The following is a 144,179-nucleotide window of genomic DNA, read 5'->3' as shown; positions in this document are numbered from 1 at the left end:
GACTTGTGAAGAAATCTAATGTGACACTCTGATTCATTGCTAAGGGTGTGCAGAGTAAGTTATATCAATGGCCTTGGTATATAGTGCTCTGCTTTGCTCATGTAAGACACTAAAGTCTATAATTAACTGGTTGGTACAGAATTCGGCAGACTAAAGGGTTGGTTTCTGTGCTGTAGTGCTCTATTATTCTACAATTCTAATTAAAATAGAAGGTCTTTGTGCAAAGATCTATTTTTTTTTACTAAAATTGTTTATTTTCTTGAACCTAATCCCAGGTCAGTGTCATGCTATGCACTCAACTAAACTTAATTTACAGACTTTATATTTTGCACAATCCTTGGAACTTGTTAAAACAAAACCAAATGGTCTAGATTAGCCTAAAGGCACATACCAGGCTCAAGGACAGCTGTGTAATGGTTTCCTAGTACAATAAAATGGACTCTTGACCTCACAATCTACCTCATTTTGATCTTGTGACATATTGTTTACCTGCCTTGCACTCTCTGTAGCTGTTATACTTTATTCTGTGTTCCGTTATTTTTTTTTTACCTTGTTCTACCTCGATGTACTGTGATTTGTGCTAACAGTACACAAAACAAGTGTAACACTGTACCTCGGTACGTGTGACAGTAACAAACCAATTCCAAGCTGTTTTGTGAGATAAATGTAACATTGATCTGTCTTTTTGAAGCATCATTTGCATTTTGTTAAGGAAATCATTAACGTACCACAAGCAAAAAGCAGAGAATATGAAATAAAAGCAAAAAGAAATCCTTGTTTTTGTGGGGGAACAGGGCAGATATTGTTCAAAGAATCAATCGTAAATGAAAAGGATATATGTGAATAGACTTCACACATTACTGCACTCATAAATATTTACTTGTTTCTGTTTTATTCTAACTATAACAGTACCATACAACCATCACAGAATGATTATCATAAATCAATAAAGCAAGTGGGAAGGAGATGAAGTGATCTGTGACACCATTATTGGACATGGAATCAGATTACTAACTCTCTTGAGGGCAGACTTCTAATAATAAAGCCAAGATTGTCTTCTTGAGCACAGATAGTGTTTTTCTGGATACTTTTTTTCATAAGTCAGTCACTACAAAAACTGAAGGCTTTCATCAACCAGTGCCTGAGAAGGATCCTAAACATCAGGTGGACTGACACAGTAACCAACCCAGACGCTGTGGGAAAACACCAACCAGGAATCCGCAGAGACACAAATACACAAGTGGAAATAGAGGTGGACTGGCCACACCTTGAGGAAGCCAGCCAACAACATCACCAGGCAGGCATTAAAATGGAATCCCCAAGGAAAGAGGAAAAAGAACACGTGGAGGAGAGACGTGGAGGAGAGATGTCGAGGCCGACATTAGATGATGGGTCCACCCTCAAGAAACTGGCAGAGGATGATGGAGACGGGAAGTCATCGGTGGCCAATGCTCCACTGGGAGGTAAGGGCCCAAGAAGAAGTGGTCTTTATCCCGGGATAGAAATGGCAAATACTAGAGGGCATAGCTTTAACGTGAGAGGGCGTGAGTTTTCAAAATGTGTGAGGCAGGCTTTTGATACAGAGATAGTATGTGCCTGGAATGTATATCTGGGGGGAGTGGTAAAGGGAGATACAATAGCAATATGGACCATGTGCTAACATCATGATCAATGTGGGTATGTTGGGCCAAAGGGCCTGCTGATTATTGTCAATTATTGTGAGATGCCTCAACAACTATTGGCCAGTAGCACTCACATCTACTGTGCTGAAGTGCTTTGAGAGGTTGGTCATGGTTAGATTTAGTTCCTGCTTGAGCAAGGACCTGGACCCGCTGCAAATTGCCTACGGCCACAACGTCTACAGCAGATGCAATCTCACTTGACCTTGAACCACCTTGATATCAACAATATCTACGTCATGCTATTGTTTATTGATTACAGCTCAGTGTTCAACGCCATCATCCCCTCATCACTAAGCAACAAGCTTCAAAACCTGGGCCTCTGTACCTCCCTCTGCCACCTGACTTACTCATTGGGAAAATATAGTCAGTGGGGATTGGAAGTAACATCTCCTTCTTGCTGACAATCAACATAGACGCACCTCAAGGCTGTGTGCTTAGCCAATTCCTCTACTCTCTTTACACTCATGTCTGTGTGACTAGGCACAGGCCAAATGCCATCTATAAATCTGTCAATGGCACAACTATCATTGGCAGAATTTCAGATGGTGACAAAGAGGCATACAGGAGTTAGATAAATTAGCTAACTGAGAGGTGTTGCAACAGCAACCTTGCACTTAATGTCATAAGACCAAAGAATTGAGTGTGGACTTCAGGAAAGCTAAGTTGGGAGAACACAAATTAGTCCTCACTGAGGGGTCAGCTGCGGAAAGGGTGAGCAGCTTCAAGTACCTGGGCATCAACATCTCAGAGGATCTATACTGGGCCAAACATACTGATACATTATTGAGGAAGGCATACTGGTGGCTGTATTTCATCAGGCGGCTGGGGATATTTTGTATGTCACCAAAGACTCCAGCAAATTTCTACAGATGGAGAACATTCTGACTGGTTGCACAGCTGCTCAATTTCACAGGATCAAGAAAACTGCAGAAAGTTGTAGACTTTCTGGTTCATCGGGGGCACTAGCCTCCCCACCATTGAGGACATCTTGAAAAGGTGGTGTCTCAAGAAGGCGGCATCCATTATTAAAGACTCTCACCATCCAGGACGTGCCCTCTTCTCATGACTACCATCAGGGAGGAGATAAGGAGTCTGAAGACTCCCACACATCGTTTAAGGAATACCTTCTTCTCCTCCGCTATTAGATTTCTAAACACCACCTCACAATTTTGTACTCTCTTTGACGTATTTACTTGTTTTAAACATTTTCTTATACTGCAGTTTGTTAATGTATTACACTCTACTGGTGCCACTACACAACAAATTTCATGACATGTACTCAATAGCCACTTTATTAATTCACCTGTTCATTAATGCAGGTCAAATCAAATCAAGTCTGATTGTCATTCAAATCATACAAGGATACGGCTGAATGAGACAGCATTCCTCTGGCGCCAAGGTGCAAAAATATACATGTGCATTCAAGAAAGAAAAAAAAGAACATAGTCACGTAAAAAAACAAATTTTTAGTCCAAGACCCTGAATGTCCTGCTAATTGATGGTTCGCAGCAGTCCAGCATGTAAATGTGCCAATCCAACACTGGAGGGCAGCGCCAAACAGGAGCAGCTACCCACAACCGAGCATGCTACATCACAAGCCCAAGGACTGAGGCCTAGTCCTAGCTACAACTGAGGCGACACTGCTGCCTCAACGCCCGTCTTACCACCAAACAAGGGAAGCAGCCCTGCAGCAATCAATGTCCAACAGGGTCTTGTGATTGCAAAATAAACATCCAAGACAGTCACTCACAGTTTCAGTGCACGCAGCCTTTGTGCCAACTTGAGGGCACCAACTCTGGTGCCTCCAAGTATCATGCAGCAGTGTAGTCTGCATGCAGATCTACTCTTCTGAGTCCAGTCTGGCTTCTGCTGCAGCCCAGCGGCCTAGGCTGAATCCCCAGGCCTAACAGCTGATGATATCTAATCAGCTAATCACGTGGCAGCAACTCAATGCATAAAAGCATGCAGACATGGTCGAGAGATTCAGTTGTTGTTCAGACCAACCATCGGATCGGGGGAGAAATGTCATCTAAGTGATAATGACTCTGGAATGATTATTGATTATGGACAGGGTGGTTTGAGTGTCTCAAAGACCGCTGATCTTCTGGATTTGCCCACCAAAGTCTCAAGAGTTTTACAGAGAATGGTGCAAAAATCAAAAAGCATTCAGAGAGTGGAATTTAGAACCAAAAGATGGATGGACTACAGCAGCTGAAGACCATGAGCATACAGTAATACACACAGCTGCCACTTTATTAGGTACCTCCTATACTTAATAAAGTGGCCACTGAGTCTATGTCAGTAATAATAAACCTGACTCTAATGCAACAGCAGCTTCATTCCAAAATTACCTCATCGATTGCAAATTGCTTTGGGCATCCTAGCAATCTGAAACGTGTTTCTATTGGATCCTTTTTTGAGTGGATACAGTCATTGCACAATGTTTTCAGTTCAAGTCTACAAAAGGTGGAAACACGAGTAAAATGTTCAGTTTTCGATACAAATGTCTTTTCATCGGACAAAAGAACCGATTCACCAATACCCTTGAGGAAAGCAGCATTCTGTTCTTCACCAGGCTAATCTATATCTGATTCCAGTCCAGAATAACAATGGAAGACTTGTAATGATTTGCGATTTGAACTGTTTTGTCACACAGTCTGCAACAGTTCAAGACATGAACCAAACACCACCACCACAGAGTTATAGGCAATAAACAGTCCATTTCTTTTATATTGCCTCATCCCTACTAGGCTGTGGAAATACTTTTTAATCTAATAATCAGACCACATTACTGCTTTTTGTTGAAAGCCAGTGCTTCCTTTGATAACTATATTTTCATTATCCTTTTTAAATTAACACATACTAAAAATGAAATGTACGTTCCAAACATCCTTTATTTCTTCCAAACTACACTACACAGAACAATTACTTTGGTGCCATGAGATCAATTTAAAATTCTGCTTGGTGTTACATTCCTCACTTGTGCGATGGTTTTAAGGATAGAGTGAACTTGCACTCTAGAGATTTACTGAGACTGCCTCCACATTTAATAAAGACATAATGTGCTTAGTTGGCCCGAATAATCATTCGGAGGAGCTCTGGCGCATGATCTAAGGTCAGAATTGCATTCTCTGCAGGTTGCCGGGAACGTTGCTGCAGATTGAGGGGTTGAGCTTCGTCCAAGTATGAAATAGATCTTGGTGTCTCTAATCAAGATGAAAATCTGCCACCGTTGAAGTGTTGATTGATCGTCTTGCATTATATCGCAGGTTGCACTACTGGGCATCTGTCGTGCACAGACCGATGGAAACTATCGCACTTTATTATCACCTCGTTTGAACAGGCACGCTCACTGATGGGTGAGCACACCAGGGTTTGAAGCGAGATGGAAAATTGTCAAATATTTTTATGACTTATTTAGGTGGGGGTGGGGTGGAGTGGTAGCAGTGGTGGTGGGAACATCCAATATAACAAGAACCTTCCATTGATCTGCATTTAGAGTATCTCCCTCTCATAATCACTTGTGAACTCATGTTAGTTGAAAATCCTGCCTTGGTAGTACTGAAAGCTTTTCAGTTCCTCTAGAGGGAGCTGCTGTATGATAATCCTAGATATAAATTTAAGATTAGAGTTATCTCTGAATAATGAGTACAGATTACAGATAAAATGCAATCATCACCATTTTATGAAAAGACTATTCTTCACCTTAAATTGTAGAAATTCAAATAAAATTATTACAGGAAGAAATAAGATCCTGGGCTGCCTTCATTGGCTTTAAAAGGTTTTGGGTCATCAAGAGACTCAGAAAGTCACCTTATTGACACAAGCCTTTGATTCCTTGTGTGATTTTAATCAGAGCCTGGCAGAAGTTCTCATATTGTGAGGAACAGGAAGATGACTGGAGTGAAGGTGGGACCGATCAGGAATAAAATAGGAAACATATGTGCCTCGAATCAGAGGAGGTAGGGGAGTTCCTTAATAAATACTTGGCTTCAGTATTCACCAGAGTGAGGGGCCTGGATGAATGTGAGGACAGCTTAGAATAGGCTAATATACCAGAAAATGTCAATGTTAAGAAAGAGGATGTCCTGGAACTTTTGAAAAACATTTAAACAGGTAAGTCCCCGGGGCCCATCAGGATAAGACCATAAGATAAAGGAGCAAATTTAGGCCATTTGACCCATCGAGTCCAGTCCAGCATTTTATCATGGCTGATCCATTTCCCTCTCAGCCCCAAAAGCATAAGACAGAGGAGCAGAATTAGGCCATTTGGCCCATCAAGTCTGCTCAGCCATTCAATCATGGCTGATCCATTTTTTCTCCTCCACAACCCCATTTCCCGGCCTTCTCCCTGTAACCTTTGATGCCATGTCCAATCAAGAACTTTTCAATCTCTGCCTTAAGTACACCCAACGACCTGGCCTCCTGAGCTGCACGTGGCAACAAATTCCACAAATTCACCACCCTTCTCTGTTTTAAATGATGCCCCTCTATCCTGAGTGCTGGGTGTTGTGTAATGAATCAGTTTTGATTAGGGAGCTTAAGGTAAAGGTTGATCATAATATGATAGAATTCACTCTTCAGTTTGAGAGGGAGAAGCTTAAGTCAGATGTATCAGTAATACAGTGGAGTAAAGGGAATTACAGAGGCATGAGCGAAGAGCTGGCCAATGTCTGAAAGGGGACACTATCATGGATGACGGCAGAGTAGAGATGGCTGGAGTTTCTGGGAGCAATTCAAAAGGCACAGGGTAGATACATCCCAAAGGAGAATAAGCATTGTAAAGGCAGGATGACACAACCGTGACTGACAAAGGAAGTCAAAGCCAACATAAAAGTGAAAGGAAGAGCATAGAACAGAGCAAAAGTTAGTGGGATGCTAGAGGATTGGGAAACTTTTAAAAATGAACAGAAGACAACTAAACAGCTATAAAGGAGGAAAAGAAGAAATATGAAGGTTAGCTAATCAATAATATCAAAGAGGATACCAACATTTTTTTCAGATATATGAAGAATAAAAGCAAGATGAAAGTAGATTTTGGACTGCTGGAAAATGATGCTGGGGAGGTAGTAATGGGGGTCAAGGAAATGGCAGATGAACTGAGTAAGTATTTTGCATCAGTCTTCACAGTGGAAGACTGTGAAGCCGGACATTTGAGAGTGTAAGGGGGCAGAAGGGAGCGCAGTTGCTATGACTAGGAAGAAGGTGCTTAGGAAAGTGAAAGGCAAGAAGGTATTACAGGAAATATATTAACATGGGTAGAACATTGGCTGATTGGCAGGAGACAAAGAGTGAAAATAAAGGGAGCTTTTCCTGATTGGCTGACAGTGATGATCTGCAGATGTCAGTGTTGGGACTGTTTATTTTGACATTGCATGTCAATGATTTGGATGATGGAATTGATGGCTTTGTGGCCAAGTTTGCGGATGATACGAAGATAGGTGGAGTGGCACGTGGTGTTGAGGAAGCACGGAGGATTCAGAGGGACTTAGATCAGGAGAATAGGCAAGTAACTGGCAGATGGAATACAGTGTCAAGAAATGTTTGGTCATGCATTTTGGTAGAAGGAATAAAAAGCATAGCGTATTTTCTAAGCAGGGAGAAAATTCAAAAATCAGAGATGCAAAGGGACTTGGGAGTCTTCATGCAGGATTCTCTAAAGGTTAATTTGCAGATTGAGTTGGTAGTGAGGAAAGCAAATGCAATATTAGAATATAAAAACAAGGATGTAATGCTGAGGTTTTATAAGGCTCTTGTGAGGCCTCACTTGGAGTATTTTGAACAGTTTTGGGCCCCTTGTTTAAGAAAGGCTGTGCTGACATTGGAGAGGGTTCAGAGGAGGTTCGCGAGAACGATTCTGAGAATGTAAGGCTTATCATATAAGGAGCAATTGATAGCTCTGGGCTTTACTCACTGGAATTCAGAAGAATGGGGGGGTATCTCATTGAAATTTATCAAATATAGAAAGGCCTAGATAGAGTGGATGTGGAGAAGTTGTCTCCTATAATGAAGGAGTCTAGGACCAGAGGTGGCAGCCTTAGAATAGAGGGACATCCATTTAGAACAGAGATGAGGAGGAATTTCTTTAGCCCGAGGGTGGTGAATATGTGGAATTCATTGCCACAGGCAGGCGTGGAGGCTGGGTCATTGGGTGTATTTAAGGCGGAGGCTGACAAGTTCTTGACTAATCAGGGAGTGAAGGGTCACAAGGAGAAGGCAGGAGAATGGGGTTGAGAGGGAAATGGACTGGCCATCATGAAATGATGGAGCAGACTCAATTGATCAAGTGGCCTAATTCTAATCCTATGTATAATTGAAACCTGTGCAACCGCAAATGATTTCTAGTGCACATAGTCCATTAAGCCCGACAAATACCCTAAGCACTGTAACCTAGACAACTGTTACAAAAAATAACAAGCCGCTAGAGCCAAATAATTAATTTGAAAGCTGAGATTTGTATTTTCTTTGATGAAACAAAGTCCCTGAACACATTCCGGGCTTTTTCAGAACAGGCTGGACTTGGAAGGTGCTGGTGCTGGATCGCTTGACTCATAGAGCGGAGTAAAGATTAGTTTAAATACCAGGTGGGGACAAAAGCTGGGTAATCACAGGGAAGGTGTGGGTGTGGCTGCCCAACTGCTGGGGCTGTAAGCCACTCCTGTGTATGAAAGGTGTGTTGCACTTCGTAAAGGAAACTTCCTTAACTGATCATGTTTCAGTTCACAAAACTCAAGGCACTCAATTCGATAGCTGAGTCTCAGACAAAATGAGAGAAATAAGGAAAATCAGTTGTGTGCCTAAATGGGACAAGTAAGCCCCATAATATTGTAGGCTTGAACCTGTGCTAAAATGCTGGTGTAATTTGGTGAAGTTTATCATAACTTAATATTAAATGAAATAAATATTGTAATACGATCGCTAATGATTTACTGAATCTATTCATTGATGGGATTAATTGAATCAAATTAATTAATCAGGCATTTTTTTGTTTTTAAGGATAAATAATAAACAATAGGTAAAATGTGTATAAAAACACAAACATTGTCATAGGCCCAATAAGTTTTTTAGTTCCTCCCCAGTCACCCTTAATGTAACTCTGCCAGGACAGGTGTGAATTGTTTTATTGAAGTCCAATATTCTCACTTGAATTTTTATAATAGTTTGCTAAATCATAAGGCAAAAATGGAATCTGATACCTGTGCTTCAAAGAGCAGTTGCCTAAGCCCTGGTCCCTGCAGTGGAGCTCCTCAGCTACCCAAATTGTCATTACCCACCTCTGCACTATCAAATGTCTTCACAGCATAAACAAATGGACAACTGTGAAATGTCCAAGGCATTGCAGGTACTTCTCCTAGGCAAGAAATGCAAAAGCATAGCCATGTTCCATCAAAAAGCACTTGAGGAAGTGTAGTTAGTAACAACCAATGTTCACAGACTTCCTCTTCTTACAGATGCTCTGACATCCTGCATGTTTCCACATTTTTTTTTGTTTTTAATTCACAAACACTAAACTGGAAAGAAGTTCTTCGTTAGAAAGACGCCTTAGTTGGCTCACGAGACATTTTTATAGGTATTGAAGGAAATTAATAACTTGTATCTAAGCAATTTATTTAGGTTATTCTGAATTCAGAAACACAATGCAAAACATCATCTCTGACTGCAAGCTCAACAAATTACTTTTCACTGAGTAACGGATATATACAATAGTCTCCCCTCAAAAATTAATTTATTTTGATTAATTTCTTTAAAAGGAACCTAAGTAAATACTGAAGGCAGGACTGCTTGACTTCACAGTAGATGATTAAATTACTTCACATGCAAAGTGGCAATTCTGGACCAAACTTGAATCGCTGAAAGATGCTTGATATCTGTGGCAAGGCCAGAATGCTATCAGCCCTGACAAAGTGAAACCAAAAGACATAGGAGATGACAAGGTTTCGCTCTCAGTTAAAAGTGAGACTTTTATGCTCACTTTGACCATCAAAACTAGGAGGCACCTCCACGAACCGCCACAGCCCCAAACGATCCCCCGATTTCAGTCTCTGAGGACGAAGTGAGAGCATCCTTCAGGTTCAGATGGAGTACTAAAGACGTGCTGATCAACTGGCTCTTCACTCAACTATGAAACATCTGGACAGCAAAGATGCATACATCGGGATACTTGTCATTGACTACAGCTCAGCATTCAATACTGTCATCGCTTCAAAACTCATCAATAAGCTCCAAGGCCTAGGCCTCAATACCTCCTTGTGCAACTGGATCTTTGGTTTCCTCGCTTGCAGACCCCAGTTGGTTCTGATTACCATCAGCACAGGTGCACCACATGGCTGTGGGCTTAGTCCCCATTCCACTTGTATTATACGTAGGACTGTGAGGCCAAGCACAGCTCCAATGGCATATCGAAGCTTGCTTACAACACAATTGACATTGGCCAAATCAAAGGTGGTGATGAATCAGCACAGAGGAGGGGGTTTGAAAATCTGGCTGAGTGGTGCCACAATGTCAATCTCTCACTCAATGTCAGCAAGACCAAGGAGCTGATCATTGACTTCAGGAGAGGGAAACCGGAGGTCTGTGAGTCAGTGCTCATCAGAGGATCAGAGGTGGAGAGGGTCAGCACTTTAAATTCCTTGGTTTTATCATTTCAGAGGATCTGGCCTGGGTCCAGAACATAAGTGCCATTACAAAGAAAGTACAGCAGTGCCTTCACTTTCTTAGAAGTTTGTCTAGATTCAGCATGTCAACTTTGACAAATCTCTATAGTTGTGTGGTGGACAGTATATTGACTGGTTGCATCACAGCCTGGTATAGAAACACCAATAACCTTGAATGAAAAAGCCTTCAAACAGTAGTGGATACAGCCCAGTCCATCACAGGTAAAACCCTTCCCGCCACTGAGCACATATACATAGTGTTGTCATAGGAAGTTAGCATCCATCATCAAGGACCCAGTCCACACAGATCATGCTCTCTTTTCGGTGCTGACGTGAGGAAGAAGGTACAGGAGCCTCAGGACACACACCATCAGGTTTAGAAAAATAGATATTACCCCTCACTCATCAGGCTCTGGAACCAGCAGGGATAACTTCACTCAACTTCACACTTTAATACTGGACTGTTCCACCCACCATGGACTCACTTTCAAAGACTCTGTATCTCATGTTCTCGATATTTATTGATTATTTTTATTATTATTATTATTTTCTTTCTGTATTTGCGCAGTTTGTTGTCTTTTGCACACTGATCGTTTGTCCGTCTTGTGTGTGGTCTTTCATTGATTCCATTGTGTTTCTTTGTACGTATTTACTGGGAATGTTCGCAAGAAAATTAATCTTCTGTTGTATATGGTGACATACATGAACTTTGATAAGAAATTTACTTTGAACTTTGAATCCTGTGCTTCCAGTAATGCTGAGTTTCTGAAATGTATCCACTTGAATATGGGAGGCTGATGTGTGGGAGTTTGGCCAAGGGTAGTTCCTGTGTCCTGACAAATTTTCTGGCAGAAATACAAACTTACTTCAGACTCACGATTAAACCGTTCTTCTGCTTAGTTCCATACATTCCTGCGGTATTGTTTTCGGGGGAGATGCTAAACTGAAGTGCTTTTCTGAAAAAGAAACAGCCCAGTGGCTGACTCATTCCTGGGTTAATGGCATGTGCCACACGGAGGAGGCTGATTAGATGACAGACATTAGTTGAGAGTATGTCATTTGTTCAGCTACTTCACACCAAATTTTGCATTGCATTGAAGGAATAGAGGAGGAGGGGATAAATGTTGCAATAATACTTTAGTTCTGCTTTTTCAGTAATTTAGTGAACAGGCAGTCCCCAAGTTCCGACAGGTTTTTGTTTCAGAGAATTGTTTGCAAGTTGGAAATAAACTAAAACTGTGTGTGGGAGAGGACTACAGAAAAAGGTATGATGGGAGATTGAACCAACACGGAAAGGGCAGCAGCCAGGTGCCTCACTGACTCAGTGAGTGAACGAGTGAATCTTATCAATGCCTTGTTCCACAACCCCACACCTATCCCCAGTGGCTTTGACTTGGTCGGCTGTGTGGGGGTGGGGGAGAGAAGACACAGGGAAATGTCCTACCAGACAAGAGGATGCCTGCATCATTATAGCAGTTGGCAGATTCATGCCACCAGATGGAAAATAGACCTGCTGTGAGACGTTCATCTTCAGTGGCCTGTTCTTAGTTAGCCACAGCTTTTATGAACAATGAAGCCAATCTACTTAATGGACTAACCCTCAAACTGTATTTTTTGTCCTCACCCATAACTTGAAATATAACCTACCTGGATTCCTCTCAGTTTCCTAGTCTTGATGTTTTTTTTCCCTCATTCTGATTTCTGTAGTATTTCAGTTTGCTGCTCAATTTTGCACGGGGGAGATCACCCAAACCCTTTCGTCAAAGATGAGAAGACATAAACTTTTTTATCTTCAGCCCTTAGGAGCAAATAGTGCAGTCTTGGGCATTTGATTTCACTGCATGCATCCTCTAAAGTGTGCACATTTGAGGACTGATCTTGTCCTAACAGAGACTGACCTGGCCATCTTCTGCCAGAAGTACAGAATGTTGTGTATACTCAGCCGATCAAACAGTATCTATAGAGAGAAAAACAAAGTTAATGTTTTGGGCCAATGACCATCAGATCTGATGAAAGATTGTTTTTTTCTCAAATCTGCTGCCTAGTTTGTTAAATATTTAAATCAATCTGTTTTATTTTGGATTTGCTGTTTGTGGCCCTTGGATTTCTATCAGGGGTGCGTTTCTGGGACCTCTAGTACCCACTCCATTTCACATAATGACTATGCTTCCAGCGGGCATTATTTTTCACCAGCTGGTCCAGAGCCCACTGAACCCCCTTGAAGTACCATAGCATCCTTTCTTCCATCAAGTGAAAGACCCGTTACTGGTGGTTGACTAAAAGAAATGTAAATTGTTATCAAACTTAAACACACACAAAATTATGATTGGATCTCAGCAGGTCAGGCAGCATCTATGGAGAGGAATAAATGGTTGATTTTTCGGGCCTAGTTCTGTACTGAAAATGAAGGGTGGGGGAAGCCTAGAATAAGAAGGTAGGGGAGGGGAAGGAGTAGAAGCTGGAAGGTGATAGGTGAAGAAAGGCGCAGGGGAAAGTAGATGGGTGGGGATGATGTGAGAAGCTGAGAGGTGATACGTGGAAAGTTTAAGGGCTGTAGAAGAAGGAATCTGACAGGAGAGTGGACCGTGGGAGAAATGGAAGAAGGAAGTGCACTGGGGGGGGGGGGGGTGGTGATAGGCAGATGAGGAGAACAGAAGGGGTAGAGGAGAGCCATACAGGGGAACAAAGAAAGGGAGAAGGAGGAGAGAGCAAAAATTACCAGAAGTTAGAGAAATCAATGTTCATGCCGTCAGGTTGGAGACTACCCAGGTGGAATCTGAGGTGTTGCTCCTCCACCCTGAGAGTGGCCTCATTGCGGCAGTAGAGGAGACTAAGGACTGACACATCAGACTGGGAAACTTAAGAAAAGGCATAAAATTGTGTAGACATGTGACAGGTCAGAAGATTGAACAGAAAATAAAAGTCATCAAAAAAAGTATCTAGAAAATGCTAACATGAGGGGTCTAAGTTTTAAGGTGCTTGAAAGTAGATACAGAAGGGATATCAGGACTAAGTTTTTCACAGAGTGGTGGATGTGTGGAATGCACTGCTGGTGACGGTGGTGGAGGCAGATACAATAGGGTCTTTTAAGAGACTCTTAGATAGGTACGTGGAGCTTAGAAAAATAGAGGGCCATGTGGTAGGGTAATTCTAGGCAGTTTCTAGGTTACATGGTCGGTACAACATTGTGGGCCAAAGGGCCTGTAAAGTGCTGTAGATTTCTATGTTCTAAGTCAGTTTTAAACATTTAGAAAGTGAACTGGTAGAAATAATATGGAAAATAAGAAACAGTAAATAAATTTAACTGATGTTTTAAATGAGTCTTCACTGTACAGGATACAAGTAACCTCTCTGTTGTGTATTTAATATTTCAGTATTATTTGAGAATTATTGTAAATATGCTGTTTGATTCAGTATTCTTTGTTCACATAATTCATTATGGGTTAAGAAGTACAGGAATGGCATACGTCATTTTGCTACCACGTCAAAGTGCGCGCCGCACCAAAGTAAAACTAAATGTACATGACTTATCCCCAGCACCATGTTTTTCCTTCAAACAGGTTTATGTTTTGGGGAGTTACAAAACACAGCAGTGGCAATGAGGTAGCTTTAAAATGAACCCAAGACAACTACCTACCTGTTGAGGTGCAGCAAGTTTTCTTCAAAAGGGAAGAGAGACATTCAAGTTTTTAAAAAGTGCAGCAAGTTTTCAAGCTAAAAAAAAAGGTGCAGCATGTGTTCTTCAGAAGTGGAGAGGTGGTTGAGTTAAAAAAGTAGAAAACTGACAAAATTCATGGATTCATAAACGGTGAGTACCGGGAGATAATAATAATTTTTACAAAGGGGAAATGGCTGGCTGCATCAGAAAGAAAGATGATTTTGATTGCACCACGGATGACTGGATATTGTATACATTACAAATTGAGCAGAATATTGAAGCAAATAATATAGCCAATGCAAAGCAAGTACCAGTGTTACTGAGTCTGATGGGTGGCCAGGCGTACTGTTTGCTTAGAAGTTTAACTGTTCTAACCAAACCAACTGAAAAGAGCTTTGCTGATATTGTGAAACTAATGCAGGAACATTTAAAACCAAAAACATTGTTGTTTGCAGAATGCTTTAGGTTCCATAAGCAGAATTAAAAGGAAGGGCAGTCCATTTCAGCATACATGACTCAGCTGGAGAAATTGTCTGAACGTTGTCAGTTCAGTGATGCACCAAGAGATCATTTAGTTTGTGGAAGCTTACAAGCAAGCATTCAAAAAAAACAGCTCCTACCTGAAGTACAACTCACATTTAAAAAGCAGTTGAAGTAGCTGTATCAATAGAAACAGCAGCCAGAGATGCAATTGTGTTGCAGTCAGGAATAAAAGAGAGCATGAACAAAATTACAATGTCTAAACAAAATCCTGCCAGGCCAAACTAATTGTGTTAACTTAATGGCAGAGGCTCACATAAACCAGACTAATGCAGTTTTAAAGGTGAAACTTGCAGAAAATGCACCAAAGTAGGACATTTACAAAGAGCATGTTGGGCAGAGAAAAATAAATGGAATCCACAAAGAAGTAAAGATTAAAAAAAACTCAAGTTGCAGTTTCAAAAAGACACTAGTCTTCATGATGATGAAAAATCAGATAATGATGAGAGCTGTTGGCCATGGCAGATTTAAAATATGGGAAAAAACATCAAACTTGAATGAGTCAAGGACAGTGGAAGCAACTGTCTTTGTTCCTGCCATGTGCTTGGAGATGAAGGCTGCTATTTTGTGGAACTGGTTTATGTCCTCCATTTTGTGAGATAAAGTTGCTTTGCATTCAGTTTTTTTTTAAAAGAAGACACAATGATGCTTCAGGTAATCTGCTGGACTGGAGATCATTTCCAGATAAGAAGTTATTTGTGAAGTGTTCTTTGTTTGGATATAACGTGCAGGTTTTTGACTGTTGGAGTCAGTATCCATTTTGCATGAATCAACCGTGTTGCTGATTGAGAACAAAGAGCCATGAATTACCGATTGTCTCTTGCTGGGAAGGGGGCATTGATGGATGCTGGCCTGGAGCAGAACCAATAAAAAGGCGTTAAAGGTCAGATGCATGACCTACAGCCCATGACAGTTCAATTGATAAGAAATGAATATAAAAGTGGTCACTTCAATTGCATTATCAGTGATAACACTGGAGAATCAGCATCACGAAGAAGAACCCCCATGCCAGGGGCTGGCAGAAGGAAGGATCAGTTGTCTGGCCAACGGAGATCCCCTATTTCAGTGTTATAAATTAGACAAGTTGTCTGAGTGAGTACTGGTACAGAGGGAACAGTAAAATTTGTGTTTAAATTGTTGGCCCAGGGTCAACATAAGTTGCATTGTTGTTTGTGCAGAGACAATAAAGTGTTAGCATCGATTAATTACGAGTTGCGTAGTGAATTTCCTAACCTAGTTCTGTTGATGAAGGATCAACCGAGTGACACAGGACTAAGCAGCCTTTTGATTTATATTGTGAAAACTAACAAGAGACAAGCAATATGACTTACACCAGAAGAGAATGGCAAATGGAATCGGACACTGGCTCAACTGTTTCAGTCATTCCACAAGATGAGCTTGAGTGGGATTTCAAAGATACTGAGCTGAAGCCTGCAGATTACCAACTAAGAAATTATGCTGGTGAAAAGGTAACTCCCATGGGAATGACATTCATAACAGTGAAATACAACCACCTACAGGCCACATTTTGCTTGTATTTATTAGAAACAGGAAGGGGAGCATTGTCTGGTGAGACAACTACAACTTGATTGGAGATCCATCCACCATTTGCATACCACCTCTCCCGTAACAGAGTCAATTGAAAGTGAATTACCATAAGACCATAAGACATATGAGTAGAAGTAGGCCATTTGGCCCATCGGGTCTGCCCCACCATTCAATCATAGGCTGATCCAATGCTTCCAGTCATTCCCACTCCTCTGCCTTCACCCCATACCCTTTGATGCCCTGGCTAATCAAGAACCTGTCTATCTCTGCCTTAAATTCACCCAATGACTTGGCCTCCACAGCCACTCATGGCAACAGGTACCACAAATTTATCACCCTCTGACTAAAGTAATTTCTCCACATCTCAGTTCTAAAAGGACGTCTTTCAATCCCGTTGTGTCCTCTTGTCCTTGAATCCCCTACCATGGGAAATAACTCTGCCATATCTAATCTGTTCAGGCCTTTTAACATTCAAAATGTTTCTACGAGATCCCCCCTCATTCTCCTGAACTGCAGGGAATACAGCCCAAGAGCTACCTGACGTTCCTCATATGGTAACCCTTTCATTCCTGAAATCATTCTCGTGAATCTTCTCTGAACCCTCTCCAATTATGTTGGAGGTAGCATTTTCATCGATTCGCAGAAGCATGCTTGGAAACAGACCCTTAGACCCAGCGTGTCCATGTCAAAAATACCGCCTCTCTTCACCAATCCCATTTGCATGGGTTTGGCTCATATCCCTCTATAAAGCTTTCTTATCCAAGTACCTGGCCAAATGTCTTAGAACTATTGTTAATTGTACCACCTCCTCTGGTAGTTAGTCTCTGTGTGGAAAAGCTTCCCCCTCAGATTCCATTTAAATCTTTTCCCTCTCACCTTAAACTATGTCATCTCATGTTACTCTCCGCCACCCTGGGAAAAAGACTGTGCTTGTCTATCTAGTTATGTCTCATTCCAGTTTAAAATCTCTATAAAGTCATTCTTGGCTCCAGGGATAACAGTCTGAACCTATCCAATCTCCCTTTACAGCTCAAGCCCTCCAATCCGGGGAACAATTCTGTGTATATTTTCACAGCTTAGCCACATCCTGCCTATAAGTTTGCCAGCCAGAACTGCACACACCACTCCACTTGCAACCTAACCAACGACTTGTACCACTGCAATAGGATATCTCAAGCTGAATATTCAATGCTTCCGCTAATGAAGACAAGTATACAAAATGCCTTCTTCACCACTCAGTCCCGTGTTGCCACTTTCAAGGAACTGCAAACTCATCCCTTAAGATCTCACTGGACAGTAACACTCCCCAGGATGCCGTCATTTTCTGTTTTTTTTCCCCTACCCTGGTTTAATTTCCAAAATGATAAGTTCCATGAGCCATTCCCTTGCCCATTTTGCCAGTTGATCTAGCTCATGTTGTAACCTTAGACAATTTTTTTTCACTTTCTGCTCTAGATTCAAACTACATTTGTTTTCAAAGTATAGCTGCAATATACAACTCTGAGATTCCTCTTCCCTCAATTTTGATGTCATCTGAAAACTTAATAATCATGCCATTTATATTCTCTTCCTAACCTATGATGAACAATAGTGAGCATGTGGCATTTCATTGATTAAAGATCTCCGGTCTGAGAAGCAACCCTCCACTACCACCTTCTGCTTCCTATTGCTCAACCAATCTGGTATCCAATAGCTAACTCACCTTGGAACTCATATATTCTAACCTTCTGGACCAACCTACCAGACAGAATCTTGTCAGTTTTGCTGAAGTCCACGTTCCACTGCCCTGCTCTTGGTAATCCTCTTGGTATCGGCGTGGTTAGAAAATTAGCTGGTTAGTGGGACACAGAGAGCTGAACATCTCATTGGCTGGCAAGATATATTGAGTGGTTTGTCCAGGAGTCTGTGCCGGATCTTAAATTTTGCATGAATTATTTAGATAAACGCATTGATAGCTCTGTTAAATGACGCAAAGCTATTATGGAAATTAAGTTGCCGTGGTGTCACGTTAGCAAATTTTCTGGACTATTGGATAATAGTACTGTAATTTCCCGCTTTCTGTTTCTCTACCTTTGTAAATAAAGGAGTTACATTTGCCATTTTTCAATCTAACCCTCTCCAAATCTAAAAAAAATTCAGAAAATTGAAAGCAGCCATCATCCATCCCTCCTCAGAGTTAGAAACAGGTTTATTATCACTGATATGTGTTGTGAAACTTGCTGTTTTGCAGCATACTGTAAATACAATTAGAAAGATAAAGTGAAAAATTAAAGTAAGTAGTGAAAAAGCGCAAAAATAGTGAGGTAGTGTTGATGGGTTCACGGGCCATTCAGAAATCTGATGGTGGTGAGGAAGAAGCTGTTCCTAAAATGCCGAGCATTTGCTTTCAAGCTCCTAAACCTGCTCTCTGACGGCGGTAATGAAGAGAGAGCACGTCTTGAGAGGTGAGAGTCCTAAATGATGGATTGAAACATTGCCTTTTGAAGATGCAAGCAGCACACAGAAAATGCTGGAGCAACTTAGCATCTCAGCCCGAAATGTCAACTGTACTTTTTTCCATAGATGCTGCCTGGCCTGCTGAGTTCCTCCAGCATTTTGTATGTGTTGCTTGGATTTCCAGCATCTGCAGATTTTCTTGTTTACTTTTTGAAGATGTCCGGAATTCTGGGGAGACTAGTGGCCATGATGGAATTGGCTGAGTTTACAACCCTCTCCAGCTTTTTCCAATCCAGCGCAGTGGTCCCTCCTCCTATTAATACCTCAACACATTTTTTCATTCACTTCGTAAAAAAAAAAATGCTATGTCATTGAATAATAATCTTTCCAGTGGGCAGAGTGAATTTTAAGGGGGCATGCCCAGTAGAGCCCCAATGAGTTTAAAGTGGGTGTAGGAAAAAAATAACTTGGATTTGTTTAAAGGGAGCTTGGGAAACAGAGATCTTATGATATTACAGGAACTATAAACCTAGTGAGTTTAAAGAGAATATGAGGAATGTGGCCCTGTGCACTTAAAGAGAACTCTGGAAACATAATCCCAGAGAGTTCCAAGGAAGCAATGGAAACTAAGCCCAGTAAAAAAAGACACCAAACAAAGAGAATATCTGTTCAGTGGGATACTACATTATCACAGTTTTATTGAGATTATGTGGTACAGTGTTAGATTGTGTTATGTGTTATGTGGTACAGTGTTAGATTGTTCTTCTTAAGCAAGAACAACAAAAGGGAAGCATGTTACCTAACTGGTGAGAGACTGTAAAGCTCTCAGATGTAGAGGGATTTGCATATTATAGATCATGATATTCAAAGATGCAGCAAATAGGGAGGGTAACTGAAGTGAATTTTTAATCCCAATTGATTGAGTTCACATGCAGCAGATTCCGAAGTTACAGATTGGTCCGGCAATACCATAAAGATATTTCTTTTGTTAAGGGATCTTCCGAGACAATTCAGATCCTCCAAGTATAAATAAGTCAATGTGGGACTGTAATTGAAGACTGAAAAAGATGGACTATCACCCAGTAGCAGTCACATCTACTGTGACAAAGTGCTTTGAGAGGTTGGGCATGGCTAGAATTAACTCTTGCTTGAGCAAGACCAGGACTCACTGAAATCTGCTTACCACCAATGGGCACCCATTATTAAGGACGGTCACCTTCCAGAACATGCCCTCTTCTCATTACTACAATCAAAGAGGAAGGACAGGAGCCTGAAGACACACACTCAATATTTTAGGAACAGCTTCTTCCACACCGCCATCAGATTTCTGAATGGACAATGAACCCACAAACACTACCTCACCTTTTGCTCTCTTTTTGCACTACTCATTTATTTTTAAATATTTCTTATTATAAATTATAGTATTTTTGTGTATTGCACTGCACCTCTGCATGCAAAAACAACAAATTTCACAACATATGTCAGTGATAATAAATCTGAATCGAATTCTGAAATGCTGGAAATACTCAGCAGACTCATTTTCTGTCAGGACAGGCTCCAGTCTTTAGAACATGATATCAAATTCAACAATTTCAGGTAATTTACTTCTTGTGTGTGTGTGTTTCACACTGGACAATTCTGTAGAGTATTCACCTGTATTATTAACTGTTTATTTTCTCTCCACCATCACTGTCTAAGCAGCTAAGCATTTCCATCAGCTGTGACCTACATTTCACAGCTCTTTGTGTTCCTTTATTTTGCACTCACTCTGATTGCTCTCATTAATCTGTCAACCAGATGGTTTCATCCACAGTTTATCAAAACAGGAACCCGGATCTCACCCATTCAAATGTATTCCTTTTGTCCTATTCCATCCATCTCCCTTTCTCTCTGCAACCTAAAATTCACTAGTCTGTCCTTTTTCCATGAAACATCAATTCGGTTTCTTTTTTTTAAAAGATGCTGTCTGGCCTGCTGAGTGTTTCCAACATTTTTAGATTTTGATTCATCAGAAAGAGAATTAGAATCAAGTTTAATATCATTGGCATATGTCATGAATTCTGTTGTCTTAGTGGCAGCAGTACAATGCAATATGTAATAATAGAGAAAAATGTGAATTACATTAAGTATATCTATTATATATAAATAGTTAAATTAAATGTAGAGTAAAAATTAAAAAAAAGTAGTGAGGTAGTGTTCATGGGTTCAATGTACATTCAGAAATCGGATGGCAGACGGGAAGAGGCTGTTCTTGATTTGCTGAGTGTATGCCTTCAGGCTCCTGTACCTTCTTCCTGATGGTAGCAATGAGAAGAGGGTATGTCCTGAGTGATGGAGGTCCTTAATGATGGATGCCACCTTTTTGAGACATCACTCCTTGAAGTTGTCCTGGATACTATGGAGGCTAGTGCCCATGATGGAGCTGACTTAAGTTTGCAAGGACAGGAACGGTTACTTCAAGTGCCAGGTTTTAGATGTTTCAGAAAGGACAGGGAGGGAAGCAAAAGAGGAGGGGGCGTGGCACTGTCGATCAGAGATAGTGTCACGGCTGCAGAAAAGGTGGGTGTCATGGAGGGATTGTCTACGGAGTTTCTGTGGGTGGAGATTAGGAACAGGAAGGGGTCAATAACTCTACTGGGTGTTTTTTTATAGGCCACTCAATAGTAACAGGGATATCGAGGAGCAGATAGGGAAACGGATCCTGGAAAAGTGTAATAATAACAGAATTGTTGTGATGGGAGATTTTAATTTCTCAAATATCGATTGGCATCTCCCTAGATGGGAGTTTAGATGGGGTGGAGTTTGTTAGGTGTGCTCAGGAAGGTTTCTTGACACAATATGTAGATAAGCCTACAAGAGGAGAGACTGTACTTGATTTGGTATTGGGAAATGAACCTGGTCAGGCATCAGATCTCTCAGTGGGCGAGCATTTTGGAGATAGTGATCACAATTCTATCTCCTTTACAATGTTGTTGGAGAGAGATAGGAACAGACAAGTTAGAAAAGCATTTAATTGGAGTAAGGGGAATTATGAGGCTATCAGGCAGGAACTTGGAAGCTTAAATTAGGAACAGATGTCCTCAGGGAAACGTATGGAAGAAACGTGGCAAATGTTCAGGGGGTATTTGTGTGGAGTTCTGAATAGGTACGTTCCAATGAAACAGGGAAGTTATGGTAGGGTACAGGAACCGTGGTGTACAAAGGCTATTGCAAATCTAGTCAAGAAGAAAAGAAAAGCTTATGAAAGGTTCAGAGAGCTAGGTAATGTTAGAGATCTAGAAGATTATAAGGTTAACAGGAAGGAGCTTAAGAAGGAAATTAGGAGAGCCAGAAGGGGCCATGAGGAGGCTTTGGTGGGCAGGATTAAGGAAACCCCCAGGGCATTCTACAAGTATGTGAAGAGCAAGAGGATAAGATGTGAAAGAATAGGACTTATTAAGTGTGACAGTGGGAAAGTGTGTATGGAACCGGAGGAAATAGCAGGGGTACTTAATGAATACTTTATTTCAGTATTCACTATGGAAAAGGATCTTGGTGATTGTAGTGATGACTTGCAGCAGACTGAAAAACTTGAGCATATATTGTAGATATTAAGGAAGAGGATGTGCTGGAGCTTTTGGAAAGCATCAAGTTGGATAAGTCACCGGGACTGGATGAGATGTACCCCAGGCTACTGTGGGAGGCGAGGGAGCAGATTGCTGAGTCTCGGGCAATGATCTTTGCATCATCAATGGGGATGGGAGAGGTTCCGGAGGATTGGAAGGTTGCGGATGTTGTTCCCTTATTCAAGAAAGGGAGATAGCCCAGGAAATTATAGACCAGTGAGACTTACTTCAGTGGTTGGTAAGTTGATAGAGAAGATCCTGAGAGGCAGGATTTATGAACATTTGGAGAGGTATAATATGATTCGGAATAGTCAGCATGGCTGTGTCAAGGGCAGGTTGTGCCTTACGAACCTGATTGAATCTTTTGAGGATGTGACTAAACACATTGATGAAGGGAGGGCAGTAGATGTGGTGTATATGGATTTCAGCAAGGCATTTGATAAGGTTTGATAAGGTCCCCATTGCAAGGCGTATTGAGAAAGTAAGGAGGCATGGGATGCAAGGGGACATTGCTTTGTGGATCCAGAACTGGTTTGGCCACAGAAGGCAAAGAGCGGTTGTAGGCGGGTTATATTCTGCATGGAGGTCAGTGACCAGTGGTGTGCCTCAGGGATCTGTTGCGGGACCCTTACTCTTCGTGATTTTTATAAATGACCTGGAAGAGGAAGTGGAGGGGTGGGTTAGTAAGTTTGCTGATGACACAAAGGTTAGAGGTGTTGTGGAGTGTAGAGGGCTGTCAGAGGGTGCAAAACTGGGCTGAGAAGTGGCAGATGGAGTTCAACCCAGATATAGAAGGAAAAAATAATGGATAGTCAGAGGCTTTTTCCCAGGGCTGAAATGGCTGCCACAAGAGGGCACAGGTTTAAGGTGCTGGGGAGTAGGTACAGAGGAGATGTCAGGGGGTAAATTTTTTTATGCAGAGAGTGGTGAATGTGTGGAATGGGCTGCCGGCAACGGTGGTGGAGGTGGATACGATAGGGTCTTTTAAGAGACTTTTGGATAGGTACATGGAGCTTAAAAAAATCGAGGGCTATGGGTAACCCTAGTAATTTCTAAGGTAGGGACATGTTTGGCACAACTTTGTGAGCTGAAGGGCCTGTATTGTGCTGTAGGTTTTCTATGTTGCTAAGCCTCTGCAGATTATTTTGATCCTGTGAGATAGCCTTCCCACACCCCCATATCAGATGGTGATGCAGCCAGTTAGAATGTTCTCCACAGTACACCTATAAAATTTTGTAAGTGACTTTGGTGACATGCCAAATCTCCTCTAACTGCTAAAGAAATTTTGCCACTGTCGTGCCTTCTTTGTAGATGCATCAATATGCTGGGCCCAGGATAGATCCTCAGAGGTATTAACACCCAGGAACTAGAAATTGCTCACTCTCTTCACTTCTGATTCTTCTATGAGGCCCAGTGTGTGCTCTCTCATCTTTCCCTTTTTGAAGTCCACAATTGGTTCTTTTGTCTTACTGATGTTGAGTGTAAAGGTTGTTGTTGTGACACTACACAACTGATATATCTCGCTCCTGTACGCCCTCTTGTCACCATTTGAAATTCTGTCCACAATAGTTCTGTCACCAGCAAATTTATAGATGGCATTTGAGCTAAGCCTAGCCACACAGTCATGGGTATAGAGAGAGGAGAACAGTGGACCAAGCACACACCCCAGAGGTGCCCCGGCGTTGATCGTCATTGAGCTGGAAATGTTATTTTGTTTGTTTGTTTTCTTCTGGTTAGGAAGTTGGGGATCCATCTACCTTTAACTTTGTATGTTTATTTACACTTAGTGGCTACTATATTAGAGATCCTGCAGAGGGTTGTAAATTTAGTCAGCTCCATCTTGGGTACTAGCCCAAAAAGTATCCAGGACACCTTTAGGGAGCGGTGTCTCAGAAAGGCAGCATCCATTATTAAGGACCTACAGCACCCAGGGCATGCCCTTTTCTCACAGTTACCATCATGTAGGAGGTACAGAAACCTGAAGGCACACACTCAGTGATTCAGGAACAGCTTCTTCCCCTCTGCCATCTGATTCCTAAATGGACATTGAACGCTTGAATACTATCTCACTTTTTAAATATATGTTATTTGTTTTTGCAGAATTTTTAATCTATTCAACATACATATATTGGAATTGATTTACTTATTTATTATTATTTTTTCCTTCTATATCATGTATTGCATTGAACTGCTGCTGCTAAGTTAACAAATTCCATGACACATACCGGTGATAATAAACCTGATTCTGATGTTTGTGGTCTTCTGCTATTGTAGCCCATCCACTTCGAGGTTTGATGTATTGTGCATTCAGAAGTGCTCGTCTGCACACCTCTGTTAGATTGTATGCTTATATGAGTTACTGTTGCCTTCCTGCCACTTGAACCAGTCCAGCCATTCTTTGGCATTCCTCATTAACACAGCATTTTCACCACAGAACTGCCCTTGGCTGCATTTTTTTTTTCATTTTATGCACCATTCTCTGTAAACTCTAGAGACTATTCTGTGTGAAATATCCCAGGAGATCAGTAGTTTCTGAGATATTGAAAGCATTCTGCCTGGCACCAACAATCATTCCATGGTCAAAGTCAATTAGATCATATTTCTGAACAACAATGTCTGATTGTGTATGCATTGAGTGTGTATGATTGGCTGGTTAAGTATTCACAGTAACAAGCAGGTGTAAAGGTGTACCTAATAAAGTGGCCTGTATATTTGGAGGATCATTTTCTTGCATTCTTAATTGTCCTGAAAGATTGCTTTGGTGTTCTGAAGAAAAAGACATGTTTTCATGGCATTGCTAGGCCAACCTGTAACTTCAGATTGTGTGTGTATGTGAACTAAATCAATTGGGATTAAAAATCCACTTCTGTTACCTCCACACTTCTCATTTAACTGCTGTCAGTTTCTTTAAATTTAACAGTCCATCCGCCTTGCCCCACACTAACTCCATCGGTCCGTGGCCGGAAGCAAGAGAACACCTCATTCTCAACTAGCTATCCATACTATTCCCCACATCATTCCAATTGTTTTTTTCTCAAAGAAGCCTTTAAGAGTATCTTTCTTTTGATGTCTTTTCGGCTTCTCAACCACGTGCCTTCTCTCACAGATGTATGTGTCTAGCAGTGAACTTTTCTAACGGTCTATAGAGCAGGTGTAAGTGTTAGAAAACTGAATAGCATTACATGAATATATACTTGCTACAATTTTTTCTCTCTCCCTCCATTGTGTGCTGGCTGTGTGCCAGTTAGAAGGTTGTGGTTTTCAACCCTATTCAGAGACATGAGCGCAAAATATGATGATGGTGATAACACCACAAGACATAGGAGCAGAGTTTAAAATTTCTCCCTGCTTAGAAAATAGTCAGTGTATTTATCCCTTCTATCAAAGTGCCTGACCATACAATTCCCTACACTGTGTTCCATCTGCCACTTCTTTGCCCATTCTCCCAATCTGTCTAACTTTCTGCAAACTTCCTGCTTCCTCAACACTACTTGTCCCTCCATCTATCTTCATATCATCTGTAAACTTGCCTGCAAAGCTATCAATTCCATCATACAAATCATTGACATATAACGTGAAAAGAAGCGGTCCCAATACCGACCCTCGTGGAACATTTCTAGTCACCAGCAGCAAACCAGAAAAGGCCCCCTTTATTCCCACTCTTTGCCTCCTGTCAGTCAGCCAAACTTCTATTCATGCTAGTATCTTTCTTATAATACCATGGGCTCTTATCTTTTTCAGCAGCCTCATGTGCAGCACCTTGTCAAAGGCCTTCTGGAAATCCAAGTAAAAATCATCCACTGACTCTCTTTTGTCTGTCTTGCCTGTTACTTCCTCAATAAATTCCAACAGGTCTGTCAGGCAAGATTTCCCCTTAAGGAAACCATGCTGACTTCGACCTATTTTATCATGAGCCTCCAAGTACCGCAAAACCTCATCCTTTATATCATTTTCTTTACCCTTCTGTGTTTATTCTGGCATTCCCGTTAGGTGACCTGGCTGCTCGCACACAAAGCAAGTTCTCTTTGTCATCACAGCGTCTACATGACTTCTCTTCCCCCTCTACTGGTCTATCTCCACGGTCCATGACACTATCGTGGGGTAGGTCAATTGCACTGATATCCCCAAATCTAAAACATCCTGGTGGGCTGAGCTCAGGCCTTCCTTCAGCATTTTCAGGAAGATTGGATCCTCCCTCATTGAATTGTCCAACCCTGAATACTCATCGTATGCTTGATATTTTCACTCTGCACAGTCCATGGCAGGTTCATTGGCCTTCAAACAACAGACATTATCATTCCCCCGTTACTCACTTATCTTCCAATTCCACCTCACATCTTCCTTAAAGTTCTGAGATCTTTCCTCATTGCTGGCATTCCCACGAGTTGCCCATGTTCCATCCTGCTCCCCTGGGGTCATACTGTCGCAGGTATTTCTTGGACATTTAGCTCTAGCCAATATATGTACATCTTTGAGGTGCATCGAGTGGATTTCGGTCATTTCATCTAACTTACACCAAATTTTTGCATTGCCACACGCAACTCTAAGTGAGGGCAGTTGGGATAAAATGCTCTGCTTTTCACCTGGGGTGAAGGGCATGTGGATGATGGTAATGAATGTGAGAGGCTGGCTGGAATCATCAGGGTTCTGAACCTGTTGTTGTCTGGTCTCCAACACGCCATTCCAACAGGCAGTGCTGGGTAGAACCACTTCTGTTTGTGGGGACTGTCCAGCTTGTTAATTTCCCGGTCCCAATTTACCTCATCACCTTCCTCAGCAGTTATTCCCGTGGCTGCTGCCCAGTGAGCACCCGCTGGGTCTTATCCCACTTACCTCTCGGTCTGGTCACACCCCTGAACAATTCATTCTGGCATTGTTCAAATTGTTCTGCCTGTTTTTCATCCACATCTCCCTCTGTAAGTGAAAGTGCAGTGCTGAGAACTGCGCTGTTGGTACAGACATCCTTCAGCTGAGGCACAAAAAATAAATCCCGCTTGGTCTTTGAGACAAACAGAGGATCATGTGACATTATTTTGGGAGTTATTCCCACTGTTTTGGATGATGTTTACCTCCCCATCCACAAATAAATAGATATTATGATATTACTATTTTGGAAATTTCCTGAGTGCCTTATTTCCTGACATCAATAACTATAGCTCAGAACTTTATCTGTAAAACAATATGGATGTCCTGAAGTTGCGTAAATCTTAGTTTAAAATTGAGAGAGAACCTTCTCCCCTGTTCCACTGTAGCCACAGAATTTGACTTGTAGATATAAGCAAATGCTTAATAGTTACATTGACTGAGCTTTCATTACTAATTAAGATGGTTGCACCACTAATCAATAATCCAATTCAGAAAAGTGTTTTTTTAAGACCATAAATAACCTCCAAATTAACAAAAACAAAAAATTTCTATGTAGGCAATAATACCACTTTTTATCGAATATGGACTCCAGTACCTACACAGTTTGCCAATTTTAAAAGACTCCACGTTTCAACAGACACCAATACTTCACCACTGTAAATTCTTTTAACCAGACAGGAAACATATAATAAGTTGCCCTCAAAATTCAATGTTTTAAAACCACACTGCAATAAATATAATTTTTTCCAAATATTTAAACTTAGTCCATTACTTTTGCTCAAAATTATTGTAAGAACAGCCAAAGCACCAAGTGTGAGAATCTAATGTTTTCTGCTGATGAATGGTATTGATGAATCCTGGAAAATCCAGCAAATCCACAACCCAAATTTGGTTTGTTAGGAACAGTTCAACTCCTTGCCCAGGGCTTTCAAGGGAAATTATTTCTATAAAGGTTTTCGAAGGACATACATATCACAGAGCAGCCTTCTGGATAGTAAACCCCCCTCCCCCCCCCCCCCCAGTACGCAGCTGGCCCAGATGGAATCCACGGCCATGTCCTCAGATCCTGCACAAATCAGCTGGGAGGGGTATTTGCAGATGTTTTCAATATCTCCCTGCTTCAGTGTGAGGCTCTTTCCTGCTTTAAAAAGACCATGTACCAAAGAAAGATAAGATCATTTGCTTTAAAGACTATTGCCTAAAGGCTCTGACAGCCATCTTCATGCAGTGCTTCAAGAGGCTGTAAATCTAAAAAAAATAATCGTTTTGTCAGTCCTGAATATATGAAGAGAACATGAACAGATATGGAGCATTTTTAAGACGTGTACAACAGGTAGTTATTGAACTACAAACTAATTCATCTTTTTGATAAAAGTAATTCAAATTTTCATGTCATTCACAGATTGACCTATTCATGAGTTTTCTGAGCTTAATTTGACATACTTAGAAAACTTGTGGAGTTGATGTTGATTCACTCCATAACCTGGAAGATCCTGACTCTGTTCTACTGTATGTCATATCCATTCTTCTAGATCAATTCTTGATCTTTCTAGATCAATTTATGCAATCACACATAATTAGATAGATAGATAGATAGATAGATACTTTATTCATCCCCATGGGGAAATTCAACTTTTTTCCAATGTCCCATACACTTGTTGTAGCAAAACTAATTACATACAATACTTAACTCAGTAAAAAATATGATATGCATCTAAATCACTATCTCAAAAAGCATTAATAATAGCTTTTAAAAAGTTCTTAAGTCCCGGCGGTAGAATTGTAAAGCCTAATGGCATTGGGGAGTATTGACCTCTTCATCCTGTCTGAGGAGCATTGCATCGATAGTAACCTGTCGCTGAAACTGCTTCTCTGTCTCTGGATGGTGCTATGTAGAGGATGTTCAGAGTTTTCCATAATTGACCGTAGCCTACTCAGCGCCCTTCGCTCAGCTACCGATGTTAAACTCTCCAGTACTTTGCCCACGACAGAGCCCGCCTTCCTTACCAGCTTATTAAGACGTGAGGCGTCCCTCTTCTTAATGCTTCCTCCCCAACATGCCACCACAAAGAAGAGGGCGCTCTCCACAACTGACCTATAGAACATCTTCAGCATCTCACTACAGACATTGAATGACGCCAACCATCTAAGGAAGTACAGTCGACTCTGTGCCTTCCTGCACAAGGCATCTGTGTTGGCAGTCCAGTCTAGCTTCTCGTCTAACTGTACTCCCAGATACTTGTAGGTCTTAACCTGCTCAACCTTTCTACGTCAACCTTTCATAGTCTCTTGTATATTTTTCAGAAATTACATGCTTTTTAATTATCAGTTTTTCACAGTATCTCTTACTCAACCATATTCTTTAACTATTATTCAAATATTTCATTTCCAAATGTCAAACTTATTGTGAGATGTTAGCACATAAATCTATCAGGGTACTCAAAATGTTTCTCTCTGTAATTTGATTCCTATTTCAACTGTTTCTCTGACATTCTCCCAAACTAAGTTCAATTGCGGAGCCACATTTGCTGGAATCTGGAGTAACAGGCAATCTGCTGGAGGAACTCAGCAAGTCGTACAGCAGCTGTGAGGGGGTGATCTGGGGTTTGGAGAAAAATGTTAACAATTCCTTTTTTTTCCCCCACAGATGCTGCTTGACCCACTGAGTTTGTTCAGAGAATTGTATGCTGCTTTAGTTTAATTATGCTATGAATCTTCTACCTATTGAGCAAAAATATAGTGTAATGCAGTGTTGTTGCACTGATTAACAAAATCCATATATCACTGACAAACTTAAGAAACAAATATTTACAGAAGTTCTTAAGTTTTTCTTTGATAATTCTTCTTGATCTTACAGAGCTAACATTTGTCTTTGGGTCACTTGGTGAAACATGTGCATGTTTAATATGATTTTATTTCATAAAATGCTCCCAAAGAAATTCATGACGTTGAGATTTGTTATCTGAAACTTGCTCTTTTAATAAGTTGTGAAGTGAGGAAAGAGTGTGCATTTCTTTGAGCATATATTGTTTGTTGTACCGGATCAAACATGTCTTACCTCAATCCACATTGCATAACTTTTTTATATGTACTAAGAAATTAACAATGCCTTTATCACATTCGGCAACCCTAACTCTTTGGAAAGGTCTTGGTTTGACTTCCAGTTCCAAAATGTTCCAGACTTCCAGTTCCAGTTCTACAAGCTTGATAATATCGTAGATATCTACTAGCTTTCAAGAACCTGATCTCATCCCACAAACAAGACATCAGGTTCCTGCCTTGACAGAATCAAATATTTAGCAAGAAGCTTTACTAACAATTGTTTTCTCAATATACTTGTTATGACACAACCTTGTTCTATCAGTAAATCAAATGATCTTATGCCTTCATTTGGTTATTTGTCTTGTTCAGTCCCAGCTGTTAGGCCTTTCGTTGTATAGATATTTTAGGAAGATAGATTTTTATCACTGCTTGGCTATCTCAATTGCTGTAACCAGAAAACAGCTTCTCGTTTGTGAAACTATTCAGACTCTCATTTGGTAACCTTGATAATTCACCTGCAATTGCAGTTTGTTTTGAACTTAATTGTGTAATTATAATTGAGATAAGAAAATAACTTGCCTCTGCATTTCCATATTTTGTACACCAGTATTCAAAAATATTTTTGAATTGCGTAGAGGGAGAAAGAGTTTAAAAGATGTGAGTGCGGTCAGCACATTTTGCATGCCACAGTCCTGAGTCATCGGGACTGTGCAGAGGGAGAGAAAGTTTAAAAGAAGGAAGTGGGGGCAGTCAGCACACTTTGTGCACCACAGTTTCTGAGCAGACGTTGGATCGTGCATAATTAGGCAACTGGCAAGGCCAATAGAAAGAAATGGCAGAGCAGCCATTGTACGAGTATCGTAGTGGGGAGTTGTGGGATTGTCTTATCGGGGCTTCATTGATGAGGCGTAAGGCATAGGTAGATTTTTTTTTCATTACTTATTCTTTATTTCTTGCTTATTACACATTCAGAGCAGTGGGGATGCCAGACAATATACTGGCATGCTCCTCTTGTGGGATGTGGGAAGGCAGAGAGACCTACACTGTCCTTGATCACTACACTTGCAAGAAGTGCATCCAGCTGCAGCTTCTCATAGATCCTGATAAGGAGCTGGAGCTGGTAATGGATGAATTCTGGATCATTTGTGAGGTTGAGGTTGATAGACAGGACATACAGGGAGGTAGTTACACGTAAAGTGCTGGGCACTGGTAACTGTGAGAGTTTCAGGAGGGGGAGAGGGGATAGGCCAACAGTGCAGAGTAGCCCTGAGGTCTTGTACCCCTCAACAACAGGTATACTGCTTTGGATACTGTTGGGAGGGATGACCAAGCAGAGGAAAGACAGGTCTCTGGCACTGTGTGGCATTGTGGCTCAGAAGAAGTGAGCTGTAGTGATAGGGGATTCATTGGTTAGGGGAACAGAAAGGAGGTTCTGTGGATGAGAACAAATTCCCAGATGGTTTGTTACCTCTCAGGTGCCAGGGTCAGTGGAATCTCTGTCTGAGTCCACAGCATTCTTAAGTGGGAGGGTGAGCAGCCAAAGGCTGTGGTCCACGTCGGTATCAATAGCATGGGTAGGATGGGTGATGAGACCCTGCAAAGTGAGCTTAGGGAGTTAGGTGCTAAATTAAAACATAGGACATCCTAGCTGGTGATCTCAGATGCCTGTGCCACTTACTAGGGAGGCCAGAAATAGGAAGATCGGACAGTTTAACACATGGCTAAGGAGATGGTACAGGAGGAAGGGCCACACTTTGGATAAGTGGGCTGTCTTCCAGGGAAGGTGGGACCCGTACAGAAGGGATGGTTTGCACCTGAGTTGGCAGAGGACCAATATCCCAGTGGGTAAGTTTGCTAGTGCTGCACATGGGGGGTTTAAATTAGACTTGCAAGGGGATGGGAACCAGAGTGGAGTGGCTGTGGAGAAAGATGTTGTTAAGCCTACGTACAAGGTCAGGAATCAAAAGGTTGAGCACGGTGAGACTAACGTTCAGAGCCGCAAAGAGTATTGTAGGAAAGGTGGATGAGCTTAAGAAACAGATTAACACATGGAATTACGATGTTGTAGCCATTAGTGAGACTTGGCTGCAGGAGGGGCAGGACTGGCAGCTCAGTGTTCCAGGTTTCTGTTGTTTTAGGTGTGACAGAGCAGGAGGGATTATAGGGCATTAATAGTCAGGGATAATGTCATGGCAGTGCTCAGTCAGGATAGACTGGGAAGCTCATCTAGTGGGGCTTTATGGGGAGAACTGAGGAAAAAGAAAGGCATGGCCACATTAATAAAGCTATTTTATAGACCACCCCACAGTCCACGGGATTTAGAGAAACAAATTTGTAGAGAGATCGCACATTGTTACAAGAAACATAAGATTGTGGTAGTAGGTGATTTTGACTTATTGACTGGGCCTCCGTACAGTAAAAAAAAAATGGGAAAGAGTTTGTCAAATGTGTTCAGGACATAGAAGTCCCAGCTAAAGAGAGTACAATACTGGATCACCAGTTAGGGAATGAGACAGGGTAGGTGACAGAAGCTTGTGTAGGGGTACACATTGCACCTAGTGATCATTAAAACCATTAGTTTCAAGGCAATTATGAAAAAGGATAGGTCTAGTCCTCAGTACAAACAAAAAATCTGCAGATGCTGGAAATCCAAGCAACACACACATAATGCTGGAGGAACTCAGTAGCCAGGCAGCATCTATGGAAAAGTCAACATTTCAGGCCGAGACCCATCATCAGGACCTGAGATATTTAAAGTGTCCTTGGTCATGGGTGAGGAGTTGCACGATTGGAGGATAGCATTGCTCAAAAAAGGCTCCAAGAATAAGCCAAGAAATTATAGGCCTATGAGCCTGACATCAGTAGTGGGAAAGTTATTGGAAGGCATTCTAAGGGACCGGATATATAAGTATTGGGATAGACAAGCAGATTAATGGTTCAGCAGAGACGGGATGGGTCAAAATGCCTGCTTCGGTTCTATAGTCTTTTATTAATCTATGGCATTGCCAACTCAAGAATAGCTAATGACTAATGATGAGTGACTGAAATGAAAGGTCTGCTCAACAAGAGTCCTTAAAACATTTTCACCCCAAGTACATTTTGTAATGTTTTTTGTTGCCAGTTTGAGTATAATTTCTCTATTAGTCAATATATGTATTGCAAGGCTTTCTTGTACCCAAACAATAATTCAGAGAAGCGTACAAATTGCAATATACTGTTGGAAAATAATGAATTAACAAACTCTTTTTGTATGTCATATTTTTACTGTTCTATGTCTATTTTTCATCATTCCAAGGTTGATAAATTTAAATTTCTTGCTCATATGATTCCATTGCTACCATTTTGTGAGTCACTTTCTTACCAATATGCCGAGTAGCCTGCATCAACATGCTTTCACTTCTGTAACTAATGTAGGCTGTCAGACCTGCTGCTTTGATGTTGTCCCTGTCTGAAGAACAGCCTAAAATTGGCAGAGATTTCAGGTTTTCAATCCTTTACAATCCCCTCCATCTTTGACTGATTGCAATCCATTGCATTAACGTGTAACCCTAGATAAGTGACTACTTCAGATAGCATTGTGAATTTGCCTGAACTTTATACCTTGCTTGTGCATGAGTGTATGTGTTTTCTAACATTCAGAATGATTTTCTTCAGCATTTGATTGCATAAAGGGGAAGGGCAGCAGACAGATGCAAACATATACCACACACACATCTGTAGGTTCCCAACCAACTCACACACTGTTCTGACTAGGAAATGTAGTACTCCATTGCTGTTTGATTTAAATCCTGGAACTTGTCACTCAACAAAACTGCAAGTACTTTCCCCAGAAGGGCTACAACTGTTCAAGAGAAAAAATGGCTTATCGCAGCTTTTGAACAGCATTTAGGGATAAGCAATAAATGCTGACCTTACCAGCCTTGTCCAATTTCCAAAACATGAAAAAATGGTCATGGATGAAGGAGATTAGGTATGTCACCAAAACATTTGCACAGCTCTACAGATGTACTGTGGAGAGCATTCGAACTGGTTGCATCACTTTTTGATATAGGGGGCGGCGGCTACATCACAGGATCGAAGCAAGCTGCAAAGAGTTGTAAAATTAGCCAACTCCATCATGGGCACCAGCCTCCATAGTATCCAAATCCTCTTCAGAGAGTTTCTTCCCCTCTCCCATTGATTTCTGAATGGACATTGAACCCACAAACACTACCTCACCACTTTTTAAAAAAAAAGTCCTCTTATTTTTGCACTACTTATCTAATTTAACAATTTACTGTAAATTCACGTTTCCTTTTTCTCTCTATTATCATGCATTGTATTAGACCATTGCTGCAAAGTTACCAAATTTCACAACATATGCCGGTGATATTAAACTTGATTCTGATTTACACCTTGCAGTACCATGTCCAATGTAGCTTAAACAATCTTCAACTACAATGACCACAATACAATGTTCCACTAGCATTTTGTGTATGCGTGTGTGTTGCTTGAATTTCCAGCATCTGCAGATTTCCTCGTGTTATCACAATATGAGGTAGTTATTTGCATTGAAGAAAAAAAACCTCTAGAACATGTGCAACCGATTCTAGACATGTGTATATCAAACACTGTTACATTTCCATTTTAACTGTTAAATATATATATAAAATATAGCATATAATTAGTTATGAGGGTTAATTAAAATTTATCTATAGCAATCACGGACCAACCTACTCCCAATTGCAATCAGTTATCTGTTTTTCAACGGAGCATCATTAAGTCAAACCCATCCAATGGTCAATGGTTTGCAGACTGTATTAAGCCAGCGGTAGGTGGTACCAAACTAGCCCAGAGCCATCATCCACTCTCCTCCCACCTAACGGGCGCCGCTCTGATGACGACGACGCTGGGATGGGGCAGGGATGACGCATTTGGACGACGTCGGCAGTGCCCCGGCTGGCCAATCGGAACGCGCTACGTCTCGGTCTCGGCCTCGGCGGCGGACTGAGGGGGGGAAAGATGTCGGCGCCCATCCTGAAAGTGGCGACCCCGAAATGGGAGAAGGTGGCGAGGGGCAGCGTCTGTCTGCTCGGGGTGCTGCTGTCCGTCTACGCCTACCATGTGGAGAGCGCCCGGGGCAGTGACCCCGGCTACGTGGCCATGTGCGACTTCAGCGAGCAGATGAGCTGCACCAAGGTGTTTGGCTCGAGGTGAGTTGGCACTGACTGCGCGGCGGCAGCGGGAGAGGGGCGGCCGGCCGGCCTCCCGGGCGCTGTCTCCCAGACAGCTGTGGAATGCAGCCGCAGCACTCCATTCATTGCTGAGGCAGATGCTGCCACTTGTGCAGGGAGGAGGGGGTGCGGTGGGTTGTCGCCAGCTCTTCAGGTTGAGGGTTCTGACAGGTGGGGGACGGGGTTGCTGGTATGGACAGAAAGTGCCTCATTCCTGGAGAAGATGGGATTGTTCTGTCTGTGCTGTTGTCACTGAAACCCGATGAGTGAACATCTGTTTTCTACTTAACTGAAAAGTATAGGTTATTATCTTTTCTCATTTGTGTCTTATCTAGTGAGCGCATCGAGTCTTAATGCGAACAAAGATGTAGCTAATGATTTGTCATTGATGATCATCTATTTTAGCTGTTGATTGAAGGCAGATTGTGGTTTCACCAACATTATGCCCGTAGTTTTCTATAGTTGTGTATGGGTTGCTGATTAGTAAATAGAGATAGTCGTTGAAGCATGCCATTATGCTGGAATAGTATAATAAGTGTTACTCTTTCTTTAATTGCAATAAACCCAAGTGAATAAAGTTTCATGTTTTGGGAAGGTCTGGACTAGTGCAGAAGGATCCATTTGTGACTGATGTGTGTTTTATAAGTACTAGTTTGTACATTAAACCATGTTAAACAACATGAATTGACAGATCCGCTACATGTAACGTTAGGCTATCCTGAGCAAATATTTGGAGCTTGTTTACTAGGGGATTTGTAAATTTGTCAGTCATGTAGTTCATAAGCAAAGAGTAAATGTGCACAACTATGACAAAATGACCTTGAACTGAATGTGAATCTTCAATGAAGATATTTCTGAAACAAGCTGAACTTGCATTCACTGGGTACAGGTTAAATTCTTTGTGATTATTGTGTGCTGTTCTAGTATTTATTAATATCATTAAAGGAGTAGTTGATATAGTTGAACTGGGATCGGTAGTACCTCATTATTTGACCAACACATGGACAAGTTTGCAAGGAGTTTGGGTTTTTTAAAAAAAAGGATTTCTTATAATTCACCGCCAAGATGAAGCAAGAAATGAAGGCCCCACTCAAATATTGGCAAACTAAAAGTTTGCTTGATTGAACCATGTGGCATATTCTTTTGACATACCATAATGACAGGTATAAGATGCCATAAATTGATGGAATTCTTGAAAAATCTGTTACAAATACAGCAATAAAGCAGGGATTTAAACCCATGTGGACAAATCAGTTGCTTGTTAGGTGGGCTGGTTAGAGGCGGGGGAAGATTTATTGATTTCAGCTTGACTGAATTTCCCCCCTTTTTGCCAACTTGATTTTTTTGGGCAATAACTTGATAAAAAGAATACCTTTTTCAAAAAAAAATTGAAATACCACAAGTCTTCAAAATCTCCTTTAAAACAATGATTCCTACTATAAGAGTGCTTTTGCAACCCAAATAGATACAAGTCAGTCTAGATATTAGATTCTGTTTTAAACCTTTTTGAAACCATCAGCGTTGCTATGAAAAAGCAAGGATGAAATTGCATTGGCAAAATATGGTCCAGTAAGTTTAAAACTTGAAAGAATGGAAACTTATTTAGTTTGTAAGGATATTGCATTAACTCACAGATCACATACCAAAGGTTAGGGATTAGGAATATTTTAGATGGCTTTCTTTTTGCTCAGCCTAGATGGCATTTTGTACAGCAAAGTTCTGTGACGTTTTTCTTTATTATTTTGCTATACAGTTAGTCAAAATATGAGCCAATTTGTTTTCCCTCGATGATCAGCCCATTTAAATGACAAATATTTTCCAAAGAGTTTGCACAGCTTGGTTTATACTTTATAATGAAACTTTCTAAATTCATTTCTTCTTCATTGCTGGAAGTGCCCTTGTAACTCAGTGCTATCTTTTGTGGTATGTGCCACAAATCACACTACTCCCATTGATAGACGGCAATAATTTTAGAAGTTTTATGTGAGAAAAAAGCAAGCTGTAAATTTTGTTGTGGTCAGCATATTGAAGTCCAGATCATTAATGCCATCGGTACTCATACCAGGATTGTTACCCTACTATGTAGTATTATTCATTTTTATCACTATCATTTAGCTTCTTGTCACTTGTTTGTGTAAATAAGTTTCAGAGGCATAATAAAGCTGTTTTAATTTGAAGAGTGCATGTCTGCTTTAAGATTTTCACTAGCTTCATTTACTTTGGGTTTGGAATTATAGTGGAATTATACAATAATCAAAGGTGGAAAAGTCCAGTAAGTAGTGATCAAAACCAGTGCCTTTAGTTCATCTATAACTTATTGCACTTCACAAAGTAATGCAGTATGAGCAAGCAACACTGTAGCTGTCTTTTGTACATTTAATCTGTTATCTTAATGTTAAATATTTATTTCTTCCTTTAAATAGAGGAGGGCAATAGAATTAAGGTGGTAAGGCAGTCCGGCAAGGTTTCTCCATGTTTAGTTTACATACTGATGATTGCTTGCTTTGTGCAAGATTGTTTATATATGATGTACTTGATAGTGTTGGAACAACACATTTCACATCATTTAGGACAGTGATAATAAGCCTGGTTTGGAGTTGCATGGAATTTTTAGTTGTCATTCTTTTCATCCGTCAGAATGTAGTAGAAACACATGTTTAAAGATCTCTGGATTTTGTTTTGAGGGGCTGGGAGTAATTTGATCAGAAATGTGTTAAATACTGTTTACATTTTATTTTAAAATGAGAGTAGATGAATGTCATTTGAACACGGTAGAACTGTTACAAGAGCTGTTCCTCCAAACTATGGATGTGAATTATTTCTCTGATTCAAAATGTACTTTTGAAGAGGTTAATTCTGTGTGATCAGTCCAACTATTGCCCAAGGTGTTTCTTTGTACAAGTATTTATACTCTTTCCTTAATGTACTGTTGACACCAATGACTTTGATTCCAATTCAGCCTTTTATAATCTCTCAGAATTGTAGCCTTGATCTTGGTAAGGTAACCACACCCTTGCTGTCTGTTAAACAGGTTGGTTAAATAGTTTTGAGTTTCTGGCCTGTCTTGTGTCCTTCCACAGATTTTTTTTAATGTAAAGAGTTATCTTTGTTGGAGATAAGGTTGGAACTTTGTATCCTTTGCTTTCTCGATTTATAGTTTCTTTTGTCCTAAGTCTCCTGTTGATATGTGATTACTTCATTTAGTTTCAATGGGAAGGAACTCCAAAGTCTAAAAGAATTTGAAAGTTTCTTTTTTTTACCTAGGGAGGTTTGAAGTAAATGGCATTATTACCTTCACGGAGAACCTATTTATAACAGGAGAGAGGCAAAAAAATAAGCTGAGGGTTTTACATGAAATTGAGTGGGAGGAGACTTGGAGCATTAATATATCTGCATTAATATTTTGATTTGCATTTTTTTGTCATGGAATAGAGTGCAAAATTTGTGCCATGAATGTTTTTAATATGAAATAACGTATTTGAAATGATAGCTCTCTTTCTTATAAACTCTGAGGAAAATTACTTCCTGTCTTCAGGATTATTCCAATCCCAAGAACACATAGATCGAATTGTTTCCAAAGACAGCATATTAAGGCGATGATTTTAATCAAAATAAAATCCATCTTAGTCTAAATAAAAATTACACTTTGCTCCCTTGATGGTTTAACTAGTGGAGCCCACAGGTCAGGTCTGTCCCAGTCAATTCACCCTGCTCTTTGATGAGTTAGGATGACTTTGCTAAGGCTGAAGAAAAGTTGCTATAGCCAGTCTTTATGCTTAGCCAAAAAAAAAGCAACTTTCCAGTGTCAACGTAGCTATATAGGACAGCTTGTATGTCAGGCAGTAAGAGTTTTATTGATGCTTTCTGATTGTTGACTCCCCTAGTGCTTGCGTACTGAATAACGATGATCATACAGGACAGCCACTGGAGTTGTTTCCACTAAATTAGCACCAATATCATCTCCACAAAACTGCCTTCACTGGAAGCATTAGTGAACGGTGTTGAGGACCGAGTTGCACTCTGTTCTGCTGGGCAGTCATGTTATTCTGAAGCAGACAGTCTGTTTAGAACTGGTCAGTAGGGAGGGAATACTCAGTGGACAAGGGAAGAAAAATCAAAAGTGCTCAAAGCATTCTCAAAACAGAAGGTTATTGAGGCTTCATCTGTGCTTTAAGAATAGGCATAAACTTTGTGGAAGATGCATGCTACCTCACAAGCTATATGTGCGTTAGTCCTGTCAGGCAACTCTTTTCACCATCTCTGGTGGAGCCTGACGATTCCACATGGATGCTATCAGTTAGTAAAGAACCCATAAAATGGATTGGCAGCAACTTGTCCTCAGTCCTAAGGGGCTGCGCGAGAGGATTCGATCTGAATATTTTGGGTAATTTCAGTAAAACAGAATTGGAGATGAAGAGGCTATTGAGCTGTAAGTTAATGATGAGATTGGGTTAGTGAAAATAGTCACATTACACTAGATGAGACTATACGACATAGAAGAATGAGGCTTCTCCACCATTCCATCATGGCTGATTTATTATCCCTCTCAATGCCATTCTCCTGCTTTCTCCCCGTAGCTTTTGATGCCCTGACTAATCAAGAGCCTATTAACAGGCAACACGAGTGAATCTGCAGATGCTGGAGATAAATAAAAACACAAAATGCTGGCAGAACTCAGCAGGCCAGACAGCATCTATGGGAGGAGGTCACTACTGTTATGAGTGATGAACAGACCTGATTGTCAATGGGGTGCAGAGTTAACCATTCCCAACCCCCCTCCTGAGAACTACGAACTATTGCTGTTGCTATGCTGCTCATGAGAGAGAGAGAGGGAAAGAGATGAAACACAGGCAAGAACATCTGCTACAGATAAGAGGTGGAAAGAGACTGTTGATTTACTGTATTTTTACTCTTCCTGGATTATTTACCTTCCACTTCAAGAACCTTACTTTGCTCATTAACATTCCTCAGGGGATAGCAGGAGTGGCCTGATTTGATGGACACGGTCATTCAGAGTTGATGGATAGCTGAGACCCCGTGAGTGGGGATAAAAGACAGATCTGGAGAGACACCCTTCAGACACACCAGTGGACACTGACTCAGTGTTGGGAACCCACAGAAAGGTGGGCGCTTCGGAGACCGAATCAGGAGATCGGTCAGTAAAGCTCAGTGTTACAGCAGGGCTGGTGGGAGCTTGTGTGTGTGTCCACTCATGCCAGAGTGACGAGTCCACCACAGAAGAACAGTCTAGCTGAAGAACAGAGGGGTCATAACTGAATGACCACAATGATACGACGGATTAAGAAAGCAACGGAAGGTTTGCCTGCTGTAGCTGTTACCTCTCGCTCGCTCTCTCTCTTCAACCATTTCAATACACCAACCATAACCACCTCAGCATTTATGAACTGAACTCTATACTTTCCTATGACAATTCATTTACCCCTAGACATCGACAGAGCTTGTTTATTATTGCTTATTATTATTCCTACACTTTTAGGTTTATTACTGCTAACTTGTTTTATATGTATATTTGCATTTTTGATACTGTATTGTGTAGTTTACTAATAAACACCTTTAGTTTGGTACCACCAGAATCCAACAGATTCTTCTTTCTCTGCTGGTCAGACACCCAGTTACGGGGTACGTAACACTACCTCCTCCCATAGATGCTGTCTGGCCTGCTGAGTTCTGCCAGCATTTTGTGTTTTTAAGAGCCTATTAACCTCTGCTTTAAATATACCCAATGGCTTGGCCTCTACAGCCGTCCAAGGCTGTGAATTCCACAGATTTGCTACCCTCTGGCTAAAGAAATTCTTCCTCATTTCCGTTCTAAATGGAACTTACTCTATTCTGAGGCTATGCCCTCTGGTCAAAGGCATCCCCACTATAGGAAACGTTCTCTACACATCCATTCTATCTAGGCCTTTCAGTATCTGATCAGATTCAATGAGATTCGTCCCTCCCCACCCCCCCTTACTTTTAAACTCCAGCGGATATAGGCCCAGAGCCATCAAACACTTCTCATTCATTAACTCTTCCATTTCCAGAACCATTCATGTGAACCTCCAATGCCAGCATACTTGTTTTAGATAAGGAGCCCAAAATTGCTCACAATACTCCAAATGTGGTCTGAATAATGCCTTATAAAGCTTCAGCATTACGTCGTTGCTTTTATGTTTTAGTCCTCTTGAAATGAATGCTAACATTGCATTTTCCTTCCTTACCACCCACTCTATCTGCAAGTTAACCTTTACGGAATCATGCACAAGAGCTCCTAAGTCCCTTTGCACTTCTGATTTTTGAATTTTCTTCCTGTTTATAAAATACTCCATGCATTTATTCTTTCTATCAGAGTACATGACCATATACTTCCTTATACGATTTTCCAATTGTCAGTCCTCTATCCATTCTCCCAATCTAAGTCCTCCTGCAAACTCCCTGCTTCCTCAACACTACCTGCCCCCACCTATTTTTGTATTGTCTGCAAACTTGGCCACAAAGTTATCAATTCTGTGATCCAAATCATTGACACAATGTGAAAAGAAGACATCCTAACACCAACTCTGGTGGAGCACCACTAGTCACTTGCAGCAAACCAAAAAGACTCCCTTTACCTCCTGCCAATCTTTTATCCATGCTGGTATCTTTCCTGTAATGCCCTGTGATCTTATCTCGGTAAGCAGCCTCGTGTGTGGCACCTTGTCAAAATCCAAGTAATGACATCCACTGACTCTCCCTTGTCTATCCTGCTTGTTATTTCCTAAAAGAATCCCAACGTATCTGTTGGGCAAGATTTTCCCTCAAGGAAACCATACTGATTTTGGCTTATTTTATCATGTGCCTCTAAGTGCCCCAAAATGTCATCCCTAATAATGGATTCCATCATTTTCCCAACTACTGAAGCCAGGCTAACTGGCCTATAATTTCCTTTGTTCTGCCTTCCTCCCTTAAAGAGAGGAGTGACATTTGCAATTTTCCAGTCTTTCAGAACCATTCCAGAATTTAGTGATTCTTGAAAGATCACTACTAATGCCTCCACAATCTCTTCAGCTACCTTTTTCAGAACCCTGCAGTGTAGTCCATCTGGTCCAGATGACTTAATCTACCTTCAAACCTTTCAGCTTCCCAAGCATCTTCACTCTAGTAGCAACTACACTCACTTCTGCCCACTGATACACTAGAATTTCTAACTTACTATTAGAAATACTTACTAAATTCTTCCACCATTTCTTTGTCCCCCATTATTGCCTCTCCAGCATCATCATTTTCCAGTGATCCAATATCCACTCTTGCCTCTCATTTACTCTTTATATATTTGGAAAAAACTTTTGGTATCCTCTTTTAGATTATTGGCTAGCTTACCTTCATATTTCATCTTTCCTTACAGCTTTTTAGTTGCTGTCTGTTGGTTTTAAAGCCTCCATGTCCTCTAATTTTTGCTGTATTATATGCCCTCTCTTTTTCTTTATGCTGTCTTTGATATCCCTTAGCAACATAGGTTGTGTCAGCCTCTCTTTAGAATACTTTATCTTTAGGATGAATCTATCATGCTCCTTAAGAATTGCTTCCAGAAACTCCAGCCATTGCTGTTCAGCCAGCATCCTTGCTGGTGCCCCCAGCTCCTCTCTCATGCCTGTGTAGTTTGCTTTACTCCACGGTAATGCTGATTATTTTGACTTTAGGTTCTCCCTCTTAAACTCCAGGGTAAGTTTGATCATATTATTTTCACTCTGATTCCCATCACCTTGTCAAATCAGTTTAAACCTTCCCTAATCTCTAACAAACCTGCCCACAAGAATAAAAACACAAAATGCTGGCAGAACTCAGCAGGCCAGACAGCATCTATGGTAGGAGGTAGTGATGGCATTTCGGGCCGAAACCCTTCATCAGGAGACTCCCGAAACGTCGTCACTACCTCCTCCCATAGATGCTGTCTGGCCTGCTGAGTTCTGCCAGCATTTTGTGTTTTTATTTATTTCCAGCATCTGCGGATTCACTCGTCTGCCCACAAGAATATTCGTCCCCTCGGGTTCAAGTGTAAGTCATCCTTTTTGTACACGTTATACCTTCTCCAGACGAGATCCCAATGATTCAGAAATCTGAAACCCTGCCCTCTGCACCAATTCCTCAGCAATGCATTCAGCTGCCAAATCATCCTATTCTTATCCTCACTGTCTCATGGCTCAGGCAGCAATCCAGTCGTTACTACTCTAGACGTCCTGCTTTTCGGCTTTCTTCCTACTCCCTATGTTCCCTCTTCAGGACCTCCTCTTTTTGACATTGGTACATATATAGACCGGGACTTATGGCTGCTCGCCTTCCCCCTTTAGAATACAGTGGACTTGATCTGAGACATCCCAACCCTAGCATCTGAAAGGCAACGTACCATGCAGCTGACTCTTTTATGTCCATTGAATATCCCATCTGCACCTCTAACTATAGAGTTCCGTATCACTACTGCAGTCCTCATCTCCTGTTCCTTCCTTTCTGAGCCACAGAGCCAGACTCATTGCCAGAGATCTGATTGATGTGGCTTCCCCTTGGTAAGCCGTCCCTCCCAAAGGTATCCAAAGCAGTATACTTATTATTGAAGGGAATGGTCACAGGGATACCCTGCACTGGTTGTCTATTCCCTTTCCTTCTCTTGACACTCACCCAGTGAATGATCCGATTCTGTTTCCATCATCCCAGTAAGCAAGCTGAAATTAAAAAGAATATTTTCCCAACCCTTAATTTATGCCCAAAATTAAAAGCTTGGGATCCTTGGCTAAATTGCTGATAGGAACAGTTTATATTTATAATTATGTAATCCAGTCATGATCTAGTACACCTTTATAAGACTCTTCTTGACCTTCTTTGCTCCTGGGAAAATAACCACAGCCTCTATATTTTAACCTTTTAGCTGCAGTTTCTGAGCTACAGTCCAATACCATAGTCATAAATCATTTGCTGTAACCTTATTAAGGTATTCTCAAAGTTCAAATAAATTTATTATCAGAGTATGTGTATGTCACCATATGCAGCCCTGAGATTTGTTTTCTTGGGGTCAATTTTACATCCTCCCCAAACAATATACCACACTGGTATATATTGTACTCCCAGGAAGCTGCAGCGTTAAATGATGCTCTCCAAGTGTCTCACCACTTCCCCCTCTCCATTTTCTAGGATGTATGCACATGTACATCCAGCTGCCTCTGTCCCTATGCACCAGTTAGAAATGTATCATTTGGTTTATAGTCTTTCAGCCATTGTGCCTTGCTCCACTATCCAGGTCATGCTCTCCTCTCGCTGCTGCCATCAGGAAGAAGATAAAAGGGGGCTCAGGACACACACCATCAGGTTCAGGAACAGTTATACCCCTCGACCACCAGGCTCTCAAACCAGAGGAGATAACTTCACTCACCCCATCATTGAACTGGTCCCACAATCTATGGACTCACTTTCAAGGATTCTTCACCTCATGTGATACTTAATGTGCTTTATTTATTTATTTAGTATTTGCATACTTCGGTGTCTCTTACACAGTGGTTGTTTATTTGTTGGGTGTTGTGGTTCATTATTGTGTTTCTGTGTATGCCTGCAAGAAAAACAATCTCGGGGTTGTATATACAGGCGTATGTAATTTGATAAAAGCTCCTCTACAACTAAAGCTGACTGGCCTGTAGATGAGTGGCATTTCTGTGCACCACTCCTTAACATAAGGACGTTAGGAAGGCTAATAGAATTTTCGACTACATAATGCACTCAAAGGAGTTCAAGTCTAGAGATGTTCTCCTGAAGCTATATAATGTGCTTGTGAGGCCACACCTTGAGTACTGTGTACAATTTTGTGAGAGATGTGAAGACACTGGAGAGAGTTCAGAGAAGGGTGATGAGACTCATTCCAGCTCTGCAGGGTATGAGCTATAAAGAAAGATTGAAAGAGTTAAATCTTTTTAGCCTAAGTAGATGTAGAATGAGAGGAGGTATCATAGAAGTATTCAAAATCTTTAAGGGTATAAGGTGGATGCCAGCTGCTATTTCAAAATTGATCCATCATCAAGGGCACGATGCTATAGGTGGAATCTGTTAAAAGGAGATTTCAGACTAACATCAGGAAGCATTTCTTTACCGTGAGTTGTGGACACATGGCACAAACTACCTAGTTGTGTAGTTGGGTGTAGTACCTTAGAGACTTTCAAATCTAAACTCAAAAGTTATTTCAACACACTATGTGAATAGGAATTTGGCAAGCTTTGTTTGGCCGAATGGCCTGTTCTTGTCAAAAACTTTCTAATGTTACAATTTTTCTAATCCTCTAGTGTCTCCCCAGCATCTAGAGAGTGTTAGAAGATTATGACAAGTGCTTTTTGTTCCCCTTCTCAGAACCATAGGAAGCATCCCATATAGAACTGATGTATTGTCTGCCTTTCTAGCAGCTTTGTATCAATTCTCATCCCATCCATTACTTCTATTGCCTAGCCTTGTACTGAAAGCTTGGCACCTTTCTCTGCCTGAGAAAGATTGATGCAAAGTATTTAATATTCCCTCTTTACTCATCTTTTAACCCTTTTGTCATTTAAATAAATACTTCTGGATCCAAAACAAAAGTTAGGAAGAAAATTTAACTGTTGTTAAATTTGTTTCATGTATGGTATGTTAGACATTTACTGTGAAGCTCCTGTGTCAGAGGGAGAACGTGTACTATCATCTGTACATCAAGGATATTTTGTTTTCCTGTTTGTTTCATTAATCTTCAAAATTAGAGTTGTTTCTATTTTGAGGTGATTCATTTTACTGAACTATTTGTATTTGGAAATGATAATGGTTTGCAGACAGAACAAGCAATTGTAGCCTAGTGTTTTAATCTAATCTGATCCATTTCAAATAGTTGTCCGGTTCACATTTTGTCATAAGATATCCTTATGCAGTCTACATGTAACAAGCCACTGGTAAGGTGGGTAAAATGCGGTAGTGAATACTTTTGAAATGGGTGTGAGGTAATGCATTTGGCAAAGCAAGGGATTACATAATAAATACTGTATAGTGGAGCAGGAGTTAGACTTGTATGCTTGCAGTTCACTGATGAGATATCAGATACTTTATTAGTTATGGATAAAATGTAAATAGGGGAGGGGAGATGCTGGAGCTGCATAACATACTCTGCTGTCGGAGAGGGGAGACTGCCTTTTGATTGTTCTGCTGTCATTGAGGAGAGCCTTTTGATCGCTGGGGTTCGTTCTGCTATTGGAGAGGGGAGAGGCTGTGGTGCTGTGCCCAGAGCACGTTACCCAGCTTTTCTATGTTTTGGATATGGACTTGGAACTACAGACTTTTTTTCAGTCTTTGGTTTTTTTATTCTGTATTTTTCACCCAATCTTTCATGGTTCTTTGTGTGCAGGGGAAGGGGGATTTGGCAGTTGATATGCCTATTCCGTTTTTTCCTTTGTGCGGGAAGGAGTAATTTCAGGGGTTGATGAGCATACTGCCGTTCTTAGTTTTGTGGCTAACTGGGGAAGAATTATTTCAAAGTTGTATACTTTGATAATAAATGAACCTTTGAACCTACTGGTTAGTCCACACCTGGAGAGCCAAATATAATTCTGATAACTACAGTGTAAGGCAGCTATCTGCAAAATGAGATATCAGAGTAGTTCAGTATTTCCATTGGTTGGCAATTTCCATAATAACAGCAAGGAAAATTTGGGTCTAATTACAAAAGAAATTTAGCAAAAGGTGACTGCTACTTTCTACAAGATTTTAACTTTAGATGGAGACTCTTTGTTATGGAAAAGGAAAAATGTTGACATGACCTTACAACTATCATTTTGTTCATACCAGGTTCCAGATAATTGTGGGCAATGTTTTACTGTGTATTAATATCTTTGAGATGTAAACTCAACTGCTCACAAGAGCCCACTTCTTATAAGTGGAGTTTTATAGAAATATTAAAAATAAATAGGTTAGGCCATTTGGACCTATGTCAGGGAGTTCCCTCAGTTGGAGTTAAGGACAACTATCCACAAAATGAAACATCAAAGTAGTGAACAGAATCATACTGATCATCTGCTTGATCTATTTATTGTTAAGAAACGTCCCTGAGTATATTTAATGTCCTGACCTACGCTTTTGTGGTGGAAAAATCTGCAGGCTCCCTCCCACCCCTTCCCCTCCCCCAACAATAGACACATTCACTTTATCTTGTTTCAAAATCTGCATCCTAAGGCTATGATGTCTGGTTCTAGACTCTTCAACCATCAGAAACATCCCTCTGCCTCTAGTCTGTTTAATTCTGTTAGAACTTTATAGGTTTATCTGAGATCTTTTTAGCTACTATGAGTGTTGGACTAATCAGTCAAATCTCTCATCATACATCCGTCCTGCCATCCCAAATATCATTGGAGGAAATGTTTGTTTACTCACATTGCAAGGACACCTTTTCTTGGATAAGACCAAATGTGTGTACGCAGCTCCAGATGGAATTTTACCAGGGCCCTGTACAACTGCAGCATAATCCCCTGCTCATTTTGCATTGAAGGTCAATATGTTATTTTGTGCTTCTAACTACTTGCCGCACTTGAATACTTCCTTTCATGGCCTGGTGTAGCACCCAACCTTACTTGCAAGTTTCCTTTTCCTAATCTGCTACACCTCAGATAATTTTTTTTCTCTATACAACCAAAGTAGATAGCCTCACACATATCTATAATTAAACTGCACAAACCATCTCCCCAACCCTCTACCAAGCTTGCCAAAATTGCGTTACAGCCTTGCCTCTATTCTCACTTTTCCTGCCCCTCTTTGGAATGTCGGACAAAACCTGAGTGCCTGGAGGAAACCCACATGGTCATATAGATAGATAGATAGATACTTTATTCATCCCCATGGGGAAATTCAACATTTTTTTTTCCAATGTCCCATACACTTGTTGTAGCAAAAACTCATTACATACAATACTTAACTCAGTAATAATATGATATGCATCTAAATCACTAACTCAAAAAGCATTAATAATAGCTTTAAAAAAGTTCTTAAGTCCTGGCAGTTGAATTGTAAAGCCTAATGGCATTGGGGAGTATTGACCTCTTCATCCTGTCTGAGGAGCATTGCATCGACAGTAACCTGTCGCTGAAACTGCTTCTCTGTCTCTGGATGGTGCTATTTAGAGGATGTTCAGGGTTTTCCATAATTGACCGTAGCCTACTCAGCGCCCTTCGCTCAGCTACCGATGTTAAACTCTCCAGTACTTTGCCCACGACAGAGCCCGCCTTCCTTACCAGCTTATTAAGACGTGAGGCGTCCTTCTTCTTAATGCTTCCTCCCCAACACGCCACCACAAAGAAGAGGGCGCTCTCAACAACTGACCTATAGAACATCTTCAGCATCTCACTGCAGACATTGAATGACGCCAACCTTCTAAGGAAGTACAGTCGACTCTGTGCCTTCCTGCACAAGGCATCTGTGTTGGCAGTCCAGTCTAGCTTCTCGTCTAACTGTACTCCCAGATACTTGTAGGTCTTAACCTGCTCCACACATTCTCCATTAATGATCACTGGCTCCATATGAGGCCTAGATCTCCTAAAGTCCACCACCATCTCCTTGGTCTTGGTGACATTGAGACGCAGGTAGTTTGAGTTGCACCATATCACAAAGTCCTGTATCAGTTTCCTATACTCCTCCTCCTGTCCATTCCTGACACACCCCACTATGGCCGTGTCATCAGCGAACTTCTGCACATGGCAGGACTCCGAGTTATATTGGAAGTCTGATGTGTACAGGGTGAACAGGACCGGAGAGAGTACGGTTCCCTGTAGCGCTCCTGTGCTGCTGACCACCGTGTCAGACCTACAGTCTCCCAACCGCACATACTGAGGTCTATCTGTCAAGTAGTCCACTATCCAATCCACCATGTGAGAGTCTACTCCCATCTCCGTTAGTTTGTGCTTTAAGATCTTGGGCTGGATGGTGTTAAAGGCACTAGAGAAGTCAAGGAATGTAATCCTCACAGCACAACTGACCCCATCTAGGTGAGAGAGTGATTTGTGCAGCAAATACGTGATAGCATCCTCCACTCCCACCTTCTCCTTATACGCAAACTGAAGCGGATCCCGGGCGTGCCTGGTTTGTGGCCTCAGATTCTGTATTATATGTATCATATGGAGAACATATAAGCTCCTTGCAAAGAGCAGTGGAATTGAACTTGGGTCACTGGTGCTGAAGTGGAGTCATGCTAGCCACTACGCTACTGTGCCACCCTATGTGGAATCTCTCCAAAGCCTTTTAAAAGTCCAATCACACCGTATCTGCTAGTTTGCATTTATTATTTCCAGGACCTTTATCTTTGGTCCTATAGGATGTAAATTAATAAGCCCTGAGGATTTGTCAGCATTTTGACCCATTGGTATCGCAAGCACTATCTCTATTAATTTCTTAACTTTCTGCATGCTTTTGGTTCTCAAATGTATCTGAGTGGTTATTTGTGTTTTCCTTTGTGGAGACAGAGCTAGGTAGGTGTTTAATTGTTACGTCCAATTTTTAATCCAATGTTTGTGATTGTAAAGAACAGAGATTTGAGTTCGCTTCAGTAAATTGGTGGCGTGTTTGATTGCAGCGGCTTCTGTGGGGCCAACCAGAAGTGTTATTGTCCTTTTTAAATGTATTTTTTACAATCACAAGACTCTGCTGGACATTAAGAACTTAAAGGGCTGCAGGTCTGTCCCATCAGGGAGTTGCTCATTGGCAGGGAAACTGAGGAACTGGACTTGGTGCCAGTTGTGCTGCTGCCTACGTCAGAGGAGTCGGTGGGCAAAGACGGTGTGCAGTTTAACATCACGTGATGATCTTAGTCACTTTTCTTGTGATTGCATCATCCTGTCGGACATTGTTAATGCGGAATGCTGCAAGTCCAATTCACTGATTTATTGGTAGATGGCAGGGGATCTGTGTGGCCTCTGATGTAGTGAAGATGAGCCCTCAAGCCGTGGCATTGCTTGTTAACAGCCTTCCAGGAGAGAGGCATCGGAGTCGGTGTGCTCCACCGGAGGTGTTGTGGCGCAATGTCCAAGCTGGAGTTGGTCCTGCCCTCCCCAGTGTTCACTCGGCAGAGGATGAGCTGTATTGTGTTCAACTGCAGACTGCTGCAACATTTATGACACTCAGTGTCTTGAACTATATTTTTGTGTAACTGTATTTTACTGATATCTTGTATGTGCTTGCTGTCTTATATGTGCCTTGTGCTGAGTGTGATTGTTAGTACTGTGTTTTGCACCCTGACCTTGGAGTAATGCTGTTTTGTTTGCCTGTGTTCAGGGGTAATCATGTATGGTTGAATAACAACTGAACTTTAACCTGAACTTTACTTTTTACATATTTATAACAACTTTAATAGTCAGTTCTTGCATGAACTACAGGTATACTTTTGTACTACATCTTCTCTAATATTTTTGTCTTTTACTGAATTTTAAACTGCTCCCAAATCCTTTTTCTGGTAGTTTTAAGTGCTGCCTCCTTTTGATAATCAGTAACCCTGATTTTCTTTGTGTGGTTGAGCCCTTTTGCCTGACTTATTTTTTGAGCTACATAGGAATGAATAATTGCTGTTAATTTAAGTACACATCATTAAACATCATTCATTGTTGGTCCATTTAGATTGAGGATCTTTGCCATCAGCCAAGTGGCACCTTGCACTTCTGCAGTTTCCCATGTTCAGATCCAGGACCCTGGTTTCTGACTGTTGCTTTAATCTTTATCTTAATGAAGAATTTTGTCATGTTATGGTTAATGCTCATTATAAAGGGCACTCGTTACAAGATTGTTAATTATTCCTTTCTCATTTGTGTATAATTGGTCTAAAAGTCCTTGTTTAGAATAAGTCCTTCAATCTTATTGCTAATTTGGTTCAAACAATTTATATATGAAGTCATCCATGATTACAACTGCACCTGTATTGCATGGGTCTCTAATTTTTCCTCCCCTTGTCATTCTATTTTAAACCCTTCTAGACAGCGTTAGCAGAGTGGCCACCAACACTCCTCCCTGAGGACATTGGTACTGCCTCTGACCAGGTGCAACCATCCCAGTCGGTACTGGTCCAAATGTCCCAGGAGTATCTGAATTCTTATCTTCAGCAAAGGATTAAGGACGCTCGTCACCCAGGACATCCATCCTCATTGTTACTATCAAGGAGGAGGTACATGAGCCTGAAGACACACATACAACATTTCAGGAACAGCTTCTTCCCCTCCATCATCAGATTTCTGAATGCACAATGAACCCATGACCACGACCTCATTTTTTTTTTGCTCTCTCTTTGCACTACTTGTTAAATTTTCTTTTTTATATATACTTTAATTTATAGTTTTTTATTATTAAGAATTGCAGTGTACTGCTGCCACAAACAAATTCCATGACGTGTGCAAGAGATATTAAACCTGACTCTGATTCTCATCTGATACCTCTTCCTCTTTCTGTTCTTGTTAGCATGAGGTACATGGCATATTCCTAACATTGCAGCCTTTTAGGTCCTATTTTTAAAATGTGCTTCCTAACACAACTTTCGGGACTTCATGCCTTTTTCTCCCTTTGTTATTGGTACTGATGTGTATCACAACTGACTGTTCATTCTCTCCCTCCAGAATGTCCTGCAGCCATTCTGAGATGCCATTGATTAGCACCCTGGAGGCAAGTCACTATCCTGCAGCTGCAGAAATATCTCTCTGTTCCTCCTACATTTGAATCCCCTATTTTGTAGTCTTGTTGGTTGATGTGATGGTACAGTAGCCTGTTCTTTTGCTGCTTCCGTTATGATAAATTGCTTACAATATTATATGTGACAGTAGCCTCCAGCATCTCCAGCCCTGTGGGGACAGTCTAGCCTCTAGACTTATTAAAAATGTAATGGCAGAGTAACAAATATCCTGAGAGCTTTGTTCAATCTATACGAAGCTTCATTTACCAAAAAGTTAAAATTGTTAAAGTGGATCATTTATCTCGTTACAGTTTGGATAAGTGTATTGAAGCAAGCTAGAACTTTTATAGCAAGTTATTGGAGTGCACTCTTCCTCTGAGTGTGAGCTGTTTCATTAACAATATGAGCAAGCTTTTAGGCCCTTTGTGTTGTTTCATTACTCAGTCAGATGATTCCTAGCTCATTCCCTGCCTTTGACACCATATCAAAGTTAATCTTATCCAAGTTATAAACTGAGGGACTAATAAAGGTCCTTGTGGAATGCAACAAGTTGCTTCTTTCTAATTCATAACCATTATCCCTACTATATTAATACTTAAACCTGCTAACTAGTCAATAGCTAATTTACTGTAATTTTAGATAGCACTTGGTTTTATTTACATACTGATTGAGATACAGGGTGAAATAAGCCTGTCCGGTCCTTCAAGCCACACTGCTTGGCAATCCCCCGATTTAATTCTAGCCTAATCATGGGACAATTTACAATTACCAACTAACCTATCAACCGGTATGTCATTGGACTGTAGGAAGAAACTGGAGTACCCAGAGGAAACCCACGTGTCATTGGGAGAACGTATAAACTCTTTACAGGCAACGATGAGAATTGAACCCAGGTTGCGCTGACCATTACGCTACCATGCCGCCTGTTTAGATGGCCTTCAATAATGTTTTCTGGAACATTATTGAAGGCCATCTAAACTGTACCCAAAAAAAAATTCCTTGATCTATTACTTTAGTTAATTCAACAAGATTCAGTTAGGTTTTCAAATCTTCCCTACCCTTTTAAAAATGACACTCATCAGAGGATTTGGATAAATACACTATGGTTGTTACAGACTTTATAACGACAGTCATAGATGAGTGTGTCCCCAAAAAAATCATTCAGATTCTACTCCAACCAGAAGCCCTGGATGAACAAAGATCTGCTGAGGGCCAGATAAGTGGCATTCATGTCTGGCGAATAATTAAATACAAGAGGTCCAGGTACAACCTCCAGAAAGCCATCTTACATGTGAAATGGCAATTCTGGCTCAAACTGTAATCACAGAAGGATGCTCAACAGCTGTAGCATGGCTTGAATTTTATCACTTACTATGCAGTAAAACCAAGTGACATTATGTGACCACAATATTTTGTTTCTGGATGAAGTCTCTGCCTTTTATGCTAGTTTTGATTGACAAAATAACTTCACGAACTCCCACAGCCTTTGACAATCCTGTGATTTCAGCCTCTGAGGCTGACCCAAGAGCATCCTTCAGGAGGATGAACCGACAGAAAGCATTTGGCCCAGACAGGGTACCTGGCCGAGTACTGAAGATATGTGTTATTCTATTGGCTGGAGTGTTCACTGATCTCTTTGACCTTTTGCTTTGGCTGTCTGGAGGTATACACCTGCTTCAAGCAGGCTTCAATTATACCAGTGCTCAAGAGGAACATGGTAACCTGTCTCAAGGATAATCGTCAAGGAGCATTTGTATTCACTGTGATGAATATCAACTCTGCTTGAGGAGCAGCTTGGATTGGCTTCAATTTTCCGACAGTCGCAACAGGTCAAAAACAGATGCCATTTCATTGGCTCTTCACTCAGCCCTGGAACATCTTGACAGTGAATGTGCATTTATCAGGATGCTCTTCATTGACTACAGCTTGGCGCTCAATACTATTATCCCCTCAAAACTAATCAATAAACTCCAAGACCTAGGCCTCAATACCTCATTGTGCAACTAGATTCTTTATTTCCTCACTTGCAGACCCCAGACAATTCGGATTAGCAACATCTCCACAATCTCCATCAGCATGGGTGCACCACTAGGCTGTATGCTTGGCTGCCTCTACTCACTTTATATTTCTGACCGTCAGGCTAAGCACAGCTCCAATGCCATATTTAAATTTGCTGATGACACCACTGTCCTTGGCCAAATCAAAAGGTGGTGAAGAATCAGTGTATCGGAGAGAGATTGAAAATCTGGCTGAGTGGTGCCATAACAACAGCCTCCTGCTCAATGTCAGCAAGACCAAGGAGCTGATTATTGACCAGAAGGAGAAAATCAGGGGTCAATGAGCCAGTCCTCATCAGGGGATCAGAGGTGGAGAGGGTCAGCAACTTTAAATTCCTCAGTGTTATCATTTCAGAGGATCTGTGGGTCCAGCACATAAGTGCCATTACAAAGAAAGTACAGCAGTGCCTTTACTTTCTTAGAAGTCTGCAAACATTTGGCATGTCATCTAAAACCTTGAACTTCTATAGATGTGTGTTATTGAGTATATTGTCTTGTTCCATCATGGTTTGATATGGAAACACCAATGCCCTTGAATGGAAAAGCCTACAAAAAGTAGTGGTTACAGCCTAATCCATCACAGGTAAAGTTCTCCCCACTACTGAGCACATTTATAAGAAGCACTGTCATAGGAAAGCAGCATCCATCATCAAGGATCCCTACCATCCAGGCCATGCTCCCTCTCACAGCTGTCATCAAGGAGGAGGAACAGGAGCCTCAGGACCCACAACACCAGGTTCAGGAACTAGTTATTGCCTCTCAACCATCAGGCTCTTGAACCAGAGTGGTTAACTATACTAATTCCAAAACCTATGGACTCACTTTTAAGGACTCTCCAGCCAATGTTCTCAATATTTATTGCTTTTTTTTAGTGTTATTACTCTTTGTTACCCTTTCTTTGTATTTTCACTGTTTGTGTTATCTTTGCTCATTGGTTGTCCATACTTGTTTGTGATTTCAGTGATTCTATTGTGTTTCTTTGTATTTATTGTGAATGCCTACAAGTAAATGAATCTCAGGATAGCATTATGTGGTATAAATGTACTTTGGTAATAAATTTACTTTGAACTTTGAACATTGGCTTTCTAACCAGCTCATATTTCTTCAAGTTCTCAATTATTCTGTTCATAGTTATCTTCTTGAAAAAATATACAAAAAAAGATGAAGGCTAACAACTTAATGCTTTCCTGGCTTTTTGTCATAAATGGAGTCACATTTGCATTTTTCTGAGTGGTATTTCCTCAGTCAAGAGAGGTAATGATTTGAGCCCATTTCTTTACTTACCTCTGTCAAATGCAGGGATAGAATCTTTAGGATTTTTGGTCTTTTAATTTATTTTCTTTCCTGCATAACCTATGTGAAGTAATTCCTGATTCATTATCTTTTCCTCTGAATGTTAGAATAGTTTCATTTGAGTATGGCTGGAACAATGATGTAGATGAGAGATTTTAGATTCCTGGGGTAGTGGGGCTTGCAGTGGGAGAGGTGGGACCTGTTCAGGTCAAATGGGTTGCACCTTAATAGGTCTGAGACCAATATAGTAAATAATTTTACACATGGTTGAGAACCAAGCCATAATGGTCTGAACATCAATTTCTCTAACTTCTGGCAATTTAACCCCCCCCCCCCACCCACTCTCCTTATCCTATTCTGGCTCCCTTCTACCCCTTTTTTTCTCCTCAACTGACCATTACCTCCCTCTTGTGCCCCTGCTCCTCCCCTTTCTCCCATGGTCCACTCCACTCCGATCTAGTTTCTCTTCAGCTGTTTACCTTTTCCATCTATTTCCTATAAGCTTCACTTGCCAACTTGTAGTCCTTCCCCACCCCCACCTTCTTGTTCTGGCTTCTTCCCCTTTCCTTTCCAGTCACAGTGCAGGGTCTCAGCCTGACAGGTCGACTGTTTATTCCACTCCATGGCTGCTGCCTGACCTGAATTCATCCAGAAGTTTGTATGTGATGCACGAAAGTACAATGCTACAGGCCTATTGGCAAGACCTTCAGTAGGGAAAATGCTAGAAGGGTGCTAACTGGACAAATAAGTAATTTGATTTGACAGAGTTGGTAAAATTTACAGAATTCCAAAAGATTTTCTTCTTATTTCAAGGTGGATAAAGAAACCAGTGAATAGTAGTGTATTAATATTTCCAAAAGAGCACTAGTTAAAATGCCTTGCAGATTATTACACAAATTTAAGAGCCATGAGTTTTACAGCAGCATTGACTAAGAGTTGGTTAATATAGTAACTGGATGGGTGCTTTTTGGTCTCCTACATTAAGGTGCTCCCCCTTAAGACTGATCACAAAAAACAAATGGGTTTAAAACATATTTTATTTAAAATTCTTCAAAAAGTCTGTTTTTAAATTGAATTCAGAATTACTTTATTTCAGCAAAGGTGGACAAAACCTTTCAGTCTGGGCTTCCACCTGCAAAATTATACAAATTCTATAGAGATAGATTAAATGACATGCTTTTGGAATATGAGTGAACTAGGTGAGATAAAGAGCAATTGGCACTAGGATTATTTTTAAGGGATTGTCAATGTTCAGAAAGGTATTGCTTAAAAGAAATAAACATGTAACAGTTAAGAAGTTTTTAAAAAGCCGGTGAAAACAATAAAGAAGATTATGACTCAACTTTTCCAGTCCAAATAATGCTGAGTCCAGAGCACCTACTGCTCTAATGCACAAATGCTTCAGCAATTACAGGCATGATACAAGTTTAAAATCTAAAATAGTGTCACTGTCAGTATTGTTCCCTTGGCTATTAGCTTTGCAACAACAATATCTCATCTAGCTCACCATTGAAGTCACTAAATTGATTTAAGTCTGGAGCAAAAATAAACAAAATTCGTCACAAATTTAATTTTCCATTTCATGATGTGAGAAATGCTAATTATTGTTAATCAGTTATTTGTGTGTTAATTACAACAGAAGTAGTATCCTATTCATTCAAATTTTTATTTGTGGTTCAAAATTTTAAAATTAAACCTAAAATGTTCTAAAAATGTTTCGTTTCCAGATCTGAATGATATTGAATTTTTTTTCCCCTTTATGGCACGTATAAGAGTTTTGCTCTTAATTTCACAAACTTTCCTTCATTCTATTTGATAAAGGAAATGTGTTGTTGCCTGTCCTCTGTTCTGTGTTCTATGTACTATGTGAAAAAGAGTTAACTTCAGGAAGGATTCCACTGCCATGCTAAGCAGAAGAACTATGTAGAACCAGGATAGGAATGTTGGATCCCCAAATGAAGGGAACTTGTACGGTAACGTGCAGAATGCAGAAAGTACAGCCTTGGTTACAGAGAAATGCCGTGGATAGCAATGCGAGTCTCTGAATAAGAAGTGCACAGTATATGGGAAAGAGTGTGTGCAGTGTGGACTGGATAATCATTTCTACCAAATAGTGCATAGTAAAGAGGACATTGAAAGTTCACAGTGTGGACAAGATGGAGTTATGCAGGGACAGAGCAAGCTGAATTCAGAGCACCAATCAAAAATAATGAACCCAGACTGGATATCCGAGCAATCAGACTCACAATAGACAATAGACAGTAGGTGCAGGAGTAGGCCATTCGACCCTTCTAGCCAGCACCACCATTCACTGTGATCATGGCTGATCATACACAATCAGTACCCTGTTCCTGCCCTCTCCCCATATCCCTTGACCCCGCTATCTATAAGAGCTCTATCTAACTCTCTCTTGAATGCATCCAGAGACTTGGCCTCCACTGCCTTCTGGGGCAGAGCATTCCACATATCCACCACTCTCTGGGTGAAAAAGTTTTTCCGCATCTCTGTTCTAAATGGCCTACCCCTTATTCTTAAACTGTGGCCTCTAGTTCTGGAGTCACCCATCAGCGGGAACATGCTTCCTGCCTCCAGTGTGTCCAATCCCTTAATAATCTTATATGTTTCAATCAGATCCCCTCTCATCCTTCTAAATTCCAGTGTATACAAGCCCAGTCACTCCAATCTTTCAACATATGACAGTCCCGCCATTCCGGGAATTAATCTTGTGAACCTACGCTGCACTCCCTCAATAGCAAGAATGTCCTTCCTCAAATTTGGAGACCAAAACTGCACACAATACTCCAGGTGTGGTCTCACCAGGGCCCTGTACAGCTGCAGAAGGACCTCTTTACTCCTATACTCAATTCCTCTTGTTATAAAGGCCAGCATGCCATTAGCTTTCTTCACTGCCTGCTGTACCTGCATGCTTGCTTTCATTGACTGATGTACAAGAACACCTAGATCTCGTTGTACTTCCCCTTTTCCTAACTTGACTCCATTTAGATAGTAATCTGCCTTCCTGTTCTTGCCACCAAAGTGGGTAACCTCACATTTATCCACATTAAACTGCATCTGCCATACATTTGCCCACTCACCCAACCTGTCCAAGTCACCCTGCATTCTCATAACATCCTCCTGACATTTCACACTGCCACCCAGCTTTGTGTCATCAGCAAATTTGCTGATGTTACTTTTAATCCCTTCATCTAAATCATTAATGTATATTGTAAACAGCTGCGGTCCTAGCACCGAACCTTGTGGTACCCCACTGGTCACAGCCTGCCATTCTGAAAGGGACCTGTTAATCACTACTCTTTGTTTCCTGTCAGCCAGCCAATTTTCAATCCATGTCAGTACTCTGCCCCCAATACCATGTGCCCTAATTTTGCCCACTAATCTCCTATGTGGGACTTTATCAAAAGCTTTCTGGAAGTCCAGGTACACTACATCCACTGGCTCTCCCTTGTCCATTTTCATAGTTACATCCTCAAAAAACTCCAGAAGATTAGTCAAGCATGATTTTCCCTTCATAAATCCATGCTGACTCGGACTGATCCTTCTACTGCTATCCAAATGTGTTGTAATTTCCTCTTTTATAATTGACTCCAGTATCTTTCCCACCACTGACGTCAGGCTAACCAGTCTATAATTCCCTGTTTTCTCTCTCCCTCCTTTCTTGAAAAGTGGGACAACATTAGCCACCCTCCAATCAGCAGGAACTGTTCCTGAATCTATAGAACATTGGAAAATGATTACCAATGCGTCCACGATTTCTAAAGCCACCTCTTTAAGTACCCTGGGATGCAGACCATCAGGGCCCGGGGACTTATCACCCTTCAGACTCAACAGTCTATCCAACACCGTTTCTTGCCTAATATAAATTTCCTTCAGTTCATCCTTTACCCTAGTTCCTTTGGCCACTATTACATCTGGGAGATTGTTTGTGTCTTCCCTAGTGAAGACAGATCCAAAGTACCTGTTCAACTCATCTGCCATTTCCTTGAACCCTATAATAAATTCACCCGTTTCTGTCTTCAGTGGCCCAATTTTGGTCTTAACTATTTTTTTGCTATTCACATACCTAAAGAAGCTTTTACTATCCTTTATATTCTTGGCTAGTTTACCTTCGTACCTCATTTTTTTCTTGGCGTATTGCTTTTTTTGTTATCTTCTGTTGCTCTTTAAAAGCTTCCCAGTCCTCCAGTTTCCCGCTCATCTTTGCTATGTTATACTTCTCTTTTATTTTTATACTGCCCTTTACTTCCCTCGTCAGCCACGGCCGCCCCTTACTCCGCTTAGGATCTTTCTTCCTCTTTGGAATGAACCGATCCTGCACCTTCTGCATTATCCCCAGAAATACCTGCCATTTTTGTTCCACTGTCTTCCCTGCTTGGGTATTGTTCCATTGAACTTTGGTCAGCTCCTCCCTCATAGCTCCATAGTTCCCTTTGTCAACTGTAATACTGACACATCCGATTTTCCCTTCTTCTCAAATTGTAGGTTAAAACATATCATATTATGGTCACTACCTCCTAATGGTTCCTTTACCTCGAGGTCCCTGATCAAATCCGGTTCATTGCACAACACTAAATCTAGAATTGCCTTCTCTCTGGTAGGCTCCAGTACAAGCTGTTCTAAGAATCCATCTCGGAGGCACTCCACAAACTCCCTTTCGTGGGGTCCAGTACCATTCTGATTCTCTCAGTCTACCTGCATGTTGAAATCCCCCATGACAACTGTATCATTACCTTTGCGACATGCCAATTTTAACTCTTCATTCAACTTACACCCTACATTCAGACTGCTGTTTGGGGGCCTGTAGATAACTCCCATTAGGGTCTTTCTACCCTTAGAATTACTCAGTTCTATCCATACTGACTCTACATCCCCAGATTCTATGTCCCCCCTCGCAAGGGACTGATGAGACATGATGCACACAAACTGATCTTTCTTGAAGAGTAGGCTCTGTCAGTAACCTAACTTTGTGTGAATTTTTATAGGGTAGGGCACCTCTATAACCCACAGCTCCAATCTCACCTCATTGATTCAAACTCCTGACTCCAAATAGCTTTTGTAGAAGGCATTACACCAGAGGTTCACTTTTTTTTTTGAACCTTAACTGTGATTGTTTAAATAGTGTACTCGGTATTGATGAGAGAAGTGCAATTGTGTGTGTTACTAGTTTAGGCAGATTGTGTTTGTCTATCATGACTTGGATGAAGGTCAGACCACATTTTATGAGTAATTAATGCAGAAAACCAAGTAGTTGTAAAGGATTCACAAACTTTTTCTTGCAACTATATATGTCCATGTAATTTTCTAATGTTCATAGGATGAAAGAATTCAAGAATTGAAAAATATCTGTCATGTTGTGGTCATTATTATTAGAAGGTCCTTAAAACTTGCGCTAGAATGTGACTGAAAAACAGTCATATTAATATTAATCTTTGCAAGCAGTACTAGGCTAATGTACTGATGTGAAAAATGTTTTGAAATAAAAACCTGGAAAGAACAATGAGAAAAGAGATTAGTAAACTAAAGTCAAACAAGCATTTGAGGTGATGCCACTAACAAAATTCTGATAGACATTATTAATAGTCCCTCAGAAAAGCTTAGGACTGTCAAGGATGCCCTGCATTGGTTTGTAAACATATAAAACTTGTCTTACTTGATTTGAATATTTTGCATGGTGAATTACAATAGCATGGTTGATACAGTTTACATGGTTTTAACAGACAGACAGATGGCCTTTATTGATCCCGAGGGAAATTGGGTTTCATTACAGTCGCACCAACCAAGAATAGTGTAGAAATATAGCAATATAAAACCATAAATAATTAAATAATAATAAGTAAATAATGCCAAGTGGAAATTAGTCCAGGACCAGCCTATTGGCTCAGGGTGTCTGACACTCCGAGGGAGGAGTTGTAAAGTTTGATGGCCACAGGCGGGAATGACTTCCTATGACGCTCAGTGTTGCATCTCGGTGGAATGAGTCTCTGGCTGAATGTACTCCTGTGCCTAACCAGTATATTATGGAGTGGATGGGAGACATTGTCCAAGATGGCATGCAACTTGGACAGCATCCTCTTTTCAGACACCACCGGCAGAGAGTCCAGTTCCATCCCCACCAACATCACTGGCCTTACGAATGAGTTTGCTGATTCTGTTGGTGTCTGCTACCCTCAGCCTGCTGCACAACAGCAAACATGATAGCACTGGCCACCACAGACTCGTAGAACATCCTCAGCATCGTCCGGCAGATGTTAAAGGACCTCAGTCTCCTCAGGAAATAGAGGAGTAATTTGGTCATCCCCATGGCAGATTCGTCAGGTAATTTCAAAGTAAATTTATTATCAAAGTACATTTATGTCACCATATACTACCCTGAGATTAATTTTTTTGTGGGCATTCACAGTAAATGGAGATTTCATAGTCAAAGGAAGGGTGGTGAGATTCTGTGGGTGCGATAGAGACACCCCTATGGTATGTTGCACCCCTGGTGCCAGTATCAGACCCCTAAACAGTAGTAAGGATATGTTCTACAAATTACAACGGGAGATGGAAAATGCATGACGAAAGATTACAATTACAATAGTCATGGGGGATTTCAATAAGCAGGTAGATTGGCAAAATCAGGTTGGTTCTGGAATCCAAGAGGGGAATTTCTACAATGCCTGCAAGATGGCTTTTTAGAGCAACCCGAGGATGAGCCTGCTAGGGGATCAGATACTCTGGACTGGGTATTGTACGATGAACTGGAATTGATTAGAGAGCTTGAAATAAAAGAACCTTTAGGGATAAGTGATCATAATATGATTGAATTCATCCTGAATTTTGAGAAGGAGAAGCTAAAGTGAGATGTATTGGTGTAAAGGGAATTACAGATGCATGAGAGAGGAGTTGGCCAGCATTGATTGGAAAAGTACACTGGCTGGGATGATGGCAGAACAGCAATGGCTGGAATTTCTGGAAGCAATTCAGAAGCACAGAATATATACATCCCAAAGAGGAAGAGGTATTCTAAAGGCAAGATGACCCAACCATGGCTAACAAGAGAAATAAAAGCCAAAGATAGGGCATAGAATAGAGCAAAAATTAGTGGGAACTTAGAGGATTGGAAATCTTTCAAAACCAACAGCAGGCAACTAAAAAGGTCATAAAGGAAGGTAAAGATGAAATACAAAGTAAGCTAGCCAGTAATATTAAAGAGGATACCGACAGTTTCTTCAGATACATTAAGTGTAAAAGAGAGGTGAGAATGGATATTGGACTGCAGGAGAACTATGCTGGAGAGGTAGTAATGGGGGACAAGGAAATGGTGGACAAACTGAACAAGTATTTTGCAAAAGTCTTCACTGTGGAAGACACTAGCAGTAATGTGGAAGTTCATGAACTGTATGAAGTTACCATTACCAGGGAGAAGGTTCTTGGGAAACTGAAAGGGCTGAAGGTAGATAAGTCAGCTGGACCAGATGGTGTACACCCCAGGGTTCTGAAAGAGGTTGCTGAAGAGATTGTGGATGCATTATTAATGATATTTCAAGAATCACTAGACTTTGGAATGGTTCTGGATGACTGCAAAATGGCAAATGTCACTTCACTGTTCAAGAAGGGAGAGGGGCAGAAGAAAGGAAATTATAAGTCATTTAGTCTGACCTCTGTGGTTGGGAAGATGTTGGAGTCAATTGTTAAGAATGTGGTTTCGGGGTACTTGGAGACACATGATAAAATAGGCCATATTCAGCATGGTTTTCTCAACGGAAAATGTTGCCTGACAAATCTGTTGGAATTCTTTAAAGAAATAACAAGCAGGATAAACAACGGAGAATTGGTTGATGTATATTTGGATGTTCAGAAGGCCTTTGACAAGGTGCCACACATGAGACTGCTTAACAAGCTACAAGCACATAGTATTACAGGGAAGATTCTAGCATGGATAAAACAGCAGCCGACTGGCAGGAGGAAAAGATTGGGAATAAAGGGAACCTTTTCTGGTTGGATGCCAGTGACTAGTGATGTTCCACAGGTGGTCTGTGTTGGGGCTGATACTTTTTATGTTATATGTTAATGATTTGATGATAGAATTGATGGCTTTGTTGCAAAGTCTGCAGACTATATGAAGATAGATGGAGGGGCAAGTAGTTTTGAGGAAGTGGAGAGGCTACAGAAGGACATGGACAGATTAGGAGACTGGGGAAGGAAGTGGTGGATGGAATACAGTGTTAGGAAGCATTTGGTCCTGCACTTTGGTAGAAGAAATGAAAGGGTTGACTATTTTCTAAAAGGAAGGAAAATACAAAAAACTGAGGTATAAAGGGATAGACTTGGGAGTGCTTGTGCAGGATTCCTTAAAGGTTAATGTCAGAGAATAAAATATAAAAGAGAATATAAATGTAAGAATGTAATGTTGAGTTTTATAAAGCACTGGTGAGGCCTCACTTGGAGAATTGTGAGCAGTTTTGGGCCCCTTAGGATGTGCTGAAATGGGAGAGGATTCAAAGGTTTACAAAAATGATTCCAGGTTTAAGCGGCTTGTCATATGAAGAGCATTTGATGCCTTTGGGCCTGTGTTCACTGGAATTCAGAAGAATAAGGGGTGACCTCATTGAAATCTATGGAATGGTGAAAGCCCTTGATAGAGTGGATGTGAAGAGGATATTCCCTATGGTTGGAGAGTCTTGAGACCAGAGGACACAGCCTCAAAGTAGAGAGGCACCCTTTTAGAACGCAGATGAGGAGGAATTTCTTTAGTCAGAGACTGGTGAATCTGTGGAATGTGTTGCCACAAGCAGCTGTGGAGGCCAAGTCTTTATGTATATTTAATGCAGAGGTTGATAGATTCTTGATTGGTCAGAGCATAAAGGGATATGGGGAGAAGGCAGGAGATTGGGTTGAGAGGGAAAATGGATCAGCCACGATGAAATGGCAGAGCAGACTCAAAGAGCCAAATGGCCTGATTCTGCTCCTTTGCCTTACATTGTCTAAATAGAAAGAAACACAGTAGAATCAGTGAAAATCCAAGACTTCCTGAGCCTGATGATGTGGGACTTGAAGCTCCTGTACCTCCTTCCCGATGGCAGCAGTGAGAAGAAAGCATGGTCTGGATGGTGAGGGTCCTTGATGATGCATGCTGTTTTTCTGCAACAGTGCTTCTTGTAAATAGATGGATACTTTATTGATTCCAAAGGAAATTACAGTGTCACAGTGGCATTACAAGTGCACAGATAGATGAATATTAGAAGTAAGAACAGAAAAACAGGAGGGGGCATCACTATCCCCAGCTATAGGTTGATTCATTATTGAGCCTAATGGCCAAGGGTAAGAATGACCTCATATAGCTCTCTTTAGAGCAGCGCAGTTGTCTTAGTCTATTACTAAAAGCGCTGCTCTGTTCAGCCAGGGTGGCATTCAGAAGATGAGAAATATTGTCCAGAATTGCCAGGATTTTCTGTAGGGTCCATTGTTCTGCCACAGCCTCTGGTGTGTCCAGTTTGACTCCTATAACAGAGCCAGCCTTTCTGATCAGTTTATTGAGCCTGTTGGCGTCACCCGTAATACACTTGTAATGCTACTGTGACACTGTGATTTCCTTTGAGATCAATAAAATATCTATTTATGTATTTACAATAAGTGCTATTGCCATTGCCCCAGTACACCACCGCATAGAAGATTGTACTGGCGACCACAGACTGGTAGAATGTGTGAAGGAGAGGCCTGCATACACCAAAGGAATTCAGTCTCCTCAGGAAGTAGAGGCGACTCTGGCCATTCTTGTACACAGCCTCTATGTTGATGCTCCACTCAAGTCTGTCATCCAGGTGCACCCCCACATACTCACCATCAGTAGTAACAGGGAACAGTGCAGGCTTAGCCTTCCTAAAGTCCATCATCATCTCCTTTATTTTACTGACGTTGAGCTGCAGATGATTCAGCTTGCACCATTTGACCAAGTCCTTCATCGGGGCCCTGTATTCATCCTCCTGTCCTCCCTTTATACATCCAACTATTGCTGAGTCATCAAGGAATTTCTGCAAATGACATGACTCAGTGTTGTATCTAAAGTCCGAAGTATACATGGTAAACAAGAACTGTTCTCGATGGTTGTGAGGGCTTTACCTGTGATGCATTGGGCTGTGTCCACTACTTTTTGCAGTTTTTTTTCCCTTTAAGGGTATGCCATGAACGCCCATGGATCCAGGAACAGTGATGTTTTGAGACAAGGAAAAATTAATGTGTTGTCACATTTTTTAAGAGACACAACTGATTCTAAGACAAACATGATGATATCTATGGTCAAAATGCTTAAGCAAAACGCCATACTGAATTTTTTGAGGCAGTAACGATAGCCAAAACAATGGGAGAATACTCTCCCTTTTCACAATGCCATTTATTATCTTCCTGAACAGACAAAAACTTGATTAAACATCCCGTCTGTCTGAAATACAGCATCAGACAAAGTAGCTTTCTTTCATTGTAATGCCAATTTAAATTGAGTTCCAACGGCTGGTGTGAAGCTTGTGTATACATGCAATACCCCAACCAGAAACAAGTTGTGTCAACTGAAGCAAACTTAATCATACACGAATTTAGCTTGGCAGGGTTTTCTAATTTCTTTGTACTTTTTTTTAGTTAATCTAGCTGCTTCTTGGTGATCAATGGCCCTTTCTTTACTGTCTCCCTGAAGACAAATAAGCAATTTTTTTCCTTCAGTATACCATTCCTAATGTGAACTTAATTGGCAACCTACCACGTAGAAAATCTATTCTGAAACCAACCCCCAGAGAATGAATATTGATTCTTTTGGCATGTGTGTTATGATTTCTTAGCAATGGTGTTAGTTGACAGTGTAATTGATTACTTGTAGTTTAGTAGTTTTTGAAAATAACAGAGGTATGTCACAGTCAAGAAACAGAAAGAGGCCCTTTCGCTGACTGTGTTCATGCTGATTCCATTTGCCCACATTCTCTCCATAATCTTGTCCTGCGCAGTTAACTAGCTTAGTTTTGAGTAAATTAATATATGTATATAGGAGTACACAAGGCAACACAAACTCTTCATCTTTTACTTGCAACTGCACCAGTCTCTGCTTCTAAATTTGGACATTACTGCACTTCTTGTAGTACTTTAAGAAAAATGGTGAGAACATCAGTAAACTATTTTGGAGTAAATAATATGACAATTTCTTGGAGTGTATAAATGTGGAAACCTGGCACTTGGTTGTTGAATTTACCCAGCTATGCTCTGGTAATGATTTGTTACAAGCTAGGCACTGAGATGACTGAAATAGGATGGTTTTTTTGGCTGTATTTGTCCACTTTATGTGGCAACTTGACAGTTTGAGCTTTGTATTCAAGTATGAGTGAAGTTTTTATTGCATTGTGGTAAATGATCATTGTTGCCAAACAATGTATTGACATTGAAGATTTAATTTTTGTTATTTTGGATCTCATTTGTTTTAAAAGTTGAAAACTTTTTAAAAAACAAAAATCTTCAGTTATTGCTGGAAATTAATCTGTGATGAGCTTTTGGTTTAGTAACACCTTGCCTAGTGAACATAAACAAGTAGTGAACAGAAAAAGGGAAAGTGGGCAAATACTTTCTCCTTGTTTACACACTTGTTTCGAGCTGAGACCCTTCTTCAGGACTGAGAAAGAAGGGGGAGATGCCAGAAAAAAAAGAGGGAGAGAGGGGAGAGACTGGCTGGAAAGTGATAGGTAAAGCCAGGTGGGTAAGAAAGATTAAGGGCTGGAGAGGGAGACACCTGATAGGAGAAGGACGGTGGACTATAGGAGAAAAGAGAGGAGGGTGGGACCCAGGGGGAAGTGGGGAAGTAATTGGCAGGTGAGAAGAGGTAAAAAGCCAAGGTAGGAAATGGAGGAGAGGGAAGAAACTTGTTTACTGTTAGAACAAATAGATATTCATGCCTTTGGGTTGGAGACCACCCAGACAGAATATAAGGTGTTGCTTCTCCACCCTGAGGGTGGCCTTATCTTGGCACAAGAGGAGGCCATGGTCCAACATGTTTTTATACATATTTCACCAAGGGCTCCTGACAGAGATGGGAATTATTTTTAGATTTATTACCCTTAGACCAATTTTACTGCATTCAGTTTTGTTCCTATCTTACGACTGCTTACCCCTGTTCATGCTGAGAAATTTTGGGTTATACCTTCAACTGATCCATCATAAAAATGGCACTTAAGTGACATGTGAGGAAACTATATGAGAACTGTTAATGTGATGAACGGTGTGTCAGAGGAAGGAAGAAGAATAGTAACATTTAAGAAAAGTAATTCTATAGGCTTTGAGCTGGGTGGTGAGGCCAAGATATAATCCACAGAATCTGCTTTTGGGAGTCATGGAGTAATTAATGCAGCTTGAAAGCAAGCCTTTCGGCCCAACTTGCCCACACTAAAGATGGTGCCCACCTAGCTAGTTCCACTTGCCTGTATTTGACCATTATTTCTCTAATCCTTTCCTATCCACATACTTATCTACATATATAGATGCTGTTATTATATCTTCAACCACTTTCTCTGGCAGCTTATTTCATGAAAGCACCAACTTCTGAAGAAGTTGCCCTTCAGGTCTTTTTTTTCCATCTTCGTCTCTTACCTTTTACCTAGGCTATCTAGTTTGTAGCCCCCCCCCCCCCCCCTTGGGGAGGAGATGTCGAATGTGTGTTCACCCTTTTTACACTAAGTGGTCACATTTTTAGATATGCCTCATTAATGCAAATATCTAATCAGCCAAACATGTGGCAGCAGCTCAATGGATACTCAGTGTATAAAAGCATACAGACATGGTTAAGATGTTCAGCTGTTGTTCAGACCAAGCATCAGGATGGGGAAAAGTGTGATCTAAGTAACTGACAATTAAATAATTGTTGGTGCCATATGGGGTGGTTTGAGTATCTCAGATACTGCTGATCTCCTGGGATTTTCATGCACAGCAGCCTCTAGAGTTTACAGAAAATGGTGCAAAAAAAACCCAAAAAATATCCAGTGAGCTGCAGTTCTGTGGGTGAAAGCACCTTGTTAGAGATGTCAGAGGAGAATGGCCAGACTGGTTCAAGTTGTCAATAACTCAAATAACCATGCACTACAACAGCAAAGTTCAATGTAAATTTATTATCAAACTATGTAGTCACATATACAACCCTGAGATTCATTTTATTGTGGGCATACTTAATAAATTGATAATAGAGTAATAACCATAATAGAATCAATGAAAGACTGCACCAACTTGGGCGTTCAACCAGTGTACAGAAGATAGGAAACTGCAAATGTGAAAAGAAAGAAATAATATATTAAGCAATAGATTTCAACTACATGAGATCAAGAGTTGAAAGTGAGACCATAGGTTCTGGGAGCATTTCAATGATAGGGCAAGTGAAGTTGAGTTAAGTTATCCCGTTTGGTTCAAGAGCCTGATGATGGTTGAGGGGTAATAGCTCTTCCTGAACCTGGAAGTATGCAGAAGAGCACCTGGACACACAACACATCAAACCTTGAAGTGGATGGATTTACAGCAGCAGAAGACCACAAACATACACCCAGTGGCCATTTTGAGTTGAGGTACCTAATAAAGTGGTCTCTGAGTGTATACCCCTATGATTTTACATAGCTCCATAATTATCTGTCAGACTCTTGTGTTCCATGTTCTAGTCTGCCCACCCTCTCCCTCTGTCTTAGGCTCTCAATCCTGTCTGGATCCTCTAAATATTCTTGCCATTCTGACCAATTTAATAATATTTCTCCTGTAACAGGGAGACCAAAACTCTACTTAATACTTCAGTGCATACTCACCAGCATCTTATGAAACTGCAACATAACATCCTAACTTTTGTATTCAGTGCCCTAGTTGATAAAGGTCAGCACGTCAAATGCTGTTTTCACCACTGTGGCCTGTAATACCATTTTCACCAAATTGTGTACCGTACTCCTAGTCACTACCACCCCCCCCCATATTCCATACCACTGCCCATACTGTGACCATTCACTGTATGAGTCCTACACTGGTCTGATTCCTTAAATGCAACACTTTGTGCTTATTAAAATTGAAAGCCTTCTGCTAATTTTTGACCCACTCACCTAGTTGATCAAGATCCCCCTGCAATTACTGATAGCTTCTTCACTGTCTATGATCCCCCTATTTTAGTTTCATCTGCAAACTTCCCAGCTATGCCTTGTATAGTTGCAAGAAAAAGTTTGCGAACCCTTTGCAATTACTTGGTTTTCTGCATTAATAATTACTCATAAAATATGGTTGATCTTCATTTAAGTTACAATAATAGACAAACACAATCTGCCTAAAACTATTATCACAAAAGCAATTGTACTTCTAGTCAATACTGAGTATATCATTTAAACAAATATAGATGGAAAACAAATCTATGGATAATAGTACATGATCATCTTTACCAATTTTTACTAATTCTGTTTTCTGAAATATGACTATTTCCAATTTTCAAATTGCTTTTTGACTTATTTTAATAAACTTGATTGTATTCTTGTATTTAAAAAAGTTTTACCATGGTGGATGTGTAAACCAATCATGTTTCTGTTATCTGTTACTAACAGATGTTCTTGCATTGTCACCTTAAATACTTGTTGTTTGTTCCAGGTGGGGAAGAGGATTTGGGCTAGTTGGAATCATATTTGGAACAGAGAGTGCTTTGAACCAGCCAAACAGTATATATGGACTTAGTTTCTATGTGCTACAAATGTTGTTGGGTGAGTACAATTTACATCTGAAGTAATATGATTCACTTCTGGCCATCTAAGCTTCAATTATTTACTATTGAAGTAATGTCCCTGGAGCAATTACAATATTCATACAAAACCTTTTTGAGTGCGGTAAGAACTAGGAGTAGGACTCAATTGCCGTGCTATTCAATGTGACCATGACTGGTGTGTCCCTGTCCTCATTTTCTCTTCTGTGTCAGATTACCCATATTCTACTGAACTCCAAATAAAGAAATAGTTTCTTGAGCATTCTTTGATAGAATAACCATCTTAACTGGGGAGTCTAGTGAATCTCTTTTCAACTGTCTTGAATGCCAATATATCCTTCCATAAATCACCCCAAATTATATTTTGATAGAACCTTGCAAAATCAATGGAGAATACTGATGTTTCATCAAGTTATTTTATTGGGAAATAAACAAATCATTCCAAAGGCTATCAATTGAAGTTTATTTCAGAGAAGGAGGGTTTAAGTAGATTGTGTTGAGTTCTGCTTTCTAGTTTTAAATTCCCACATTAATAAAGTGCTTATTTTCTTGATTCTTGAGAACAGTTTGGATTCTAACCCAAAAAAAATCATGGCAATCATTTTGAGGAGTTACTTTTCAAATTATTAAAATTAAAATTATACCAGTGTAATTTTTAAACCATGCATATGTTTAGTAGACGCTTAAATTGTTAAAAGATCTGCTCTGCATAAAATTACAATTTAACATTCGTCAATCTATTTGAGAATGTTTCTATAGTGACTGAAAGCTTATTCATTTCAGTTACATATCCATACTTTCCTACTGATTCTGATCCTTCATTCCAAATGTTAATTTCAAATTAATCGGATCTCTGGATTATTACAAATGTAGAAAAAAAACTGCTTATACTTCTGATATTAAACAAAATTAAAAAATGGTTATGTGCTTTATAAAGTTGCCATTTATTAGGTCCAGTTCTATTTTCACTTGCCAAAAGCCTCAATATTCGGCAATATGATCTATTTCTGTAAATGCAGCATTTTGCTGATTGACGAATGTATTTACCTCAAGGCTGGAGTGAAAGATCATTGTAGGTTTACTCTGCCACTTGTTAGCTATCTGTATACCAAATCTACAGATAATATGAAAAGATTCAAAAACCAAAACTAAATTCAAGGACTGGTCTTAAATTGGGGTTGATATCTCAATGCCCTTCTTTCAGTAAAATAGTCCAAATAGTAATTACCTATGAACTGGGTAAATCCTGCTTAGTGATGATAAACTACTTGATCCAAACTAAGATGGCATTTGTTTGGAATATTAAACTGAAATTACATATGCTTTAATTTAATGTGGGAAAAAAACGGCTAATTTGGAATTGTGGCCTTATATATACCAGTGATCTTATTGACCAGTTTTGTTATTACTGAGTAGAAAGGTGCATTATGAAAAGCTCAGTACATTATTACAACATGTTTCAGTTTGACAATATGGTGAATAAAAGATGTAAAATCTTAATAGGAACTTGTTTGCTTGAAGTTACTCTTGTTTGATTCCAAAAAGGAAATTATTTTCTCCAATGTGAAATTAGTATGTTTTATTTTTATGGAGTTTTAAAGTATTTTATGGCTTCTTGTGATGGTACTGCAGTACAATTTTATATTGTGTTTTAAATTAATTTAGTTCTACCTGAAACCAAGGTCTTAAATCCAAACAAAGTTATGAAGCCTGAGTTGGTAGAAAGGGAAAATACATAAAAGCAATAATGGAGAGAAGCAATGGTAAAAAGTTAATAAATGTGTTATGTATAGACAAAAACAGGAAATGAGGTCCAACCATGACTAACAAGAGTAGTTAAAGATAGTATGAGATCAGAAGAAAAGATTAAGTTGGTGAAGAGATTAAAATGGTGATTTTTGCCTAATATCATTGGGGCAAATGTTCAGTGTTTTAAAAAATTGTAACACATTGGGCAGCCATAACATAAATATATGAAAGGGAAACTCTTTCAATATATGGAACTGCATATAATGGCAGCACAGAAAAGGTAGAATAGAAAAGGGAATCAGTGGATGTAGAATATTTAGACTACCAGGCAGCCTTCAGTTAGGTGCTATATAGATAATGAAACAAAAAGTAGGGTATATAGGATTGACAGTTATACACTAACTCGGACTAATGAGGAAAAAAAAGCTCTATTAATAAGCAGGTCATTTATAGTTAGGAGAGAAATGATTTGGCTGCCACAGACCGAGCTTCATAATTCATGATAATGATTGGTTAAGGGATCAAGTATAATATGTTTGTGAGTTTTCTGATAACACCAAGCTGAATAATTGTGGATGATGAGGACATTTTGGGGGAGATATAGATTGCCCAAATGTTTATGTGAGGACACGACAAAAGGAAAATAATGTGACAAAATATGAGATCACTTAATAAAGATTTTATTTTAAATGGCAAAGAAATGAAAAGCATTAAGGTTCACAGGGACCTGGATACCTTGTGCATTAATCCAAAAGTTAACATGAAGATAGAGCAAGCAATTATATTCAATGGTACGTTGCCCTTTTATCATAGGAGAATTCTGAGTACAAGAATAAAGATGTCTTGTTCCCAAATCCTCCTGCAATAAAAGGCCAACATAATGTTGAATATTAGTATTAATGTCATATTATTGAGTCCTGGTGAAACTGCATCTTGAACTTGTATAGAAATCTGGTTTTGCTACCCAAGAACAGATAACTTATGAGTGCAATGGAAGTTCTTCGGAATAATCCCTGGAATGGTGGTTTGCCATATGAGAGATTAAGTGGCATTTGTCTATGCTCTTGAGTTTAGAAGAGGAAAACTTAATCTTAATAAAACAAAATTTTCAATGTACTTGACAGGGTTGACATGGTAGTGATCTTTTCCCCACCAAGTCTGATCAGAAACAAGATTCAGTTTCAAGATAAATCGTTGTCCATTTAGTACTGGAATGAAAATAAAATCTCATGGTAGTGAGTCTTTGAACTTCTCCAGCGAAGATTGTGGTGGCTCATTCACTGAGTGTTTTTCAGAAAAAGATTTTCAGCTTTTTGAAAACTATGAGAATCCATGGATACAGAATAAGAGATTGCTATGATCTTAATTAAAGAGCCAAACAGATGTAAAGGGTTGAATGGTCAATTTCTGTGTTCTAAATATTTGTAGATCTGGCATTAAAATGTAATTACATTTATATGAATGTCCTTGTAACTTGTACAAGCATAACATGGTTATCTTTCTTATCTTAATATTAACCAGGCACACACATTCAAATATGAGTCACTAGAAAAATATGTATGCACTCTAAAGTGTTGAAAACTGACCTTTTGATAAAGATGGCTGTGTATTAATGTCTAAGGTATGTTAAGGAAATTATGGCTGTGATGGGGGGGGCGTTGGTTGAAAAATGGAAATTTAGAAAGGAGTCTATTGTGAACATGTGCATTTTGAATTTTTTTTCTTTCACTCAACTTAGCTCATGCTTGGTTGTGAGTCCAAGCAGACTTTTTAAACTTCAGTCTAGTTTGTGAATGACTCTGAACAGCTGCATGGGCTAACATACCCCCTCCACAAAATCAACTGTATATTTCTAGACAGCGATCAGGAGTGGGAACCTTAGCTCTTTTCTCTTCTGTCATTGGAAACCTGGGTTGATTGCAGTACCTCTGTGGCTAATATTTTAAAATAGGTTGACAAAAAGATTACATATTTTTCTACATGCGTCTCTGTGTGATAAGATCACAGTAAAATTGGTCACACAGTTGAGAAAAGAGATATGCATATTGATAGATCCATGCTTCATGAGAAATGATTTGCTCGCTGTTGCACGTGCAGTTCTTTTAAAAGAGTTATTTAAGATCAATGGTACAATAGTAAAATAAACCATTCATTTATGTATCCAATTCCCTATTGAGATTTGCTGTAGCATCTGTTTCTAACATCCTCTCCGGAAGGCACTCCAGATCCTCTTGGTGTGCCCTGTGATTCTATTGTTAAAACTGTATCCTCTGGTTACTGACTCTATTGCAAAAAGGGTGGTTTCTCCTTACTTATTTGAAATATTGAACATTTCTGCTAAATCTCTCCTTATGATTGCTCTAAGGTTATGATTCTAGCAGACAAGCAACTATAGATCAACTGTTGAGCAAATGAATTGAATCAACTTGTGGAAGCAAACGTGGGGCAGACCTATGAAAAATACAAATCAGTTTGGACTTTTGAAGTGTAAGATCAAGCAACCTGCAAGAATCCCTGATCTTTATAACATAGACATTGCCCATAGCTACTTTTGTATGACCATAACAGGGTAGTTTTTGGAGGCTTAGATGATAAATTTTAAGAGAAACAGAGAACCAGATGCACAAAATTACTTGAAGGTTTAATATTCAAGATGGTGAGACAGCAGTCACAGGAAAGAAACCCAGAAAACAGATTAAAGTTTCAAAGCGGACTACTTACATAACACTTTCACTATTTCCAGACATTCCAAAATATTTTGTAACTGAGCAATAAACTTATCAAATTAGAGAATGCTGGAAGTATTCACCGGCTCAGACAGAATCAGTGGTAAGAGAATAGAATTAACATTTTTATGTCACTGTTATCACAGTTTTAACAAATTTGCCTCAAGTTTTTGGATGGGAAAAGGATTGAGGTAGACTAGCAATGTGCTCACTTAGAGACACAAGAAACCACAAATACTGGAATCTGGAGCATCAAGCAAGATGAAGCAATCCAGATGCAAGATCTTGACCTGATGTGTCAGCTGTCTGTTTCCCTCTGTAGATACTGCCTGGCCTGCTGAGTTCCTCTAGCATCATGTTTGTTACTGTGATTACATAGTCTAACTGTGATATATAAGGGATGTGATATTAGATGGGCAAAGTTAGGAATGAAGCAGGGTAGCACTGAAGAGAAGGGAATAAACATGCTGTCCCCAAATGCCTTGCCTTGCTTTTCCATTTTGAAATCCATTTGCCTTATTGTTGATTACATTGCCAGTTCCAGTGATATCCTCTTCAGCCTTCAATTTTATTGTTCTGTATTAATCACATTATTAGTTTTGGTTGTCTTCAAATGGCAGGTTTTGGACTCTATTTTTTTCAATTATTCAGGTACACCACAGGAAGGAGGACGAGTACTGAGCCCTGCAGGATGCCACTGCACACAGTTTCCCAGTCACTAAAATAGTGATATCCTACTTTTCATTTATTATTCAGAGTTAATTATGGATCCAATTCTGCCTTTTTTATGCATTATTTGTAAAATAGAGGGCAGAGAAAGTAAATTCAAGGAAATACTGATGAAACTGAATGTTTGGTGTTTTCAGTTAATAGCCTTATCAAGCTTATCAAAAATGCAAGTCGAAAGTTAGGTTCCTCTCTGGAAAGACTGGAAATTGAATCTTTAACCTTTCTGATAATACAAAGTACTCTCCAGCTTATGAACACTTGACTAGTGTTACAACCTTACGTACAAGTTAGCATTTTGCAGACCAGGACAGATTTTCCATTGCTATGGGGCTGTAGGTGACTGTTCTTAATAATAAATACAAAAGATTCTGCGCTGGAAATCCAGAGCAACAAAGACAAAATGCTGGAAGAACTCGGGAGGTCAGGCAACATCTATGGAAATGAATAAAGAATCGACATTTGGGCCAAGACCCTTCATCAGGACTGGAAAGGAAGAAGGAAAACACCAGGATAGAAAGGTGGGCTAACTAGTTGATTGGTGAAGCAATGTGGTTGGGAAAGGTGAAGTGCTAGAGGAGAAGAAGGAATCTGATAGGAGAAGAGAGTGTCCATGGGAGAAAGGCAATAAAGAGGGGCACCAGGAGGAGGTGATCAACTGGTGAGGAGAAGAAGTGAGAGGCCAGAGTGGAGAGTAGAAAAAGAGCAAAAGGAGAGAGTAAAAACAAACTTACAAGAAGTTGATGTTTGTGCAATCAGGTTGGAGGCTACCTAGACAGAATATGAGGTGTTGCTCTTCCACCCCAAGAGTGGCCTCCTCGCAGAAAAGGAGGCCATATGCCAACATGTTGAAACAGGAATTGGGATAGGAGTTACAATGGTTGGCCACCAGGAAATTCCACTTTTGGCAGATGGAGCGGAGATGCTTGACAAAGTGGTACCCCCAATTTGCATAGGGTCTCGCAAGTGTAGAGGAGGGTGCATTGGGAGCACAGGATAAAATAGATGACCCCAACAGGTTCACACGTGAAGTGTTGCCTCACTTGGGAGGACTGTTTGGGGCTCTGAGTGAAGATAAGGAAAGCGGTGAATGGACAGGTGTAGCATTTCTGTCATTTCCAGGGAAATGTGCTAGTTGGAGATTAGTAGGGAGGGACAAATGGACAAGGGAATCACGGGGGGAGCAATTCCTGTGGAGGGTGTAGGAAGATGGGGTGAATGTGGGTGTCTCAGATATGGAGGAGGTGCAGGTGAGGGCAGCATCAATGGTGCAGGAAGGAAAAGTATGTTCTTTAAAGGAGGACATCGCGTAGTGTCCTGGAAAGGAAAGCCTTATTCTGGCAACAGATGCAGTGGAGATGATGGAACTGAGAAAAGGGAAGAGCATTTTTACAGGAGGTAGTTCGGGAAGAGATATAGTCAAGATAGCCATGGGAATTGGTAGGTTTATAAAAGATGTCAGTTGACCATTTGCCACCAGAGATAGAGCGATCAATAAAGGGGGACGAGGTGTCAGAAATGCACCAAGTGAATTTAAGGGCAGGGTCCAAGTTGGAGGCAGTGATGAAATTAATGAGCTTAGCATGGGAGCATGAAGCAGCACCAATGCAATCATCAATGTAATGCAGGAAGAGTTGGGGCATTACCAGGGAAGGCTTGAAACATGGACTATTCTAGTTGCCAACAAAAAAGGCCCATAGCTGAGCTGAGCCCATGGGGGTGCCCATGGCTACCCTTTGAGTTTGGAGAAAATGTGAGGATCTTAAGGAGATATTGTTCAGGGTGGGGACCAGTTCTGCCAGATGGAGGTGGAAGCGAACTGTTTGGGTCTCTTGTTGATAAAGAAACAGAGAGCTTTAAGACTTTGATGGGGGAAGAGTTTAAAGGGATTGAACATCCATAGTGAAAATGAGGCAGTCAGGGTGAGGGAATTGCAAGTTGTTTAGGTGATGGAAAGAGTGTGAATTGTCTCAGATGTAGAAGGGAAGGGACTGAACCAAGGGAGATAGAATGGAGTTGTCTATGTGGACATGAGTTCAGTGGGGTAGAAGCAGATAGAGACCATGGGCCTACCAGATAGTCAGGTTTTTGGATCCACGAGTAGAAGGTAGAAACGAGTAGTGTGGGGTAAGGGAACTATGAGTTTGGGGTCAGTAGATCACAGTTCTCCAGAGTTGATGAGGTTAGTGATGGTGTCAGAGACAATGTTCTGGGATTCTGTTCGAGGTAAGTAAGAGGAAGTACCTGAGAGTTGCCTCCTGGCCTCAGCAAGGTAGTGGTCGTTCTGCCACACTACAACAGCAGCCATTTGATGCTAAGATTGGGATTGGTGCGGAGAGATTGGGAGGGGTTAGTGCGTTCAGAGGGGATAAGGCTTAAGGAGGAGGGAGGAGTGCTGAAGTCAAGCTGCTGGATGGTTCCCTGGCAATTGAAGATTAAAAGATCTAGAACAGGCAGAGAATCAGAATGGGATGTCGAAGAGGAGGAGGAAGGTTGGAGATAGGAGAACAGGTCATCAGTGCAGCATGGGGAATTTTTGCCAAAGAAGTGGGCTCGGAGACGGAGGTGATGGAAGAGCTCGCTGTTGTGATGGGTGCGGTCTTTGCTGAGGACAGAACTTTCTGCCTCAGGAAGGTTAGAGGAAATGGGGAAGACACAGCAGGGATTAGAGCTGGGGAGGGTTGGGGTATTCAGGGAATGTAGGTTAGGGGGGAAGATGGAGGCTCTGAGGACCCAAGAGGTGATCGGGGGGGGGGGGGCGGGAAGGAGCCTGAGTGACCTGGGGTTGGAGATTGGTGGTGGGGAAAAGGGAGCCCAAGAGGCCAGAGGCAGAGAGGAAGGTGGTGGCGGCTGACGTTTGGGGTGGGGTCGGAGCTAGGAGGCACGTAATTCACAGTCTGAAGGTATCCAGGGTCATTGGCACTGGACTTGGTGACAAGCCACGGACAGGAGGTGTCCAATTGAATCTCAGTCCAAGGAGGAGGTGTCTGGGACCATGGTCTGAAGATGTCCAGGGCCGTTGGAACTGGAGTTGGGGGCGGCAGATCCATGATCTGGCGTTGGGCGATCTTCCAACCCTTCCTGGTCTTAATGCTAGCTGGAATTTTGCCACATTGAACCCAAGAAGAATACATTCTAGATAACATATTTATATATAGTTTGTAAATCCCATCTAGAGACACACCATCTGAGCCAGCAGCAATGGCCTTTTTAAAAGTATTAATAGCATTTAAAACCTCTTCTGCAGTAAAATCTTTTAGAAGGATATTAGTATTGTGTATTGTCCCAAATTAGGCTTGGACTCCCCCCCCCCCCCCCCCCCCCATATTAGCTTTATTTAAGTAAAGGTGAAATTTTAAAATGTTTTCGGACTATGGCTCAACTTACCTCTACAGGCATCTTCGCCATTGGATAACTTTTTATTGCAATCTTGTGGACTGTTCAGATCACAAGGAGTTTTCAGCAATGGAACCCTGCCATAACCGGAGGAGGGCCTGCATATACTACATTTACTTTTAATTTTAAGACAATTTTCTCACTGTCATCTTTTGTACACTTATTGTTCCAATATTAAAGCACCCCAAGCAAAGAAACTTGTGAGTGTAAAGTACAATAAAAATTAGCACTAAGGTAACTAAACACTCGGTTGAATAAGTATTACTTCACATTTCAGTATTTTTCATAGGACAGAAGAGGCACCATTTAGAGTATTTCTGTCAGTTTCATTCCTCCATTTGTTTCTCTGTATTCATTTGGCCCTAATTTTTTCTTATTCTCCTCCCCAATTAAATCCTCCACCATGATTTTCTTGCCAGTCGCTTCACTGAGGATAACTCATAGATCTCAATTATCCTATCAGCTAGTATATGGGAGGGAACTGGAACCTCTGGGCGAGCCCTCATCGATACAGGGAGAACATGTAAATTCCACACAAACAGTACCTGAGATCAAGGTTTAATCTTAAGTTATCAGAGCCACATGACAGCAGAAGAAAATGCTAAGTCTCTTTCTGGCCCTAAAAGTAGGTTTGGGGTAGCATTTTTATGAGGTTTGGGGCTTAAAACCATGGTGAGGTGAAAGAAGTGGAGATGTATTGTAAATCAAAGTTGAAAGAACAGTGCTTTCATGGAGGGTTGTGTAGCTGGAAAAGGTTGGAAATGGAGAACAGCAACACAGAGGAGGAATTAAATATCATGAAGATTTTAAAATCAATACATTACTGGACTCTGCACAAATTGTTAGTCGATAAGCACATGGGTAAACAAGTTTTGGATGCATGACGTGCAAAAATGGAAGCATTTCAGTTTTTTGTATTGATACAAAAATCCATTCAGAACTGCCTAGATTAAAACTGATTAATTTATGTTAAATGTATATTGATATGTCACTCTGAGAGCTTTTGCAAAATAAAGCTTGAGTAATTTTCTGGGTAGAATAAAATAGACAGCTGCTTGGTGTTCATGCCCATTGTTTTGTGCAAGATTCCAGAAAACTTTTAGCTGAAGTATCTGGAGAAACTTAATATATCCTGTTTTAAGCAACATACATGTATGAAAACAGTACCGTTAGCTGCTTTTACTAAATATTATTACACATCTTTATCTGCTATAAATATCCAGTTGGCTCCATAGAACTGCCTGACTGTATCCTAATCCATGTATGTTTTCAAATGTAGTGATATGGCAACATGAGTAACTATTTTGTAAAAGAAATTACTTTTGTTCATTATATGTCTTTTCTTTCCCTACAGGTATGACCGTGAGTGCAATGGCTGCTTTAATACTAATGACAACATCCATAGTATCTGTGGTGGGTGCACTGTATCTAAGTTACATCCTGTATTTTGTGCTGAAGGACTTTTGCATAATTTGCATCACTACATATATCCTGAACTTCATTCTCTTTATTATCAACTATAAACGACTCGTTTACTTGAATGAGGCCTGGAAGCAGCAACTCCAATCCAAACAGGAATAATTCATACGATTGACAAGCCTAACACCTGGAGAGCCTGCTTTCATTATGTCTATTTGGCAGTAATTTTTTTGAGAGAGGTGTATATGATATAAAGGAAATCAGATTAATTGAGAATCAATTTTTTTTTAAATTGTATACTTGTGTGGGGCCCTGGACTTTATTTTCATTTATCTCCCTCATGCAAAGATTCAATAGACAGGCCAGCTGAGAGCAAGCTTTAACTGTAGTGCACATTCCTTAGGTGACCTGAATTTTTAAAAAAAATACACTAAGTGTCATTTGTATTGTTAAGCATTCCTCTTCTTTTTCCTCCTCCCAATAATGCAAATTGTGTTAAATCGTGATTGAAAGTGCCTTCTGTTACTGAGGATTTTGCTGTTTATTTTAATCCTATTCAAGTGTTTTATATTGCACAGAAAGTGGCTAACAGGTGTCCTGGGTCTTGGTGCTTTTATGTGGATCAGAAAAATGTACTTTGACAGTGTGACTGTTGCAAGTCCCAATTTCTTTTCAATGTAGTAGTAATTTGTCACATATTGAATGGTAGAAAAAATGCTTGGGTCCTGTAGGCATAAGCCTTATCTCTATAACATGCTTGATATTTTTTCAAAAAGGCCAACCACAGTAGACACAATGAACCAAAAAAAAACGGTATTTAAACTAACACCATTCACTGGATAGTTCAGACAACAGCTTGCTAGTGTTTTTAAAATGCTTCTGGGTATCCAGTAAAGTTACAAAAGCTACTCTCTTCAGATGTCAAAAATGCTACTGTGTATATGTTAATATTTGTGATGTGGTTTAGTAAAAGTGCAGTATAATAGTTAATTTTGTTTTTTACAAAAACAACTTGAAGTTGCACTTTAGACATTTTATGTTTCAGTATTTTTAAAATTCTTGAATAAAGCAGCATCAAGACTACGTCTATAGAAATGTCTGGTCAGCCAGACCCAAGCTTAAAAGTTGAGTCTTTAGTGACCTTATTTAATGGACCCCTTTTGGTTTGAATTTAATTGCGCTGTACATAGCTTTTTTTATAATATGGACAGGTTTTGAGGTTTTCATTAGGTTGAGGCCCCTTTGTCTTCAGTGTAACACCATTGTGCCAAGTGTTTATGCGATTAAGACAAGTTGATTTCAGCAGCATTGCTTATAACATAACTTTCAAATTGGTTGGATTTCATGGATAGAAATAAGCTGTTTATATGGCAAGTTTGATAACTGCCATTAAGAAAGTATTTAAATTCAGTTCTGACCCATAAAACATTCAAATATGCATGACAGAGGCTTAAATAAAGGATTCTCTCTCTTTCTGTACAATTAACTGCCATCCAGAATTTGAAATGCCTGATTTGCTCATTATAATTTCAGAACAGTTTGGGAGTATTCCATTGTATGCACATTGACATTTAGCATTGAAGAGGCTTTTGCCTGGTTTAAACTGTGGTGCTCAGATATTGTTGGAAATGTGTATTAAGTGAGTAATAACAGGTAGATTATCTTGTAGTCATTGCTTCACTAGATAAAGATTTCAATTAAATATATTTGTGTCCCTAAAACTACAAATTGCAGCAAATTTACTAACTTTTTCCAGTACTGTAATTATTCACATCAAAGAAAACTTTATCTATTGCACTAACTGAGATCTGAACAGTTTTGAAATTTCTTAAAGTAGCTTATGATGTCATTAGAATGAGGTTACTTTAAGCATTTTCACAATCCATGAAATTGAACGTCATTGCAACTTTGAACTGGTAAATATGGTTTATTGCAGAAAAATATTGTTCAACCAATATCTTTTCTGAATGTAACTTTTTATGCCTTGAAACAACCTTTGATAAAAATGTATCAATTCTGGTATACCTCAGACGCTGTGCACATATGAACACAATTCATCTTACATGGCTCAGTAAACCAACTTCCAGTGACTGTTTGATGTGCTTTGTCTAATGGGTGAGATAAGTTTTAAATCAGCAGGCTTACTGGCTGAAATAAAATGGGTTATGTCGATCAAGGACTGCATGTAAAGCTAATACATAGTAATTTTATTTTAATCTAAAACTTGTTCATGTGCAAGATATTGCATATGCAATCAGTAATTTATGGAACCAGTATTTTGCAACACGTGTTTTTGTGTGTCCTTAACTGTGTTTGATTATTTTTAATCCTTGCACTGTAAATGTTTAGTTGGTGATGTTTAAAGCCATTACATTCTTTATAGAATGGAGATAATCCAGAGGAAGTAGGGTACAGTTAAAGCTTGCCTCAAAAGTTTGAATCCTGAATATGGGGGAAGTACATTTATTGTATCTGTGCTTCTTAAAGCTGCTGGTATAATAAGTGACTCAAGTCTGTCTCTGAGCTCCAGATGACCACTGAATGCTATTGTAATATTATGTGACATTCCTGTGGCCCAATAAGCTGTAAGGAAAAGAAATATTCCTACACAGTTATTTTATCCTGGCTGTGGGCCACACATGCGCATTCTTGATCCTGTTTTGAAGTAAGGCTATACCATGTAGCTGCAATTCTACATGTCTGGTGCAAAACAAATTGAATATTGATTTTTGCCACTGTTTTGGGTTGGGTTCAAATTTTGTGTATTTCTTAGTATTGGATCTTTTTACCAGCAGTAGAAGGATGGACAAATTTAAGGTCTCAATGTAACTGTATTAACCCTCTTACACCACCATTGTTTGATAATATTGCACTGTCTAGCATGAAACCCATGTTTACTGCTCATGATGTACTGTAATTGAATATAAACTATAGATTCATAACTATTGGTATTGGCCTATCACTACATATCACTGGTATCAATATAGGCAAATGGGCCCCTATTAAAGACAGTGAAATAAAATGGTTTTCATTACAGTAAATTATCATTATGAACATGACAGGGTGACAGATGCTCTTTATTTTTGTAAACTATCTAGCATGGCAGAAGTACTATGTTCTTGATCTGTATAATATGTTCCATCAGAGTTATTTATTAATGCTGCTTCAAGCTCATGAGCACACATTAAAACTTTCAAGGTGGACTCTCTGGGCATTGATCCCTTTCACAGCCACAGGCGAGAACGTTTTTTTATACATAGGTTCAAGAATATGATTTTGCTAAATAGCAAAAATTGTAAATATGTATGAATGTGTATTCATTGCACAAATTTTTTGGTATGAAATAAATGTAGAATTTACATGAGAAAGTCTTGTAATTTTTGAATGTTAACTTTGTAAGATTGCTTCTACCGTGTAGGTGGACTTCAAAATGAACCATAAACTGAGCAAGTTCACTTAAGGATCAATACTTGATAATTTCTCCGACAACATTGATTTTTTTTTTCATGGCACTTCTTGGTTACTGCTAATTTCAGTGTTTTCGGAATGTGGATTGCTATGTCAGTTTTACTTGTTAGGATGTGTAAAGAAATGCAGTTTAAATACTTGCCTGCAGTAATCCTGCCAAATGAGATTAAGTTCTGCTGAAACAAATTCTTTCTAAAATATTGTAGTCAGCTCTAACCTCTTCAAGCTATGAATTTAAGTGTAACATACAGTGAATGGATGAGTAAATTACTGCGTATTTCATGTTTCCAGAAGCACCTTGTCTGTGTTTATGTGGAAATTAGTACCTAAATCTGTCAGCATATATGATGAAACAATGTCTGGCAAATTGTTTCATAGTCATTGAAATTTTTATTGGTTGTAATGTTTTTAAAAAAATACCTTTTGTGTTTGTCAATCTTTAATGTGTTATTTAAAGACAATGAACTTATTTGAGCCAGGTATCTTGTATCAATAACTGCGTGTGTGTGTGTGTGTGTATTCAATTTTCCATTATTATTTGAACCTTTTAATCCTTTAGGAAACATTTCATGCTCTTGGTTAACATACATTAAAAATTTCCTTGAATACCTTTTGTCAAACAACAGCTTTAAGTTAAATCTCATGACACTTGTAAATTAGGGAAAAATCAATCATAATAATCAAGTTTTTATTTAAAAAGTCATCCATTTCCTTACTCTTGCTGTGAATTTGTTCTAATGCTGATAAGAAAATACTATACATTTATACAAAATAAATGAGACATTGGAAAGTTAATTCCAGTTAACCTTTAATAGTCGCTGAGTGTTATTTCCACAAGGCAGGGAAAATGTTTATAAATGAGCAACAGATATTCAACAAATACAAAATTAAGAGGGCCTTGGTAAAACTCTGCTTATATCTATTTTATCTTACCTATTTTACAGGGGAATAGGGCTGATGAAATTGTGACTTGGCTGTGCAAAAGTTTTTTTCATCCCTTCGACAGATGTTATGGTCTTCATTTTGAGACTGGCAAGAGAACCTGCCAAACAATAGGGTTGGTACTGACTAAGTGGGGATCTGTTTTTGGTGTTTGTCAATCTTAAGTATTGACATTTCCTCTAAGCTAATAAAGAGAAGTTAACCCCAGCAAAACTGCCTCAAAACCCTTTTTAACATGGCAACACAAAAAAATCTGGAGGAAGTCAGTGAATCCAGACCAGGTGAAAGGTCTCAACCCAAAACATCAACTGTCCAATTCTTTCCTGAGATCCTCTACAACTTTATCCAGTATCTGTAATATGTCTTCAAATGGGGAAGCCAGTGTAAGTATACATTCTGCATCCTTCCCAGAGCTTTTGGGTATATATATTCCAGGCATGTTGAAGAAATTGTACACATTTTTTAAAATTAGATTTAATTTCCCACACCACTATACTAGTACTGTATTCACAGATGACCACTGGCATAATACCTTGGAGAAATGTATCTGGTTTCATTTGCCAGTTTCCAGTAGCGATTCCGAAGAACGAAAGCTGCTGTTTTAGGTTGCCGCTGACGAGTGAAGATGCCTTTTCTGTTCCCATTCACACGTGCCATGGCTGCAAGCAAATGAAGGAGTTATTTGCCATCCTTCAAATTTTCATGCCCCCATCCACCTTTTAGCAGCTTGTACAGTTTACTGATGTGAAGTATTTAACTTTTAGAGTCACTGTAAGACTGATGCCAGGAAAACCTCGAAAGACAAATAATGAAATTTTGATGCAATCCTATATTTTTCTATTTCATGTTTTAATATGAATCTGATATTTCAGTAGCATTAAGAATTGATCAGCTAATTCAAATAGAGTATTTACAAAATTGGTGAAAAGTCAACAATACAGGTCCCTGAAACTAGATCACATTATCAATAAGACAAGTGCATTTTAAGTAGCATGTCCTTTGTGGTTAGGTAACTCAAACTAAACAGTCCAGTCGACTTAAAAACCTTCAGAATAAATTATGATAATTAAGTTTTACTGCCACCTGCAGGTGAAACCATGTCATTGTCTTACTCTGTCTGCATACCTCAAAGTTCAAAGTACATGCACGTCACAATATACAACCCTGAGATTCATTTTATTATGGACATACTCAATAAATCCAATGATAATAGAGTCACTGAAAGACTACATCAGTAGGGCAAAAAATACAAAAGAAAGGAAAAATAAATAAATACCAATAAATAGAGAACATTAGATAGAAAGTCCTTGGTAAGTGAGATGGTTCAGTAAAAGGACATGTGAAGTTATCGTCTTTGGTTCAAGAACCTGATGGTTAAGAGGTAGTAACTATTCCTGGTGGTGTGAGTCTTGAGGCTTCTGTACTTTCTTGATGGCAGCAGTGAGAAGAGAGCATCAGCTGGGTGGGGAGGGCTTTATCTGTGATAGACTGGGCCTATCCAGTAATTTTTATAGGACTTTCCATTCAAGAGCATTGGTGTGTCCATAGCAGGCAGTGATACAGCCAGTCAATATATTCCCACCACATATCTAAAAGGAGTTTGTCAAAATGTATTAACCATGGAGTGTAAAATCTAAATTTCTCATTAACCTTTGATAAAGCCTGCTGTGCAATAAGCAGCTTATGTACAGGTTCATTGCCTTAAATAAAGCAAATTATCACGGAGCCTCATTTGCTCCCAGCACAGTCCAAGCTTAACCCAACAGTACAATTAAACAACGGTGTGCAGCATCCACTCATACTGTTAAAATTGCCTGTTCCTCCAGAAGTGAAACGATCCATTCATACATAAAGAATGTGAAGTAAACAGTGCTTCTCCCGCTATACAGCCCTGAGTTTAGAAGGGTGGGGAGGAGAGTGACTGAAGAAATGTAAGCTTCCATTTTGCAATAGATCTTCAACTTGCCAAACAGCAATGCATTATTATACATGAAGGATCATAAATCTGTAGCTGTCATATTCAAAGAGCTGTAATTTGCTGCAAGTTCCTATTCGGGCAGGAGTTCCCAACCCTTTTTATGCCATGGACTGCAGGTTGGGTGCCTGTGTCTTAAGGTAAATGCTTATTGTTCTCTTTCCTACTTTGGATATACAATATTTCCTACTTTGGGTAAAATTTCATATGGGTACACTGTAGTGCAGCAAGTAGTAATTTATTTATTAATTAAATAAGACCACTTGAAGCACAGCTAGTAGTCATTGTCCCACAGCACCAGCACCTGGGTTCAGTCCTCTGATGCGTCTGGTTACATGGTCTCCCTGTGATTAAAAAGGCACCACAAATACCATTCTAAATTTTCCCCCATTGAGAGTTGAGACTAGGTGACAGAGAAAATTAATGGGGAATGGGCTTGCACTAAGGACAGGCACGGACTTAATGGGCTGAATTATTTCCTTACAGCCGAGCCGGTTGCAAAAACACTCTGGTAAGCAACAATTCTGAAATCACTTCTCAAAGTTAATGTTGTAACCATATAACCTGGAAATTTTCAGTTTATCTCCTTAGATAATATCAAAATATTACTTACTTTGGTCAGTCATGAAGTCGGCAAAATTCCAAATTAGTTCTCCAATTAAGTAGTCCTTCCTTTTTACATCAAATATTTTAAAATATTCCCGCATTAAAGCTTGCTGATACTCTTCAGTGAACATTACAGGAGGATCCTAAAGAAAGATAATCCAGTAAAATCAACCTTGAATCTTGTTACTTAAGAATAATTTGATGTCCCTTGAGTCGTTTTGGATCAGCATTCAAGATTATGCTCTTTCAGTATCACTTAGCACCTGTTTAAGCAGAAATTAATCAAACCATTCACTAAATGCTCTTAGAAGAACTTTGCCATTTCTTCATCTATTTTTCATTGTCTTCTTCTGCAAAATCTTCGTTAATATGACATACCTGGAGACATTGACATTTTCTGGTAGATGCAGATTGTTGAAGCCAAACTAGAACAGTTGGGTTAGATGCATGCCAATTCTGGAGATCAACTCACCAGTATTCTCACTGGGTTGTTATGGTCACTAAACTTTGTATCCATTACACAACTGTTTTCTTTCTATCTTGTGAAATTAAATTAAAATGGATAGCTTCCATCATAGGTGGGGGGGGGGGGGGGTGGATAACATCAGGACAAGTCACCCATTCAAGAGATGGCAAATTCTTAATGCACTCCAAAATCTTTAAGGCAGTTTTAGCAGAGCTGGGGATGAATAGATTCCTTCATCATTAATTCCTTGGAAGTCGTATCATTCCTGACTTACTGTTTCCAGAGATACCGGCCACGTGATAGACGCACTGCCACCTGGCTGGTCGGAGGACACACCACATGCCAATCAACATTTGGTCCCTCCCAACTAATCAATGCACACCTAAATTATTGGTCACCTTAATTGGATTGTTTCACCCAGCCCCATGCTATAAAAGGTGAGACTTGTGCCTGGCTCGGTCTCTCTCTTACAGACCACCTCATTGAAGGTAAGTGCATTGATTTATGTTTGGGAAGGTCTATCGTTTGTCCTGGTAAGGGAGCCGCAGCTATCCAAGGTCAAGGGGGATAGCTGTCGTAGTGCTTTTCCCTTGTTCTTTGTTTGTGTAACCGCACCCTGTCCCCACACCGCTCCCTGTGTATTGTAGTTGCTTGTGTTGACCTGACTTCCCCTTGTAAATGAATTCCTTATTATTAAAACTGTGTATGTCCAGGCCTCTACTGTTGAGACTCAAAGAACCAGTTATTTTCCATCACAACACTTGCCTAACAATATATAATGCTATTAAATCACTACCAGCAATTGCCAAGTTACAAACAACTTGCTGGAGGAATTTTGCAAATCAAGCAGCATCCACTGCACTGGAGGAAAGGAATTGTTACATTTCAGCATGAAACTCAATCAGGTTTCCTGCAGCAGAATGTTTGTTGCTCAAGATTAGTCTCTAATGACATGTTAACTTTGGGTAGAAATGTCATGATCTTTTGCTATTGACTATGCTTTTCTCCAGATAGTATTCAATATAGAAAATTACCAACTCGTTGGCTGTGAGGATGTAACTAGCAACATGGCTCCATGACCATGGTTGTCTTGATGCTTTGAGGCAATCTAGAAAATAGCCAGACTCACCTGCTTGTTCACCAATATGCTAACACTTATGATGCAATTACCTTTGAACAGGTCATGCCCAGTGAAGGAGAACCTGTTTAAAGGTTCTGTTTATTGGTTTAAAGGTACAATTCTGAGCATGGGGATGGCAGCAGGCTGTTATTTGATGAGGCCTGAGTTCTCACAGGTTTGACACAAATCCTCACATTTTAGCAACAAAGATATTGCAGAACAATGGTAGTGAAGATGTCTTTGTTGAACCAATGACAGAAATTGAGGCCTTGAAGATGATACAGCTTTATTCTAAATTTTTATTGACATCTCTGATGTTCAGTAAGGCCATTTAAAAAAAGTATAGGGAACTAGGCAGGTTTAAAAAAAAAAAAAAAAATCACCCATCCTTTCACCACAAGCTTTTTATTCTAGATTGCTATTTATTTTTCACCTTGGAATTTAAAGTCTGGGCATTATAGACAAGGCCTTTCCCATTCCCACTTACTCTGGCTGGGAGTCAAACTGATTACATCTGGTAAGGATGGTAAATTTCCTTACCCTTAGGGATATTAAAGACCATCCAGCAGTACTTTGGCCTTCTTTACTAATGACTAGTTTTGTTTTCTCCTTAAATCCCTGATAATTGACATTACATTTTACAATTGGAATGGCCAATTTGAAATTGGATTTCTGATTATTTACTTAACCACTAACAATCATCCCCATTATTAATTAACGTCTGCCATGGTGAGATGCAAGTCATCACCAGGTACAAAATTGTGAAGTATTAACTTTCCATTCTTAACTCTGCAAAAAGTGTAAATAATATACAAGTCATGAGTCAGGTTTTCTGTACTTACACTATGCAGTTCTGGAAGTGTATCTGCTCCATATTCACTCTGAATAATTGGTTTCTGGTATTTTTTATACCAATTCTCAAACTGATCAGTAAGTTGCAATTGAATGACCTCTAGATGGCCTGAATCATGGTACCAGGAAAGATAGCTGTTCACACAAATAACATCTGTGTATTGGACCTGTGAAAGCATAACCATAAACTGTCATTTTCCAATGCACAGCTCAACAAAATCATTTGTCAGGCTTCTGAAAAAAGTTTGAACAAACTTTAAAAAAAAGTGAAGATCCTCTTGTTGTCATAAATGTGACTTGACCCAGCACCATCACCCTCTGCCTAGCACAAAGGTCAGCAGATCTGTAAGTTTTTAAAAAAGTGAACTTGGTTCCTCTCTTACTTACACTAACAGAAAATTATTACCCTCAGAAATGGCATAAACTTTGGAAAGCAAGAATTCATTTTCTTTATTTTAACTGGTGCTTGTGGCTAATCTCTCTTACAAAAATCAGGCCTAGATGGATCTAATATTTGTATATTCTATATTGAAATGGAGGATGCTTGTAAATTAATATAAAATACAAATAATACATTTTAGGCTTATTTGTATACATTATAAATTCTTTCGTGATCATCTATCACTTTAAGACACTAAAACAACCTCTCGTACGTTTAGATTATACCAATGAATTCTCTAATCAGGAGTATTCAATTATATTCCATGTTAGCCATACCAACATTGTAAAAGTCTTGTTCATCAAGAACTTAACCATCTGAAGGTTCGTTAAGGTTGTTAGAGCCAGAGATGGCAGTAGGGATAAGCCCACTACCCATTAAATGTTCCCAGTGGCAAGCATCTCAAATCGCGTCTGACAACCAAGTCCAGCCTCTGGCTTTCATGTGTGGCTTGGCTAATAAGCCTGGCGGAATAATTTCTACTGACAGGAAAGGGCAAAGACAGATTATTGATGGTGCCACCATGGTTGGTAGCTCATCTAGAAGGAAAATTCTTATCTCAAACTTCCAGAGCTAGAGTCCCGATGGCAGTCGTACGTTGAGTTCAATGTCGATAGTGCCAAACTATATTGGTCTCTGCCATTCCTTTGGATTCACTATCTACACAGAGAAAGGGAGCCTGCTACATGGTCAACAGCTCGCTCTTCACAGCGTACAGCCCTGGCTTGCATATTACAGAGAGTTGGGATGCGACATCCATGGTCAACCCCAAGCAATGGAGGGCCTCAACCATTTGAACACCCCGTGTCAAATTTAAGGATTACACAGTAATTGTAAGTGCTGTTAACTTACTTTCTGGCTGTTTAGGGTTCAGTGTCAAATGTGACAAGATAAGCAAGTTTTACTCTTGTGCTTTGGACTTTTACAAATTCATAACAGAAATTATTCATTGTTTGTTGAATGAATTTCACTTTATACAAGTACTCACAGCCTTGTCAGCGTCATAGTTAGTGTTTGTTATAAAAGTAACAGGCCTGGTTGGATCCATAGCTTTTGTTGCTGAAATTACAGTCCTTTTTTAAAAATGAAAAGCAGAACACAAAAAAACATTTAAACATTTAGCTAGATTCCACTAAAATAATTTAGTAACTAAGTGCAAAGGATCATTGCATCACTCAGATCTTACTTGAAGTAATGTTCTGCTGGTGGTAGTTCAGATGCTGGTTCATTAGCTACCGACCACATTACCACTGATGGCCTGTTTTTGTCTCTGTGCAACAGCTCTTTCATTACAGCTAAATGATGAGTGAGGGACTTATTTCCAAAGCTCACCCTGAAATAAAGCACATGAAAAATTACTGCATTTTGTACATTTTAAGTATCAACTATGGGGAAGGCTAGGGTTTTGTACTCCCTAATAGCTGTTAATTGTTGAATGAATAATGGCAATTGAAGTTGAATTATGCTTCTGTCAGGGAAGAAATCTATGGATTATTTTCACTGCTGCAATGAAAGCAAAATTTTAAAGTTTACATTATTGGCTCAAATATGCTAAAGTAGAGGAAAAATTATTCTGAAGTTATGTATATTTACTCCCCAGGCACTGAAATATTCCTCAAAACACTGCAATCATGGTTACAAGTACTATAATCGAAGGACCTATTTCTGTACCATATATCTACGTTTAAAAAAATATGCAACAGAACTGTATTTGTTCAATACAGTAACATTTACAAGTTTAAAAAAGTTCCTTTTTCAATTATGTAAAGTTAACAGTGAACCAGAATACTCTTACTATTGGCAGAACATTGACATTTGTATCAGATTGTTTGGTAAAATTTTAAGAAATGTTCTTACGGATCTCTGATGCCCACGCCTGGACACTCATCTATGACCACAATCCCATATTTGTCACACAAATCCATGATTTCTTCTGCATAGGGATAATGGCTTGTACGAAATGAATTTGCTCCCAGCCACCGAAGTAGGTTAAAGTCCTTGATAATCAATGGCCAGTCAAGTCCTTTCCCTCGAATCTAGTAGTGGGGTGGTGGTGATAATTAATGAAGGTTTCATATCAAAGTCAATCTTGCAAAATGTTTGTTTTAAGTCACTCCTCACACCCAATAATTGATGTTTACAATCAGAATCTCTCCCTTTAAATGGTAATTCTCTGTGCCTCACAACATCTCCACATTTTGGCATAATCTCTCCTCGCTATAAACAGCTGTGACAGCTCAAGGATATGGAAATGATTTAGGGATCATAAATTCTCAAGATCACAAAAACACAGAAACCACAATTCCTATTATGCATATTTATCCTATTTTTATTTTAGTGTTTAGCCATAAAAGGAAGTTTGCAATCAGTAGAAGCCAGTAATATTCACAGAATTTACAGCACAGGTAAAGACAAATGATGCTTACAAAGAGCCTGGTTACAATTGTGTGGAACTTAGGATAACTTCAAATTAAACATCTGTGTGAATTTAGTGTACTTCAATGGTCAAACTTTACAATGTAATTTTTTTAAAAATTGCTGATAGTAACATTTGTTGAAATAGAAATAGTTCACATCCAAACTAAAAATACAAACCAGTGCTTAATGACTCAAAATGTTAAAGCCAAATCAGGAAAGATACAATTTAAATAGGCAGATGACAGAAGCTTTATTGATACTCACATCAGAATCTTCATGCTTATTCACCCCATGGAAATAGAATGGCTTTCCATTAATGAGGAACTGGGTCTTGGTAACTTCGACTTTGCGAATTCCTACTGGTAATGTATAAAAATCTTCATACAAAATGCCACCACTTTCACTCTTCATATACACCTAGGTATAAAATGCCATTTTTTTAAAAAAAAAAGTTGGCAAATTCAAGTCCTATTAGAGTCACTCGTTTCCAATAGACACAGTCAAATAACATTTTGAATTTAAAGTGGTTGATAAGATTTAGTATTGCATCATGAATTACTTGCCTATATAAAAAGGTGTGAGAGAAAACTCAAACCATTGCCTTAAAAATGCAGAATTATAATGTTAACAAGAAATCTGATTTTAAATAAATCGCTAACTATGAAAGCTGAGTAGGTGTGTAATATGTCACACTCAGAAAGAAAAGATTAAATACTGCCTTATAAAACAGGTAGAACAAGAAAAGCAAGCATTTTGAAGCAGCACACAATATGGTCGCGTAACATCAGTGGGTGGAAATGAATTGCCAACGTCTCAGGTTGAAATCCCACATCAGGACTGAAAGTGGACAAGAAACATGGCTGGTACAAAGAGGAGGGGAGAGGCAAAGGGTTTTGAGGCGACTGGTCGACTGAGGAGGGGTGCAAGATGGCAGGCAGGTTGTGCCAGGTGAGGGAGGGGAGCAGCACTGGAGCTGGAAGACAGTAGCAGGTGAATGATAAAGGGGGACAAATAGAGCAAGGTGGAGGGGTGAAGAAACAGCTGCTAGAAAGAGATAAACAGTGCCAGATCCCCAAAGTAAAGGTGAACATAGCTAGAAGGTGATTGTTCACCTCTCCGCTAACAATTAGTGGATAGGTCTACAAACACCTTCTAGCTATCCTCCTTCCCCTCCCACGCCTTTTATTCGGGCATCTTCCCCCTTCCTTTCCAGTCCCGAAGAAGGGTCTTGGCCCAAAACGTCGACTGTTTATTAATTTCCACAGATGCAGCCTGACCTGCTGAGCTCCTCCAGCCTTTCACGCGTGTTTCTTTGGATTTTCAGCAGCTCATGATGATAATGGTTGGAGCCAGTTTTTATTTGTGTGTGGTGGTGGGCAGGGGAGCAGTGGTAGAACCCTGTGTTTGAATCAGGAGAGGGAAGGGGATGAAGATGGGTAAAAGCGGGGCTAGGGGCTGTGGTGTGACAAAGGGAGCAAAAATGGGAGGACTAGAGGAAGATCAGAGGGAGGGGGTCATGGGTGGAGGGAAAAAGGGAGTTACCTAAAATTGGAAATTAGAATATTCATGTCACAAGGCGTAAACTACCCATACATTAAAATTTTTTCAGTTTACTCTACAGACCTAGAAAACGTTGGTTTGAAGCTGATCTAGTTAGTTACAGAATGATGTCAATTTTATTTTCTACAACTCCAAACTCCCCCAGCCCCACTTTTACCTTGGAACAATGCTGTTTTTACATGAGACCAAATATCTTACCTCAAGGCTATACAGGTATGCAGGATTATCATGCATAAGGTATGGCCACCACAGGTTAGGATTATGCAATTTAAATTGGCCAGCTGAAGGTACATCAATGGCAGAGGCAACAACCTGTCCTTCATGACCATATAGTTTCACTGTCAATGAGAAATGTGTGCTTCCACTAACAGACACTCGGTAATTTATAATTCCTAAAGGAAGGCAAGATCAAAAAGTGAAAGCTATTTTTTGGTGTTTTAAATGTCAAAAGAAAGTCACAGCTCAGCATATTCCAGCTAAAAAAAAGCTGTGTAATTCCATTCAAAGTCAAGTCTTGTGCAGAATGTACTGTTTACAAAAAGTGGGACAAACCCAGTCTAGTTGATTTTCACCAACCAGTTAGAGCAAAGTCATATCAGGTACCTGAGGTAGGAACTCTCACAACATTTAAGCAACACCTGGAATTGCATTTGAATTGCCAGACCTAGTTTGCTACAGACCAAGTACTGGTAAATGAAATTAATATCGACAGGTATATATGGGTCAGCACGACAAAGGGCCTGTTTCTGTGCTGTAGGACTCAATGGTTAATGACCAGTTTGGATTTCTGACTCCAGACCTCGGCACAAATTGCTAGTCCAAACTTGAACCACAGAGCTGAATGTTCACAAATGAAGTGACTGGACCAGCCACGACATCAAGGCAGCGTTTGACAGGGTGTGATATCAAAGAAATGTGTCAAAACCAAAGTCAACAGACAGCAAGAGGAAAACACTCCAATGGTTGAAGTCATCCCTTGCACAAAGGAAGATGCTTGTGGTTCTCAGAGGACAATCACCCCAGCACTAGGACATGCGTGCAGAAATTCTTTAGCATCATTTCCATCTACTTAGTATACATTCTCTTATGAGAGATTTGGATCATTAAGCCTATACTGGTCCTTAGCATTTCCATCAGTCCTCCCCCCACCCCCCATCCCCCAATGTCCTGTAACCCATTCACTACAGCATGCCTATTAATCTCATCCTGAATCTCCTGTCCTTTACCCAATTTACAGTAACCAACTAACCCAGTCTTTTGGGATGTGGGAAGAAACCAGAGCACCTGGTGGAAACCCATTTAGTCGCAGGATGTGACTGAATGCATTTTCCACCAGGTGTTCCACACAGACAGTAACTAAGGTCAAGGTGGAACCCAGGTCTCCAACAGCAGCTCCACTGTGCTGCTTCAAGCATCCTTCTGTCATAATACGGTCAGTGCCTGCAATCTCTATTGATGACAACACAACATTCAACTCTATTCACATCTCCTCACCAAATGGAGTCTATATACAAAAGGACATAGACAACACTTGGGCATGGGCCAATAACATTCATGCCACGAAAAAAAATCCCAGGCAATGACTTTTTTCAAAAGAAGAGTGCCTAACTATTTACACTCAACATTCAATAACTATACCATGGGCAAAGCCCCGCCTCAAAGTTGACTAGAAACTTATTTGGATGAATCACATCACCAATGTAGCCACAAAAGAAGGTCTGAAGCTATCTTACCATTCCATATGGCTATCTTAGGGCAAGTGATTCAGTTCCTGGGACCACAAATATTTCTGCTATCTACAAGGTGCAGGTAGTCTGATATAACACACCCCACTTACCCGGATGAATTTAACTCCAACAACTCTTGGAGCTTGAAACCATCCAGAATAAAGCAACCTTCTTGTTTGGCATCCTGATCACTTCTTAAAAATTCATTCCCATCACCTTCAGAATATCACGACTACAGAGCGTACCATCTACAAAATGCACTGGAATTACACATCTTGACTACTCTGACAAAATCTCCAGGACATGCGACCTCTACCACCAAGGAGAAGGAACTGAAGGTGCTAGGGATCACCAGCACCCGCAGTTCTCCTTCAAGCTGTTCATAAACCTGCCTTTGGAAATATATTGCTTGTCCCTTATCATTGCTGGATCCAATTCGATAAACTCCCAATATTCACTGTAAGAGTAACATCAGCAAAGGACCACAGCAATTCAGAGTAGTTGCTTACAACCACCTCACGTATAATTAGGGATGAGCAACAAATGCAGACCTTGCCAGTGAAACCCAAGTCCCACAAATAATAATCTACCTTTATCACCCTGGATATCTGTTATAACTGTTATGTCATCGATGTAGACGGTAGGTGTAGTGTACAACAGAACAGGCCGATGAATCCCAGCATAATTGAAGAAATCAAATTGGATGATCTGCACAAAATAGCCAGGTGGATACCTAGGAGAAGGTAAAAGAGTATAATTGAGATACTAAATGCACAAGTTTAGATTTGCTGCTCTTATCTTCTGGCTGAATATAACAAAATAAATCCAGAGCCACATAAAAACAGAAAATGCTGGAAATACTCAACAGATCAGGCAGCATCTATGGAAAGAGAAATATTCTATGCTTCAGGTCCTGGAAACGTTAAACATTTCTCGTTCCACAGATGCTGCCTGACCTGCAGAGTGTTGGCAGTCTTTTCTGTTTTTCACTCATATTTTCACCATCTGCCTAAGTTTTCAATTTTCAACTTGAAGTTTTATGAGGAAAATGCCATTTAAAAATCAGTTATTGAAAAGAAAGTATTAAAAATGAAAAAAAAATCTGTCAGTACCACATTTTCTATCATGCTTCTTAACAAGAAAAAAGTAAATCCAAAATACATTATACCAAAATTGGAGAACTGCTTCTATGGAGCTCTGACATCAAGCTTTGCAACTCCATGAAATCACAAATGGTGTTTGTTTATTAACTTTGCCTTTAGTTTTGCAAATTTTCCAGTTTTTGTTTTCTTATAGCCTTTGTAATTCATCCTGTGTAATATTGCAAAAAGTCAAAATATCAAAACTATCAATTACATAGAAGTTCAAAAAAATTCAGCAGTGGAATTTTATATGGCCAAATATCCTCATGTCAGTTCTGTAAAAAGGCATGATATTATAATATGTAATATTTAAAATCACAAAAATGTAACAACAGGTCTACCAAGTATCTCCTCCCCCACCGCTGCTCTCCAACCCCGGGTCTCTCAGCCTCAGGCCCTCAAATCTCCCATCTTCCTCCCACTTTACCTTCCCTGAATACCCCAACCACCACCTCTCCTCCCCCCTTTGATCCCAGTTCTAATCCCTGCGGTGTCTTTATCATTCCTTCCGCCCTTCACTGCTCTCCACACCAATTCCAACCTTACCATCAAGCCCACAAAGAGGGTGCTGGTGTAGTGTGGCGGATTGACCTCTGCCTTGCTGAAGCCAGGGGGCAAATCTTATTTACCCCTTGAAAAGGACCCCACTCCAGACAATCAGAAAATTGTCTTGTCACCATCAGAGGAGCCACCCACTGCCACCAAACTCATAGTCCCCTTACCTCCTGCTCGTGTCTACCTCCTCCCAAAGATCCACAAGCCTGACTCTCTGGGTAGGTTATTGTCTCTGCCTGCTCCTGCCCCACTGAGCTCGTGTCTGCATACCTCAACTCCATTCTACCCCTCTTGGTTCAGTCTCTTCCCACCTAAATCTGCGACACTTCACATGCTCTTGATCCCCTCAACTTTCAATTCCCTTGCCCTGACCACCTCATTTTCACCATGGATGTCCAGTCCCTACATACTATCCCCCATCAAGAAGGTCCACTTCATTTCTGAACAAAAGACCCAACCAGTCCCCAACTCCCCCCCACCCCCCATCACACCCTCCTCTATCTGGCAGAACCAGTCCACACCCTCAACAATTTCTCCTTCAGCTCCTCCCACTTTCTCACTACGGGAGCTATGGGCCTCAGCTAAGCCAGCCTTTTTGTTGGCTATGTAGAACAGTCTATATTCCAAGCCTTGCCTGGCAATGCTTCCCAACTCTTCCTGCACTACAGTGACGACTGCACTGATGCTGCTTCATGCACCTATGCTGAGCTCGTCAATTTCATCAACTTTGCCTCCAAATCCCACCCTGCCCTTAATTTTACTTGGTCCACTTCCAATACCTCTCTCCCTTTTCTCAATTTCTCTGTCTCCATATCTGGAGACAAACATTCTTTATAAACCTACCAATTCCCACAGCTACCTTGACTATAACTCTTCCCACCCTGTCTCCCTGAAGTTCTATAAAAGTGCTATTCCCTTATCTCCGTTCCTTCATCTTCACTGCAACTGTTCTCAGGATGAGGGTTTCCTTACCAGGTCATCAGAGCTGTCCTCCTTAAAAAGAACAGGGTTTTCCTTCCTCCACCATTGATGCTGCAATCACCCACATCTCCTCCCTTTCCCAGACAGTCACGCTCACCCCAGCTGCCCACATTGAGGCCTCTCTCAGGGTGGAGGCGCAACACTTCATTCTGTCTAGATAGCCTCCGACCTGATGCAAGAACATTGAATAATTTTTTCCCTCTCCTTCTATTATTCCCCACTCCGGTCTCTTCCCTCTTCCCTTCACCTATCAGCTTCCCCTGGTGCCCCTCCTTCTTCCCCTTCTCCCATGGTCCACTCCTCTCCTATCACATTCCTTCCTCTCCAGACCTTTACCTTCCCTACCCACCTGGCTTCACCTATCACCTTCTAGCTAGCCTCCTTCCCCAACCCCCCCCCCCACCTTTTTATTCTGGCATTTCCCCCCCACCTTCCTGTCCAGTCCTGAAGAAGGATCTCGGCCCAAAGTTTATTCTTTTCCAGAGATGCTGCCTGCCTGACCTGCCAAGTTCCTCCAGCATTTTGTGTGTGTTGCTCTATTAATGTCTGCTCTCTGGAGAATAATCCCACTTTCTTCAGTCTCCCCTGAGCCAAACCTGTAAGCTTTTTAATAAGTATCCCATGCTCAAAGGGTCTGACATATAGCCTAATACTGTTGCTCCTTGTTCTTCCCACAAATTCATTTACGTCTACCAAGTTCATTGCATGTCTTCAGTTCAACTGTGTCACCCTTAAATCACTATCCCCCCCCCCCCCCCCCCACTTATTACATTCCCAAATTTGCTTTTGTTTGAATTGTTCTCTCCTACCCCAATCTAGGTCATTAATTAACAAAAGACATGGTCCTAATCTGTAACAAGTCTATAGATCCTGCCTATTATCCTTCACTGCTTCAAACATCCACAGATATTTTAATCCATGGGCTTCAATTTGGCAGGCAAGTTTGTTTTCTTTAACTAATTGCACTGCAAGTTTTTAAAATACAGCATTTTTAAATGTGAATTTTTTTCCTCCTAAATGTCAGTTTGCAAAAGTGGAAGACTTGTTCACAGGGTTGTAGCTCTTGATATGATACCTGCCCATTGTAACCACTGCAGCTTGAACATCAGGCAGAGACAGAACCAGGTTCAAAATGGGAACTCTGGTAGTCAGGCAACCTTCCAGCAACCCCTACATACAGAATTACCACTTCAGCATGACACAATTAGATATCCTTGGTGCATATTTAAATGCCCTTAAAAACAGTATTTCTTCCCACCTTTCATTTTTAGCAGTAAATAGTTCTTGTTATCCAAGTATTTCATTAACATTCAGTAATGAAAAAACTTAATCAGTTAATCTGGCCAATATTTCACTGGAAACATTTGTTGTTAGAACAACCCCCCCCCCCCCCAAAGATTCTTTAGCTGAATTGGGAAAATTAAAAATGAATTACTCACAGTATGTCGTGTTACCAAGTATGAACAACTCTGATGGGCAAAAGGGTACAAAATCGCCAATGCCCCCCCCTTTTGGAGAATCGCAAATCGCTACTATTTCAATGCTGTTATCAAGGAAGTGGGAGAGACACAGGACAGCTGCCAGGGCAGTTGTTATTGATAACAGCTCATGAAAATTAATGAGAGCGAGACAACTCAGAGATACACAGAGTGGAATGTCTCCTCCTAACAAAAGAGGAACGGAACCATTGATTACTGCTATTGTCTTTTGGAGAAGGATTGTGTACTTGGTACTGTTCTATTCATTGGAACCCCTCAGGGGGCAACCAGAGTGGGTGGGTTTGATGGGTTACATCATCTCAACCTGATTGACACCTGAGACCCCATGAGTGGGGATAAAAGTAAGGTCTGGGGAACACCCCTCAGACGCACCAGGAGAGACGCTACGAGACCAGTGGGGGCTTGTGTGTGTGTCCACCCTTGCCTGGGTGACGAGTCCACCACGGAAGAATGGTCTAGCTAAAGGACGGAGGGGCCATACGTGAATGGCCACAGCAACAACGCATTGACGGATCAAAATCGTAAAGGAAAGTTGGCAAGTCAATAGCTGTTACTGTTCTCTCTCTCTCTCTCACTCCAACAATTGAAACACCGCGACCAACAACTACTGCAGCCTGCATGAACTGAACTTTATATTTCCATCGGACAATTCATTATCCCCTAGACAACGATAGAGCTTATTTCTTATTATTATTATTATACCCGCACTTTTAGGTTTAGTATTGATGACGTATATTATCTGTATATTTCCATTGATATTATTTTTGTGTATTTTTACTAATAAATACTGTTGAAAATAGTATCACCAGACTCCAACGGACACTTCTATCTTTGCTGGTAAGACACCCAGTTACGGGGTTCTAAACAGTCGAAAAAGCACTTTCTGCTTTGGATTATTCTGCTAGAGGGAAGAAATGTTTATCAATATCAATCATTGAATTATTCATTTTACTTCATCTCACCTTTTTGTATCTGACATGTGTTGAATCTTCCCCGGTGGTAAAGTATAAAGGGTAAGTGTGTTGTTTACTGCTATGGTGATTCTAAATGGAGACGGACCATTCTGCATAATTTTAGTGACATCAGCTTCAAAAGGAAGGTGGCCACCTTCATGGAAGGTGACCTGAATACCGTTCACCCACTGCAAACAAACAGAAACATTGATCATGATGCTGGAAACTTAACTTGGATAGTCGTGAGTTAAATAAACTTCTCTAGTTTACCTACAGAGCTGAAGTCCCCCATTCCCTCTATAACCCTCTAGCTTATATTGCCCATTGTCATTCTTAGTACCAGAATGCAAATTTTCACACCTTCACCATTAGATTTCATCGGCAACCTATTCCACCAGGTTGACTACACTCCTTGAAGTCCATTACGTCATTGCTCCTCGAAGTTTTGTATCAATTGAGACTTGCCAGTCGAGTTCCATTTTTACAGTGCCCAGAAGACAATTTTGCCCACAAGTCAAAAAAGGCACAAAAGGAAAAGAAATACTTGATATGGAAACTGTACCTTCACAGTATTGTGAGGAATGGGATCAAAAGCATGCAAGGACGGTAAGAATGAACAACTTCTAAAAGTGCAAAGAGAGGAAACAAGTTCTGCTCTCTGTGACAAGAAAGGTAACTTATGTACTTCTGACTTCTGAAATTTAATTATTTTGTTCATACAAAGGGGTGTTTATGACCAAGCACACCCAAGTCTAAATCATTATTGCACACTGGCATTAGTAGTCGTGGTACTGAGCCCTGGGAACGACATTGTACACTTACCTACAGTCCAAGAAACAACCTCTAACTACTGCCCAGTTTTATGTTATTTAGCCAATTTTCCATTCATGCTATGCCAAGCCCTTTTATCTTCTTGACAAAATTAAGTGACACTGTATCACATTCTTTGTAAGTCCATTAGCATTTCCCTCATAAGATCATAAGGTATAGGAGCAGAATTAGGCCATTTGACCCATCAAGCCTGCTCTGCATGGCTGATTTATTATCCCTCTCAAGTCCATTCTCCATTTTCTTTCCATAACCTTTGACGCCCTTGTAATCAATAACACAAACTTCCCTTTAAATACACGCAATGACTTGGCAAAAACGGCTGTCTGTAACAATGAATTCCACAGATTTACCACCCTCTGGCTAAAGAAATTCCTTCTCATCTCTGTTCTGAAGATTAGTCCCTGCATTCTGAGGTTGTGCCCTCTGGCCCTAGATTCCCCCACTATAGGAAACATCTTCCAAGTCCACTCTATCAGGGTCTTTCAATATTTGAGAGAGAATTCAATGAGAATGGACAGACATCAACTCTCTCTAATACTTTATCAAAAACTATGAAGTCGGATGAAATTTGTCTTTAGAAAATCAACATTTGGTTTTTCAAGTCATACCAAATGTGTCCCAATGACTACTAATTCTGTTCCTGATTACTGTTTCAAAATATTTTACCATGAGTAAATCTAAATTGACTGGTTTTAGTTACAGGGTTTATCTCAATGCCATCTTTTGAATAAAGCTGTAACATTTGCAATTCTCTAGGTCAGGGGTCACCGTCCTTTTTTTGCACTGCGGGGGAGTGGGGGTGGTTAATCACGACCGGAATACAGGTGATAAGTCAACTCTAAGTCACTTATAAGTGGCTAATACACTCAATTTCATTTCTAAAAGGGTTTATCTAACAAATTTAATATTAAACACACAGCGCACATTTTCCTCGCATGAGTATAGTGATAAGTCAATTATAAGTCACTTGTAAGTCAACAGCATCATAACATTTTAAGTAACATTTGGATATTAAATACACAGCACATATTTTCCTCATATGAACATATAAAATCATTGCAACATACCAATATCGCTGAATCAGTGGGAGCCCTGGGCTTTGTTTTCCTGCAACAAGATGGTCCCATCGAGGGGTGATGGGAGACAGCGATATTCCAAGGGGGTTCCTTATGTACAGTCTATTCCTCAATTTAGTTTTTGTTGCATTCATTGCAGAAAACCCCGCTTCGCAGGGATATGATGTTGGAAATGGAAGCAACGTTTTCAGTGCTTTCACGGCTATTTCAGGATATTCAGCCTTGACTTTGATCCAGAATGCCGGCAGAGACGTTATGTCAAATATACTTTTCAGCCCACCGTCATTTGCAAGCTCGTTCAGTTGATCTTCTTCCCGCGCTGACATGGATGATTCACCGGGGACATTCATAAATGGGTCATGGACCCATTCCTTTACATGTCTTGGGTCATTTGTGGTTGGGAAGTAACACTCGAATTCTGTCGACAGCAAAGATAGGTGATTGCGCTGTGAGAAGGATGGTGCAGCCTCAGTCTCTCCCAAAATCCCAGCTAATGTTGGGAACATGTCAAATATGCCCCTGTCCACTCGTGGTCCCCACAGTTCCAGCTTGGTTTTGAAAGCAGACACTTTATCTGCCAACTTGAAGACAGTTGTCATTCTCCCCTGAAGTGACAAATTGAGTTCATTGAGCAGGTTGAAGATGTCACACAAATAAGCGAGTTTTGCTATCCACTCCTCGTCACTGAAGTGTGCTGCCAGTGGTGACTTTTTTTTCCTGAAAGAAATCTCTGTAGCGGCTCTCTTATCTCAAAAACCCTGGCCAGGGCTCTCCCCTTTGATAACCTCCTGACTTCAGTGTGTAAGAGAAGGCGTTTGTGCTCTGCATCCATTTCCTCGCAAAGCTGCTCAAACAGACGTGAGTTAAGGGCTTTTGCTTTGATGTGATTGATAACTTCAACAACATCACTCAATACGCTGTTAAGATCAGGTGACATTTTTCAGCTAGCCAACATTTCCCTGTGTATGATAGTGTGTAGACTGGCATTCAGGAGCAACCTCTGACTCGGGTAGTGAAACCAGACAGCCGTCCAGTCATAGCTGCAGCCCCGTCTGTGCATATTCCAACACAGAATGACCAGACCAGTTTGCCTGATATGTAATCAAAGACTTGAATAGTTCTGCCCCAGTTGTGTTAGTTGGCAGCGGCAGTACACACAACATATCCTCATGCACATCGTCTTGAAATATATATTGCACATAAACCAGCAGTATTGCCTTGTCGTCGTCATCGGTAGACTCGTCCACCTAGATGGCATACCATGGTGACTTGTTAAGCCGTTCCAACAACTGTGCTTCGATGTCCTCCACTGTGTCATCGATTCTCCTTGAAACTGTGGTAGCTGAAAGAGAAACCTGTGCCATCCTGTTAGCTGCAGCTTCTCCCAACAGTTCACAGCACATGTCCTTGGCAGCAGGCAGAATCAATTCTTCACCAACAGTGAAAGGCTTCTAAGCCTTAGCTATACGGCTAGCCACTAAGTACGATGCTCTCAGAGCAGCAGCATTTGTGGAGGTGGTGGCTCTCAGCACTTGCTTCTGTCCCACTTGCTTGCGTTTTTTTCCGCTCAAAAAACTCACGGGTTTGTCTTTAAGTACAGGGTGCTTGGATTCAAGGTGCCGAAGCAGTTTTAAGGGCTTCATTGCCTCATTAGACAGCTTCTCTCCACATATCACACACAAGGGGCTTGGAGCATGTGAGTCACTGGTTGCATTAAAGCCATATTTTATGTATGACTCCTCGTATTTTCTGTTGAAGGAAGCTTTCTTTTTTTTTTGCAGTCTCGGCCTCGGCTGTCTCTGCGTTATCATTGTTAGGCCTTTTATGTCCCCTACCACCTCTTCCAAAGAAACTCTCAAGCGACGTTTGTTTTTTTCTACTCATCGAGTAGTTGTAGTTGACTGACTTCGATTACTTTGCGTGGGTAATGACCTTGTGTGCATTCAAGTTCAACAGTGGGTGTGACAGGGAATGAGGAAAGGTGCAGCTGACTCATCGTTACACATCACCAAATCACATTGTTTCCTCGCGGCCCGGTAGCACATGCTTTGCAGCCCGGGTGTTTGGGGACCACTGCTCTCGGTAATTCCCAGGGATCACTTTGAATCTACATATATTTGGAAGAGTATAGATCCCTCATCAGTCATTCCTTCTGGAGAAAATGATTACCTACTTTTTAAGTCACTCTCACCATGTTATGTGATATTTCCTGTGTGTCTGGCCATTTACGTTATGTTTCAAATCCAGACCACTGAATGTAGCTGTTGCAAAGCAATTTTTTCACCAACATTGTACTGAAGATTTAACAAGTGTTGGAATTAGACTGTACTGAAAAAGATACTTAAGCAGTTTCTTCTAAGGAAATAAGACAGCATATATAGTGTGTACACACCACAGTGCAAGTTTTAATAGACTACGAAGTACCTGCAATGACACTAATCATTTATCATCAATTTAAAAGTATTATTTTATGATATTGGTTGCTTAGCTCATTAAATTTAATTCTAATTCTTAGTTACAGTAAGCAATAGAAATATTGTCAAATAACTGTGAACACTTACAACAACAGAGAAGTAATTGGCACTACCAACGTAGAGTACCACTCTCTTCCCAGCATCAGAAGTCCAACATCGAGGAACCCAAACCTCTTTTTCATACCAAACCCAGCCAATGAAGTTCCTCAACGTGGGATCCTGTGTGATGTCATTGTAACTTGCTGGAACAGGCATGTCGATCACTGGCCCTGTCTAAGAGAAAATAATTTATGATGGGGCACACCACAGGCACACAAGTACAAATATCTAGCAGCACTTCAAAAAGCTCTTCTGATGAGACAAAACTTTACAAAAAGCTTTACACGCAGAGAGAAAATGTGTCTCTCAGGCTGCAAGGCAGTAGGTTCCGACCTGCGTACAATGTATCGGAGATCCGGACCAAAGCCCAAAGGTCTATCGAAGGCCCAGTCAAGACCGATGGCTGGAGCCCGAGTTTGTGAATCTCTCCGAGTCCGCTGGGGACGTTGGGGCTCGGTGTCTGGGAATACGCAAGTCTACTGGAGGCTGAACACGGCCTGCCCTGAGGTTAGAGGACTATCAGCACAGGGGGGTGGGAGGGAAGAACACGGCTTACACCACTGGTTCTGCTTTGTTACTTGGTGTGGTCTGTGTTACTCTGCCGACCATTGTGGGCATCCTATGCCAATGCTGAAGCACATCCTTCAATGTGTTGGTTGTTAATGCAAATGACACATTTCACTGAATGTTTCGATGTACACGTGAGAAACGGATTTAAATGCATTGCTGGAGGACAAAGGGAAAATCTGGTGAATTTTGGATTGTCTGTGTGCCCATTAATCTCAGCTGGCAATGTAGGCAAGTTTCAAATGTTTATACCCACTAGTACAATGTCTAGCCTGACATCCCAACAAAGTTATGACAAATTGATAAAGTATCAGTGTCATCTTTCAGTTGATCTGTTAAACTGAAACTCTTCCTTCTTTATTGCAGTGTTTACCCTCAATATTTATCCACCAAAGTCACAACAGTAGATTATTTGATTACACTACACAAGAGCCTGCAGGTGCTGCAATCTGGAGTAACTCTGAGTAAGGCACCATCACTGGAAGGATGGAGACTGTCAAAGATTCTGAAAGCTCCATCTGGACTAAAGGATAGAGGGGAGATGGCCAAATGGAGGAGGGGAGCAGAGAAGTAGCGACAGAAGCTGGGAAGTGGTCGGTGGTTAAACTGAAGACCTACAGATGATGCAGTGTGATTATTTATGTTTATGCTGCCTGAACTGTGCTGTGGAGAAGTCTGACACTGTTTCCATACATTCCAACAACCCAATTCTAAAGCACTTTACCAGCAGCAAAAAAATTTGCAAGCTTCCTAAACGCTGGAAATTGCTAGTTAATATTTCACTGCATTGCGATATTGCACTATATCTTCACCATAAGATTTGCAGACACATCAACAGTTTTTTTGTTGCCTGGTAGCAACATTGCCGTTTACAGGAAATACGATGAGACTCCGGGCGATTTTGCTACTATGTTACTCATGTCGGCCTTGCCGAGGGACTAAAGCCTCAGAGATGATTGGGTGATGCATTAAATCCTCCACCACCCTCACACCCTCCTTCCCCAGTGATCACATTGTCTCACCTCTCTCAGAGGCCGCTGGTACCATTTCTCCTCGAATCCCTGGTTCCGGCTCGAGGACCGGTCGGCCCGGAAACTCCAGGGTCCGCTCAGTTCTTTCAGTTCTCGGGACCGCGTCTCCCGCGGACTCAGGGCAGCAGCCGAGCCGAGAAGCCAGAGCAGCAAGCTCCAACCCCGCACCATCTTGCCCGCCAGCTCCCTCCGAGTCACGTGACGCCCCCCCCCCCCCCCCCCCCGGTCAAATGATCCGTGAAGGGCGACCGGGTGGTCATTGGTGCGCATGCCGCTTACGCGGGACCCGTTTCCGATTACCTTCTACGTCCCGAGTGCTGCTACTGCACTTTGAGCGACTGCATCACTGCCTGGTTCGGAAATTGCACCACCTCGGATCGCAAGACCCTGCAGCGGATAGTGAGGTCAGCTGAGAAGATCATCGGGGTCTCTCTTCCCGCCATCACGGACATTTACACCACACGCTGCATCCGCAAAGGAAACAGCATTATGAAGGACCCCATGCACCCCTCATACAATCTCTTCTCCCTCCTGCCGTCTGGGAAAAGGATCCGAAGCATTCGGGCTCTCACGAACAGTTTCTTCCCGCAAGCTATCAGACTCCTCAATACCCGAAGTCTGGACTGACACCTTGCCCTACTGTCCTGTTTATTATTTATTGTAATGCCGGTACTGTTTTTGTGCACTTCATGCAGTCCAGTGTAGGTCTGTAGTCTAGTATAGCTTTCTCTGTTTTTTTTTATTACGTAGTTCAGTCTAGTTTTTTGTTCTGTGTCATGTAAACCATGGTCCTGAAAAACGTTCTCATTTTTACTATGCACTGTACCAGCAGTTATCGAAATGACAATAAAAGTTGACTTGATTTGCCTGCCAATCTCTTCCCATGACAAAACTCAGCATAAACGGTCTGTTTTTTGGTGTCTGGTGTTGGGCGTTTGAAGGTCATAACCAAAGCAACGCAAATGTGACTAAGAACCAAAATTGGTTTTAGAGATAATTGGTTTCGCTTCTTCTGGTGAATGTTGAGGCTGTATCAAGGCATTATTGGCAATAATTTTTCCAGTGCCTTGAGATTTGTACTGCAGACTTTTCAGAACTTTGTGCCATTATGGAGGTCTTGATCTTCAAATAGTCTGCTCCTTAGTCAATCTGGTCAATAGCACATTGAAGGTGATGTGGACTTGGTCAATGTCTGCCTTCCTTAGGGATGGTCAATATTTTCCAGCTACAAGAGCTGATGCTGCAATGCAAAAGATGACAGTAATAAAAAAGGAAAGATTAAAGGAGGTAGAAAGAGTTTCAGATAAATAAAGAGTAAAAGAGAGGCAAGAGTGGACACCATACCATTGGAAAATGATACTGGAGAGGTAGTAATGGAGAACGGAGAAACGGCAAGTGAATTTAATAAATATTTTGTATCCATCTTCACAGTGTATATGTACCAGAAATTCAGGAGGCAGAAGTAAGTGTAGTTGCCATTGCTAAGGAGAACGTGCTTGGGAAGCTGGGAGGTCAGTAGGTAGGCAAGTCACCTGGATCAGATGGACTACACCTCAGGGTTCAGAAAGAGGCAACTTCAATTAGAGGCTTAAGGTAAAGGAACCCTTAGGAGGGTGTGTTCATAATGTGATGGAATTCACCTTGTAGTTTGAAGAGGGCATTAGTAGCAATCTTTCAATAATTACCAAATTCTAGAATGCTTCTAGAAGACTGGAAGATCATAAATGTTACTGCATTCTTTAAGAAGGGAGGTAGGTAAAAGATGGGAAATTACAGGCCTCCTAGCCCAAATTCAGAGGTTGGGAAGTTGAAGTCAGGGTACTTGGAGGCACATTAAGGCCAAAGTCAGCATGGTTTCTGTCAGGGGAAATTTGATTGATAATTTTTTTTGAATTCTGTGAGGAAAATAACAGGTATGATAGACAAAGGAGAGTTGGTAGATGTTGTTGACCCATAATTTCAGAATGGTTTGACAAGGTGCCACATATGAGGCTGCTAAACAAGATTAGAGCCCATGGTATTACAGTAAAGGTATGAGCATGAACAGAGGATTGGCTAACTGGCAGAAGGCAAAGAGTGGGAACAAAATGGGCCTTTCTGGTTGGCTACCAGTATTTCGCAGGGATCATGTGTTGGACCTGCTGCTTTTCATGTTACATATCAGTGTTTTAGATGATGGAATTAATAGCTTTATGGCCAAGTTTGCAGATGACAAAGATAGATGGAGGGTCAGGGGGTGTTGACGAAGCTGGGAATCTGTAAAAGGACTTGGACAGAATAGGAGAATGGGCAAAGAACTGGCAGATGGAATACAGTGTAAGGAAATGTATGGCCGTGCACTTTGGCAGAGGAACAAAGGTGCAGAAGAGTTTCTAAATGTGGAGCAAATTTAGAAATTGGAGGTGCAAAGAGACTTGGGAGTCGTAATGCATGATTCCCTGAAGGTTAGCTTGCAGGTTGAGTCGGTAGTAAGGAAGGCAAATAGAATGTTAGTTTTCATTTCAAGAAGACTAAAATATAAAAGCAAGGATATAATGCCGAGTCTTTTGTCATACCATATTTGGTGAACTGAACAGTTTTTGGCCTCATATCTAACAAAGGATGTGCTGGCATTGGAGAGGGTCCAAAGGAACTTTACGGGAATGATCCCAAGAATGAAACAGCTAGGGCATGTAGAGAATTTGATAGTTCTAGGTTTGTACTCACTGGAGTTTAGAAGGAGTGTGGATCTTGATGAAACTCGGACAATATCGATAGAGCAGACATGGAGAGGATGTTTCCAATAGTGGGAGTGTCTTGGACCAGAGGGTAAAGCCTCAGAACAGAAGAATCTCTCTTTAGAACAGAGATGAGGGGGCATATCTTTAGCCAGAGTGTGCAGAATCTATGGAATTCATTGCCACAGATGGCTGTGGAGGCCAAGTCATTGGGTCAGAATCAGAATCAAGTTTATTATCACTGGAATGTAACGTGAAATTTAACTTAGCAGCAACAGTTCAATGCAATACATAATCTAGAAGAGAAAATAATAAATAAAATAATAATGGTAAGTAAACAAGGATATCAATTGCAGTATCTGTATATTGAATTGATCAAAAATCATGAAAAAAACAGAAATACTGTATATTTTAAAAAGTGAGGTAGTGTCCAACGATTCAATGTCCATTTAGGAATCGGATGGCAGAGGGGAAGAAGTTGTTCCTGAATCACTGAGTGTGTGACTTCAGGCTTCTGTATCTCCTACCTGATGCTAACAGTGAGAAAAGGGCATGCCCTGGGTGCTGGAGGTCCTTAATAATGGATGTTGCCTTTCTGAGACACTGCTCCCTATAGTGGGTACTTTGTAGGCTAGTACCCAAGATGGAGCTGACTGAATTTACAACCCTCTGCTTTTCATTAAACCCACTATATTTAAAGTGGAGGTTAATAGGTTCTTGAATAGACATAGTTCGTGGGCCAAATACCCTGATTCTGCTCCTATGTCTTATGGGTGTCTGTTTCTTTCTAGATCATAGATTCCTCCAGTTCTTCTCTACTAACACTCTCCTCCGGCGGTACTTCTGCTTACCTGAAAAAAGTTCTCAATCGATTCCTTCCAGAACTTCTCACCCTGAATGATGGTAATGTCGAGACTGTAAGGCTGCACTTCGTCCACTTGTTGAAAGGTAGCCCCCCAGGGGTGCCAGCTCTCTCAGAGTACTCGGCATTTTCCAGAACTGAAATTAACCTACACTGGGCAGCTACAATCAGAAAATAGAATCACAATCAAAATCAGGTTTAATATCATTGGCATTTGTCGTGGAATTTGTTTCGTGGCAGCAGAACATTGCAATATATTAAAAAACTATAAATTACAATAACTATATAGCTTAGGTCCTCTACTGGTCAGGGTCGGCCAGGGATGCTGTATCCCGTCCACACAATGCACAGGTTAGGACAGTACGATATGGAGAGCAATCCATTGCCCATACAGTAGGCTTCCCCTTTCCACACTGCTAATGAATCCAAAGGAATGACAGAGACTGATACAGTTTGACACCAGCAGTGTCAGTGGAGTTGCCAGTCAGCATTGAAATCGATGTAGGACAGCCTGAGTGATGCCAGCCCCAGCATTTTCCTTGGGGTTTACTCCCAAAGCCTTCCCCATGAGTGGGTTTGCTGCAAAAGACACCAGAGGCTTGAGTTTAGAGTTTTTCTTTTCCTATATGAGCTGCCAATAATGGCTGACAATCCCCATCTGCCCAAAGTGACTGGTTTTAAGGTGCAGGTAACCACCCTAACGATGGAGCTAGCTGAGCTTACAACTTTCCGCAGCTTTTTCTGATCCTATTTAGAGGCCTTTCCAAACCAGGTGGTGATGCAACCAGTTAGGATGCTCTCCATGGTACATCTGTAGAAATTTGCAAGTATCTTTGGTGACACAACAAACCTCCTCAAACACTTAATGAAATACAGCTGCTGTTGTGCCTCATTTGTAATTGCCTCAATATGTTGAATCTAGGATAGATCCTCAGAGATGTTGACAAAGAACTTGAAGCTTCTTACCATTTCCACTTCTGATCCATCAGTGAGGGCTGGTATGTGTACCCTCAACTTCCCTTCCTGAAGTCCACAATTAATTCCTTGGTCTTACTGACATTGGGTGCAAGGTTGCTACCTCAACATCACTCAACCAGCTGATCTACCTTGCTCCTGTATGCCTCATCACCATCTGAAATTCTGCCAACAATTGTGTCATCGGTAAATTAATAGATGCCGTTTGAGCTGTCCCTAGGCACACATGTATGGGTGTAAAGAGAGTAGAGCAGTGGACTAAGCACACCTACTGGAAGTGCCCCAGAGTTGATCATCAATGAAGAGGAAATGTCATTTCCAATCCACAAAGACTGGTCTCCCATTGAGGAAGTCAAGTTGCAGAGGGAGGTACAGAGGCCCAGGTTTTGGAGCTTGTTGATTAGAAATGAAGGTAAGTGTCAGAGCACAGGAGCAGGGATCCAATTGCAGACCCAGTATTGTGCACACACGGATATTAATTGAGTAGCAAATCCTGAGGTGCAAACAAAGTCAGCGTCAAAGTTCAGGCAGAGATCAAAACATCCAGAGAAATCCAAAATCCAGAATCAGGAAAAGTCAATATTCAGAGAGACAGAGCACAGATACAAATGCTGGAAAGGCTCAGGAAAACTCACTGGTGCAATCTGGTCACAAACAGGTGAAAACACAGGACTGAAATACACTGAGCAATAAACAGGCAGATGATAGGTGGATCACAATGAGACACAGGTAGCAGCAATACAGGTAATAATGAGAAACAGATGAGAGATGGAGTACTCAGTAATACAGGGGCCGGAGTAGAGCAGGAGCGGGGACAGGAGAACATGGCAATACAAAACCACAGACTGACAGCTAGGGGGAAACACACAATAAGACAGAGTTCAACTGGAGGTACTGACAGTACAACTGCGTTGAATGCTGAGCTGTAGTCAATAAACAGCAGCCTAATGTGGGTATTACTATTGTCCAGGCGATTCAAGGGCTAGTGGAGAGCCAATGAGATTGTACCCACTGTAGACCATTGTGCTGATAGGCAAATTGCAGCAGGTTAGGTCCTTGCTTAGGCAGACATTGATTCTAGCGATGACCAACCTCTCAAAAACACTTCACCACAGTAGACGTAAGTGCCATTGGGTGATAGTCATTGACACAGCTCACCTTGCTCTTGGGCACTTGGGACACTAGAAATCAGTGGTGGTTGTAGGCATTAGTACTGAGTGATAACTTGCAGGAGTATTTCCCTGGAACCCACTGCGAACAGACAGGAGGTTAGATAGAACATAGAACAGTACAGCACAGTACAGGTCCTTTGGCCCACAGTGTTGTGCCGACCCTTAAACCCTGCCTCCCATATAACCCCCCACCTTAAATTCCTCCGCATACCTGTCTAGTAGTCTCTTAAATTTCACTAGTGTATCTGCCTCCACCACTGACTCAGGCAGTGCATTCCACGCACCAACCAGTCGCTGAGTAAAAACCTTCTAATATTGCCCTTGAACTCCCCATCCCTTACCTTAAAACCATGTCCTCTTGTATTGAGCAGTGGTGCCCTGGGGAAGAGGTGCTGGCTGTCCACTCTATCTATTCTTAATATCTTGTACACCTCTATCATGTCTCCTCTCATCCTCCTTCTCTCCAAAGAGTAAAGCCCTAGCTCCCTTAATCTCTGATCATAATGCATACTCTCTAAATCAGGCAGCATCCTGGTAAATCTCCCCTGTACCCTTTCCAATGCTTTCACATCCTTCCTATAGTGAGGTGACCAGAACTGGACACAGTACTCCAAGTGTGACCTAACCAGAGTTTTATAGAGCTGCATCATTACCCCGTGACTCGACTTATGAATGCTAACACCCCATAAGTTTTCTTAACTACCCTATCTACCTGTGAGGCAACTTTCAGGGATCTATGGACATGTACCCCCAGATCCCTCTGATCCTCCAAACTACCAAATATCCTGCCATTTACCTTGTACTCTGCCTTGGAGTTTGTCCTTCCAAAGTGTACCACCTCACACTTCTCCAGATTGAACTCCATCTGCCATTTCTCAGCCCACTTCTGCATCCTATCAATGTCTCCCTGCAATCTTCGACAATCCCCTACACTGTCCACAACACCACCAACCTTTGTGTCATCTGCAAACTTGCCAACCCATCCTTCTACCTCCACATCCAGGTTGTTAATAAAAATCACTTAAAGTAGAGGTCCCAGAACCGATCCTTGTGGGACACAACTAGTCACAACCCTCCAATCCAAATGTACTCCCTCCACCACGACCCTCTGCTTTCTGCAGGCAAGCCAATTCTGAATCCACCTGGCCAAACTTCCCTGGATCCCATGCCTTCTGACTTTCTGAATAAGCCTACCGTGGAACCTTGTCAAATGCCTTACTAAAATCCATGTTATCACATCCACTGCACTACCCTCATCTATATGCCTGGTCACCTCCTCAAAGAACTCTATCAGGCTTGTTAGACACGATCTGCCCTTCACAAAACCATGCTGACTGACCCTGATTAGAACATGATTCTCTAAATGCCCATAGATCCTATCTCTAAGAATCTTTTCCAAAAGCTTTCCCACCACAGATGTCAGGCTCACTGGTCTATAATTACCCGGACTACCCCTACTACCTCTTTTGAACAAGGGGACAACATTCGCCTCCCTCCAATCCTCTGGTACCATTCCCGTGGACAACGAAGACATAAAGATCCTAGCCAGAGGTTCAGCAATCTCTTCCCTCACCTCGTGGAGCAGCCTGGGGAATATTCCGTCAGGCCCCGGGGACTTATCCGTCCAAAAGTATTTTAACAACTCCAACACCTCCTCTCCCTTAATATCAACATGCTCCAGAACATCAACCTGACTCATATTGTCCTCACCATCATCAAGTTCCTTCTCATTGGTGAATACCGAAGAGAAGTATTCATTGAAGACCTTGCTCACTTCCACAGCCTCCAGGCACATCTTCTTTCTGACTTTCTGAATAAGCCTACAGTGGAGCCTTGTCAAATGCCTTACTTAATGCCTTATGATTAATCTTCCCTCTAATCGGTCCTACTTTCACTCCTGTCATCCTTTTGTTCTTCACATAATTGAAGAATGCCTTGGGGTTTTCCTTTACCTTACTCGCCAAGGCCTTCTCATGCCCCCTTCTTGCTCTCCTCAGCTCCTTCTTAAGCTCCTTTCTTGCTACCCTATATTCCTCAATAGACCCCTCTGATCCTTGCTTCCTAAACCTCTTGTATGCTGCCTTCTTCCACCTGACTAGCTTTTCCACCTCACTTGTCACCCATGGTCCCTTCACCCTACCATTCTTTATCTTCCTCACCGGGACAAATGTATCCCTAACATCCTGCAAGAGATCCCTAAAAATCACCACATTTCCCCGCAAAACATCGTCCCAATTCACATCCGCAAGTTCTAGCCTTATGGCCTCATAATTTGTCCTTCCCCAATCAAAAATTTTCCTGTCCTCTCTGATTCTGTCCTTTTCCGTGATAATGCCTACTCTCAGGTCGAAACTGCTTGGTCAGAACACGAGTTAAAACCCGGATGAAAAGCGCGGATTTCGTTTTGGTGCGAGCTGTAGAAGGGCGGCAAGTGACATGCGATTCCTTTCGACTTCCTGAAGTAGCCTCAATTTCAACCGTCTGGTTTCTTGAGATTTGTACCACTTAACACGTAACAGGGTCGGTGAGAATCTTTATTATCATTTGGGTAAAAGTTTACATTGATGTAAATAATAGCAAAAATTGCTTTAAGTAGATTTAAACAAATCATCTCGTGAGAGAAACAGTATCTAATGGGTTGGTGTTGGCATTCCTTATTTGTAAATTAACTGCTAAATGGTAACAGCGGAGATATGGACCTTAGTGCCTAAATCCAATGTTGTTCACTGGAATTAAATGGTTCCGGTTTGTTCCATTTAAATAGCTGTTCATTGACTTCTGGCGATAAGACATTGTGAAGTGATCAGACATAGTGACTTCTCGTCATAATATGGGTGAGTGACGCTCACCGCGGTCTTGCTGCTGTCCTTGCAGTCAGTCCAAATTGGATAATGAGCACGGATTTCCGAGCGGGCTTTCGCGATGTTCCCCTGTCCTCTGCGGTCTTCTTATTGAGTTTCATTACTTTAGTAAACGGGGATGCACGTTTTGGTGAGTTTGTTAACTCCGAGTTGCTTTTGTTAAGCAAAGGCATGTCCTTTCAGCCAACATAAAGGCAGTAAAAATGAACGTGAATACATTTTGAACTTTTCATATTAATGCATCAATTAGCATACTCAATGTGCACTCATTTAAAGTATTTGATGTACTGGGGAAACAGGAATCTTTATGGATAATTATGGGACATATGAAATAACACTGAAGGAATGATAATCTCCTTTATCTCTGAATTTTCCTGAAGTTTGCATCACTGAGGTGGCTACCTGTGCAACAGGCAGGAAAACCAGCGATTCATATGACATTTAAATGGTTAGCTGTAATGATTGGGCTGCTGTTTAACTATGTCCCATCTCACTGGGAGATCTAGCAACGGATGTGCTGTAAATTGTTCTGTTCTTGGTTGCTGGCAATGCTGTTGAACTCTCACAAAAATGTCACTTCCAACACTGGAGTGTAAAGGTTTTGATGTACTGATTACAGTGATAACAGATTAATTGAATAATCCACAACTGAAGTAGCATCATTTCCTGCCAAAAGGAAGAATAAAATGCTACTCGTAATCATTTAGTCGAGCTGCCTCTTGTGCTGCTAATTACCACATCCAGCATTGTTTTTATTGTATGAAAATAGGCGGTGCTCAAAAAAACGGCATGTGTTGCTGGTCCTGGCTGGAGCAAGGCCTTGAAATCCAGGCTAAATGAGCACTGTACAAAATATATATTGTATCCTGTGCTTTGCACTACATCTACATTATGGAATTTTGAAAAATTATAGACCTTGAGATCTAGGAGCAGAATTAGGCCATTTGGCCCATCAAGTCTGCTCTGGCTGATCCAATTTTCCCCTCAGCCCCAATCTCCTGTCCTCACCCCCTAACCCTTCATGCCCCGACCAGTCAAGAAGCTGTGCCCTGCTCAATCAAGAATGGGTTGAGATTTGATGTGGACATTACATGTGCAGATAAGGTACCACGCTTTTAAAAACAGGTTATCTGCAGCTTCTTGGTGTGAAATCTGGGCTAGAGAAGTGAGTTGGGGAAGTAAGAGTTAAGTGACAGTGATATTAATCAAGGTTTGTCAGTTTAACTGTGTGTTCTTGATCCGGTTGGTGGAAAGAGGGTAGGAATACAGTAACAGAGGATAGGGCTAAAAAATTGGGTAGACAAATCGGGAGTCACCCTGGAGAAGGATGGTGATGTTTTAAGTTAATGTACATTTTGTAAATATGGAATTGAGTCGTGGAAATATGGTAAATGGGATAAAACACCTTTTGGGGAAAAAAATCCAATGGTAGTTCTGTCAATTTCTGTAAATGGTTTTGCAAAACTTGTGGTGAAGATTGATGTTGCAAATGTTGGAGTTTATTATGCTTGACCTCCACTTGGGAGCTCTGGACTACAACCTCACCTGGCTGCTTTGTTACTTTGGATAAAAAAATAAGAGAAAACAGAGACTGTGAATAGTGAATTGCTGAAATAAAACTGAAAATTGTTGAAATAACAGGCCAGGCAGCAAATATGACAAAGCAACCTGGGTTAATATTTCTGGTTAATGACCTCTCATCAGAACCAGCAAAGATATGAGAGAAACATAGATAGATAGATAGATACTTTATTCATCCCCATGGGGAAATTCAACTTTTTTCCAATGTCCCATACACTTGTTGTAGCAAAACTAATTACATACAATACTTAACTCAGTAAAAAATATGATTTGCATCTAAATCACTATCTCAAAAAGCATTAATAATAGCTTTTAAAAAGTTCTTAAGTCCTGGCGGTTGAATTGTAAAGCCTAATGGCATTGGGGAGTATTGACCTCTTCATCCTGTCTGAGGAGCATTGCATCGACAGTAACCTGTCGCTGAAACTGCTTCTCTGTCTCTGGATGGTGCTATGTAGAGGATGTTCAGAGTTTTCCATAATTGACCGTAGCCTACTCAGCGCCCTTCGCTCAGCTACCGATGTTAAACTCTCCAGTACTTTGCCCACGACAGAGCCCGCCTTCCTTACCAGCTTATTAAGACATGAGGCGTCCCTCTTCTTAATGCTTCCTCCCCAACACGCCACCACAAAGAAGAGGGCGCTCTCCACAACTGACCTATAGAACATCTTCAGCATCTCACTACAGACATTGAATGACGCCAACCTTCTAAGGAAGTACAGTCGACTCTGTGCCTTCCTGCACAAGGCATCTGTGTTGGCAGTCCAGTCTAGCTTCTCGTCTAACTGTACTCCCAGATACTTGTAGGTCTTAACCTGCTCCACACATTCTCCATTAATGATCACTGGCTCCATATGAGGCCTAGATCTCCTAAAGTCCACCACCATCTCCTTGGTCTTGGTGATATTGAGACGCAGGTAGTTTGAGTTGCACCATATCACAAAGTCCTGTATCAGTTTCCTATACTCCTCCTCCTGTCCATTCCTGACACACCCCACTATGGCCGTGTCATCAGCGAACTTCTGCACATGGCAGGACTCCGAGTTATATTGGAAGTCTGATGTGTACAGGGTGAACAGGACCGGAGAGAGTACGGTTCCCTGCGGCGCTCCTGTGCTGCTGACCACCGTGTCAGACCTACAGTCTCCCAACTGCACATATTGAGGTCTATCTGTCAAGTAGTCCACTATCCAATCCACCATGTGAGAGTCTACTCCCATCTCCGTTAGTTTGTGCCTTAAGATCTTGGGCTGGATGGTGTTAAAGGCACTAGAGAAGTCAAGGAATGTAATCCTCACAGCACAACTGACCCCATCTAGGTGAGAGAGTGATTTGTGCAGCAAATATGTGATAGCATCCTCCACTCCCACCTTCTCCTTATACGCAAACTGAAGAGGATCCTGGGCGTGCCTGGTTTGTGGCCTCAGCTTCTGTATTATCAGCCGCTCCATGGTCTTCATCACGTGCGACGTCAAGGCAACAGGTCTGAAGTCATTCAACTCCTTTGGTTGTGGTTTCTTCGGTACCGGGACAATACAGGATGTTTTCCACTGTCTGGGTACTCTTCTCTGCTCCAGGCTCATGTTGAAGATGCGCTGTAGTGGTTCTCCCAGCTCAGTCGCACAGGTCCTCAGTAATCGTGGGGAAACTCCATCCGGTCCAGCCGCCTTGCTGGTACAGATCTTCCTCAGTTGACCTTCCACCTGTGCAGCCGTAATCCTGGGCGTGGGCAAGGTCTCCTGTGAGTGGCTATTTTCCTGTGAGGGAAGTAAGCCTGGTGTGGATTTCTGCGGTGAGGATGAGATTGAGCTGTCGAACCTGTTGAAGAAGTTGTTCAGCTGGTTCGCTTTCTCCACATCTCCACTTATGTTCGCCCCCCGCTTTGCACCGCATCCGGTGATGATCTTCATCCCATCCCACACCTCCTTCATGCTTTTTTTCTGCAGCTTTTGTTCTAGCTTCCTCCTATACTGCTCCTTTGCCCCCCTTATCTGTACTCTGAGTTCCTTCTGAACTCTTTTAAGCTCCAACCGATCACCATCTTTAAAGGCCCTCTTCTTCTGGTTTAGGAGGCCTTTGATGTGACTAGTGATCCAGGGCTTATTATTGGGATAGCAGCGAACAGTTCTAACAGGGACAACGGCATCCACACAAAAGTTAATATAGTCCGTTGTGCATTCAGTGACTCCTCAACGCCCCCACAGAGCCCCCCTTGCAGTACATCCCAGTTAGTAGTACCGAAGCAGTCTCTCAGGGCCTGTTCAGCTTCAGGAGTCCACTTCCTAAAAGAGTGTGTGGTAGTGGGATGCCTCATCACAATTGATTTATATCTGGGCTGTAACAAAACCAGGTTGTGATCAGCTTTCCCCAATGAAGGCAGTGGGGATGCACTATATGCCTCCTCTACGTTTGCATACAGTAGGTCAATAGTCCTATTACCCCTGGTGTAGCAATCCACATACTGGGAGAAAGCAGGTAGTGTCTTGCGTGCATATTTTGCGTGCAGAGTTAAAGGAGAATTGGAGGAGGAACATAGGGAAGGCTGTTGTAAGAGATTAAAGTACAAAACATAATATTGCAAGATAAAAAAGGATGATTATGAGAGATAAAAGAACAAAAATATCATTCCACATTAGGAATAAATAAAAGTAGAATCCTTTGCAAAAGGAAAACGCCATGAGTGCCGGGAATCTAAGCTGAAAGGTAATGTTCATTATCTGAATCTCAAAGTCAGTTTTTAATCCAGAAGGCTGTAAAGTACCCAGCTGAGTTTTTTTTAAAAAAAAAGAGGTGATGGGGCAACATTGAGCTTCAATAGAAGAATAGGGATAGAGCTGGAATTGGATGGAGATTTTACATGCCAATTGATTGGGATAAGTCCATAAAATTAGGAACAGAATTAGGCCTTTTGGCCCATTCAATCAAGGCTGGTGCCATTCTCAATGCCATTCTCCTGCCTTCTCCCTGGACTTTTGATGCCCTTACTAATTGAAAACCTATCAACCTCTGCTTTAAGTATACCCTGCGGCTTGGCCTCTGCAGTCCTCTGTGGCAAGGAATTCTAAGATTCATCACCCTCTGGCTAAAGCAACGGTTTCCAACCTGGGGTCCACGGACCCCTGGCTTAATTGGACTGGACCATGGCATGAAAAAAAGTTGGGAATCCCTGAGCCCAAGGAATTCCTCCTCATCTCTGTTCTAAAGGAACATGCTTCTATTCTGAGGCTGAGCCCACTGGTCCTAAATACTCCCACTATTGGAAATACAGTAAGTCCCCGGGTTAAGAACGTCCGACTTACGGACAACTCGTACTTACGAACAGACTGCTGGTGATGCATCAAAGAAAAGGAAAACGATCACGATTGAAAATAAAGTGGAAATAATAAAGCGATTGGAAAGAGGTGAAATGCCATCGGTCATTGGAAAAGCGTTATGCTACAGCCACTCAACAATCGGAACAATTTTAAAGAATAATGTGAGGATAATGGATCATGTGAAAGGCCTTGCCCCAATGAAAGCTACAATTATTACTAAGCAATGCAGTGGTTTAATTATTGAAATGGAAAGGCTATTGATAATTTGGTTAGACGTTCAAAATCAGCGTAATATGCCTATTAGCCTTACTTTAGTGCAAGAAAAGGCTCGAAACATTTGACGAACTGACGCTAAATTAGAACCGTACGTACCTGTTCCAACTTACCTACAAATTCGACTTAAAGACAGACTTGGGGACGGATCTTGTTCGTAACCCGGGGACTGCCTGTACTTTCAAAGTCCACTCCATGTAAGCCTTTCAATAATTGATAGTTATTTAAAGGGATCTTGGGGGACAGGCTTTCAGTCAAGTGGACAGTGCTTACCTAATCTATGTTCAGTCTGCCTGACATGGAGGAACCCACTTCATGAGCAGAAAATGCAATGTACTGAAAGGAGTATAATAAATTGCTGCTTCACTAAGAAGAAGGGGTGTTTGAAGCCCTCAAGAAAAGAGGTAAAAGGGTATCTGTTGCATCTTCTGGGCATTGCATGGAACTGTGCCACAGAAAATGGCTCTGGTGGAGATGGAATCCAGCTTTACCAATTCAGGAAAGGCAGATAACGAGAGGTGGCATTATATTAGAGCTACTGGGAATGAAGGATAATCACTAGATGTGGAAATGTGACAGGATTTCCTCCAGATGCTCCGGTTTCCTCCCATATTCCAAAGGCATATCAGCTAGTAGATTAATTGGTCATTGTAAATGGCTCTGTGTTGGGGCTCAGATTAAATCAGAGGATCGCCGAGGGGCCTATTCTGTGCCGTATCTCAAATAAATAAATAAATAAATAGAATTCTGTCCTGCATGAGAAGTGGTAAGGTGCATAAGATGTCAAGGGTGCTGTGAGACACGATGAAAGGAAATCTTTGGTTGTGGGGGGAAAGGGGACGATACATCCGAAAGGCCTGTGTGGAGGAGGGCGTTCTCAGACCGATGTGGTGGAGACAGAGATACTGGGAATGAAATTTCTTGCAGGAAGCAGGATGTTCAGAATGCAAACGAGGAAATCTGCAGATGCTGGAAATTCAAGCAACACACACAAAACGCAGCAGGCCAGGCAGCATCTATAGGAAGAAGCACAGTCGACATTTCAGGCCGAGACCCTTTGTCAAGAATGGTTTCAGGATGGGAGTCACTGGCCTTTTGAATGTTTTGTGGTATACCTGTCCTCTAACATGGAGATTCCTGGAGGGATGTCCTCATTCTTATCTCTAAACATCTAGAGGCCAGATACATTTCCCTACCTTCTGTCGGCATAAACCAGACAGCAGTTTTCACACTGCTCATGCCAATCCAAGTTTAACCATTTAATGCATGCAAATATTCCTTGTCAGATAATAACAACAAAATTGTAGGATGGCAAAGTGTTGGAAGTAAATAATAATGTGTTGAACAAGAGAAAACCTGCAGACATTGGAAGTCCAAGCAACACACCCAAAATGCTGGAGGAAGTCAGCAGGCCAGGCCCAGGCAGCATCTATGGAAAAGAGTACAGTCAACATTTCGGGCTGCAATCCTTCGTCAGAACTGGAGGGAAAAAAAGACAAGGAATTAAAATGAGGGGCCACTGGGAGATCCTGTGTTTTCTGACAGAGCCTAGGTGCTCAGCGAAGTGGTCTCCCAATCTGTGTCGGCTCTCACCAATGTACAGGAGGGCACACCAAGCACAGTAGATGATCCCAACAGACTCTCATGTGAAATTTGTTAATGTGTTAAAATGTCTTTGATAATTTTGTTATTGCCCCAGGAAATTCACTCCAGGCTTGAGATAAAGGTCTCAGTACTGAGCAAAACCATCAATTTCATTAATCAATTTTCTACCCTTAACCAATGAATTGAACTATGTATTGTAAATGTAAGGCATGATGAAAAGCTGAGATAACAGGGGTAGTATGTGATTGTGCTTATAGTTCTAAGAGTAATGTAGTGGATATGGTGTAGTACTGTTTTTTTTGTAATGCCTGTGGTAGGAATAGCAGGATGCACCTGTGGAAATGGTCAGTATAGTATCTGGTGAAACATGGATTCCTTTGGGGAATTCCGTACTTTGATACTCCTAACAAGCAGAACGCCGACACCATTTGGAAAGGTTCTGTGTGCTGATCCTCTAGAAAGCCAAGGACAGCAAACTAAACTGTTTTCCTAGAACAGTCAGTGACTTTTCATAGCAAGGCAGTGAGTGCCTGAGACAGAAAATAATTAAGGAATGTTTGGATAATCTTTGACACACTTTGAGATGACAGACCACAATCAACAGAACTTGGCAAGTCAGATGAAGTTTATTGTCATGTATGCAAGTACATTGAAGATTTAAATATCACTTTTATTTGTCACCTGTAATCAAAACATGCAGTGAAATGCCATGAGCTGCATCGTTTGTGTCCGCGACCAGCACATTTCTAGGATTGTGCTGGGGGCAGCATGCTTCTGCGGCAACATAGCGTGCCGACAGCTCACTAACCTTAACCCTAACTGTGCATCTTTGAAATGAGGCAGGAGACCGGAGCACCCGGAGGAAACCCACACAATCACGGGAAGAATGTATGGACTCCTCACAGTGTTACGAAAACCCCGTAACCAGGTAACTTACCAGCAGAGATAGATGGATCAGCTGAGTCGGATGCTACTATTTTCAAACGTTTTATTTAACAAGGGCACAAACGTATGATTAATACAAAACATTCAGATAATCAAAACTCAATCTAAAACAACGGTGTAACCATAATCAATCAGAAATAAGCTCTACAGTTGTCTAGGGGGTAATACTGAGTCCAACGGAAGTCTTAAGAGTCACTCAGAAGTTTGCAGGCTTTTTCCTTTATAACTTAGAAAAGATGCACACTTGCCCGTCGTCTTGGCAGAGCAAATCCTTGGAATCAGGGGAGCAGACTTCCCCATTGTTATTTTAAAAGCAGTCTTTCGTTGGTTTTAGCCACAGATTCAAAGTCGGAATCTAGCGTACGTGGCTTCCTTCAAAATGGCGTCCCGCTCCCACGGGAATCGATCTCATGTCTCCTGGGTGCGTCTGCTGGGTGCATCTGAGGGTCCTCCCCTCAGACCCACCTTTATACTTCTTCACGGGATCGCAGGTATCAATCAAGTTGCAGGTAATGCGATCTTTCTCTCAACCAGCCCACTTTGCCCGAGGGCTTTTCACGTGGTCTCCATGAGACAATAGTCAAAGTCACCGTTATTCTGCTTCTTGGGAGAACGTGGTCTTCCGCACGTCTTTCTCTTTTGGGTCAGCTGACCCCCCCTTAACTAGAGTTCTTCACAAAGGAGGGGGCCAACGGCATAACAACAGACAGCAGTGGGCATTGACCCCAGCCCATGATTGCCGGCACCAAAGAGCATCGAGGTGCACCCGTGTTGACGGTCAGTGAGGAGGTGACTTTGTTACCAATCCTCTCTGAGGTCTTGCTGGCGAGGAAGCAGGGGGTGTGGTATAGAGACTCCGGCCTTGAAGCTTGATGATGAGTTTGGATGGGATGATTGTGTCGAATGCTGAACTATAGTTGATGATGGATATACGAGTTCCTGTTGTCCAAATGGCCCAGAGCAGAAAGAAAAACAGAAGAGTCCTCACAACAGTTTGGAACTGAGCTTGGTCCTGCGATCTTCAAAATCCTAAGTAAAATATATTATCAAAGAACATGCATGTCACCATATACTACTCTGCGATTCATTTTCTTGCAAGCATTCACATCAGAACAAAGAATCGATGGAAAAACTACACACAAAGACTGACAAACAGCTTATGAGCAAAAGAAGACAAACTGTGCCACTAGACAAAAATTAAACAAATACTCCGAACATGTGTGGTGGAGTCCTTGAAAGCGAGTCGATAGGTTGTGGAGTCGGCTCAGAGTTGAGGACAGTGAAGTTACCCATGAAGGTTCAGATGGTTGAAGGGTAGTGGCTGTTGCTGAACCTGGTGGTGTTGGATATAAGGCTCCCGTACCTCCTTCCAGCAGCAAGGATGACAAGGGTCCTGGATGGTGTTTACTGCTTTCTTGCAGCAGAGCTCCTTGGAAATGTGCTCAGTAGTGGGGAGGGCTTTTCCAGTGATGGATGGGACTGTATCCACTACTTTTTGTAGACTTTTCTGTTCTTGGGCATTGGTGTTTCCCTACCAGACCATGATGCAACCAGTCAGGATACTCCCCACCGTGCATCTATAGAACTTAGCTGGAGTTTTAAATGACAAGCTAAACCTGTGCAAACCTTTAAGAGAGTAGAGGTGCTGGCACTTACACATATGTGCTTGCAGGGGAGAATTCAGTTGACTAATTCTGAAAATCTTTAACTCAATAATTTTCAATCCGAAGTGAAGTCTCACAGATCTTAATGAGAACTCCTCGGTATAAGTCACATAACGGTCTAACACTGCAGAACACATTTAGCTATGTTCCCTTGCACTGCTACAAATGTTTTCTCAGACCACTTTTAAGTGGTGCCGTCACTGAAGTTTCATCAGCGGGGGAGGCTGTCTGTTCAGACCTTTGGTCTGATGACTGAAATGTTCTTGTTTTTCATCCTTGGGGTCTTGGGCTCTGTGGTAGTGGACCTTGACATTGGCAGCTTCAGATGAAGAGGGCAAGCACGATTAGGCAGCACGTGAGGTACTGACTGAGGACAGGCATTGAAGGGGATGCAATTAAAAAGAGTTCCCGCTCCATGTTCCAAGCCTATATGGGTATCCGTCCCCCTCTTTTCCTTCGCTACATCGACAACTGCATTGGCGCTGCCTCCTGCACGCATGCTGAGCTCGTTGACTTTGTTGACTTTGCCTCCAACTTTCACCCTGCCCTCAAATTTACCTGGTCCATTTCCAACACCTCCCTCCCCTTTCTTGATCTTTCTGTCTCCATCTCTGGAGATGGCTTATCTACTGTTATCTACTATAAGCCTACTGATTCTCACAGCTACCTGGACTATTCCTCTTCCCACCCTGTCTCTTGCAAAAATGCTATCCCCTTCTCGCAATTCCTCCATCTCCGCCACATCTGCTCTCAGGATGAGGCTTTTCATTCCAGGATGAAGGAGATGTCTTCCTTTTTTAAACAAAGGGGCTTCCCTTCTTCCACCATCAACTCTGCTCTCAAACGCATCTCTCCCATTTCCCGCACATCTGCCCTCACCCCATCCGCCCGCCACCCCACTCGGGATAGGGTTCCCCTTGTCCTCACCTACCAGCCTCCAGGTCCAACGTAAAATTCTCCGTAACTTCCGCCACCTCCAACGGGATCCCACTACCCAGCACATCTTTCCCTCTTCCCCCCCCCCTTCTGCTTTTTGCAGGGATCACTCCCTACGCGACTCCCTTGTCCACTTGTCCCCCCCATCCCTTCCCACCGATCTCCCTCCTGGCACTTATCCTTGTAAACGGAACAAGTGCTACACCTGCCCTTACACTTCCTCCCTCACCACCATTCAGGGCCCCAGACAGTCCTTCCAGGTGAGGCGACACTTCACCTGTGAGTCGGCTGGTGTGGTATACTGCGTCCGGTGCTCCCGGTGTGGCCTTTTATATATTGGTGAGACCCGACGCAGACTGGGAGACCGTTTCGCTGAACACCTGCGCTCGGTCCGCCAGAGAAAGCAGGATCTCTCGGTGGCCCCACATTTTAATTCCACATCCCATTCCCATTCCAATATGTCTATCCATGGCCTCCTCTACTGCCAAAATGAATCCAAACTCAGGTTGGAGGAACAACACCTTATATACCGGCTGGGTAGCCTCCAACCTGATGGCATGAACATTGACTTCTCTAACTTCCGTTAATGCCCCTCCTCCCCTTCTTACCCCATCCTTGACATATTTAGTTGTTTTTTCTCTCTCTGCCCATCACTCTGCCTGTTCTCCATCTCCCTCTGGTGCTTCTCCCCCCCCTTTCTTTCTCCCGAGGCCTCCCGTCCCATGATCCTTTCTCTTCTCCAGCTCTGTATCACTTTCGCCAATCACCTTTCCAGCTCTTAGCTTCATCCCACCCCCTCCGGTCTTCTATCATTTCGCATTTCCCCCTCCCCCCACTAATTTCAAATCTCTTAGTATCTCTCCTTTCAGTTAGTCCTGACGAAGGGTCTCGGCCCAAAACGTCGACAGTGCTTCTCCTTATAGATGCTGCCTGGCCTGCTGTGTTCCACCAGCAATTTGCTCCTGTGCTCCCTTTCATTGTCATATATTACATGATTATAACCGAGATGTTATTCCCTATAATCATAGATGAAGTCCTGCATGTTTTGATGTTATTACGGTGATTGATGGTGCATGCCAGTGACTACTCTTTTCGTTAAATGCATTATTACTGCAATACATAGCATGGCACTAATATTTAAGACCGTTTCCCTCGACCACTTGGTAAGCATACACAGAACAGTTAGAAGCATTGCACATTCTCTGCTGATACTTCAGAAACATTCTACTCCTCCAAAGCCCTGAGGAATATTATCTATTTTTGTCGAGATTAGAATATAGAAAACTACAGCACATTACAGGCCCTTTGGCCCACAATGTTGTGCCAACCATTTAACCTACTCTAGAAACTGCCTAGAATTACCTTAGCGCATAGCCCTCTATTTCTCTGAGCTCCATGTAAGAGGCTCTTAAAAGACCCTGTTGTATCCGTTTCCACCACCAATGCCAGCAGTGCATTCCACACACCCACCACTCACTGTGTGGAAAAACTTACCCCTGACATCCCCTCGGTACCTATTTCCAAACACCTTAAAACTGTGCCCCCTTTGTGTTAGCCATTTCAGCCCTGGGAAAAAGCCTCTGGCTATCCACATGATCAATGCCCCTCATCATCTTATACACCTCTATCAGGTCACCTCTCATCCTCTGTCACTCCAAGGAGAAAGGTTAAGTTCACTAAGTATGCCCTCCAATCCAGGCAACATCCTTGTAAATCTCCTCTGCACTCTCTCTACAGTATCCACATCCTTCCTTTAGTGAGGTGACCAGAAATGAACACAGTCAAGTTCCTTTAGTTCTCCAATGCAGATGCTCCCTAGTTGTTCCTGGTGCTAATGCCTGCTTTTAATCACTTGTGATCTGTAGGCTGTCAACAACCTTCAATGCAAGTATCAACTTCCACACTTGTGGTCTCTGCTGGACACCAGGAAGAAACAGAAAGCTAGAGGTGGCCCTTTACCAATCCCAGTACTTGCCATCCCTGTGAGCAGGCGGGGGTGCTGAATCACTTGGCTGTTGGAGATCTCACGGGTTAAACTTTCTAAGCTGGTCTGAATGAGTCCTGGGCACTTTCCCAGTGAGTGACTGTTACCATGCAGTCCTGCTCGTGGATAATTTGTAGGCCTGCGTGAAAATTAAAGCAAAGTAGAACTGTCAATGTAAGAATAAAATAATATTTTTCATATATTGTGATCTGAAGTCTTCCGACGTATGAGTGTCTCATGGAATTTGCTTAAACATGTGACCTTCAACAGTCAATCCCCAGCACCTCCTCCTCCTCATGGGTGAAGAGAAGTTTATAAAATTATAACAGGCATTAATAGACGAACGGTATATTTTTCCCAGGGTTGGAATGTCTAGTACAAGAGGGCATGCATTTCAGGTGAGACACGAACACACGAAGGAGATGTGCTAGGCAATTTTTAATACGTATTCAGAGAGAGATGCGTGCCTAAAACATGCTGCCAGGTGGGATAGTGAGGACAATTACGATTGAGGCATTTGAATGTGCAGATGATGGAGGAATATGGACTTTATGTCGGCAGAAGGTAATAGTTTAGTTAAGTGTTTAATTCGTCTCTGTGGATTGTCACCTTGATGTGGTGGAGAAGCTTGTGTGGTCCTGAGATCCCGAGAGTGATGCCGTCTGGAGCTATGCTCCTGGTAGGGTCACCCATGGTGGTAAGGTCTAGGGTGAGGTCCCTGACAAAGAACAATCCAACCAAGATCTCAACGATGGAACAGGTGGACGATGTTACTTCGAACTCAACAGCTGTGAAGGCGGATGAAGGCTCCAACAAATCCATCAGCTCCGGTCGTTGTGGTTTCCATGCCATTGGAATCAGTTGGTTGACTTGTGAAGTATCGTGTGCTTCTTGGAGTGCAACATCAAGTACACATTAAACAAATACACGCACAGGTGTCTTCGCTCTGTGATAGATCAACGAAACGAGGACCATCATCCTTGATCTCGTGGGATAGCCACGACGACGACAACTAGTTTAACTAGTTTGGCCCATTCTGTGCCGTAGTGTTTTATGTTCTATATTCTAAATAGCTGGAGAGATGGAGGACCCTCTCCAGTTACCTGCTTCTTTCTGGTGTTTGTACTCTCTCGGAAAGCGGGATGGCATTAATGTGGGTATTACAATTACTGAAAAGAGGACAGGAGAACAATTCAATGGCGAGGCTGCTGGGGAAGGGGTTATTACAATACTCAAAGATGAGGGAGTTGCCAGTAGCACCTATGCAAATGAAAGATCGCCCACACTGAAAGTTGCCAACAAGAACATCAACCCCAAATCCCCAACCCCCTCCCTTGCAGAAAAAGCTAACACATCACCCCGACATATTGACAGAGCGGCGTGCCCTTCCGGAGAGATCGACCTCTGAGCACAGTGGCTCTCCCCCTCGCTCGCTCTCCTCTGCACTTGCCTCGATGCTTCAGTCTTCCTCAATACTTTAATCATCGAGAAACGGCCCTGCGCTCCATCTCCAAATTTCTCCTCCAGACAGCTCGTGCGTGCCCTTGTGCCTCTGTCCTAGAATTTTCTCGGAGACAGCAGAGTGCTAGATCACTCGGTCAAACTCCAAACTGTAAGTCACAGGCTCCGACGGTTTGAAAAACACAATTAGGATAAAAAGAATAAGTAGAAGACATAGAAAAAGTGAAATAATTGACTATCTGGAAGATGTCGCCTGAGGAATCCTTGTTCACTGGTGCCAACTTGACTGGAAGCATTTTGATGTATTAAAGATTTGGGACACTAATGATAACCAAAAATCAGATACCTACTGCCGGTGGGTTAGAAATGAAAGGTAATTCTTCCACCGGCTCCTCAATCTACTTCACAATATGTGGTGTATCTTATCTATCTAGCTATCTGGTACAATGGTATGACATCGGGGACCTATGCAGGCGTGAGATCTGCTGATAAGACTGTGGACTATTAAGCTTTGCAAACTGAAACCTTTCTTTTTCCTTTCAGAGTGTGGATCAAGATCAGTCACTGAAAAGTCAAGCCAGTCACGGATCGTAGGGGGTCGTGATGCGGTGCGGGGGGCGTGGCCCTGGCAGGTTAGCCTGCAGCTGGCCTATAACAACATGCACATGTGTGCAGCAGCAGTTATTAGTCAATACTGGCTTTTATCAGCAGCCCATTGCTTTTCTCAGAAAGAAGGTTTAAAGTATGTTCACCAAACAATATCAATTTATTATTCTGTAGGATTCAATTGAACAGCTTTTGTCTATTTCTTTTTGTACGCTTTGATTAAAGCTTTGGGTTCTTGTCCTGCTTCGTAACTGCCTTAAAATTTATGGTCATCGTCATATGTCATGTATAGCCTACATGGGTTTCAATATAGGTACTTTAATGTCAGAGAAATTAATGTACATCATGTATAATGTAGGCTATCATGATCCCATGATCATGACTGCCCCTGGCAAGTTCTTCTACAGAACTGGTTTGCCGTTGCCGCCTTCTAGGCAGTGTCTTAACAAGATGGGTGAGCCCAGCCATTATCAATACTCCTCAGAGATTGGCATCAGTGCTCACGTAACCAGGACTTGTGATGTGCACCAGCTGCTCATATGCCCATCCACCACCTGCTCCCGTGGTTTCACGTGTGGGAGTGGGGGGGGGGGCTTAATTAGGTGCTACACCTTGTCTGAGGTTGACCGCAGGCTAGTGGGGGGAAGGAGCGCCTTGTACCTCCTTTGGAAGAGACGTATCTCCACCCTGCCACCCAATTATGGTCATTCTCCAAAATGCTCTCCCACTGTTGGTCCATTGGCATTCATTGCAGTTGTAATTAATGTAAAAGTGTAACTTGACATCAAAAGAATACTCTATTTTTTTGTAAGAAATCAATAAAAATATTGAAGAAAAAGTGTAACTTGAATATAGATCTTTTAACACAACCACTTATCATGAATATACTATTATTAGTTATAGATCACGTGAAGCCTCATTTGTTATGTGCTTGACTTTACTGTAATTTTGTGCAGCCAGATAGGAACTTGGTTATGGAAGTGATTCTTGGTCCCAGCACTGATGGTTGTTTCCTTTTGTGCCATCCCAGCAACAACTATGTTTGGAAAGCAGTGATGGGGCTGACGGAGCTGGAGAAGGCTGATCCATGGACAACCACGCGGAAAGTAGAACAAATAATACTACACGAGGAGTATGCTAACCTCAAAAATGATGTGGCTGTGCTTAAAGTGGACCAACCGATCAAGTTTGGGGACTACATCAGGCCTGCCTGTTTGCCACAACCAGGCATATTTCATATTGACAGATGGACCCAATGTCACATTACAGGATGGGGACTTATGGAGCAAAATGGTAGTATTTTTATGAGTACTTTTATATTAAAAGAAAATGTCTTGCAAGTCATTGTTTATACAGAGCCCTTAGCCAAATTAAATTTGATTTTTGTGCAGGCTTTAATTTGACATTAGCTTTTCTGAAGGTGTTCCTTTGCCAAATAGCCATGCTGGTCAGTATAGAATCTTCAATTCCAGTGGAGACTTAAACCATTTTGGGTACATAGTTAAAATAGTGTTCAATTATTATCTCACTTATGCCAAATGAACAATGAATAATTTTGTAGCTACGTGCATAATCAAGATTCAAGTACATTTATTATCAGAGCGTATGAATTATAAAACCTTGAGATTTATTTGCTCACAGGTAGCCACAAAGCAAGAAGCCAGAAAAAAAACCCAGTTAAAGAACAAAAATAAAAGACCAACTCATGATGTGTAAGAGAAAGGAAAAAAAACACAAGTCATGTATAAAATTGAAGCGGACAACAGCATTCTGGACCAAAAACAGATCTGAACCCTGGAGTAGCCCGGCGTAGGCCCAAAGCCTCACCTGTCAGTTAATCATATTAGCATGCACAGAGCATGCTCAATATAATCATCAAAGTAATATCTGTGTTTGCTGTACCCTGTGTTCAGCTGTGACCTGTAGTTCTTTCTGCTGTTGACAACATGGCGCTGATGCCTGTTGCATGCATGAGAACATTAAAATGTTCAAAAGCATTAGCACTTTGAGACAAAATTAAACATTGTTAAAACATTATTGAGATAAGCGGAACATGCATTTATCATGTTAATAATTGTTTGTGGTTTTGATAAATTCACAAAGTTTTATCTGTGCAATATTTGTACAGCAAATTGGTCTGCGGAGTTTGATTATGCCATTGTCACTAGATTAACAAGCATTTTTTGTTTTAAAAAGTGGAGGAAACATTTTTACAATATAAAGGGAATATTCTAAAGGGGTGTTCATGTATTGTCTGTTTAATGTGTTCTAATGAAGTCCTGATGATGTTGAATATATCAGTTATTAAAAGGTACAGACCAGTGGGACACTATGTCAGCAAGCAGTTTCATGCTGTGTGAAGCTCATCTTGAGTTTTACTGGATAGATAGAAGTGTTATTAGAGCTCCCTCAAATGGTTCTTTTGGTAAGTGCAGGGATAGTGCAAACACACACGTAGAAAGTTGTAATGTGAGTATTATTAAAAGTAAGTTAATACTACCAGGGTTGGCCGGGTCTTTACTTCCGCTCTTTTTACTCCCAGTACGCATTGTATATAGTTCCTCCACCCATGCCGCACGAGGTACCTGGAAGCCTCTGTATTGTAAATATCATTTGCCGTCCCAGATAAAGATGCTCTTTTGGCCATCGAGTTGTCGAGTGGTCTTTTTGTAAAGAAGAAGTTACCACTAAAGTCTATCCATCAATCTTGACCGGTCATGAATTAGTAAATCTCCACTATGGCGCTGGTACTGTGACACACGTCAGTAACGAACAAGATAATTGTTCTCATGCCTCCTGGTTGGTAACCTTCAACAGAGATGTCCACAAAAATTGTAAACGTTGGAAATACCCAACAGATCAGCAGCAGGCATGGAAAGAGGAACAATTAATTATTCAGGTATGGAACCCTTTATTATTATTTTCTATTTTTTATTTCACGTTCTCGACATCTAACTTTCATTTACTGGAAATTATGGGTGAGAATAGATTGGGCTTGATTCTAATGCACTCCCGTGTAATATGGATTATCAACACCCCAGGTTCAAAGACTGATTCATTCATTGAAGTGATTTGTGTCCATGTTATTACACCACGGAACTCAGGAGGGAGCCAAGGATACAAACGGTAGCATTTTATAATGTATTTATTCATTGCCTGTTGTTGCTAAATAAATGTCATTAAGGCTAACCTGGTCCCAACCTATTGATGCAGCTATAAAGAAGGCAGGACAGCAGCTATATTTCATTAGGAGTTTGAGGAGATTTGGCATGTCATCTGAAACACTGAAAGATTTGTACAGATGTACCGTGGAGAGCATTCTGACTGGCTGCATCCCTGTCTGGTATGGGGGGGGGGGGGGGCCACCGCACAGGATCAAAGAAAGCTGCAGAGAGTTGTGAAATTAGCTAGCTCCATCTTAAGTATTAACCTTCTTAGTACCCAAGGCATCGTCAAGGAGCTGCACCTCAAAGGTGGCATCCATCATTAAGAAGCCGGACCACCCAGGACATGCCCTCTTCTCATTGTTACCATCAGGAGGAAGGTACAGAAGCCCGAAGACACACACTCAGCAGTTCAGAAACAGCTTCTTCCCCTCTGCCATCCGATTTCTGAATAGACATTGAACCCGTGAGCACTCCCTCACTACTTAAAAAAATTTTTTTTGCACTACTTATTTAATTTTATATACTTGCTGTAATTCTGTTTTTTCCCTTTATTATCATGTATTGCATTGTACTGTTGCGGCAAAATTAACAAATTTCATGACATGTGCCAGTGATATTAAATCTGATTTTGAACTCTAGGGAATGCACTTAATGACAATGAGCCACTCATCACATCTTCTACATTAGACCTTAGAACTAGCTGCAGAAAAAGCCTGCAGTTTGTTGAATCAGCCCTTTCCCTTCACTTTCTTCATTCTCTTCATATTCTTAAAAGTCTCCTCAAGTCTTTGATCATCTCTTTAGGTTCCGCTCCCTTCTACGAGCTCTGCTATGCACATGGCTTGGGGAAGTTATTATTTTAAAAGTACATAAAATGGGTATGAATGTTTTTCTTGAGTTGACTGCAACTGAAGAGATAAAAGACAATAATCCTGAGGACTCTGTGTTTGCTGAATTCTGAAATTTTCAAAGGCATTGAAAGGGAAAATAGAATATTTGATCTTGCTAGTGAAAATCATGAACAACAATAAGATTTGATACATTGGCCTTCATAAATCAAAGTACTGAATACAGCAGTTGAGATGTTATGTTGAAGTTGTGCAAGATGTTGGTGAGGTCATAGATTAAGGGTGAAAGGTGAAATATTGAAGGGGAACCTGAGGGGGAACTTCTTCACACAGGAGGTAGTACAGATGGAGTTAATGCAAGCAGGCTTTTGCCATTGAGTTTGGGTGAGAGTAGTACTAGAGGTCATAGATTAAGGGAGAAAGGTGAAATATTTAAGGGGAACCTGAGGGGAGCCTTGTGTTGAACTACATATATCTGTCTGGACACGCCCCCCCCCCACTGACTGCTCCTGTGGCTCCTCCCACAGACCCCTGTATAAAGGCAGTTGGAGGCACTGCTCCTCCCTCAGTCTCCAGGATGTTGTGTGATGGTCTCTTGCTGCTGACAGTGCTTTCTTCCAGCTAATAAAAGCCTATCTTGCCTCACGTCTCTGAGAGTTATTGATGGTGTATCAAGCCTCTTCATTCAAAGGGTGGAGCTGCCAGTGGTAGTGGTGGATATGGGTTTGATTGCAACATTTAAGAGAAGTTTGGATAATTACATGGATGGGAGGAGTATGGAGGGCTATGGTCCAGATGTGAGCTAATGGGACTAGGCAGAATAACAGCTTAGCATGGACTACATGGGCCTGTTTCTGTGCTGCAGTGCTCGATGACTCTATGGGATAAGTCAACATTGATTTACAAAGAGAAATCAGATTTGATTAATCTGCTGGAATTCTCTGAATTTGTGACTTATTCAAGAACTAACATGATGTGGTGCATTTCATTGTAATAGCCCCTATAGATTTGTAAAAAAACAAAGGATTAAATTTTTTTTAACCCTTACAGACAAGAGAAATTATCTGGCAAAAATTAAGAAAATCCTAGAAAAATAAAACTAATATTCTGCGTCTTCCTTCATGGAAGGAGACACAGAAAAATAGCGTAGCAATGGCGAGACATATGTCTAGAATAATAGCCAAAGGAGAGGTGTATGTCTATAGTAAGAGTGGATTCAGTGAAATTAAACTTGGCTATCCTGTGGAATCCATGGCCTCCGTCGGTCGTGGTCGACCATGGGTACTGTGCCTCTGGTAGTTACCGGGAGTGGCTTCTCCAGGGCGCAAGAAAGGGTTGAGTTGATATGGAGATCTGTCTGTTGCCCATGCAGTGGGACCCCCCCCCCACCCCCATGCTGACGACAGGTCCAAAGGAACGACAAAAGTCGATACAGTTTGGTGCCAGCAGCATCGCAGGAGTTGCCGTGCCGATGCTGGGTACAGCAGTCAGCTGCCTTCGGGACTCCGACTCCGAATTTCTTCCTCTGGGTTTACTCCCAAAGCCTTTCCTGTGAGCGGGTATAGCCGCAAGGCAGCGGTGGTTTGAAATCAGAGTTTGCCCTTTCCTAGATGAGCTACCATCCGTGGTTAATGAGCCCCATCTGCCCTGAGCAACTGGTTTTAAGGCCTTCTCCTGTCAGTGAGAACAGCTCTGCCGGGCATAAGAACTATGCCACACATGAAGACCAGGAAGTTAGACTTGGTTGTCAGAGGCTGTTTGAGATGCATGCCATGAAGAGCTTTTGTTTAGCGATGGGAACTCGTCCCCACTACTACTCTTGGAGCCCTGTGGAATGACATCATGTGAGGCCTCCCTTAAGGTCTGATGTGTTGCCTGAAAATCTTTGCTTTCAGCTTTGGATGGGGACTTCACAGATCTCACTTCAGTGCTTGATTCCCTGGGGAAATGCCTTGATGCTGTTTTTTATGCATTTCTGGCCAATTCCGCAATTTTTTTTTTGGTGGGGATCCATTTGGACTTTTGCACTATACACTGCACGTGTTTGCAACATCAAGGAGGGTGAAATCCAATTTCCAGGGAAAAGTTTTCGTACCTTGTACCATGAAGACTAGTTAACTAAGTTAAATTAAGGTTTTGCCACAGTTATTCTGAGTGGCATTGGGGTTTCTTTTTAACTTTGACTCAAGGGTGGCATGTCTTCAGGCGAGGATAAGCCCAGCCGTTCCCCTGCTCCAGCAATGCCTACTTCCCTCACCACATCTCCACTTTTCCCCGATTTTCATTAAATAGACTGAACCCATGCGCTAAATTTCAAACAATGGGCTTAAAAAAAAGTGATTGACATGAACTTGAGATCACAAAGTTGTCTAGGCCACATCAGACTTTATATCCCTGTAAATGAGATTGTGAAACTTAAAAGTTCAGGGTGAAGCAGTCACTAATTGTCAGAACTTCACTCTCCTTCAGTGTCTTCAATCTAGCCTAACGTTGGGTGAAAGAATGGTTATACATTGCATACGATGAGCAAAGGTTGCCCGACATTTCAAGGTCCTACCTATTTTAAGTGACATTTTATACCTTCCATCCTGCAAGTAACCAAACATTTAAAGAACTCCTTCATCTAGCTAATGACCAATGAATAAAGCTTAATTCTGCAAAAGGCATCTCGGCAAAGAAAGTTCATCTTATTGATTGGTTTAAATACCCAAGTCCCAGTGCAAGAATAGATGATAAGATTGTGAAAATTTATCAGTGCAAATGTTTTGTTAATGTTATAAATTCCAGAAGATTGGTCTTTGCAGAACCAATACAGCATGTTGCATTTACTTGTTTTAGGCATCTTTCATTAGGACTTGATTGCATTAAATATTCTTCAGTACCATGGACTGTACTGCCAAAATGTGTTTGTACAGGCACAATCTTTGTTTGTATTATCAATTCCTATTCTGCAGGACTGTTCTAATTCATGGCAGTGTGCTATTGGAAGTAGAATTAGAATTTTATTTCTTACATTCATCTCACAACGAGGGGGTAAAGGTCTTTATGTTGCATCTCCGTCGCTATGTACAAGCAGTAAGGAAGGGAAATGTGGGAGGGTAGTGCCCAAACACTCATATGTAATTGTTTTGTATACATATATGTACCTGGGTTTGATGCTAGCTTCCATTGCTGTTCATGTGGAGTTTGCATGTTCTCTCTGTGATCACGTTTTATCTAAGAAAAGTTTTGCTCCAATTTGAAAGGGCCCGGAGGAGGTTCACACGAATGATCCTGGGAATGAAGGGATTAACGTATGAGGAGCGTTTGATGGATCTGGGCCTGTTCTCACTGGAGTTTGGAAGAACGAAGGGTGATCTCTTGAAGCCTACTGAACATTAAAAGACTGAGTGGATGTGGAGAGGATGATTCAGTAGTGGTGCAGTCTAGGTGCAGAGGGACATCTCTTTGGGATGGAGATGACGAGGAATGTCTTTAGCCAGAAGGTAGTGAATCTGTGGAATTCATTGCTACAGACAGCTGTGCAGGCCAATTCATTGGGTATATTTAAAGTGGAGGTTGATAGGTTCCTAATCAGTAAGGGCATCAAAAGTTATGGGGAATGGGGTTGAGAGGGATACTAAATTGACCATGATGGAATAATGGAGCAGACTCGATGGGCCATTTGGCCAAATTCTGCTCCTATGTCTTATGGTCTTATGTTAATGAGCATGTGTGAGGGAGGGGGGGGATCACATTGAAACCTATTGAATGTTGAAAGATTTCGATAGATTGGATGTGGAGAGCATGTTTCCTATGGTGAGGGAGTCTAAGACCAGAGGACACAGCCTCAGAACAGAGAGACATTCACTTAGAATGGAGATGAGGAGGAATTTCTTAAGCCAGAGAGTGGTGAATCTGTGGAATTCGTTGCCACATGTATTGGGTATATTTAAGGCAGAGATCAATAGATTCTTGATTAGTCAGGGCATGAAGAGTTATGGGGAGAAGGCAAGAGATTGGGGCTGAGAGGGAAAATGGATCAGCCATGATGAAATGGTGGAGTAGATTCAATAGGCCAAATGGCCTAATTCTCCTATTTCTTATGCTCTTATGATCTAATAGATTATAGGGAAATAAGCAGGAGAATAGGATTGATGGGATTGCTCTGAGAGCCAGCGTAGACTCAATGGGCCAAACGTTGTTAGCAAATATGAGATCAATAAATACTATGATATTTAATTAGCTGCAGGAGAAAAGAGAAATCAATTGACACAATGATAGATTACTTAAATCTTTTTTTTTATAGAGCAGTTTGGTTTCTCGACTGTGCAACCAAAGCACATCTATATCTTGCATCACTGATGTATGAAAGAGCTGTACTTATATTTCCATTGGCATTTGATGTTAATATTTAACCTAAAGGTATCTCAAATATCTTGGACTTATTCCACTTGGCATTAAGTGGGTTTTATTCTGGGCAACATTCTCTGGAACTCTTTTTACACCAGAGGAACAGTGGAAGCTGGCTGACTAAGCTCACAGGGTTTCAAATGACAACACCAGCATGAGGACAAGATGGGACAACACTGATGAGACGGCGAACATTTCCTGAACCACAAAGTTCTGACACCATTGGCATTTGCATGATGGAGCCTGGTTTTACCAGCCGTCAGAGTGGAAATTCTGGGAAGTCTACCAAATAACTTATTTCACTTCCTATTAATCTAAAGGAATGGCTCTTCATGTGCAATTGCCACAGTTTGGAAAATGACCAGAGTACTTTATCGGTCTTCAAGGACACTCAATCGCCATTAACTTATCAAAAGCAAGGCAGAATACCCTAGCTCTTTGGTTCAGTGAGCAAGGCTAGGCACCTTTCATTGGCCAATAAATATTGACTAACTTCTGGTGGTGAAGGAAAAAATGAATGTTGTTGGTTATGTATTGAAACAGAACTTTTCTTTTTAAATAATTTAAGAAATTAGAATGCAGTTTTTTGGCACCATGTTACCGGCTGAAGGACGGGAAACACATAATGATTACATTGCAGAAAGTAAAAAGTTTACAACAAGATACAAAGGGAATGTTTATTGTAGAAAAGGGCAAATAGTCTTGAATAAACGCTGATGAAAAGCAAGGAATCCTGTAAGCAAAAATCTACTTAGTTGCCATTAACAACTAAGGAAAGAGGAAGATGTTTTCCAAGGATTCAGCCACCTGATAAGCAAATGCACCATTTTTTCTTCTGAAATTATTACTTTGTATATTACCTTTATATATTCACCTTTAGCCCAGATTACAAAATTTTAATGGAAATAAAATCTTTATCAAAATATGAGTGGACATTGTATCTCCTATAGAATTATTTCAATCATTTTTGCTTAGGGTCATGCTTTCCCCAAGCAGTAAGGCTGATCAACACCTCCAGCCACTAACCCACCCCTCCACACCCCCAACCCCCAACAACTACTTTGTTTCTCTACAGTACTGTGCAATAATCTTAGACAGATGCATGTAGTTTGGGTGTCTAAGACTTTTGCACAGTACTATATATTTTGTCTTTCCAGCTACTAAGTAGCACTTCTGAGCTAATACAAAGCTGAGTACTCTTATTTCTGTTTGCCAAGCACCTTTCTTTTTTAACCAATATACAGTGCTGTGGAAAGGTTTCAGGCACCCTAGCTATATATATGTGCCAAAGACAGTTGCAAACTACTGTATGTACAGACATTCCTGTGTCTAGCATCTCTTATGGACATATAATCAATTTATGTATCTAAGTATTGTATGTATTTATATTTATAGTTTTAAAATAATTATTGTGTTCTTTATCTTCTGTGTTTTTTGTGCTATATCTGATCTGGCATAACAATGATTTTGTTCTCCTTTACACTTGTGTGCAGGAAATGACATTATACAATCTTAAATCTTGCATATTAATTTAAAAGTGACTAACTTGGAAAACTTTCTCCTTCTTCCACAGGCTATAACCATCTGTAGAACAAAAGGATGGTTGGAACCAGGTTTTAATTGTTTGATGAGAGGAAATCTAGTATCAAAGACAAAAGACATGTCAGCCACAGAGAGGTCGTGCATTAGATGGGGCGATAGATGCAAGAAAACTCCACCATATTCAGTCTCCGGAGTGCAGGCTGGAGAATAATGGCAGACGATGACTGGTGCAAGTGACCAGCACACTCCGGACAGCAGGTGCTTGATAACCAACATCCATTCACAAAATGCTTATTTGACATCAAGATAAACTCCGTCTCAATACTCTGTGGCTATCATTCAGAATGTATACAGCTAAAACTTACCAAGATGTTTATCCAGAAGACTTTCTTTTGCTGTCACTCCTGTCATGAGAAGGACAATAACCGGGTAATTCAAGGTCTATTGTTACTGGAAGAGCTGTTGTTCTTTGAATGAACAGCCCCCATCTTCCTCAACGTATCCTGTGATTGAATCTAAAAGATCTCGGAAACCAGGAGTTTCAAAGGATGTGGTGACAGGAAGGTGGCCAAGAAACAAGATTGACTCATTGAACGGTGGAGCTTGCTGTTTGAATTTTCTTCCATCTACATCTCACGTACTCTACTTTGGGCAAAAAAAAAATGCAACCACGCTCTCTGCCCAGAGAAATTATGCACATCAAATGCATTCATTTTTCAAAGTCTGCCTTCAGCCACCACAGTTATACATGCGGATCACAGCCAGGATGTCATGCACATCTGAGGGCTCTGATGCAAAGTTTGACAAAGGTCAGAAAGAATAAAAAAATACAACATCCACAATATCAGTTTTGTTTGAAACCTTATTTTAGATATTAGAAATATCAGTTCAATTTTTATATATGACGTAGAAGGCTTTTCAGCCTTTCAAACCTCAGCGACTTTGCCTAAACACATTCTGACATGAATACCCATATGTTCCAATCCCACCTACCCAAGGGGCAACTTGCATGGTCAACTAAACCAGCAATCCATGCGCCAATGGAACATTGGTGGAAACTAAAGCACGCAGAGGGAACCCACACAAGTTATAGTGGAAATTTTGTTAACTTCTCATATGCCATAGGAAGATATTTCATTTTGTTTAGAGCACTGATGATTATGAAGTTGCTGGTGGCCTAGCTATGCAATCCAGTTGAATTTCTCTTTATTTTTGTTTAGGTAAGCCAGCGCATATTCTTCAGGAGGCTGGAGTTGAATTGATTCCTTTAGAAACATGTCAACAGAGCAACTGGTACGGCAATCAAGTAGACAACAAAGTGATCTGTGCTGGTTTTGCGGGTGGAGGTATTGATGCCTGTCAGGTACAAGTACATCCTTCTTTCATAATCAAGGAATACCTCTTTTGTCATATGCTGAGAGCTCCATTCATAAATCTACTCCACTCAGTGGCCACTTTATTAGGTAGAGGAATGGAACCCAGTGTGGTCTTCTGCTGTTGTAGCCCATCTGCTTCAAGGTTCAATGTGTTTTGCTTTCAGAGACGCTCTTTGGCACACCATTGTTGCAACGTTGTAATGTCTGGTTATTCACCTTGGCCCCTCTCCTTTGACCTCTCTCATTAACAAGGCGTTTTTGACCACAGGGCTGCCACTCGCTAGATATTTTTTGTTTATCGCGCCATTCTCTCTAAACCCTAGAGCAAGGATTCCCAACGTTTTTTATGCCATGGACCAATACCATTAAGCGAGGGGTCTGTGGACCCCAGGTTGGGAATGCTTGCTCTAGAGACTGCTATGCATGTAAATATCAGGAGAACAACAATTTCTGAGATACTCAAACCACCCCATCTGGCACCAATAATCATTCCATGGTCAAAGCCGCTTAGATCACATCTCTTTCCAATTCTGATGTTTGGTCTGAATAACAACTAAACTTCTTGGCCACGTCTGCATGCTTCTATGCATTGAGTTGCTGCCACATAATTGGCTGATTAGATAGCTGCATTAAAGGGCAGGTGTACAGGTGTACCTAATAAAGTGGCCATTGTTGAATTATTTTTGAATTAACTTCATTCTCCAATTGGCTAAAGAAGAGAGACCAAATATAATAGACACTTACATTTGCACTTAGAATCTGCAAACTATTTAGCAACATGAATAAATTAATGTGCATAATGCATCCCAGGGATGGTGCTGAGTAGAAAAGGGTTTATACGTTGTGCTTAAGTGCAATAACGTGAACAAATTGTGCAAGTCATGCATGATATTTTTGGCCAGACTCAGAGTGGGATTTTTTTAAGTGTAAGTGAATACCAAACAGCACATCAGTAACACTGAAGCTGTTCTCTGCGTGTGCTCTCTGCCTACATTGTATCACGTATGAGATGCGTGTACTAGAACTGTGAATGATAAGCATAGGAGTCAAAAGCTACTCATTTCAGCAGATGGCTGCTGCCACATTGCGAAGTGTTTTATCTTTGAGTAAATATGCAGTCCACAAGGCTGCATAAGTCAATTGCACAAACATGCCCTAGATTCCAAATGCAGTTTGGGATTCATTATTTGACCTTTTATTTGGACAAATTGCTTGTTGAGTTTACAGTAGAAAAAGTATTCCTACCAGGCAGGGCACAGAATGGGGATGGGGACAGGGCTGACTCGGAAAATACATTAATTATTGTCCAATGACGGACGCATATTGAGCAAGACTTCAGAGAGAAGCCTTCTTCAAATTACTGCTCTGAGATCCTGAGGAGTGGATAGGGACATCTCCCTAACGGGTGGGACCACCAGCAGTGCAGCATTCCCTTGCAAGTACACCCAGGTATCAGCCTAGATATTTTGTGCTCAGGTGTCCGGGGTGGGAATTGAACTCGGAACATCGTGACCCTACGGCAAGAGTGCTGCCATGGCCAGCAAAGCAGCAGTAGCTGTGACAGGGCACGGTGATGTGGAGATGGTTTCATACTCACTGTTTCTCTCTCCCAGGTGAGATGGAATACGTTGTTCCTTCCATCCAAGTCAGCATAATTGACCTAAGGTCTGATATCCAAAGAAATTACAAATTTGAGTTATGTCCCAGAGACCTAAAATACCACAGCCGATATAACACCATCACCTAACATAAGGATTGATGTTCTGTGGTCAGACCTGAGGTTGTGTTAATCAACTCAGCATCAAAATGTGCACTGACCAAGACCAGGGCAAATCTCACAATGCCTCGAAATTGAAGTATAATAACATTTGTTTATGGTTCACATGGAGTTATCGATAAGGTTTTCTTATCTGAGTTCAATTATTATTTGTCCTTACATTGTTATTGAAAACTTAAGATAGAGAAAAAAAGATGTCAAGATACACAAACGTCCTCTTTTTTTGGAACTTAATGGCGTCCACAAAACCTGTCTGCAAATGGACAGCACCTACAGACACCAGTCTAACTTTGTGTTTCCTAGGGCGACAGCGGTGGACCCCTATCATGTCGGTCTAAAGATTCAAATCAGTTTTTTGTGGTTGGAGTAGTTAGCTGGGGACAAGGATGTGCTCAGCGTTTTAAACCTGGGGTTTATACCAGCACAAGCGTCTATGGTGAATGGATTGAGCAGAGCACTGGAATATTAATTTCCCAAGATGAAAAAGAACGTAAAAGTGTTTCTGGAGCTGTTTTGACAGAAAGAAATCCAATAATGCCCGCCATCTCAGAAGAACCTGTCGAGGAAGATGGTACACATTCACCCATTTCAATGACGCACAGAAATTCACCTGGACAAACAATTCCACTTTTAAATCTGCTTATTGTTTTATATTGGTTTTTTATTAGTTGTTAATACTGAAGTTAAAAAATGTTATGAAAATAATTTTCAGACAGAAACATAAATACCCTGAGTAAGATTGCTGTTGTGTCCTTTATTAAGGTACTTTCAATTCTCTGTCCTCCCTCACATTTCCACCCCTCAGTTGCATCTTGAGCTAAGTGTTAAGCCCGGGAAAGAGAAGGCATTCTTCCCTAAGTATGAGAACACTGAATGATGGAGGAACTCAACAGGTAAGGTAGCATCTGGTCATTGGCATCTGTCTGTTTCAAAGGTCAATGGGTGATGATCATCATCACAAGCCTGGGTGAAAGATGTTGAGATCCTGAGATGCCCAGCTGTCAAGATCCCCCTCTCTGCCTCACTAGTGTAGTCCAAAGGAAAGCATATGAAGCAATACGTTTGGCACTAGCTTGGCTGCAGGAGCTGCCGGAAGAATGTTCCCGGTGGTGGTGCTGGAGGCGGATACCATAGGGTCTTTTAAGAGACTCCTGGATAGGCAGATGGAGCTTAGAAAAATTGAGGGTTATGGGTAAGCCTAGGTAATTTCTCAAGGACATGTTCAGTACAGCATTATGGGCCAAAGGGCCTGTATTGTGCTGTAAGGTTTCTATGTTTCTATATCAGAAGCACTTCTTTTGCCCTTTCTCATCTTTACAATCTTTTG

General features: G+C 41.1%; 2 protein-coding genes across 2 annotated transcripts; one reads left to right on the top strand and one right to left on the bottom strand.

The window, feature by feature from the left end:
- Nucleotides 1-34,968: 34,968 nt before the first annotated feature.
- On the top strand, nt 34,969-83,950 carry vkorc1l1 (vitamin K epoxide reductase complex, subunit 1-like 1). Its single transcript, XM_073053549.1, has 3 exons — nt 34,969-35,223; nt 69,889-69,998; nt 79,949-83,950. The coding sequence occupies exons 1-3, from the start codon at nt 35,033-35,035 to the stop codon at nt 80,173-80,175; spliced, it is 528 nt and encodes a 175-aa protein (XP_072909650.1). The 5' UTR covers nt 34,969-35,032; the 3' UTR covers nt 80,176-83,950.
- Nucleotides 68,473-106,998, bottom strand: gusb (glucuronidase, beta). Its single transcript, XM_073053548.1, has 13 exons — nt 106,786-106,998; nt 105,185-105,370; nt 100,726-100,904; nt 96,177-96,319; nt 94,058-94,251; nt 92,564-92,716; nt 91,739-91,917; nt 91,068-91,214; nt 90,870-90,954; nt 89,433-89,609; nt 87,012-87,147; nt 84,956-85,082; nt 68,473-68,542 (listed from the first exon to the last, which is right to left on the bottom strand). The coding sequence occupies exons 1-13, from the start codon at nt 106,963-106,965 to the stop codon at nt 68,488-68,490; spliced, it is 1,941 nt and encodes a 646-aa protein (XP_072909649.1). The 5' UTR covers nt 106,966-106,998; the 3' UTR covers nt 68,473-68,487.
- Nucleotides 106,999-144,179: the final 37,181 nt, after the last annotated feature.

Source organism: Hemitrygon akajei, chromosome 8 (genome assembly GCF_048418815.1).
Source record: "Hemitrygon akajei chromosome 8, sHemAka1.3, whole genome shotgun sequence".
Taxonomy (NCBI): Eukaryota; Metazoa; Chordata; class Chondrichthyes; order Myliobatiformes; family Dasyatidae; genus Hemitrygon; species Hemitrygon akajei.
This window is presented reverse-complemented; position numbering and strand designations above follow the sequence as displayed.

What these genes read in the sequence shown, in the direction of transcription:
- vkorc1l1 (XM_073053549.1), top strand. Translation starts at nt 35,033, where the DNA reads ATGTCGGCGCCCATCCTGAAAGTGGCGACCCCGAAATGGGAGAAGGTG. An exon ending in ACCAAGGTGTTTGGCTCGAG is followed by an intron (nt 35,224 to 69,888) that starts GTGAGTTGGCAC and finishes TGTTTGTTCCAG; the next exon opens with GTGGGGAAGAGGATTTGGGC. An exon ending in TGTGCTACAAATGTTGTTGG is followed by an intron (nt 69,999 to 79,948) that starts GTGAGTACAATT and finishes CTTTCCCTACAG; the next exon opens with GTATGACCGTGAGTGCAATG.
- gusb (XM_073053548.1), bottom strand. Translation starts at nt 106,965, where the DNA reads ATGGTGCGGGGTTGGAGCTTGCTGCTCTGGCTTCTCGGCTCGGCTGCT. An exon ending in CATACCTGTATAGCCTTGAG is followed by an intron (nt 92,717 to 94,057) that starts GTAAGATATTTG and finishes TTTTATACCTAG; the next exon opens with GTGTATATGAAGAGTGAAAG. An exon ending in CCAGCAGAACATTACTTCAA is followed by an intron (nt 90,955 to 91,067) that starts GTAAGATCTGAG and finishes TTTTTAAAAAAG; the next exon opens with GACTGTAATTTCAGCAACAA.